The sequence below is a fragment of the Delphinapterus leucas genome, chromosome 15 (genome assembly GCF_059928025.1).
Source record: "Delphinapterus leucas isolate spDelLeu-1000000601 "Yukka" chromosome 15, BTC_Dleu_Yukka2, whole genome shotgun sequence".
Classification (NCBI taxonomy): domain Eukaryota; kingdom Metazoa; phylum Chordata; class Mammalia; order Artiodactyla; family Monodontidae; genus Delphinapterus; species Delphinapterus leucas.
Window position 1 is genome coordinate 76,367,261 of NC_143143.1, and position 120,442 is coordinate 76,487,702.

The window sequence follows — 120,442 nt, forward strand, 5'->3', positions numbered from 1 at the left end:
ATGAGAAGACTCATAGCACTTATCAAATTTGAAATTATCTTGTTTATTCCGTTCCTCCCTCTAAAACATAAGCTCCATGAGGGGCAGGCAGTTCTCTTCGATTGGAGACGCTTTGGACATGACTTTGGGCAGTTCGTTCAACAGTTATGTAAGACCTACTAGGTGCCTGACATCAAAATAGGCCACAATGCAGCGGCCACTCGCCGAATCTGTGCTCGTCTCAGAATCGGCATTGTGATGCCCGATGGAGCGTTCAAAGTCGAAGGGCAGGGCTTCCCTGGTGGCGCAGTGGTTGAGAGTCCGCCTGCCGATGCAGGGGACACGGGTTCGTACCCCGGTCCGGGAAGATCCCACATGCCGCGGAGCGGCTGGGCCCGTGAGCTATGGCCGCTGAGCCTGCGTGTCCGGAGCCTGTGCTCCGCAGCGGGGGAGGCCACAGCAGTGAGAGGCCTGCGTACCGCAAAAAAAAAAAAAAAAAAAAAAAAAGCCAAAGGGCATTGTCGTTTGTGACGTCAGCACACACAGAGCGGGGCCGCGATTGGCGATTCCAGCCTGGGTGGAGCCGAGCGCCCTCGGCCCCGCCCCTTGCCTCGGCCCCGCTCACGCATGCGCCCCGACCACAGCCTCGCCGCCGCGCCATTTTGCCGGGGTTTGAATGTGCGGTGGAGCGGCAGCAGGGGTGGGTATTGCCGGCTACGGTCTGCGGCTGAGATTCCTTTCTCCGTACCCGTACCCCCACGAGGTAAGGCGCGGGCGTGCACGGCCTGGCACAGTGGGCTCTTGGGACCCGGCTGCGGGAGGGATGAGGCGCTCCCGGCACTTCCGAACGCTGGGAAGCAAGGATAGCACCTCTGGGCGAGAGCGGATTATGGGCCCGTGTCCCGGGCAGCGCCCTCGGGCAGGGTCTTCGCCGACGGGTCTCGTCTCCTCTCTTGGCATCCCAGGTCTGAGGCCCAGGCCCGGCGGCCCCCGAGCCTGCGAGGGGCGAGGGCTGCCCAGGCGCGGCCTAACCAGAGCGGCCCAAGCGCCCGCCCCGTCCTCTCCAGCGCCGCGCTGATTGGCCGCGCCGCTCGGGAAGGCCGCCTCTCATTGGTGGCGCCCGCGCGTCCGTTCTCGGCGCTCTGGGCCACCCGCAACGCGAGCGGAGTGCGGCAGCCAGGCCTGTCCGGCGGCTGAGCGGGCTTGCGGGCAGCCGCCCCGACCGCTTCTTCCCCTGGCCTCACTTTCTCATTAAGGAGGCGGTGGAGCGGCACCTCCCAGTGCTTCAGCCTCCGCGACTGTAACACGGGCTTCGTGATCTCACTTTGGTGAGTTCCTCGTGAAGATTAGCTTGTAGTCCGTGCACTGGGGAGTCCACGCACCTGCGCGGTAACACGGGGTCCGCCTCTTGGGGGAGACGCTATGGCGTGGTATACCGTTCGGAGCGTGGAATTCAGCGTTGGAATGAGAAGGCCTGAGTCCATTCCAGATTTAGCCTCTCCCTAGGGGTGTAACTTAGGGCTGGTCTCTTCATCTCTCCGGCCTCCACTTCCTTATCTGCACAGTGGGGTTGAAAACATCTACTTCGTAAAGTGGCTGAGGATCCACTGAGTTACTACCGTGGTTTACAAAGTCCCGTCGGTGGTGACCGTTGTCCGCCTCTCCTATTTGTCTCTTCTCCTTAGCCACTGTAGCCATACTGCTGACCTTTCTTTTTAAATGTTCCGAGCTCATGTCCTCCATAAAGCGTTTGGACACGCCATTCCTCTGCTTGGAAATTACCAGCATCAGGTCTTTGCTGGTTCCTGCCTTTCGAGTTTCACTCGCCTTACGCCTTTTTTGACCAGCCTCTCAAAAGATCTCTTTCCTTCAACTCTCCATCACATCACCCGAGTTTTAGTTACTTCACAGCTTTTATCATATTCTAGAATCACGTGTAGTTTACTTGTTTATTGTCTTCCTCAACTGCTAGGATGTAAAAAAGCAAGGACCTCGCCTGTCTCATTACTGCTGTACGCAGATGGCTGTTGCTTGCCACGTGTTAGATGCGCAAGTATTATTCCTTGGAATAATAATGCACAGAAAGGGGATTTTTACTCTTAGATCCTAACAGTGCTCTTTTTCTCCTCCACTTGGGCCCCCATAGTCAAATTTTTGGCCCTTTTTTGTGTGTCTCCATATTTTTGCATAATTCTTGGGACTTGATCTACCCAGCCTCTTCCCTCTTAAGACCCTTTATCTTTCATTTCTTTACATCAGTGCAAGAGAGTTCTCTCTCCCCTTCTGTTTACTTTGATTTTTGCTGGTTGGAGACTGGGATAGAGGGAAACCATTTCCTATATAGTATTAGATGGGTTTGGGGGCAGTGTTCTACCTTTGGTATTAATTTGTTCCTTTATTCATTTAATAACTTGATTGAGCATCCACTTAATCTCTGTGAATACAGTGAAGAAACAAAAATGGACAAAGTCCCTTCCCTTGGGAAGCTTATATTCTAGTGGGGGAAAGAAACAAGAATACACATAAATGACCTAGATAATTTCGGATAGTGACAGACGAAGGCGACTTCTCTGAGGAGGTGGCATTTGAGCTGAGACCAGGAAAGATGAGGGAACAGAACATTCCAGGCAGAGAGAATAGAAAGTACAAAGGGCTCGGGACAGGAACAAGCCTGGAATATTTGAAGAAAATCCAACTTGCACAGAGTAGTATATGAAGGGAGAGGTATCCAGGGGCCAGATCACATAGGGCTTTGCAGACAATGTAAAAAGTTCGGATTTGCATCTCATTGGTATGTTCTTGTGATTAGAAAGCAGAGGGTGGGGCTTCCCTGGTGGCACAGTGGTTAAGAATCCGCCTGCCAATTCAGGGGACGCGGGTTCGAGCCCTGGTCCGGGAAGATCCCACATGCCCACTAAGCCCGTGAGCCACAACTACTGAGCCTGTGCTCTAGAGCTGCGAGAGCCACAACTACTGAGCCTACGTGCCACAGCTACTGAAGCCCGCGCGCCTAGAGCCCGTGCTCCTCAACGGGAGAAGCCACTGCAGTGAGAAGCCCGCGCACCGCAACGAAGAGTAGCCTCTGCTCTCTGCAACTAGAGAAAGCCCGCGCGCAACAACAAAGACCCAACGTGGCCAAAAATAAATAAATTTATTTAAAAAAAAAAAAGCAGAGGGCGGATTGAGGTGTTGGGGAATGTTCTTGATGTGTGTGTGCGCCAGATAGTTTTCATTTATTGGATCTCTCTCCCTTTCCCCAAATGTAGGGCTTCAGGAATGGTTCTCTAATGTGGAGGAAATATCTAAGGAAAAGGCACACATCTTGGATCAACTTATGTCACAGATGTCTGTGAGATGGCCTTGGAAAGCAAAGCTTTTATTCCAAAAATCTTCATCTGTAATTGAGGGCCTGTGAGAAGAGGCTAGACTTAGGCCCAGCCATTCTTTCAATAAGAAGAACTTGGGATTTAGATAAGTCTGTCATAATTGATTTATTGTGGTACATATTTTTTATTTTTTGTGTATTGGTAGGGATTTCCAAAAATAGCTCAGTGGAGAAGTAAAGTATCACGCCTTATTCAAAAGCAAAAGAGTGAATTTTTTCACTTCTAGTTTGAGTCTTTAAAGTCAGTAACACTTTTTACAGTTATATATTGCTAACATTGCCAAGTGTCAAAGCACCTTCACCTGTGGCAAATAAGATAATTTAATTAGACCTTGATCTTGCTGATATATTGTGAAAACCTGTGGAGTATTCTCTAAAATTACCTGATTGGTCATACTTTCCCAAATCAAGGCTAAGCTTATAAATTGGGTGTATAGACATGGTCACTGAGGAGATAGAAAAAGGATTTGTTGACATTTAGTCCCTTAACTAACATTAAAAATATAGGACTTACATAGTATTTTAACTTTCAGGGTTGTAGCATGCATATTTATATCCTCCCCCCCCAACGCCTCACAGTTTCTCCCCCTACACACTTTTTTTTTTTTTTTTTTAATTTAAACATAGTCCCACCCTAGCACTTCAACTTTGTTGTTTTCTGGGGTCACTCTGTCATGTGCTCTTAGAATCAGTTGTCTCCAGTTCTTCCTGTTTGTCACAGTCAATTGACCAAAATAAATGTGAAGAATGATAGTGCTTTTTTTTTAAAATTTATTTATTTATTATTTATGGCTGTGTTGGGTCTTCGTTTCTGTGCGAGGGCTGTCTCCAGTTGCGGCAAGCGGGGGCCACTCTTCATCGCGGTGTGCGGGCCTCTCACTATCGCGGCCTCTCTTGTTGCGGAGCACAGGCTCCAGATGCACAGGCTCAGTAATTGTGGCTTATGGGCCCAGTTGCTCTGCGGCATGTGGGATCTTCCCAGACCAGGGCTCGAACCCATGTCCCCTGCATTGGCAGGCAGATTCTCAACCACTGCGCCACCAGGGAAGCCCCAATAGTGCTTTTTGATGGGGAAAAAAAAATCAGTAAAGGGTATGTAGCCTTTGAAAATCGTACAACAAATATGTAGTAGGTACCCATCACTGTTTTAAGGGTCTAGGGAGATTGCAGTGAACAAAACACAAAGTCCCTGCTCACATGGAGCTTACAGTCTAATGGAGGGAAAAGCATAGTAAACAAGAAAGCAATTCATATGCCTGATAAAATTGACTTGGAAAAACAGAGTAAGAGAATGGAGAGTGGGTGAGGTGGGTGCTCTTTTAGATACGATGGTCCAGGACAGCGCCTCTAAAAAGAGATGACATTTGGAAAGAGACCTGAATGAAGTGGGCAGTGAGCCACAAAGCTCTCCAGGGGCAGAGAGATCCAGGCAGACGGGACAGTAAGTGCAAGCCTCCGAAACAAAAGTGCTAGCACTGGCAGATATGAACAGTAATACAGGACAGATTTCAAATTCACATCTTTCTTCAAGCATTTTTGAATGAACAGAAACTAATTATGGCAGTAAGTTGGTCACTGTTTATCTGACAGGTGTAACTGAGTTACTACATTATGTCGGGCCTGCTAGTAACTGATCCGCAGAGAATAGTCTCCAATCCAAACTGGATCCATGTTTTAGCTGGTTCGCTGACATATTGTCTTATCCGTTAGTTCATGCAACAAATGCTTAATGAATGTCTGCTGTGTGCCAGGCAGTGTTGAAGGTCCTGGGTATACGGAGAGGAAGACCTACAAAGTCCCTGCCCTAAGGAGCTTACAAATGAGATAACAAGTCAAAGATCTCTCAGGTGAGGATAAATGCTGTTAACAGTACAATAGGGATGAGGTGGATGGTAGTCACGGAGGGCTCTTTTGAGGATTTGACAGTGGGCTGACAGCTGAATGATACCTGATATCAAATTAGAAGGAAGGGCGTTATCACAGGCGGAGAGAACTGTCTTTGTCTGGTTTGAGGAACATAAAGAAGGCGTTGGGGGCTGGAACATAGGGGCAAGAAGAAGGCAGGAGACGAGGTTGACAGGTGCCAGATTGCATGGGACTCTGTCATGAAGAAAGTTAGTAAAATGCAGATTTATTGAGGAGTGTCTTTAAAAACTGAACAAAACAGATCCAGTTAACATCTATAATCCCCTCAACACACACACAGTTTAACATGTTGCCTTGCATAAATCCCAAAAGGTAGAATAATTTGCATGTGGCAAAGTAAGTTTGTTTTTAGCTCATATATACTGATGTAAATGGTTTTGTTTGGCACAGCAAACTTTCATGATTTCATAACAGATTCAGCATTGCAACACAAAAAAGAATGGGAAATGAATTGATTAAATCACTGCTTTCCAACATGTGTTCCATAATAAAGTGGTTCGGTGGGCAAGTGATGGGAGGAACTCGATTAAAGAACGTTAAATGGATAACTTACTCTTTGAGTTCCTGAAGCCTTTGAAGTGAATCTCCAAAAGAGGGGGAATATGATGCGTAGCGTTTTCCAAACTTTTGGTATAAAAACCAGAAAGAGTAGCCTCTTGATAAATTATGTGTGTGGTTAAGCAGGGCTTGGTATTCATGCCCATAGAGTGGTTTGCCCTGGGTCAAAGGAGGTGAATATATAGGTGGGGGAATCTACTAAATCAGTCAGCATATTGGCTTCCCTTATGATAAAAACGACTGTACTGAGGAGAATACAAATAGTTTCAAACAGATCAGTCTCCTTAGCAGGCTGTGGTTTCTGGCTGTAGAGGAGTACTCCGCACAAGCACAGCATTAGCTATAGCCCTCTGTAAAATCTTCCTAGCTTTTTTTTTTTTTTTTTTTTAAGTGACAAGACAAAGCGTCATGGCTTTTTTTTGTTTGGATCAGCCTTGTTCAAAACCTCAGTCATCTTTGACTTCTTCCTCTCCCTGCTTCTGATCTGGCTGTCTTTTCACGTCATCCTTTCTGTTGCTGTCGCTGGTGCTTCCGCTCTAGTTCAACTCTCTGTCGTTATTTCCACTTGAGAGGCAGCCTTGGGTAGTAGGAATAGGGTCGATCTATAGGGTCAGACTGATTTGAATCGAATCTTTATTAATTGTATGCTTGGGGAAAGTTAGTTAATCTCTCAGAGTTGCCTTCCTTGATTGTAAAATGGTTATTGTGTGAAATGATGTGAAGCGTATCATCTAGCACTGTGCCTGGTTCATGTTTGTGACCCTTCCCCCATTTTACAAAAGTGTCCTAATAGATCTTCTGTTCTCTTCCTCGCCTCCAGTCTGTAAACCATTGCCAGCCCAAAGTACATATATTCCACTTTCATTAAGTTTTTACCCATTTCAATAAACCTTTAGTGCCTTCCTCTTGTACATTAAATCATGAAATTCTTCAGCTAAGTATTGGGGAACCTATATGATCTGATCTCAGCCTCCAAGTTCACTGTTCCCCAAAGGAGCTATGGATTCTTCCCATCTCTGTACTTTGCTCATACTATTGCCTGTATGAGATGGGTCCTCATTCCACTTGGCCTATCCAAATCTACGTATCCTTCAAGTTCACAGCTTCTGGGAAGTCTTGGACCACAAATACTCCAGTGACTCTCTTCTTAACCTAGCAGTTAAGTTGCTGTCTGTGTGATTCATTTGGCACTTACACTCAAAAGTGTTTCAGAATTCAGATTTTTTTTCTTTTGAAATGCACTTGCTGTAGATTATACAGCATCCCCAGTGGGGCATGGGGTATCGCCCCGCAATCAAATACATTATTTAGTAAAAAATTTACATACTAAGTGAGATATTCATATTTACAGCCTCGGACAGTTCAGGCCAGGTTTTGTTGCCAAGTGAGTTTGCCACAAACTTGTTAAAAAAAAACTCAGTTTGTAGATGTTTGGATCTCGGAACTGCAGGAAAGGGATTATAGGTCTGTAGTTGGTATTTCAGTTTTATCTTGTCTTCCAACTAGGCTTTTATTTTTATTTTATTTATTTTTTTGGCTATGTCGGGTCTTAGTTGCGGCACTCAGGATCTTTTGTTGTGGCGCACAGGCTTCTGTCTAGTTCTGGCGCCATGGGCTTAGTTGCTCCATGGCATGTGGGATCTTCCTGGACCAGGGCTCGAACCCATGTCCCCTGCATTGGCAGGTGGATTCTTAACCACTGCGCCACCAGGGAAGTCCTCCTCGTCTTTTTGATGATCACCATTCTAACAGGTGTGAGGTGTTAATCTCATTGTAGTTTTGATTTGCATTCCCTCATGTTTAATGACGTTGAGCTCCTTTTCATGTACCTTTTGGCCAACTGTATGTTTTCTTTGGAAAAATGTCTGTTCAGCTCTTCTGCCCATTTTTCAATTGGATTTTTTTCCCAAGTTGTATTTTTTATATATGTTTTGGAAATTAACCTTTTTATCAGACATGATTTGAAAATATTTTCTGCCATTTGGTATGTTGTCTTTTCATTTTGTTGATGTTTTCTTTTGCCATGCAGACACTTTTTAGTTTGATGTAGTCTGACTTGTTTATTTTTGCTTTTGTTGACTTTGCTTTTGGTGTGGAAAATTGCTTTTTAATTATAATCACAGCTGTCATCTTATGAACCCCAAAATTATCTTCCCAGGTACAAATTCTCAGTATGTAGTTTGTTGTCAGTACCTATGGTTGCATGTTGTACACAAAGGAATGTATTCTAGTTTTTTATCTCAGAACTCTGTGGGATCCTTAGAATTAAGGATCCTTAGAATTTTAATTTTTTATTGTGGGGCTTTAAAAAAATAAACCTAGTGATTTGTGTTTTTAACCCTTAGCTTATGTTATGTTTTTCCTTCTTTGTCTCAAAATTATCCCACTACTGTTTCAAAAAAGCCCACCTTATCTTCTGGAACCTTGTCTCAGCTAAGAGTAAGCAAGGCTTATAGCCCACACATAAAATGTAACAAGTAGATGACTTTCAGAGAGAGGGACACCCGTAATATAAAATGATTCTTTTATGTAAATCACTGTGTCCCCATGTGACCAATTACCCAAACCTCATTTTTTGTTTTAGGTTCTGTGGCAATGGAGCTCAGCGATGCAAATTTGCAAACGCTAACAGAATATTTGAAGAAAACTCTTGATCCTGATCCTGCCATCAGACGTCCAGGTAAAGAAAATAAATACTGTTTTGTGATTGATTTATTCTTAAAGGACAGGTGAGGGAAACGTTTGTGCAATATGCCTGTTTGTAAATAAAATTTTGAATTCTTAGGCATAGTTTATTTTTCATTCTCTAGCCATAAAGTCTTTAGTTGGCTGTTTATAGCTGCTATAACATATGGTGGTGTGGGTTTTTTTTGTTTTTGGTTTATTTTTTGAGTAAAATAGCTTTTATCCCTTCTGGGGTAAAAAGGGCTAGTAAGTTTAGGATGCTTTGTCCCTTGACCTTTCTGAAAATCGCTATACACCTGCCTGTTTTAGAGATATAATAATTAGGGCAGAGAGGTAAGAGTTAATTGCCTAAAAAGTGATTAAGTGAATGAAACTAGGTAATCAGACACTGTCTCTTAAATCACCATGTTGGGTTTGATTTAATTAATATATTTTAAGATCTAGGGTTCCTCCTACTCTCTCCCCCCTCCCAAATTTGACCAGTTTTCATTAGAAACTTAGTATAAGCTTAGCATTATAAACTCAGATGCCCACAGGAGTCACACGTAAAGGTAAATGAAGGAGGCAGGCCAAGGGGGTTAAGTGCCTTGGTTAAGGGGCAAATATTGTTTGGAACCAGCTAACTCTGGGGGATTCACACCAGTCTTGCAAGATCAGATTTCCAGCTTTGCTTGAAAAATAAGTATATTTATATGAAGTGTTCTCATCTTTTTTTTTTTTAATTTTATTTATTTATTTATTTTTGCCTGAGTTGGGTCTTTGTTGCTGTGCGCGGGCTTTCTCTTGTTGAAGCAAGCGGGGGCTAGTCTTCGTTGCGGTGCACAGGCTTCTCATTGCGGTGGCTTCTCTTGTTACGGAGCACGGGCTCTAGGCATGCGGGCTTCAGTAGCTGTGGCACGTGGGCTCAGTAGTTGTGGGTCGTGGGCTCTAGAGCACAGGCTCAGTAGTTGTGGCACACGGGCTTAGTTCTTCTGTGGCATGTGGGATCTTCCCGGACCAGGGCTCGAACCCACGTCCCCTGCCTTGGCAGGCGGATTCTCAACCACTGAGCCACCAGGGAAGCCCGTCCCTCTCATTTTTAAATGATAGCAATTAACTTCAAAAATTTTTGAAACACCGTGCAAACCAAATAAATTTCCGGGGGCCACGTGTGTCTTGTGGGTAGTAAGTTGATGATCCTTCTTGTAAGCCGTGTTAACCGGAAATGCTGATGTGCATTCTCATAAAGAGGATTTTGGAAGCACCCCATGAAGACCCAGATGAATGCATGCACATACATGTTATATTTATATGTTATATATAATACATAGAATCGTACACATGTTAATGCATCCATCCTAGTCTAGAAAGGCCTTTGTGATTTCTGTGAGGGAAAATTGTAATTTTCCTGTTAGTGCTTAAAGAAGTAATTTGTTCTTGGATAAAAGGAAATTAATGGCTCTACTCTTAGACGTTCCCAGAAAGCCTCTGCCAACACTGTCTAATAAAAATTATTTTTAATAATTGTGTCTTTGTAAGGTTGAGGTGCTGTTGTCTTATGAATCAGGGACAAAATGTGGGAATAAATTGATGTTTCTGAGAAGAGTTAAGAACAGAGCATTTCCCAGGGGTTGCTGGATGTGAAATACTGACCAGCCAAACATTGACGCAGCCAAAGCCTTCTGTAAACCTCACAAACCATACAGAACCAGAGTGTGTCCCGTCCTGAAAAATATTTTCCAGCTCAGCATTCTTCATCTTCCAAGGAACACATGGTAGACACAAAGCAGGGCGGCTTTGAGGGTGGAAGTTAAACTCTTAGGACTCAATTTGGAAAGAAGAAAGGTGTTAAATCACATTAAATCGTAGAAGATAATACATGCTAACAGCAGACCTTTTCAGTAAATATCGGAACCTTGGAATGGATGTTGCCTTATGAAGAAGCTTAAGACAGGAAAAATTAGAAGTGCTATAAACCTTCATGGTGTGACCTGTAAACCTAGGAGATTTATTATCCCTAAATGTAGTATGAGTTTAAAACGTATGGGTAAAATCTTTGTATAAATTTATTGCTGATATTAGAAATGTTTAATTCAAGAAGAAAACTGAGGGCTAGTATGGTAGAATAAGGACTGGACTAAAACGTTTACAGTGATGAAATCTTCTAGCTGTGTGATCTTACTTAACCTCAGTGGCCTCGTCTTTATTTTCTTCTTAACATCTTTATTGGAGTATAATTGCTTTACATTGTTGTGTTAGTTTCTGCTGTATAACAAAGCGAATCAGCTATATGCACACATATATCCCCATATCCCCTCCCTCGTGCGTCTCCCTCCCTCCCTATCCCACGCCTCTAGGTGGTTGCAAAGCACTGAGCTGATCTCCTGGTGCTAAGCGGCTGCTTCCCGCTAGCCATCTATTTACACTGTTCACGTTTGGTAGAGTGTATATGTGTCAGTGCCACTCTCTCACTTCATCCCAGCTTACCCTTCCCCTCCCCACGTCCTCAAGTCCATTCTCTACGTCTGTGTCTTTATTCCTGTCCTGCCCCTAGGTTCATTAGAACCGTTTTTTTTTTTTTTTTTTAGATTCCATATATATGTGTTATCATACAGTATTTGTTTTTCTCTTTCTGACTTACTTCACTCTGTATGACAGACTCTAGGTTCATCTACCTCACTACAGATAACTCAATTTCGTTTGTTTTTATGGCTGAGTAATATTCCATTGTATATATGTGAGTGGCCTTGTCTTTAAAATGAGGATAATACTACCTACCTCTCTGGGTAGTAGTGACAACATATGTGAGTAAAGCACCAGATGCATATGGTTAATAATAATATGTATTAGCATTAATTAACTTATTTAATCTTAATCACAGTAGTATAAAAGAAATATTACTGCCATTACTAATAGTACTAATAGTAATCCTCCTGGAACAAGACGGGGTGTATGAATTTTGCCCTAAGGTCACTTAATCTCTCTGAGAAGCAGATTGTCCTTCACATGGGGTGATCGATCATCTGATCAGGCCACCTTATAGGTTTGTGAGAATTGGGTGAGTTAACAGATGGTAAAGTGATCTGAAAACTGAGGTATTATATAAATTTAATGTAACATCATATATAGTTCATTTAATAGATAAGAGAAGTGAGGCACTAAAAGTGATAGGTTCCCTAAGGGAAAAAATATCCTAATCTTTCCATGATGCTTCAGTGAGAGATATGCATAGTTCACATATTCATGAAGTCTTAAGATTAGTTTGTAATAACAAATCTTCTAACATGGAAATTGTTTTACAGCTGAGAAGTTTCTTGAATCTGTAGAAGGAAATCAGAATTACCCACTGTTGCTCTTAACATTACTGGAGAAGGCTCAGGATAATGTTATCAAAGTGTGTGCCTCAGTAACATTCAAGAACTATATTAAAAGAAACTGGAGAATTGTAAGTATTTTGTGAGTACATATTTTAAGACCCTGCATGTTTATAAGATGGATATATGCAGTGTTCCTGAACGATTCAGTCACAGATTAAAGATAAAAGCAGGACCCTCCTCAACAAAATATTAAAAAGTCAAATCCAAAAATGTATCAAAAGTATAAAAATACCATGACCAAGTGGGATTTATCTCAGATATGCAAGGCTGGTTCAACATTCAAAAACCTATCGACTAAGAGAAGATAAATCACATTATTATATCATTAGGTGCAGAAAAAGCATTTGTCAAAGTCCAACACCCATTCATGGTAAAAACTCAGTAAATTTGGAATAGAGAGGAGTTTTCTCGGCAATGTAAAGACTGTGAAAAACCTATAACTAACATCATACTTAATGGTGAGAAACTTAAAGCTTTCCCACCAAGAGCAGTTACAAAGCAAGGGTGTCCCCTCTTACCACTCCTTTTCAACATTGTGTTGGGAGTCTTCTTTATTTTATATATATTCTTTTGCCATGGCATGTGGACCTTAGTTCCCAGTCCAGGGATCGAACCTGTGTCCTCTGCATTGGAAGCATGGAGTCTTAACCACTGGACCACCAAGGATGTCCTTGATAATGCAGTAAGAAAAGGAAATATACCATTTGGAAAGACATAAAACTGTCTTTGTTCTCAGATGACATGATTGTCCATGTAGAGAATGCAAAAGAATTGACAAAAGTTAAACAGGGGCTTCCCTGGTGGCACAGTGGTTGCGAGTCCGCCTGCCGAGGCAGGGGACACGGATTCGTGCCCCGGTCTGGGAAGATCCCACATGCCGCGGAGCGGCTGGGCCCATGAGCCATGGCCGCTGAGCCTGCGCATCCGGAGCCTGTGCTCTGCAAGGGGAGAGGCCACAACAGTGAGAGGCCCACGTACTGCAAAAAAAAAAAAAAAAAAAAAAAGTTAAACAGGACGTTTTTCCAAGTTGCTGTTTTATTTAAATTCATATCAGTTAAGTCAGCTTCATAACCCAGGTTGCTAGAGAGTGTGAGACTTTGTTTTAACATCCAGTTTGGTTGAAATTTAACTTTAGCTTACTATCTACTGAAGAGACATTACATGGGAAGATACAGTCTAAATGAATAATTGAAGCAATTTCTATTGTAAACAAGGAAGAATTATATAAAGCTGGAAAAAAACCACATTTTATATTTATATATATATGCATTCTACACATATATATGTGTAGAATGCAAAATAATTTAGATTTGAAGTTTTTGGTAAGGGATTTGTCCTATGTCTTGTGGGATATGGAAATATTTTCTAATCATGAGGTAAATCTTATTATGCTGCAAGTTTAATGATCAGTATAGCTATACATTGAGAAACGGGTATCTTCCCTACCTTAGTTTATGACTGGTTCTAAATTGGGGGTAGTTTTGCCAACCTGGGGATATTTAGAGACGTTCCGGTTGTCCACGCTGGGGGTGGGGTGGGGAGGGTGTCTGGCATCTAGTGGGTAGAAGGTGAGGGTGCTGGGAACCATCCTACAGTGCACAAGAAAGATCCCCGTAACAAAGATTTATCTGACCCAAAATGTCAGTAATGCCGGGGTTGAGGTAACTCTGGGTTAGGATAAAGAAAAAAGTGAGAAATGTTTTTAGTCATAGCAGTAATGATACTTAGAAAGTATTAAAGTTGACAGAAATAGTTTTTCTAAAAAATCAGCTTTAAATCTGGTTAAATATTTATTTAGAATCTTTCTTCCTCATTCCATAGAAGAATTCAAAAACAGTAAATATTGTTTTTAAGCTTAAGTCAAGCATTCTCACATGTGGTGAAGAAATGACTTAGTGAATTTTAGATTGTTTAAAAATCCATTCATCTACTTGTAGACATGCAAGCCCTATCCCTGTGTCTTGATTTGTAAAACTAGGGAGATCCAGAATCTGTTTGGGCGATGTAGTCCTGGATGCATTCAAACTGGTAATGGTCAAGAAGTTTTCATTGAAAAGACCTTTCTTTGACTTAAGGTAACAGTCAAATTGAAGCTTTTGAAGATGAATATCGGCTGAGTAGCATATATGTATAAAGATCCCCCCCCCCGCAGTACGCAGCCCTCTCACTGCTGTGGCCTCTCCCGTTGCGGAGCACAGGCTCTGGACGCAGAGGCTCAGCGGCCATGGCTCACGGGCCCAGCCGCTCCGTGGCATGTGGGATCCTCCCGGACCGGGGCACGAACCTGAGTCCCCTGCCTCAGCAGGCAGACCCCCAACCACTGCGCCACCAGGGAAGCCCCGTATAAAGATTTTAAACCACATGTTCTGATTAGTTTACTTACAGAACTGAGATTCTTAATTGGCATCAGGGAGTCAGAGAAGCTCCTTAATTTGTATGTGAAATATTTGCATTTGGGAAGGAAGGTACATTTTTCTGCAGAAACATGCTTCCATCAGATTATTAAAGGAATCTGTGACCCATTTATGTAGAAGGAAGGCCCTACCTTCCTCTGTTTTTCTTAGGAAACCAGGAAATGAGAAATGGTTCTATTTTATCTACAAACCCGTACAGTAATAGGTATGGATTTATGTCACTTGCTTATTAATGTTTTGCTTTTAGGTTGAAGATGAACCAAATAAAATTTGCGAAGCCGACCGAGCAGCCATTAAAGCTAACATAGTGCACTTGATGCTTAGCAGCCCAGAGCAAATTCAGAAGCAGGTATGTGAGGCCCTGCTTGTTAGGTGGGCTTGTTTGTAGAGCTTTCAATCTAATTAGTCTCTTTCCTCCCCACAGTTAAGTGATGCCATTAGCATTATTGGCAGAGAAGATTTCCCTCAGAAATGGCCTGACTTGTTGACAGAAATGGTGAATCGCTTTCAGAGTGGAGATTTCCATGTTATTAATGGAGTCCTTCGTACAGCACATTCATTATTTAAAAGGTATTGATATATAAATTCATATTTTTAAAATACTTGTTTCAGATATTTTTGCTTGTGTATATTTTTGTGATTATGTCATTTTTTTATGATAATTCTAGAATAAGAGCATAAGCCTCTCATTATTGTGTTTGTTTCTTCTTAAGTGTAGGATGTTTATTTCATATTGCCCTATTACTTGTGAAATACCTGGTCTTGATAAACTGTGCTTGAATTCCCTTTTTATTTCAGAAAGCTATCTAGCCATAGATTTTTCTCTAATCTAGCCTTGAAGACCTAAAGTCAGTTAACCAAAATTTGTAAATTTGCCTCTTTTACCTTAATTTTCTAGATATCGCCATGAATTTAAGTCAAATGAGTTATGGACTGAAATTAAACTTGTTCTGGATGCCTTTGCTTTGCCTTTGACTAATCTGTTTAAGGTATGTGATAACATCTTGGTGGTATTTTTTAATTACTTAATATTTTAAAGTGCTTGAATATTTGTATAAATTTTGTTTAAGAGATTGCTTTGAAAGTGTATTTGATAGGTAATGGTTTAGAGCAGCATTTCTTTTGAAAAATTTCAAATCTACACCAAAATAGAGGAGCTGGTAGAATGAAATCCCATGTATTGACTACACAAGTTTAATGGTTACTAGACTTTATTTCTTTTTAATTTGTTCTCTCCCTTTGATTTTGTACGAATAGTTAAAAGCAGATCCCAGGCGTCATATTATTTCACTCAAGTATTTGAGCATGTGTCTCTAAAGGAATAGATCTGTATTTTGATTTGACTGTTTATGGAGTTTAATTTATATATCCGTACATCATCTTATAGCACATAAGGAACTTTCCTAAATATCTTTCTGAAACTCGTTTAAGATCGAAAGAGAAGTATTGTTAACTTTTTTTTTCCAGATAAGGAAAGTGGAGGGTTCGGTATCACACAGCTAATAAAAAAGAGAGCCAGGCCCCAAACCTAGTTTTGCTAACTTGAGAAAAGCTGCTCATTTCCTGTTTTCAGAAAGGAAAGTTGTGTGATAATCACAACTTTCTAAATTACAGAGTATGCACAGGATTTTTCATGGTTAGGATATCTTACTGATAGTACATTTTTATTTTTAAAAATAAAATTGGACAAAATGTCAATATTTTTCACCTATTGGACTAGCAAAGATTTTTATTTCTTTTTAATGACATTAAAAGTTTTAGCCAGGAGCAGAGAGGGACGGGTGGGGGGAAAATGTTTTAGCCAGAGTCCAGTGAAATGAACGCTAGTGTCCTGTACATTGGGTTATAAATGGTACTAGCTTTCTGGAGTTTGACATTTCATTGAGAAAACCATAATATTCATATTTTCTAACTCCGGGATATACTTAGCAACGTTTGTTGAGTGTCTTTTACATTGTAGGTGTGCACAAATTACAAGGACCTTTTATGTATATTTTCTCATTTTATTCTCATATTTTATGAGGCAGGCATTATTCTTAATTACAGACAGATATGGAGATGGGGGCGCAGTAAAATAACTTACTCAGAGTCATGCTTATTATGAGTAACAGAGTCTGGGTTGTATCCAGATCTATCTGGCTTCCAGAACTCTTACTCATAGCATACTGTTCTGTACTGGTAATACAGTTCTAGAATCTCAAACTCAGAAAACTAGAAGTGTGCCCAAAGTTTTATACATAAGCTTGTTTATTGCAGTTAGAATAACAAACAATTGCAAACAACCTACAGGCCAGGTGGCAGGGAATTATTTAATGAGTGCATATAAAGACAGTTTTGTGTAATATAGTTATATACATGCACAGAGGAGAGTAGAAGGATCTAGTCCAAAATACTAATATTGGACTTTACAGTAGTGCTGTGATGGACAACTTAAAAAATATATTTTTTAATGTGTTTTTTCAAAAATCCTAAATGACTGTATACTACTATTTAAAAGCCAAATTTTGGAGAAGGTGTATGAATAGTTTCAGCCTAATACAAGGCTTTTTCATTAAGGTTTACAATACACTAAAACCGTCCTTCTAAATTCCTTTCCAAGGCCACTATTGAACTCTGCAGCACCCACGCAAATGATGCCTCTGCTCTGAGGATTCTTTTTTCTTCCCTGATCCTAATCTCAAAACTGTTCTACAGTTTAAACTTTCAGGTAAGTTTTGTTTTATTTCTTGCTTTTGATTCTTATTCTTTGATGTCATATATAAAGTTTTTCACTTGATAAAGACTTCTTTGCTAGCATTGATTTCCCCCCCACACCCTGAAAAAATAGACATTGGTTGCTTGTGTTCTGATTCCCTGCCATTCTTTTTTTTTTTTTTTACAAGAGATAAATAAGCTGACACCAAGCATTGTAAATGGATGACCACAACAAAAGCAACAATGATTGCAATTACCAAACACGAAACACACTCATACTATGTCAGAATATTGACATTCAGTCCAGGAATCCTCCACTGTAACAGCGCCTTTACTTTGCAGTGAAAATTGATTTGTATATTTTTTGCCTCTGAGTCCTTGTGGGATTTTTTTTTTTTTTATTCAAACAGAAAGTCACAATTATAATCATCCTCATCAGTTCACTCAGTCCCATGTAATTAATTTTTTTTCATCTTGATCTTTTGTTAGCACTTTTATGAATTCATCGGTTTTCCATTAGAGTTCTGAAAATGCTTATTCATTCAGTTCAGCAGTACAGTCAGTTACCAGAAACCTGTACTTGTCAGAGTCTTTTCCATGAATTCCTTGAAGATGAAACCCTTTTATAGGAACTTTTTTTTTTTTTTTTTTTTTGTGTTACGTGGGCCTCTCACTGTTGTGGCCTCTCCTGTTGTGGAGCACAGGCTCCGGATGTGCAGGCTTAGCGGCCATGGCTCACGGTCCCAGCCGCTCCGTGGCATGTGGAATCTTCCTGGACCGGGGCACGAACCTGTGTCCCTTGTATCGGCAGGCGGACTCGCACCCACTGCGCCACCAGGGAAGCCCTTATAGGAACATTTTTGCAAAAGCATCAGAGTACACCCAGAACTGTCTATAAATGACAAAAGACTTAAAAATGACCATGGTTAAAGTTTTGATGGAAGTTCATAATAATGCAGTTGACAAGGAAATTTAGTTATTTCTGAGATATACATTTTAAAGTAATAACTAGAATTATGACTTATAACGTTATACCAGAACATATAAGGTTCTTAGAAATTTCATGTAATGTCTGAAACATTTATATTAACATATTTCCATACAAATAACCCAAAGAAAGTTTAGTATTAGTTGTTTTTTTTGTTTGTGTATTTTTTTATACTGCAGGTTCTTATTAGTCATCAGTTTTATACACACAGTGTATACATGTCAATCCCAATCGCCCAATTCAGCATACCACCATCCCCACCCCACCATGGTTTTCCCTCCTTGGTGTCCATACATTTGTTCTCCACATCCATGTCTCTACTTCTGCCCTGCAAACCATATACATATACATTCCATATACATGCGTTAATATACGATATTTGTTTTTCTCTTTCTGACTTACTTCACTCTGTATGACAGTCTCTAGACCCATCCACGTCTCAACAAATGACTCAATTTCGTTCCTTTTTATGGTTGAGTAATATTCCATTGTATATATGTACCACAGCTTCTTTATCCATTCGTCTGTCGATGGGCAATTGGACGCCCTGACTTCAGACTATACTACAAAGCTACAGTAATCAAAACAATATGGTACTGGCACAAAAACAGAAAGATAGGTCAATGGAACAAGATAGAAAGCCCAGAGATAAATCCGCGCACCTATGGTCAACTAATCTATGACAAAGGTGGCAAAGATATACAATGGAGAAAAGACAGTCTCTTCAATAAGTGGTGCTGGGAAAACTGGACAGCTACATGTAAAAGAATGAAATTAGAACACTCCCTAACACCATACACAAAAATAAACTCAAAATGGATTCGAGACCTAAATGTAAGACCGGACACTATAAAACTCTTAGAGGAAAACATAGGAAGAACACTCTTTGACATAAATCACAGCAAGGTCTTTTTTGACCCATCTCCTAGAGTAATGGAAATAAAAACAAAAATAAACAAATGGGACCTAATGAAACTTCAAAGCTTTTGCACAGCAAAGGAAACCATAAACAAGACGAAAAGACGACCCTCAGATTGGGAGAAAATATTCGCAAACGAATCATCGGACAAAGGATTAATCTCCAAAATATATAACAGCTCATGCAGCTCAATATTAAAGAAACAAACAACCCAATCCAAAAATGGGCAGAAAACCTAAATAGACATCTCTCCAAAGAAGACATACAGGTGGCCAAGGAGCACATGAAAAGCTGCTCAGCACCATAATTATTAGAGAAATGAAAATCAAAACTACAGTGAGGGCTTCCCTGGTGGCGCAGTGGTTGAGAGTCCGCCTGCTGATGCAGGGGACACGGGTTCGTGCCCCGATCCAGGAAGATCTCACGCCACGGAGCGGCTGGGCCTGTGAGCCATGGCCACTGAGCCTGCGCATCCGGAGCCTGTGCTCCACAACAGGAGAGGCCACAACAGTGAGAGGCCCACGTACAGCAAAAAAAAAAAAAAAAAAAAAAAAAAAAAACACACACACAAAAAACTACAATGAGATATCACCTCACACCAGTTAGAATGAGCATCATCAGAAAATCTACAAACAACAAATGCTGGAGAGGGTGTGGAGAAAAGGGAACCCTCTTGCACTGTTGGTGGGAATGTAAATTGACATAGTCACTATGGAGAACAGTATGGAGGTTCCTTAAAAAACTAAAAACAGAATTACCATATGACCCAGCAATCCCACTACTGGGCATATACCCAGAGAAGACCATAATTCAAAAAGACACATGTACCCCAATGTTCACTGCAGCACTATTTACAATAGCCAGGTCATGGAAGCAAAGCTTATAGCTTTTAATGGAAGCATATCTGGGAGACAAAAGACTGAAGAAACAGACTTGGGAAGGTGTAAGAACCAGTGGCATTTGAGAGGAAACACAGCCACGATCTTATAGCAGAAAATGCCTGGTCACCCGGTTGCTACTGAGGTGGTGGTCTCCAGTCATTCTTTCTGTTCTTGAGTTATTACTTTAAGATTCAGGGCTCCAGGAATGAGAAGGGAGTCTTACTGGTACAGACTCCTATACTGAGATGCAAGAGAAAGGATGTAGCCTTTTTGTTGCCTCTAGCCAGAGCCAAGTACTTGGACTTAATCCTCCCAACGTGACTGTACTCACAGTGGTAGGGAGAGCATTCCTCAGAAGGAATAGGTAGAATGAATATGAGATGAACAGCCCCAAATGGCATACCTTCAGTGCGCAGCTAGACAGCAATTTGAGAAATTCTTAAGGATACCACTGGGTTTTTGTATACCTTATTTTGAGTTCTACTTCCTAGAAGTCAGGTAGAATGAGGTGATTAATAACTTGTTAGTCACGGAAGCCTGATAGGAAGGAGGCATAATCTTTACCCTTGGATTTATCCCTCATTAAGAGGGCAGTATTGTGCCACAGGAAATCAGTAACTGTATAAGACAATAAGCCTGACTTGGTGGTCATCTTACAGTAAATGCAGTAGTTCAGAAAGGAAAAGGAATATATTGGTAAGCACTGGGTTTTGTAAGGAAAGTTTTCAGTCTTAGCTGGACCTCAAAGGAATAAGTAGATTTACATTGGGACAGGAACAGGTGGCATCGTTTGTGGTTGAAAGCTTACTGAGACAGAGTCAGAATGGTTTACTCATCTGTCAGACCTAGCTGGAGCAGAGAATTCTTGTCAAAATAGGTATCCATTGACTTAGCTGAGAAATGTGAGCTTGAGTCTATAGGCATGTGGAAAACATTTGGCGTGGTGGGGAAAACTTATTAAAATATAATAATTATTTCAACCAAAAGTCTCAAGTCACCATTTATTCTTTAGGATCTCCCTGAATTTTTTGAAGATAATATGGAAACTTGGATGAACAATTTTCATACCCTCTTGACATTAGATAATAAGCTTCTGCAAACTGATGTAAGTATTATTTAAAATATTTCCCAAGTAAGCTTTTTTAAGAATTATTTGAAATATAATGTTAAATGTCAATTATATCTCAATTTTTTTTAATGTTAAAAAAATTATTTGAGTGCCCTCAGAACATTGGAGGGAGGATAATTGTAATGTGCAGAATTACCCTTCTTGTAGTCCTGACTTAAGTCACAATTTATAGATAAGGCTATGTTATTACATTATTGAAAGTAAGGCCTCAAGAGTATTCACATTGTGAACATTTTATGAAATAGAAAATCATTTGTCATTGAAGATACTAAGAAAACTTAAACCTCTCTAATAATGGCCTCTTGAAAAAGTCATCTACAGTGTGGGAAAGAGGGGACATGAAAGTTTGTAATGTGTAAAAGTTTCTGATCTGAGTTTTGTAATATGTACTTTCAACATGTACCACTCTGTGTTATTCATTTGCTTGTTTATTAATATATTTATGATTTACCTCTTTCTCAACAAACAAAAAACGTAAAAAGTAAAATATTAAGAATATTTCAACACCAGATAAAGATTACAGTTGGTGATGCAGATCTGTTGGGTGGCATGCAGAGGGAGAATCATTCCTGTGGGTGTACAGCAAATTTTGTCTCTGAGATTTTTACACAACAAGAAGCAACCAAAAAAAAATAGAGTTCCAATAAAATAACTCCTTCAGTCCACTAGGAAGAAACCACTCCCTCAGAAAACAAAGCTTGTCTTTACACTTAAGTCTAAAGGAAGTGTTTCACTTAGGATTCTTAAGGGAATTGTTTGCCCATTTAAATGCGTCATCTCACTGTGTGACATCCCTTATATTTATGCCTTGAGGAGCTGTTCTTTTCTCTCTTCTCAATTTGAGTTCTTTGGCACATAATATAGCTCAAAAAGTATTTGTGATTGCTGTTATATGTAGTAAGCATTATTATATCAGTCACTGTCATGGTTTCAGGTGGGGTTGGCAAACTTTTCCTATAAAGGTCTGGGTAGTAAATATATTTGGCTTTGTGGGCTATATACTCAACTCTGCAGTTGTAGTTGAAAGCAGCCATAGGCAATACTATAAATTGTCTAAATGAAAACAAAGAATGTGTGTGACTGGGTTTTAATAAAACTTCAGAAATTAGGCAGCAGGTTAACCCCTGCTTTAGGTTGTTCAACATTTTATAACCAGAATATTATTTGTGAGAATGTTATAGCATTAGCTTATTGGGAAGAGAACACATTTTAATATATTGAAATGGGAACCTTTTGGGAGATAGCAAGACTGTGTTACAAAGGAAAATGTGATATGATTTTTATCACTCATGTTTTTGTAGGAATATATTATTTTCGATTTAATATGTAAATATTTTATAATTCAGCAACCAGAAGAAAAAGCTTTATTTACTTAAAATATTTATTCATGCGTGCATGCAATGCCGTGTCTTAGTTGAGGCACATGGACTTCTTGGTTGCGGCATGCACGCGGGATCTAGTTCCCCAACTGGGGATCAAACCCAGGCCCCCTGCATTGGGAGCACGGAGTCTTACCCACTGGACCACCAGGGAAGTCCTGAAAAGGCTTTATTTAACTTGAAAACTTTTGAGAACTGCTCTCATTGATTAATAAATAAGAAGCATTTCATCTTGTATTTGTTTGATAGACCAGGTGAGTAAATTTACAGTGGCGTAGATGTAGTTCACAGCACTTGGCTTTGATGTAAAATTTTTAAAGAGTTCAGGAATTATAGCTACTCTCCATGTTTATGATAGCGTTGAAGTTGTATGTTTGAGTTTTCCATTTTCTCTTATGTGAGGATGAAGAGGAAGCAGGCTTATTGGAGCTCTTAAAATCCCAGATTTGTGATAATGCTGCACTCTATGCACAAAAATATGATGAGGAATTTCAGCGGTACCTGCCTCGTTTTGTCACAGCCATCTGGAATTTACTGGTTACAACAGGTCAAGAGGTTAAATATGACTTGGTAAGGTGATGGTGGAGACAAATAATTAAGACATCCCCTCCCCCCCCATGAAATAAATGGTTCCGTTTGCTCTTAAAAATACGCTTATTTTTGTGTTTTATTCCAGTTGGTAAGTAATGCAATTCAGTTTCTGGCTTCAGTTTGTGAGAGACCTCACTATAAGAATCTATTTGAGGACCAGAACACGCTGACAAGTATCTGTGAAAAGGTTATTGTGCCTAACATGGAATTTAGAGGTAATTGTGGCAAAGTGTAAAGCTTTTTCAGGAGATTAATTAAAAGCTTGTTTTTTAAAAGAGTATGTTAGTATAAATTTAAGAATTTAAGAAGTCTTCTCTGTGTTGCTTTTTGTAACATATTCAGTCTAAGTTTTGTTGGATTTAGTATTTCACCAAGGCAGAAGCTATTTTTGGACAGTTGACTTGAGACAAGAAGTGATTGATGACTTTTAAATACAGAGTTGAAGCCCACCTAGTTTGTGCTTAAGGTTAAAATAGTCCTAAGAGTCTGTATTTGTACAAAATGTCTTTCTGACAGTTGGGAAGAGCAGTCATTAGATCTTTCATTCAGGAACAAAATGAGGAAATAAAAGTGTAACGTGGGGTTTTATTTCCTTTTCTTTTTTCATAAAACTATATGTAAAGGACAGATCTTTAATCTGATACTGTCTGTCCTACTTGTTTTGGTGTTGAAATGACTGTTTATGAAATAATGGTGATAGTAGTTGTTAGGTTGTTTGTTTAATGTCCTTATCTGGCAGAATAACGAGTTGGCATCCCTAGATTGGTCTCCCAACACTTTTGAAGGTTGGTGATGAAGTCCAGTTCTGTGGACGTTCACATTAGAACAAGTGAGCCTATCTCGCAGCTGTATGCATTACCTATTACCTAATCTTTCAGGGTAGCGTTTGCTGCTCTAAGTAATGATTAAGAGTATATGAAGTAGTCATTTGTTGGGAAAGAACACTTTGCTGTAAAACATGGCAATTCCACATACTCTTCTGCACACTCGACTGTAAAGGTAGAATGACTTGCCACGTCTTTCCAGAGGTGATCTGAAATGTCATCTTGCTTTGTAGCTGCAGATGAAGAAGCCTTTGAAGATAATTCTGAGGAGTATATAAGAAGAGATTTGGAAGGATCTGGTGTGTATTTTGGTTTTTAGCTGTTGGTCTCTTAGCAAGCCGGTTTTAAAGTTGCTCTCTGTCTAATAAATACGGGGAGGTGAGGGAGTCCTGATAAGTGTGTCATTTCAGCTGGCTTTCATTGGAGAACTATTTTCCTTCTTTAACTTGTACATGGTAGAAAGCAGCTCTTTATACGAGCTATATCAAAGTATCAGATGTAGAATTACTTGTCTTCTCTTTTTTATATACTTATTAGTGTTTATCGTACTACTATGGTCTTTCAGTTTCGTTCTCGTTTTACATTTGTGGGGGAATTTTTTTTCATTGTTTTTGTTGCTGTTAGCTCTCAGATGGCAATTTGTTTTCTTATAAACTTGGTCAGTTGGTTGTTGGTGGTTTCTTTCTCCCATAATGTATTTCCCTTTGATTTTGTAGATATTGATACTAGACGCAGGGCTGCTTGTGATCTAGTACGAGGATTATGCAAGTTTTTTGAGGGACCCGTGACAGGAATCTTCTCCGGTTATGTTAATTCCATGCTGCAGGAATATGCAAAAAATCCATCTGTCAACTGGAAACACAAAGATGCAGCCATTTACCTGGTGACGTCTTTGGCATCGAAAGCCCAAACCCAGAAGGTGAATCCTTTCAGTATATTTTTATTTCTAAGACATAGTTGTTGGTACCACAGAAGTCAGAAGTGATATGTTTCTGGTTATATAGCCTACTCTGTTAGATAATGTGTCAGTTCTGATTAGAATTCATATGGTTTCCAAAGATGGCTTTATACTGATGTATTAAGCACTTAAGTTTCTTATGGACCAAAAGATCAACAGATGCCGCACTTGCTTCCTTAGCTGAGACTCAGTATATAAAACGTGCTAAACTTAAATTTAGCTGTTCTTTAATTTAGGGAAGTTTCTTTATTATCTATTAGAATAGTCTTATATGTAAGCAGTTTGTGTTTTGAAGTATTCATTTCCATCTTCAACCTGGTTTTCTAAAGCTGCCTAAATTTCCAGTGTGGTAAATAATTACAGATTTTTCATGTTATTTCACTGTTATGAATTTGTTTTTTAGCATGGAATTACACAAGCGAATGAACTTGTAAACCTGACTGAGTTCTTTGTGAATCACATTCTCCCTGATTTAAAAGCAGCTAATGGTGAGTTTTGTGAAATGTTTTTAGTACAGCTTACACTATACCTGCAGTTTTCTAAAAATACATTTATTTATTTATTTGTCTGCACCAGGTCTTAGCTGCAGCGTGCAGGATCTTTTAGTTGTGGCATGTGGGATCTAATTCCCTGACCAGGGATCGAACCCACGTCCTCTGCATTGGGAGCACAGAGTCTTAGCCACTGGACCACAAGGGAAGTCCCTATACCTGCAATTTTTATTTTTAACTAAAAAATGAGTACCGTTACAGCTCTATATCACCATGATACTGAAAATGGTGGCTCCTATCCTTATTGCAGTTACTTTATTGGATAAAATCTCAAATGGTTGCCCCAGATCTTGCCCAGGTGAAATTAACTTCCCATAAAGAAAATGTCTCTTATGTAGAAGGAAAATAGGAACAAGTGAGACTAAATTGTCACTGTATATTTCTAATGTACATATAATAATGCACTAGAAATTATACTTTGGTTTTTGTTTTCCTTCTCATTTAAAAAATGAACTCTTGGGGGACTTCCCTGGTGGTTCAGTGGTTAAGAATCCGCCTGCCAATGCAGGGGACACGGGTTCGAGCCCTCACCCGGGAAGATCCCACATGCCCCAGAGCAGCTAAGCCCGTGCGCCACAACTACCGAGCCTGCGCTCTAGAGCCCACGAGCCACAACTACTGAAGCCCGCATGCCGAGAGCCCATGCTCCGCAACAAGAGAAGCCACTACAATGAGAAACGCATGCACCACAACGAAGAGTAGCCCCCGCTCACCGCAACTAGAGAAAGCCCACGTGCAGCAACAAAGACCCAATGCAGCCAAAAATAATTAATTAATTAATTATTTTAAAAATGAACTCTTGGGAATTCCCTGGCAGTCCTGTGGTTGGGACTCCGTGCTTCACTGCCGGGGTTCAATCCCTGGTCAAGGAACTAAGATCCCACAAGCTACATGGCGAAAAAGAAAATAAAAATAAAATATTGGGTTGGCCAAAAAGTTCGTTTGGGTTTGTCCAAAATATGTTAAGGGACGAACGAACTTATTGGCTAACCCAATAAAACTAAAAAAAAAATGAACTCTTAAAAATTGAAGTAAATTTAAAGTACTTGAAACTAATAAATACTAAGGATACTTTCATATGTTTACAAAAATACGTTGATCAAGAGATATTCTTCTAAAACTTTGTGGAAAATTTAAATACACTAATAGGTGGGGATAATATTATAAAGAACTTCCATGTTACTATCATTCAGCTTCAGGAACTTTTAACAATTGGCCGATATTTTATCCCTTTCACTAACTTACTTCCCACTACTAGTGCAAGCTCCTCTAGAGAGACTTGCTCTCGATTCAGAATAGCTTCAGTTTTGGAAGAAGATACTACTGTTATTTCATGGTCCACATCATTTTTGTTCAATTACATAAGTAACACACGTTCATTTGTAATGAAACTTAAAGGTAAGGGGGAAAAATAAAATTATTTATAAACTTATCAGTATTAATAGCTGTGTAGTAGATCATTACATAATTAAGCTTTAATTACTTGACATTTTGTTTACCAGAACCATGTTTTTAAAATCTGATAATGTTGTCACTAGTTTGGGAGTTAACAGTCCTTAGCACTAAAATAACTGTGACTTTTTTTTTTATATATAGTGAATGAATTTCCTGTTCTTAAAGCTGATGGTATCAAATACATTATGATTTTTAGAAATCAAGTAAGTTGCTTTTCATTTATATGTTATATGCCACTTAATCTCTTAAGAGTTTTATTGTATACTGGCTTCTCTTCCCTTCTGTGCAATCATATTCGATATCCACATCTAACAAAATTAACAATAACTCCTTGAACTTAGGATGCCAGTAGAGACTGTCATACAGAGTGAAGTAAGTCAGAAAGAGAAAAACGAATATCGTATATTAACGCATAAATGTGGAATCCAGAAAAATAGTACAAATGAACCGGTTTGCAAGGCAGAAATAGAGAGACAGATGTAGAGAACAAATGTATGCACACCAAGGGGGGAAAGCAGGGGTGGGGTGGGTGGGATGAACTGGGAGATTGGGATTGACATACATACACTAATACGTATAAAATAGATAACTAATAACCTGCTGTATAAAAAAATAAAATTCAAAAAAATAAAAAATTAGGATGCCAGACCATGATTAATTTTCCTCAGTTTCTCTAAAATACTGTTTTACAGTGATTTTATTAAAATTTGGGATCCAAACAAGGTCTACACGTTGCTTATGGTTGATTATGTCTCATGTCTTCTAATTTACAACAGAGGGGTCCTTCTTCCCCTTTCTTTATTCATGTCATTTTTTGGAGAAACCAGTCATTTACCTTGCAGAGTTTCTCATTCTAGTTCTGGCTGATTGCATCCTCAGAGGTATGATTTACCTCTTGTTCCTCTGTTCCCTGTATTTCTAAATTGGTAAATCTGGAGGCTTGATTAGATTTTATTCCTCTGGTAGGTGGGGGGTGGCGAGAGTTTGTCACTGGTATACTTTGCTTCGTTTCACTAGGACACGTACATTGTCTCATCCACTTTCAGTGATGTTAAGAGTGATCATTGACACATTTTTTAATTGAGATATAGGTAACCTAATATAATATTCACCATTTTTAAGTGTATACTTGTGTGGTTTTTAGTATGTTTATTCTTTGTACAACCAACACCACTGCCTCATAGATTATTTAATTACCAATTTGAATGGGAAAAACAGGATAGATGTTTGTGTGTTTTTCCCGTGTCAGTTCAGAGTAATGAGTTTAAGTGCCTTACCAGCCTCCAGAGAACAAATGAGTGATTTTTTGACTCTCTAGTTGTTCCTTCTTTGGCCAGTAGGAGCCCCATTATGTAGGTTCCTGTGTCCCCTTGACACACTTAGTAGCCTTTAACAGCTTCCCTTCTTTCATATATGACAGAATATTCCATGTTCATCTTGTACATTTCCTGCCCCAGACCTGAACTAGCCACACTTGAAGGTGGGAAATTTTATTTAGAGACCATAATCTAGGTGCTAGAGAAATTGGTTTTAGGCTTTTTCATAGGAGAGAGCCAGAAAATAAATAATACCAATATTATTACTAAAGTAATAGTGCTGAATGCTGTTTGATTTCTTTGTGTTTTTTATATCCTTCGTATATTATCCTATTAGGCATGTATAGTCAAGAAATACTATGTTTAAAGCAACTTGAAATTATTCTTTGTGCATTTTTGCCATTAACTTGATAAATAATTAGATTCTTCTGTTTGTGGGGTTTTGTTTTATTTGGGGGGGCATGAGAAGGGTTACTTTACATACCTCCAAAGTCAGGCATGGTACATTCAGAAAGGTCTAGCTTTCCTCCCTGTTCCTTCTCTCGTCCTAAAAGTAACCATTTTTTACCAAGTTTTGGTTTATGTTTCCATTAGTTAATTTTAAAAATATAACCTAATACTGTCCTAGATATATTTATGTATTTCCCCTCCTCCTACACAGAAGAGAGTATGCTAAACACGCTGTTTTTCACTTTGGTTTTTTTTCTTTTTTGGCCGTACCACGTGGTTTACAGGATCTTAGTTCCCCAACCAGGGATTGAACCTGGACCCATGGCAGTGAAAACTTGGAGTCCTAACCACTGGACCACCAGGGAATTCTGACACCTTGCTTTTTTTCACTTAGTAAATCCTGGATGTCATTCCATGGTAGTATTTACACAGTTCCCTCTTTTCTTTTTTTTTTTTTTTTTTAATTTAAATAGCATAGTATTCTGGGTGGCTCTCCTGTGGTTTACTCAACCAGTCCCCCAAGAGGTAGATGTTCTGGGTGTTTTCTAACTTCCACTATTTTAAATAATGCTAATTATTTGAAACAATAGCTTTGTATGTGTCACATAGTGTTTTTGCCATTGTAACTTTGAGATAGATTCCTAGAAGTGATGTTACTAGATTAGAGGGTAAACTTATATGTAATTTTGCCAGATCTTGCCAAATCTCCACAGGGGTTATATCATGTTGCATTTTTTAAAAAAAAGCACCTATTTCCCCAAAGATGTTGGAATTTTGCCATTTTGCCAAACTCACAGATGTGAAATGGTATCTTATTGTAGTTTTACTTTGTATTTTTCTTAGAGTTTAAAAGCTTATCTTGCCATTTATTTATTTATTCTTAGTTTTTATTGGAGTATAGTTGATTTACAATTGTGTGTTAAGTTTCAGGTGTACAGCAGAGTGAATCAGTTACACATATATCCATCCTTTAGATTCTTTTCCCATATAAGCCATTACAGAGTATTAAGTAGAGTACTCTGTGCTATACAGGAGTTCCTTATTAGTTATCTGTGTTATATATAGTAGTGTGTATATGTCAGTGCCAGTCTTCCAGTTTATCTCCCCCCCCCCCGCATCTTTCCATTTAAAGGGCCATTTTCATTTCTGCGAACTATTCATATTTTTTGTCCATATTTCCATCTGATTGTTGGTCTTAATTTTTAGAAAACATGTAATTTCCTTCTGATTATTATTATTTTTTAATGGTAGAAGACATATTATTTCATCTACCTATATATGTTCTCAGGCACGATCAATTTTATTGATTCCACTGGACCAATAAAAGCTAAAAGTCAGTCCAGCAAGTTCACAGAGACTCTGGATCCACCCCCTCAAGTCACTGATGGAGTCTTTTGGTCACAACCCTTTCCTTGTTAAAGCTCTTCACAACAGCTCCCCAAGCATGTTCAGAATCAAAATACCCTTAACATTTTTCATTTCTTGATTCATATATTTTCCAAATAGTTTGAACCGTGAATAAGAATTTGTGGATCCTGAAGTATCTAGTTTTACAACATAAATCTCCTTTATAAAACTTTATCTTCATATCATTCCCCATTTTGATCAATCACATTCAGGCTCCAGCCAACTGTAGCACTCTCGACCAGAGAGGAAAACAGACCCACACCTGGGGCTGCCCCTTGTGCAGGAGTACTCCGTTTCCTATGTTGGAAATGCAGTGGGCATTTTTAAACCACCGATTATTCCACCATTGAGTTATCTGCTGTTGTCTGTTTGAAGATCACAACATAGAAATTTATTAACAGCCACCCCCCAGGGAAGACAGATAAATTCTATTAGTTCTGTCTACTTCAGGGCTGAATACCGTTTTGACAGCTGTGATGGAGAAAGAGTGTAGCTTACATTTAGTAAGTTTTTACTGTTTGTCAAGTACAGTGTTAATGCTTATGATGGAATCCCACCTCATTTGACTTATACACATTCAGTTATTGGGCTTCAGCAAAGAGAATGAAAGAGAAAAATTCCACCACCTAGTGCCTGTCAATGAGCAGACACCCCCCAGAGTGGGGAGACGCCAATCTACTCTTCCCTCAGTGAGCCGCGTCTTTTTTTTTTAATTGAGAAATAACTGACATTAATTTCAGGTATACAACATAATGATTCATATTTGTATGTATTGTGAAACGATAACAGTAAATCTAGTTAACATGTCACTATACACATTGACAGAATTTTTTTTCTGTTGATGAGAACTTCTGAGATCTGTTCTCTGTATGCAGTATAGAAGTAACTGTAGTCACTGTACATTGCATCCTCATGACTTGTTTTGTAACTGGACGTTTTTACCTTTTGACCCCTGTCGCCCATTTCATCCATTCCCCGCCTCTGGCAACCACCAATCTGTGCTCCGTAGGAGTTTGTTTTTCTGGTGTTTTTTTTTAATCCTGTTTTGTTTTTTAAGGTTCCACGTGTGCGATACACGGTGTTTGTCTTTCTCTATTTCACTTAGTATAATGCCCTTAAGGTCCATACATATTGTCGCAAATGGCAAGATTTTCTTTTTTTATGGCTGAATAACATTCCATCCGTGTGTGTGTGTGTGTGTGTGTGTGTGTGCGCGCGCGTGTGTGCACGTGTGCACTCCACACTTTCTTTATCCATTCATCCACTGATGGACACTTAAGTTGCTTCCAAATCTTGGCCATTGTTAATGCTGCCTGTGAGCTTGGGGGTGCCTGTAGCCATCTCTGTGTCTTCTTTGGGAAAATATTCAGGGGAATTCCCTGGTGGTCCAGTGGTTAGGATTCAGCGCTTTCACTGCTGGGGCCTGGGTTCAGTCCCTGGTCAGGGAACTAAGATCCTGCAAGCCATGCAGTGTGGCCAAAAAAAATAAGAAAGAAAATATTATTCAGCTCCTCTGCTGAGTTAATTGGATTGTTTTTTTACTGTTTAGTTATATACTCCTTCTGATTCTTAACACTGTCACTTTAATTTTAGTGACACAGAAAACAAAACAGCACAGTTTGTCTTACTCCCTCCAATACCTCCACCAAATTACCCTGCAGCCATCTTGTAAATCATTTAAAACACACAAGCAGGAATAGAGAATAATTTAATGATACATAACCACCACAAATCTTAACTCCAGGCCATAATTACTTAAACCTACACACACAGTGGAGGGACGCAGGGCACGCCCTCCCCATTCCCATTCTATTCTCTTTCTCCCCAGAGATAATGAATGAGTTCAGTGTAAGTGATTATTTATGGCTTTACACATTTGTTTCCACAAAAATTCTATAGTATTACATAGGTTTAAGTTTATTTATTTAAATGATACCCCTACTATAGGTATTGGTCTACATATCTAGTTTTCTTTTGTGCTTAACGTTGTTTTTAGTAGATGTGTTAGAGTTCATTTTTAATAGCTGTGTAGTATTCTTTTTTTTTTTTGCGGTAAGCTGTGTAGTATTCTGTCATAAGGATGTGCCACGGTCTATTTCCTGTGGATGATTCCTCAGTTTCTTGATTTATACTTTTTATGTGTCTTTGACAGGTATCTACCAGGGTTACATGCAACCTTGTGAAGCTGTTCTGTTTTAAAGACTAAAGGACACGCTAAAGTTTTAGAGGTTTTTAGTGATTAGTATGCTTATGTTTACGCCATCCCGCCCCCCTTTTAAGAGGAGAAAATGAGGCACAGAGAGCTTGAATGACTTTTCTAAGAAATACTTGCTAGTGAAAAGTATGGTTCTAAGATTAATGAAATCTCTGCTTCTCCATGATATTATTATTTTACCCTAACCATAGTTTTATGCTCAGAGAAAGAGAATTGGAAAAGTGAGTGTGAGCTGAACCATTATGTGAAGGTAGAAGTTTTGATTTTTTCACCTGTATCATCTCCATTGTAATAGTGGCTGAAAAAGAACACACTTTTTAGAATCAGCAAGTCACTCTCTTAGAGCTCTCTTTTACTCAAGATAGTATCAGTGAGTTACAGCATGTATATTGTTTTTTTCAGGTACCAAAAGAGCATCTTTTAGTCTCTATTCCTCTCTTAATCAATCATCTTCAAGCTGAAAGTACTGTTGTTCATACTTATGCAGCACATGCTCTTGAGAGAATGTTTACTATGAGGGGGCCTAACAATGCCGCTCTGTAAGTATTTGATGCAATATATTGTTTCATCTCGGAGTGAAGACCATTCTGTACTGGTCAAAGATATCTCAGTATATTCATAATTTCATTAGTAGTTAAAAAAATAAATGTGTATATTTTACTCATTTATACTATGCCTCATTCCAAAAGGATTTGAGACTGCATGCCAGAGTAGACACATTTTGACAGTAAAGTTAAATGGAGGAAATTGGAGCAAAGGAAAATAACTGGGGTGTGAGGTTAATAAACAGAAGTGTGTCAGAGGATCCTGTACAGTAGTTAAAGAAAGAAACTTGTGGATTTTATGTGGAGTCCTCTAGCGGCCAAGGCAGAGAGAAACTTGGTGAGTTAAAATGTCCATAATGTCCATGAGATTAAAATTAAAAGTTATTCAGAAGTGGGCCTTTGTTAAGGGAATACAGTGTAGTAGCCCTGTTCATAGCAACATCATGCAACAGTTATTTTCACCTGGCTGTTTTTGTGATCTTATTTAGCGCTGAGACATTACACAGCTGAGTGAAAGTAATTCTCTGGGGTCCAAGGCAGTAGCTGTTGTGGCCTGATCCAAGGATAAAATGCAGAGGATTGGGTGGTCTGCATGTCTTTCAGGCCTTTTCTTCAACAGTGTTATTTCTTGAAACAGCTTTGGGTAAGAGATGGAAAACATTCTAGGTTGTTTTCTTCATCAAGAACTTGAAGTACAGATATGTACAGTGGCCAATTAAGGGTTGAAAGGTTATCCTTTAGGCGAGTTAAGCCAGTACCTGTCTTCAGGCCCAGAATTTATGCAGGAAACATTTCCGAACTTGCTCCACCTCCAGGAAAGCTAGCCGACTGAGAGAGTCCGGGCTCTGTTCTCGATGGTGACAGATGTGAACCAGGGATGACCTCAACAGCCGTAGACAATGTTGGGTTTGCCGGGTTTGTTTAATTGTGTTTGGTCCCAGATATGCCTTCTTAGGAACTTAACATGAGCACTTATAAAAGCAGTATTTTCCTAAGCTGTCTTCCGACTGTCATTGGTGGGAGATGGCTCACTTTTATGCCAAGAAGTGTGATTTAGTAGTTGCGAAGGGTGTTCCAAGGTGACAAGCTCAAGAGTTGGTGGTGACTGAAAGCTGTTTTTTCATCTATAGCTTTACAGCTGCAGAAATCGCACCGTTTGTTGAGATTCTGCTAACAAACCTTTTCAAAGCTCTCACACTTCCTGGCTCTTCAGAAAATGAATATATTATGAAAGGTAGGCCGTTTCCCTGGTGTACAGACTATAAGTATCTAATCTCAGACTACAGGGGTGGTTGACACTCTGAGTTGTACTTCAGGTTATGTAGTCTATGAACCAGATACTGTTTGTCAAGCATTAGGTAGGTTTAGATATTTTTAAATGAAAAATAGTTTAGTTTGTTGGTGTTTTCAGAAAAAATTTTACCCTAGCTTGATATAGAACTCCTCTTACTAAAGAAAAGGTAGCAAACTCCTTTTTTCTTTTCCTAGGTTGAAATTCTTGAGGGCAAAGATGAGCTCAGACAACATTTATTGATGGCATGTTCTGCTGGGTCTTGGTGTGAAACCTGGGTGTATTTGATAGACCCCGCACAGATCCTGCCTTCATAGAAATACTGCCAGGGACACAGGCAGCTGTTAACAATGTGCCAGGTGCTCCATTAGGAGAGTGTCTTGGGAACCGCTCTGGGACAGTCTTAGTCTTACTTGCGGTTGCATTCCAAGAGTCTAGCATGGTGGATGACTCATAGGAAATGCTTTTTTTTAAAAGATAAATTTATGTATTTTTGGCTGCATTGGGTCTTAGTTGCTGCACACGGGCTTTCTCTAGTTGGGGCGAGCGGGGGCCGCTCCCCGTTGTGGTGCGCGGGCTTCCCACTGTGGTGGCTTCTCTTGTTGCGGAGCACGGGCTCCAGGCACGCAAGCCCCAGCAGTTGTGGCGCTAGGGCCCAGCTGCTCCGCGGCATGTGGGATCCTCCTGGAGCAGGGTGTCCCCCGCACTGGCAGGCGGACTCCCAGCCACTGCGCCACCAGGGAAGTCCGGAAATGCTTTTTAATTCCCAATGCCTCTGGCTTGGTCAGGACCCGTGTGTGTTTTCAGCAGTGTATTTCTCCCAAGAGTGATGTGTAACTACTCTTGTTGAATGTCCATTTCTGTGAGGTTGCTGACTGGTCCGTGGTCTTCATTGCTGTGCTCCTAGGGTTTGCAGGAGCGCCCAGTATGTAACGGCTTCCCAGTAAATACCGTTGTGTGAGTGAATGTGAGGATTCTGTGCCAGCCCAGAGGAGGGGCGCTGATCCATCCTGTAACCCTCAGCTTTCTCTAGCAAGTGATATCTAGGCTGAGGTGCGGGATAGGTAGCAGTTAGCTACTTGGAGGGTGAGTCTTTGGCATCACTGCAAAGTTTAGGAGGCAAGAAAGGATAACTTTCTATCCTGTGTGCCTAGCATACAGTAGGTGCTCTACTTAGTAAACATCTATTCTGTTTGTGCAGAAATAGCCATCATATATTTTTAGCTTAATAATGTATTTCTCTCCTATGCCCAATGTTTTTAGGTGTCTGTTAATGAGCAGTTAATTCTGTAATATGGGCCTCAGCTTTACGTGTACTTTTGGATTTTTCTCAGGCTCCTAGTCTCTCTTTTGGGGGGAGATGGGCAAGTGGCCTTTTCTTTCAGCTTCTGGTAGGCTGTGATCATACTTCCAATAGGCTAGAGGTGAAATTTCATGCCACTGATTTCTAAGTAAAGGAGACTCAAAACAGACTCCCTTCCACCTGCTGCCCCCCGTGTCCATCCACTACTTCACCTGCCTCCTCTTGGTCTGCTTCTTTAGCCACTTCATTATTTTGTATTGTCCCTTAAGCCTTCTGGAAATAACACTTCCCAGCTAAATTTTGTTGCCAGTTGTTGGTCTAATTTTAAAAGGGAGGGAAACTTAGATTATTTTTAAATGTAGAGAGCTATCTGGGGGTTGTTTAAGAGTCTTAAGATTTTAGTTTATGAATCAGTGGACTTTTTTCTCCCACTAATCACTCTTTTAGTCTGAAGTTTAACTATTTGTTTTTGCTCTTTTCATATTTTACAGCTATCATGAGAAGTTTTTCCCTCCTACGAGAAGCCATAATCCCCTACATCCCTACTCTCATCACTCAGCTTACACAGAAGCTATTAGCTGTTAGTAAGGTAACAGAACCAGTTTTGAAAGTGCAGTTGCTTTTTAACCTAAATGCTTCAGACTGTTTGAGCCTCAGAACTCCCTGGCAGTCGGTCGGACAGGGAGAGCTCTGTGACTCCTTCCCGACCAGCAGTTAATGTGTGATTCTGAAAGTGTGGGGTGACAGAGATGGGAGCCTTGGCAGAACTCTCCTTTAAGTGTAAGCTCAGAGACTTTAAAACATTTTGTTCTCGCTTTAAAAAGTAACGGGTTCATTGAAGAGAATTGAGAAAGTACAAACAATCTGAAATGATCTTAGATGGAAGAAGTAGGCTTTGCACCAAATGGACACAAAAGCAGCTATTCAGACTAATATAAAATGATGACTGAAGTCCTTGTGTCTGTTCTTCCTGACTCATTTCCCCAAAAATAAAATTCACTTTCTTTGATCAAAGATTTTAGATATTTTGATCCATATTTAAATATTGATACCAAGTTTTAGAAAATAAATCGGTTTAAGGCCAGTAAAATTCCTTTGTAGACGTTTATTCTTAATTACTCTATGATAAGAAGATGAAGTCATAGGAAGTATTAGAGAGACTCTGAGAATAGTGATCCTGTTTGCACCGAATTCTCGGTAAGGGCCTTGGGCCTACTTGGGTTTGGGGGAATTGAGAGGAAAGAGACATAGGGCCTCTCCACTTTCACCTGCCCCTGTACATACCCACTCATCTTCTGAGTTCATCAGCTTCATATGGTAGCCTTCCAAGAAGGATTTTGTTTGAAAAAGAAAATTGAAAATGATATGAAGGATTGTCACGGTGCAGATACAGACATACTGAGGCCCACAGAGGTTAAGGTTTGCCTGGGGTCCCACACACGGCTAGTGGCAGAGTCAGGCCTTTTATGTCCCTGCTCGTTTTCTCCCACCGCTGTTTACAATGACGACTCTAGGAGAGCACACAGGTTTAAGAAAGCTCCTTGTGAGCGCTGGGAGCTTGGGCTTACGTAGTCACCTCCCCGTGATTCGGAAGTGTTTTTTCATAAGTAGACTTTTGCTCATTTAAAAAAAAAAAAAAATCCAAACAGGTATTAGTATTACTTCATTTTCTGAATTTTAAAGGCACTGTAAAATTTTAACATATATGCAGGCTTTTTAGTGTAATTTGTGGGGTTTTTTTTAATATTGGTTTAAAAAAAATGGCATCTCTTTCAGTGTGCTTTTAGTAAGGTTAAATGTTTTAGGTTATTTTTAATATAGTCAATTGGATTATTAGAGTCATAAGCTTTTTTTTTTTAATTTCAGAACCCAAGCAAACCTCACTTTAATCACTATATGTTTGAAGCAATATGTTTATCCATAAGAATAACGTGCAAGGCTAACCCTGCTGCTGTTGTAAATTTTGAGGAGGCTTTGTTTCTGGTGTTTACTGAAATTTTACAAAATGATGTACAAGGTAAGTAAAAGAAAGTTATTTTTCTAGTTGAATAAAATTATTCAAGTGATTATAAAATGCAGTCTGCCTAAGAGATATGTGCCTTTTGTGTCAGAGCCATTAATTCTGAAGCTGACAGCTCTGTTTTTACGTTTATCAACAGAATTTATTCCGTATGTCTTCCAAGTGATGTCTTTGCTTCTGGAAACACACAAAAATGACATCCCGTCTTCCTATATGGCCTTATTTCCTCATCTCCTTCAGCCAGTGCTTTGGGAAAGAACAGGAAATATTCCTGCTCTAGTGAGGCTTCTCCAGGCGTTCTTAGAACGAGGTTCAAATACAATAGCAAGTGCTGCCGCTGACAAAATTGTGAGTCAGATTTTGATGTAACTGTAATTTTCTAAGGTAACTGAGAAAAACTAGGGATGGCAGATTCTTTAAACTTTTTTTAAAATTTCTTAAACTTAATAAAAAGGGAATTAATTAGAACATGTAACAGAATTAATTAGTAGAAAACATTAATGTATATTTTATTAGAACTAGGTATCCTTTAGTAATATTTATCTCTGGTGGAAACTAAAAGAATAAGAGCCAAATAGGTTAATTTCAGGAACTTAACTTTAAAGGCTTATTGTGGTGGGGGTTTTTTTTTTCCTCTACATTTCAGAAGAAAGAAAAAGGGAAAAAGGGTTAGATTATGACAGCATGCACCCTTTTCCAAAATATATCACCTGTTTAACTTTTGGAACAATTAATCCTTGCTTCTTTAACTAATTATTTAATCTAATTTGTTGTAGCCTGGCTTATTAGGTGTCTTCCAGAAGCTGATTGCATCCAAAGCCAATGACCACCAAGGTTTTTATCTTCTAAATAGCATAATAGAGCACATGCCTCCGTGAGTATGAATATAACCTCATTGTACATTTAATTGAGGCTTCTGTTAAGTACTCAGAAAAATGCTGAATTTATATTTTTGCTTTTTTATTCACTTCTTTAGTGAGTCAGTTGACCAATACAGGAAGCAAATCTTCATTCTGCTATTCCAAAGACTTCAGAATTCCAAAACAACAAAGTTTATCAAGAGTAAGTAAAATCATTTTGGTGTTACTATAGAAATAATGAAGGAAAGAGGCTAAAAACCCTTAGACTTTATATGTACATATAAACCTTTTAAGTTATAAATTTTATATATAAAATATTTTAAGATGCTCGTATTCTTCAAGCACTAAATCAGTTTCAATATATTGTGTTCCAGAGGTTAGTTTGTAAGTTTAAATATCAAAACATTTTTCATTTTTAATAGAAATATCATAAAGAAATATAAATCAGAGACTGTATGTAAAGCCTTTTTATGACTGTACTATAAAGGCAGCGATTCTGTATGTTAAATTGTACCAAAAGGCCAGTATTGATGCCAAAGTTAGTCATTGGGTTTTAATGATTTGTGAATATTTCATTTGGCAGACCTTTACTAAATCACTTATTTAATGCAGTGAGTCCTCTGTATTGATAGTCTGCACCTCCTTTCAACAGGTTTCTTAGTCTTTATTAATTTGTATTGCATAAAATACGGGGCGCTAGCACTACAAGAAATATTTGATGGTATACAACCAAAGTAAGTCTGTTTTCATTATTTATTATCCTGTTTTTAAAAGCAAAACATTTGACCTCTTAGTCTATTTTACAGATGACTTTATAGTTCTTGATGCACAGTGACAGTTACCTTTGTGGTTTCCAAAATATTCTTGGGGGGCTGGGTTGTAATGAAGGAAATACTGCAAACGTTTTCCTAATTCCCGAAGGTCTCCACCCCCCCCCCCGCCCCCTGCCCCATCCCCCGGCATTCCCTACCGCCAGTGTTCTTATGTTGTGTTAGCCGGCTGGCATTGTCTCCCGGAGCCTGCCTCTCTGTTAGGGCCAACTGTGATTTTTCAAATGAGGAGAGTTTGGATCAGTGCAATTTTGCTTTTGCCTTAGTATATGTGCATAAGAATGTAGTTAGGCAGCATTTCCCATGTAGTAGGGAAAGGAAGGATGGAAAGGAGGACAGCTCCTTGGAGAAAAACTTTCCGCATCTGTATTGTACCAAAAATAATTCCAGATTGATTGAAATGTAAAAAAATGAATTAACCTGAAATGTACCAGAAAATATGCTTTTCGAGCTATAGGAAATTGTGAGGAAATCAGCAGTTTCATCCAGTGCTGGAGGTGCCTAAGTTGGTATGGTCCTTCTGTAGAGCAAAAAATATGCACTTGTTACCTAGAGCATCAAAATGTCCATGCTCTTTGATATCTACTATTTCCACTTGAAAGAATTTAATAAAATAAATTCTTCATAAAATAATGAGTAAAAATTGAGAATTTTACAGCATTTAGAATTATAAAAAACTTTACTTCTAGGATGTTTGTGACAACATTCATAGGCCAAATCATTTTTTTTAAATACAGCCCATTAACATTTACATACTTAAAGGTATGTAGGCATAGAAAGTTGGGAAGCTTATAATCCAAAAATGTTAAAACTAGTTAATGCTGGATGGTGGGGTGATGGTAATTCTTTTTTTCTTCTTGCTTATCTGTTTTCTGATTTCTAATTTTTCACAGATTTCATGAGTAGTTTGTAAAAACATACAAGACCAAAAAAATGGCTATAAAGATTTTCCTTGAGCAGAGGCTTGAGGTAGTATTCACAAAAGATGACGGCAGTTGGTCACAGAGTAGAGGTTTGGTGTTTTTGTTCTGTCATTTTTAGGTCTCTCCCATTCAGCTGACCAAAATTAACAGCCTTATTTTGTATTTTGTTATATTCATAAGGAGTCACTGAGCATAAGTAATGTAAGCATCTCACTGTTAAATTAGACTATAGTGGTATAATGAAATACTGAATGAATTTATTTTGCATTGATTCATAGAATGTTTGGAATGGTTTTGGAAAAAATCATTATTCCTGAAATTCAGAAAGTATCTGGAAATGTAGAGAAAAAGATTTGTGCGGTTGGCATAACCAAATTACTAACAGAATGTCCCCCAATGATGGATACAGAGTATACCAAGCTATGGTAAGTACTCCATTCTAAAGTGTTTTGGAAATTACAGTTTCTTTCCCCTGTGACTACAAAATTAACCAAGCTTATTCTCTTGGGAGCCAAGAGAATTTGGTTCTGACCTCAGCCTCCCCCCTAGCAACCATGAGATCCAAGACATGACTTGTGGGTTCTTCTGAGCCTACCTAGAAACATCTTTGTTTCCTGATTAACTTTTTTTTTTTTTTGGCCGCGCTGCACAGCATGTGAGATCCTAGTTTCCCCGACCAGGGATCAAACCCATGCCCCTGGCAGTGGAAGTGCAGTCTTAACCACTGGACCTCCAGGGAAGTCCCCTGATTAACTTTTCTTTGTAGGGGAATTCATGGACCCCTTTGAAAAGCCTGGTGAAAGTCCGTGGTTTAGGTGATCTCTAAGACTTTTATGATAGTCACTCGACTAAACCGGCCTAAGTCCTTAAGAGGAGAAACTGAATAGGCCAAGAGAAGGAGGTTTATGTGTTTGTGCTTGATGTCTAGCTCGATGGGCAGACCTAGCTTTTCTTGACCTTTTGCCTCTGCCTTACTATGGTTTCACTCAAGTAGCCTTCCGTCAAGTGACCTGACAACTTGAAGCTTATTTCTTCTAACTTAGAAGCACTGGATTGCCTTGGTCTGGCTTGATGCCATATGGCCTTCTAATGAGCCAGGCCTGGGTCACTCACACAAGCCAGCTTTGGCAGCTCTGGGGAAAGAGACATTGGGGTGCTATGGCCAAAAGAACTGAATGGTTTCTGGTTAGGCATAAGCACCATTTCATTCGTAATTTCAAAGGTCTCTTATTACTCTGGAGACTACGAGTCTACAGTCTTATGTCTCTGAGGAAGCTGTTTAAGACTTAAGACTTGTTTAAGTCTTCAGAGTAGTTACTTCAGTCTTTTTGTCATCTTCCAATCCAGGACTCCTTTATTACAGTCTCTGATTGGCCTGTTTGAGTTACCTGAAGATAATACTATTCCTGATGAAGAACATTTTATTGACATAGAAGACACACCAGGATACCAGACTGCCTTCTCACAGTTGGCATTCGCTGGGAAAAAAGAGCATGATCCTGTAGGTCAAATGGTGAACAACCCCAGAATTCACCTGGCACAGTCACTTCACAAATTGTCTACTGCCTGTCCAGGAAGGGTAAGTGTCTTTCTTGTCAAAGAACTCTGTCATTCATCTTCCCATTTTTGAAGGCATGAAAGCAGTTGAGTTACTTGGGGATCCCTTAAACAATTACTGGTGATGGACTGCCCTTCTCAGAGCTGTGGCAGCTCCCCCGTAGAAGGGCGGCAAGTGCGGGGGCGTTGTGTCTGTACGTTGGGATCTCTAGCAGCTGTACGTGTGCTTCCCATCTTGTGTAGGTTCCCTCAATGGTGAGCACCAGCCTCAACGCAGAAGCGCTCCAGTATCTCCAGGGATACCTTCAGGCGGCTAGTGTGACGCTGCTTTGAACTGTATTTTTGAATTGGCTTTAGTCCAGGATGGTTTCTGAGGACATCGTGGAGACGTCTGAGCACAGCTGTGTTAAAACAAAGCAAGTGTTCCTTTTGAACTTGTCTATTAAATGTTGCTTTAAGCTGAACCTTGAGAAAATTAGGTGGTTTGTGTGATCACAAATATAAGTGGGTGACTTTTTCAGTTTGCAGCTACAAAGACAAGTTTTACTAGCTTAGTGTATGACATTGAGTTGAGCATTTGCAGTTTTGAAAATTCTAAAATTTGACAGACACTTAACTGTGGAGATTTTTTTTCTGTTACTAAATCCTTTTGTTTTGAGGCTGTTCGTATTTCTCTTGTCCTTTGTGTTTTTGTCCGTTTCCTTAAGCTTTTATTGGAAATGTCAGTAAGCAAAGAAATCACTTATGTAACTTGCCAAGAAATGCACATTTCATAGTTTTAAACTGTAATCAGCAATAAAAAAAAAAAAAAAAAAAGAGCCCTAAAATCTGTATCTAAGAACATCTTAAGCCCAGGCTTTTGGTGCTGATATTTTTATAATGAAGAGTTTAATTTTTCCTCTCCTGGACTTCATAAAATCCTAATTTCTTAATAACTCAAACTCAGGTTACTTAGTCTTTTTTACAAGGGAAAGGGAACAATTACTGCAGACTTGGGGCTCATCTGTTAGAACTTTGTAGCTAGACCAGTTCCTGGACGGCAGCATGAACTTTATTTAGGTAGATGGTTTCCTCTGTGAATTGGAAAAGAAATGCTCTGCCCGGCTTCACGAGGCTGTTGGGACTGCTTTAGACCAGTGCAGGTGTTTGCTCTTTTTTGCAGTCTTTCTTCTCTGAAGATCAGAGGTTACAAGGAACTTTTCCAACGGTGACATCTTAGAACCTGCGGTCTAGGAGGAACCTACAGGTGTCAGTCCATCTTGGCAAAGGCTGCCAGTCTGGCTCCTCCCTGGACTGGGCCCAGGGGTTCCATGGCCTTTATCTTTAGGGGGTAAAAAGAATCAGACTGTTGACACTTGGAGAGGCACAGTTTTTATGTGTAATTAGTGCAGTTAGACTGGAATCTCATTCTGTGCAGATTATGTGGATTTGTTTTTTTTCAAATCTCAGGCACCTGACTTGAACGCTTTATTTTCTTCACATGTTGGTTTTGTTGTGTTGCTTGAGAGATTTCCAGCTTAATCTAGTGTACTGCACCAATTTTGTTTTGACCCAGTAATGGAAGTATTAAATCATATAATTACTACATGGCTTAAAAGTGGTCACTGGCAGGCAGGTGTTGAGATAGCACTGAGATCCATTTTTCAACTGTGAACATGATACAGGCGAAAAGTCTGAAATGGCAAACAGAACTGGTGATGGTTTACGTTTGGCGCTCAGACAAGCTCTCGTATTTGGCTCTGTGCTTGCTAAAGCCGTTGGTTAACAGTTAAGTAAATGCAGGGATAGTTACTGTTCTGGAGGACCCTTGTTTCAGCATCTTGATCAGTCTTCTGAGTTTAAGTTCTGAATTTTTTCCTTCCTCAGTTAAAACAGTTTAACGGAAGATGGTTTCTCTTTGCAAACAAGTGCACCTTTTTAAATAGTTTCTGAACAGGAAGGCTGGCACTTCTACACTTCTACTCTAGCATAATTCATGAATATTTCTGTTAATGGTTTTTTAAAATGTTCTAAAGTGAGGCTGTAAAGATTTTAAGAGATGGCAGGCTGAAGCTGCTGCGGTGTGTTTGGCTAAAGTCTTAGTGACTGTTCCTCAACGGTGGCGCCAATGCTTCGTGTGCAGGAGGAGCTGGGCTCATACTCTGGGACCAGGCCAACCTGGGTTTGAATTCCACCTCTGCCACTGACTGAGGCCTTGAACAAATGCCTTGACCGCTATGCTTTTATTTACTCTTATGAAAAATGAGGGTACTACTACTTAACTTCACGATAGTTTTAAGAATAAAACAACGTAAAGTACTTGGTGGGAAGACTCTGGAGGAGTCCTGGCCTAGGCAAGGCCCTCACTCTCAGGACAGTTTTAGACACGGAGCAAACGTCATTGCAATGTTCCTCATGAGAGTCTTGTGTCGGATCCACTGATTCTCCGTGCTGTTTGATCATTATCTCCTCTTTTATGTGTATTTTCCTTGTGGAAAATACAGGAAAAGATTTGAAAATAAAAAATTATCCATACTCCTACCTTCTTTAAGCATTTTGATTAATTTTCTTCTTTCCTGCCTAGACAACGTTTATTTTTTTTGGCTGCGTCGGGTCTTAGTTGTGGCATGCAGGTTTTCTCTTCTCTAGTTGTGGTGCGCGGGCTCTGCAGTTTGGTAGGCTGGCTCTCTAGTTGAGGCGCACAAGCTCAGTAGTTGTGGCGTGCGGGCTTAGTTGCCCCAGGGCATGTCGGACCTTAGTTCCCCCACCAGGGATCGAACCCGAGTCCCCAGCATCGGAAGGTGGATTCTTTACCACTGGACCACCAGGGAAGTCCCTGTAAATACAGTTTTATATGCTCTCTTAAAAACCTTTTAACATTTAAAACACTTACTTGGCAAACACATATATATATATATATATTTTTTTTTTGCTGTACGTGGGCCTCTCACTGTGGCCTCTCCCATTGCGGAGCACAGGCTCCGGACACACAGGCTCAGCAGCCATGGCTCACGGGCCCAGCCGCCGCAGCATGTGGGACCCTCCCGGACCGGGGCACAAGCCCGTGTCCCCTGCATCGGCAGGCGGACTCCCAACCACTGCACCACCAGGGAAGCCGGCAAATAATATTTTTCAGTGGTTATGTATCGTGTTTATCATTTGGATATACCACTACCAAATTATACAGTCACTGTTGGACATGTAGAGATTTTTTATTTTATAAATAATATGCCAATATTTGTCTACGTCTGTTTCCTGAAGGTGGAATTACTGGGCCAGGTTGTGCCAATTTCTGTAGCACACCCCTACCCACACTGGGCCTTACTTCGTTATTTCATTTATTTGTGGGGCATAATGAATGTGGCATTCAGTCAGACTATTAGCTGCGTGTGGTAAAAGTCTAATTAATTAGTAAATAGGGCTTGTATCTGAGCAACAAGTCTCTGCCCTCCCAGAGGCAACACCTTTCAACTAGTACTGCCTATAATCTTAATTCTTTACCACTTAATTCTTCATCTTCTTGATACATCCACTGTAAGACTTCATAACTCCCCGCCATGACAAATCAGAACTTGGCTCACACCGCTTACTTCCAGCCTACCTTTTACAGTTCTCTTCATCTTTAATAATAACCCTAACTGTAGTCCCATCAACTGTGGCCCTCGTGTCGGGTCCTCTGTACTGATACCAGGACGTCTCCCACCGTCCACCTCTGCCTTCATTTTCACGCTGTCACAGCAGATGGCTTTTCATCCTGTGCAGTGGTCCTTTTGTGTGCTTCATCTGTAGGTATCTTTTAAAAGGTGAGAACAGATAAACAGTATGTGAGCTGTTACAATGGTGTGAATAGTATTCAGAGCTGGAGCTGGGCAGCGTGTAGAGATTATATTTCTTCCTCTCAAGGTTTGACTCTTGCATCCATCAAAAGAGAATGTTCTTAGAGTCAAGGTCAAATGGATTGGGCTTTGCCCTCATATTCTGTCAGTTGCTCAGAGCAAACCATGCCCCATTTTATCTTGTGATACATTCGGATCCTGACTGGTTTTCATAAGCTTTCTTCATTCTGAGTGTTACATGGGAACGCTTCCACTCTTCTCTGAGATGTTCTTTTTACAGCTCACTGGCTCTCGTGGGCCATGCAGCTTCTTTAGGTTAATTGCTAGGACTCCCAGCTGAGCCTCCCTCTTCCAGTGTTTCATGGAACCAGATGTGAGTCTTCGGTCTGAGAACGTGACAGGTCCAAATCCTTCTTTCCTGAGAGGTGGAGGAACTTACCAGCTTGCACAGCTGGGTGGAACTGGGATTCAGACCCAGGCATCATGGCGTCCGGAGCACAGGACTTGGCCACTATACCATGGCTTTGCAAAAGTTAGTAACAGGTAATCAGTTAATAAGGGCGTGACTGTGAGGTAAACACTATGAAGAACCACCATCATCCACCAACCTTTCTCTGGGGTTCCTGCATGACAGGTAATAAAGACTTTTTCAAAAGCTCACATGTGGTTGGAGAAGTCAACTTTCTCCCTTATAATGTGGATGACGTGAGAGAAAAACTTGACAACGTGGAAGAAAGAGCCACCGCAGACAGGTCAGGGGGAAGTTTCTCAGACCTGATGCAAAAGGAGGATGACCGGAGGAGAAGTGGAAAGCAAAATGAGAGGTTTGTTTACCTTACGTCGGAAAGATGGTCCATCTCCTTGGCAAGCAGTCAAGGGTCAATCCTCCTGAGTCTAGAGAGGATTTCTCAGCAGACGTCAGCTGCGAAGACAGATCCTAAACTGTCTCCTCGTGGGTCCGCAGGGCAGTGGGGAGGAACCTAGCACCCACCAGGTCCTGCCACTCTCAGACAGAGCAGGGCTTAGTGTCCTAGGCAGGCCGTACAGTCCCACTCCTGAGAGCCAAAGTTGAGCTGGAGCCAGCCCCACGCAGAGGGCTGCCTCCGTCGTGACTGTAGATCTCAGGCTGGAAGAAGTCTCTGCGATGGTGCCTGCAGAGAAACCTTCCCAAGGAGAACCAGGGTGGCGGCAACGAGCTAAGCCAGCGGCTGCAGGTTGAGCATTCCAAACCCCCATCCTCCTAACAGGCTGTTGAGGACACTGCCTTCAGTCCCCAGGACAGACTGACTCTGGGCTGGGACAGCACAGTGCAGAGCCTAAAACAGTGAGGCCAAAGCTGCCTGCCCTCTGTTTAGCCAAAGGCAGCGTTTCTCAACATGATTCGAAGGATTTGGGGGTGCCCTCCAAAGGAGCATGTATCATTTTATGTTTTGTATTAGAAAAAACGTCACTAGCAACTTCATGGGTGTTACTGCTTGAGGACAGTTGTTCTCAAAGTACATCTACATCACCTGGGACTTTATTAGAAATGCACATTCTCGACCCCAGACCTACGGCATCAGCACATCTGGGAAAGGGACCCAGCAGCCTTTCAACCAACAGCCCTCCCAGTGAGCTGATGCTCACGCCCAAGCTGGTGAAGAAGCCAAGAAAAACCGCATCAGAAAGACACGCAGAGGCGCGGCACAAGCTGTGAACGCTGTTAGAGTCCAAGGTTTCATGGCCTCAGAAGTCGGAAGGGATCATATTGTAACGATAGGAAGTTAACAAAGGGTGGCAGGCGGAAGACAGCTGTGGCAGCTTAGGGCCCAGAGGAGCCACAGCCTTCGTGGGCCTCTTCCAGAACTCAACCACTCCCTCCAGCCGTGGCTGAGACGGACATGAACTCCTGTTCTCATGGCATCTGTCTCCACACGTTTTCTTGGGAGAGACCTGGAAGTGGACTACAGTCTGCAGCCCAGGGAGGAGAGCCCTGCCAGCTGGACAGGAGGACAGAATGGGGGAGAGGAGGGCTCCAGACGCCTCCAGCAAGGAATTGGGCCAATGCCTCTCCATCAGCCGCCCTGAGCAGTGGGACTCTAGAAACTGCCTGGGAGCAAGCGGCTTCAGAGTCTGTCTCTGGGCTCTAAGAACAACAGAAGGTACTGACTTCTGCAGTGACCGCACTGCAGTCTCTGAGCCGCTACTTACATGTTGGTATTCACCCACCTACATTACAGCATCTTGGCCCTTCGTGAGGTGATCTATTTACAGGCGCTCTTCACAGCACGGAAGCCTTATCCACACCCAATCCACCGTCCACCAGGCTGCTCCTCGCTCGGGGCCTTGGGAAAATGTTACCTGGCCAAGGGGAGCAATGACAAAGGTGGTCAAACCACCTCAGAAAGAGTCGGGCCAGGTCTGGGGCCGCTCAGGCTTTGGGGATTCAGAGGACACACTGGTTGCCAACAAACACTCTAGGCCGTAACTCCCCAAACACAGCCATACGACATGTCCAAAAACCATGGTCCCTGGGCTAGGGAAGGTCTGAGCATTTGCAGTTTTCTTAGCTGGATTCAACCTGGTTTACATTGTTCTTGTCCATGAACCCAAGGAGCCAATCAGAGAGGAAAGTAAGCTATTAGGGGTCCAGAGGAGCATTTTCAGATATGCGTCCTGAATCTACCAGGTGAGCATATGCTCAGCATACAGACCTGTGGGGAGGCGGCGATATTTACACAGTAAAACACAGGCCCAAGGGAATCTCAGGCCATTTCCTGGGACAGGCTTTTGGCAGCTGGAGCCAACACACGATTAAAAAGGCAGGCAAGAAGAGTCTGAGGAAGCGACACAGGATTCTGTTAGATCTCACTCCAAAGTGGCACCAACTGCCCACTACTAAATCCAGGCTCAGCAATGTCAAAGGTCAGAGAGAGACACCCCTGTCACTGCTTCTACTGCAGCCTAAAGAAGTGAGGACAGCCACAGTGAACTGAAGGCTGGATCCAACTGGCTCTGTAGGAGGGCAGCAGGGGACGGGCATACCTGATCCTCTCTGGGACCACCGGGCTCCAGGTTGTTCAGCTTTATAATGGGTGGCACCACTGCATGTGCACTGCAGACACAATCATGAAAGAAGTGCGTGTGAAAGGGGGTGGAAATAAACGATAGGATTTGTGTTTGGATAGATAGAGGGCTTTTAGGGATAACTTACAAATTTTTCACAGTTTACTTTCAGAGGTCCTTTTTAAAATTACCACTACACAAAGACTGCTTTACAATTTGTCATCACAGGCCTACTTCCAACAAAGTAGGTTTTGATGAAAATATTTGTAAAAGAATGTACAAAGGAAATTACTTTTAAAATATCAAACAAGTTATTAAGCACATATTAAGCAAAGCAGTACCAATTTCCCAAATTACATATAATTTTTCCTAATAAAAATTGGTATGCCAAGAAGTCTGATTAGAATATGGAGTTGTAAAAATTACAGTTTCATATGTATATTCTATATACACATTGTATATATACATTAAACACACCACTGCAAGCACACAGTGCCAAATACCAAGAAAACAGCTCTGCTAGAAACCACACCCTCTCCAGTCTCAGTTAGCCTTGCATCTTAACACACATCTCTTTAAAAGCCTATTTCAGAAAATTGGTTAACTCCTCCCTGCCAATCCAGCAGTGCTTAAGTGCTCAACAATCCATTATTTATGGATTTAGAAAGTTTTTCTTGTCTGTTTTTAAGGGCACACAGATGTTTAAGCACTTAAACCAGAGATGGTAATAATGTCGGAAGTTTCTGAAGTTAAGTTTCATACAAACAAACAGCTACACATCTCCATCCTCAGGTTTATTTCCTGGTGGTTGTATTCTGCTGAGCTCCTATTAGCTCCTAGAGAGCAAGCAGCAGCATACTGCTTCTTGGGAATGGCTGGGTGTCTTTTCCCATGGGTCACAAGAACCCCAGACTCTTAACAGACCTTGGGACCCAGGCCAAGGTCTCCGTCACTGGGCATTCACCCTGCAAAGCCGGGCACATTAGCTCAGTGAGCTATGGAACAAAACCTAGATTCAGAAATGACACTTTTTTAAAGAGCTACAGTTCACATTGCTCGGCTCAAGAAGGCCTTTAAAAATACAAACCAGAACAAAACCCTGCTATGGGGAAATCATCCTTACTCATTAATATCTCCCTGTGATAAGAGGAACTTAACGAAATTGACCTAATGTCAGTGCACCTGTTGTGGGGTGACTGAATCCTAAGTCTGTCTTCCCCAAAGACAACAGGAGCTGCTCCACCTTTGCAGATCGATGCTCCTCAAATCCTAAGACCCACTAGTCTTACTGTGGCTGACTCGCAGCTCTGATTTTTTCCAGACCTGCCTCTCAGGTGCCTGTCTGTTTTTCTGCCTGTAGTCTGGAAACCAGGACTGCATGTTGTCCCAAGGGCTAGTTTTGAGCCAAAGTTCTTGCAACTCTTAAGAGATCATGTTGGGATAAAACTTAGTGCAAACTCCATTCCCAGGCAGCTTTCTCAAAGCCTGTTGAGACAGGGATACTGCAGGTGAGTGAGTCCTCAGCAGGCGATGACAGCTACAGGGCCTTCACAGAGGCAAGACTAGTTTGAGAGTTTACAATGTAAGAATAGTCAAGGACATCCCATCTGGACAGCTTTCCAAAGCAACCAAAATACATCAGCTTCAAAAAAACCTCCTGTCAAAGAAACCTGTAGATCCTTCCTAACAATATCCCAGATATTAAAGAGGAAACTTCCCCTTCTTGGAGTGCTGTCAATGAGGGCCAACTGGACTGCCAATTAGAAGTCATGAATTACTTCTAAGACTGTACTGTCCAGCCCTTTCCATCTTCCCTTCACAGCGTGGAGGGTCGCCAGTTGGACAGACACACTGTGAGGCAAGGAGGCGAGAGCTGGGCAGAGGTAGCAAGATCTCAGGGCAGGAGTGGAGGGAGTGGCTGGCAAGGCTGGGACATTGGCTACAATCTCGATGCTGGAAAAGGTGCTAAAAACACAGCAGGGAAGGCTGTGAAGAACCCTGAGGTGCCAGAGGTATCAGGACCAACACATGGCTTTTAAGTAGATATACAAATCGGCAGATGTGTATACATACACACAGATACACTTCCTAGCTGTCCACTAAGAGGGCCCAGACACAACACACCCCTAGCAGTGAGGTCTCAGAGCACCCAGACCTTGGTTTCTAAATGTCATCTATCACTAAAGAGGATCAAGGCTTCTTGCAGAAATGCTGAATCCAGGATTGGAAAGGGAAAAAATGCCTTTCCTTTCACTGCTTTTATCCCTGCCCTGCTGAGTCCCCTTACACCCTGTAGCATTTTTTCCATAACCTGCTCACTTTCGGTGCTTCTTGCAGTCCAATCCACAGGCTGGTTTTAAAGTGAACCACCTTTATGAGCATATTCTAAAATGAAAAAATAGAAAACTACCAGCCCCACTCCTCAGCCAGACTAGAATGCAACGCCTCACCTTCACTCTTCCAAGCGCGAGCCCGCCTGAGGGAAGTGACCAGGAAGCCTCTCTCCTCTCGGTCATTTCTTTGGGTGACAACGTCTGGTTCAGATGAGAGGCGCCTCCCTTCACCTGGGCACCCACTCGCCCCTCACTGGCAGCAGTGCCCCCCACGCCATGCTTCCATGCCCTCACATCTTCCCTTACTGCTTCAGTTACTGCTCGACAGGACCAAAAATTCATTAGTAGCTGTTTATTGATCAATGGTTTGATATAAAGTTATTTCAGAGCTTCAGAATTTTGCCCAAATGGAATCACAAGCATTACAAAGTTTTTTTCTTAAAAATAAAAAAAGTATAGGGGGCAGGTTGGGAGGGACCAACCTAGCAGTAGTGGCATTTAAGAATAAATTAACAAAAAAAATTTAGTATTACTATTTATTGGTGACAAACACTAAGTTTTACTTACATTCCATGGGGAGAAAAAATTCCAGCGTAAACAATGAATCGAAGCAGTACTTAACTCGCAAGGCTACCGTGCTTTTCATCTGGACCATATGCAGGACCTCGCTGCACACATTTCTGTGCACAGCAACACGACATCAAAAGCAACACAGTTATAGAGATAAACATGGGTCATTCTTTTCAGCCCTACATGGAGATGTAATCAACAGTATAAAGCACTCAAGGAAAATCAATCTGCAGTTGTGGATGTGCTACATGGAGATCATATCCTGTAGTGTAGTGAAAGCTATGTGTCTTCAAGAGTCATATATATATATATATATATATATATATATATATATGTGTGTGTGTGTATATATATATATATATACACACACACACATATATATATACACACACAATTTTTTTAATCTTTAAAACAAAGATCAAAGTTCATTTAAGTCCTGTTGCATTAACAAAAATAAAATAGAAAAGGAACCAAATGATCATTTAAAGTTTAAAATTCCTAAACTGTCCAATTTATACAACTATGGGAGACTTCAAGGTTTCTGAGAAGTGCAGGACTGTTTCAGCTAAACCAGAGGGCACACCATTTTCATCACTGAAATGGTCCTGGGTTAGTCCAATGAAATAAAAATGTATAACCACATACACACGGATATGATCTTTGCCGGTTAGATTACTGATAAGGTCAGTCTCAGACAAGTTTCTAAACTGTGCTATGTAACTAAATACAACTGAGAAACTCTCAAATGAAAATTTTATATAGTGTCATTTCAATCAAAAGAAAATAATGAAACTAAGAATACGTATCTCTTGGAAGAGAGCAGTGGTGACGGCGTGGGTACCGCGGTAGGTGTGGGCCAGAGCACGCCGAGAAGGTCAGCTCAGGCTGAGTAGGAAGCATGTGATTTTCTCTGGTGCTTTCAGCTCTGGGGCCAGACTAAGGCCTCTCTCCAGCGTGGTGTCCAGGGTTTGTCCCAAAGTGTCTGAGTGAGCCAGTTTGAGAAGGAGTCGTGCTTTCTGTTTCTTCTTTCACACAGCAAGGAAAAAAAAAAAAAACCACCCCGAAAAACCAAAACCAAAAACCAACCCCCCCCCCACCCTAACCAAGCGCTAGGGTGCCTGGGGCGTGGACCCGCTGGTCTCCCAGTGGCGCCGGGGTGCCCGGCAGGCCCGCCCGGCCCCCAGCAGCTGCCGCTGCGTGAGGAGAAACCACAGCACGGGCGAGCGGCCACGCCGCTGCCTCCTCGGGCCCGCCTTCTTCACCACTGCTGTCTCCAGTCCTTTACCCGTCGTGTCTCTCGGCCCACTGGAGGTATCAGAAGTTCCAAATTTTCAAAGCAGTTTCAGTATTTTCAGTATGTATGTTGGGATTTTTCAATGGTTCATGGCCAGATAAGGTTCAGCACCTCCCACACCTTTAAGGAAGAAAAAAACCAAAAATGACCCAAGTTTTGAAATTTAAGACAATTAAGCCATGTTACAAATGAAACTAGCAGACATCGAGAAGTCCAGTAGTTCAGGCCCCAGTTTATGATAACTGGATTAAGGTCTTCCCAGAATACACCATCAAGTGAAAACAGCAAAGAACAGAATGGGCATGTAGTATGTTATCTATAGGAGGAAAAGGAAGAAAATAAGGAAATAAATGTATCTGCATAAAGAAACATACAGGAAAGGTACACAAGAAACCAATACAAATGTGATCTCTGGGTGGGGTGAAGAGAATGGTATGGATGAGGACTGCATGAGGGGCAAGACGTATCACTGTGGACACCTTTTAAAATAATTTTGACTTTTGCACCATGTGAATGTATTACCGATTGAAAGCTTAAAAAAAAAAAAAAGGGCTTCCCTGGTGGCGCAGTGGTTGAGAATCTGCCTGCCAACCCAAGGGACACGGGTTCGAGCCCCAGTCTGGGAAGATCCCACATGCCACGGAGCAGCTAGGCCCGCGAGCTACAACTACTGAGCCTGCGTGTCTGGAGCCTGTGCTCTGCAACAAGAGAGGCCGCAACACTGAGAGGCCTGTGCACCGCGATGAAGAGTGGCCCCCACTCGCTGCAACTAGAGAAAGCCCTCGCACAGAAACGAAGACCCAACACAGCCAAAAATAAATAAATTAATTAATTAAAAAAACAAAACAAATTAAAAAGAAGTAGAGCTCCCTGCCCAAAACTTGGAAACCTTTCAGGGCAAAGGGACAGAAAGTGACTAAGACAAGTATTTCACTACTAACTTGAGCAGACAATTTGAATTTAATGCAAATGGGGAACAGAACTGCCTTTCCACGTAGATCAGCTCACTCACACAGACATTGGTCCATTTCCTGTTCTTGGCATCTCTGTATTTTGTTGGTCCAACTCAGACAGCAACTTTAAAATGTTCAGTGCAGCCTAGCAGGAATGAAAAGGGAAGTCAAACCATGGCCACCGCTCAGGACCACAGTATACAACACTGAATAGCGAGTCGAGGGCTTCTCCTACTGCCCAACAAAACAAGTGGTCCCACTAAATAACCCTTTCATGTTTGAATTTTTAATTAAAAATATAAATTAAAAAATGTTATCCATGGTTACCTCACTGAATCACAACCTCTGTTAATTTTATTATATATTGCCTTCTAACATTTTTAACCTGTGGTCACCAGACCCTACAAATTTTATATCCCGCTTTAAAATAAAACCGTATCATGTTTCCGTGTTAGAATTAGAATACATTACCCTCAGTGACATTAATATGGTGGGTACATTATATTACATCAGGTGAATATACCACAGTTTATGTCAATTGATTTAATCAATTCCTTTTCTTCATTTTAGTATTTCTTACAATAACAATTTCATCTGAACAGGACACCAAAACAAGGGGCTTTCTAAGTCGCCAGAACTGGGGCATGCAATTCCTTGTTCTGGTCAGAGATGAACTGAATACAGTATCTGGATGCGTTCCAGGACCCAAGTCCACCTCTCAGGTCAGCAAGGGAAGAGAGGAGAGGGGTTGGCCAAAGCCCATGAGTTCTGATCAACAGAATGAGAAATCAAGCCAGTAACCTAAGAAAAGTCCTCAGAAATATGAACCCTGTAAAACAATCAACTGTTCTCGAAGTCTGCAGGAGAATCCTTTTCCTGTCTTTCTGAGGCCAGCAACGAGCTGGAGCCAGGCCCACCGCGGGGGGTAACGTACCATATCGTGGCAGGACTCCACATCCTTTCCGATACCATGGCTGATCAGGGGCGGCTGAGAGGAGCAATTGATAAGAGATACGAATTCGTTCTTGTTGTTTTTGGGGAAGTCTTTGTATTCAACCTAAAGGGGAAAAGAAAACTGAGGCAAGGACAGGAAGGCAGGGAGTATGAGCCCGGCACAGGGCTGCGGCTCTGGGCCCAGTGAACAGAGATGACACCTCTCCCTGGTCTCAGCCTGACTTGTCTACACCAACTCCTGCTCAACAGGCACAAGAGACTCACAGTGGGGTCTGCGGCTAAGGGGCACTGAGGGCTGCAGGCAGGATGCCAGGGCCCCAGCTTCCAGAATCTTCCAGGAACCTAAATGTCTACTCAGAAACCCTGGTCTGGAAGAAGCCATGTCCTTTCCTAGCAGGTAGAAAAAGGGCCAGCACAATGAATCTGTTCTCACTGAAGTCTAAATTTGTAACTACCACTGGATTTGAGGCTTTTTCATTACGGTTGGCCTGGATTTTTAAAAATTACCAAAGGTTGAGGATATTCTCTTACCATCCAGGGTTCTAATACTTCCCGTGCCTCCTCCCTTCCTCAGGACCACTCTTTACCATGCTTCCCCCAACCATCCCCCGAGACAAAGAACTTGACTTAAAAAACAAGTTACTTAGTACTGAGAGAAACCAGAGATGACCGCACTGAGGTACAGACCACACAGCTCAGACCCAACAGTTACCTGGAATCCCTGGACTCTGGAAAGATAGTCCAACTGCTCTGAGGGTCTCGTGAGAGGTCCATGGGGTACGTGGCCTGAAGAGATGTTATTCTTTAAAATGGTCTCGGCTGTAGGCGAGGTGCCCCCATACAACAATTCACGGGCTATCATGGCAGTTACCGTGGCCTTGGCAGGGTTCGGAGCTACCCTGGTGAACTCTCTGGTATGATGCCCTTGACTGACTCCTACGGCCTGGGCAACCTCGGGCACCATGGGAAGAATTCCAGCAGGCAGCTGCTGGTGACTAAGATAAGGCATCCTGAACTCATCCTCTTTATGGCCTGGGGATGGACAAGCAGACAGATCAACTCAAGTCCATGCATGCCGCGTGGAGAGATGCTGTAAGACCCCACGCTGCCCCCCCCCGCGCCCCAGCACACACAACAGCACAGGGGTAATGCAGAACCAAGCACTGACCACTAACTCATTACCTAGGTTCCTGCTATTACCAGGAACCATGCAAAGCCCAGAATCACAGTCAGATCAAGACAATATTAACTTCACACTTACTAGTCCCATTTTCATCCCCAGAGCCAGGTTCAAAAAACGTTACTTTTCTTCCATCCCCTGGTTTCTTTATGGGTGTCTTAAAAAAACAAAAAAAAAAGGCCATGAGCATCAATCAAACTGTTGAAAAATTAGTTCCTTCTGTCCAAAACTAAACAAACTCCAACCAGCACTAATCTTAGTTTTATAAACTTTTAAACGATGAGGGCACTGGCAGAAAGGCCCTCTCCCAAGGCCCCACCACTGGTCTGCTTGTGCCACCAATGTGCCCACAGCAGAGCCCCCTGCTTTCTCCCAAAGCACACTCTCAGCCATGTCAGCCTGTCCACGAACAGCATCTAAGGGATGGGGCCTCTGTTCTGTGCTCACGAGAGGGGAACGTTTAACCAGAAGGACCCTGAAGATGTTAAATTGATAGAGCTGACCAAGAAAGAAACTTTTGGGGGCTTCCCTGGTGGCGCAGTGGTTGAGAGTCCACCTGCCGATGCAGGGGACGCAGGTTAGTACCCCGGTCCGGGAAGATCTCACATGCCGCGGAGCAGCTGGGCCCGTGAGCCATGGCCGCTGAGCCTGCACTCCGCAACGGGAGAGGCCACAACAGTGAGAGGCCCGCGTACCGCAAAAAAAAAAAAGAAAAGAAACTTTTAGGTTGATGCTAAATAATTAAATAAACAAAGAATATTTCCTGGAGCACATGTCCCACTAAAAGATAAAATGACATAACCAAAGATAACAAATGTAGGGGGAAAATGTTACTAGATAAAAATTTTGGGGCTTCCCTGGTGGCGTGGTGGTTGGGAGTCCACCTGCCAATGCAGGGGATGCGGGTTCGTGCCCCGGTCCGGGAAGATCCCACATGCCGTGGGGCGGCTGGGCCCGTGAGCCATGGCCGCTGGGCCTGCGCGTCCAGAGCCTGTGCTCTGCAACGGGAGAGGCCGCAGCGGTGAGAGGCCCGTGTACCGCAAAAAAATAAAATAAAATAAAAATTAAAAAAAATTTTTGCCAAACACAAAGGTCTCCCTTCTGAGAAGACAAAGCTGCCTATGATGCTCTGTAAGATTTTGGAATGAAAACCCCCAAAGCCAAGTCCAGGATCTCTACAGATTCTCTGATGAGTGTTTGGGATCCCAGTTATTAACTATGTGGCCACAGCTGCTGCCATTTCTCTCTGCTGACAGGACTGACAGACACGACTGAATCAGTCCTGGTGTTTTCAAGTTTATCCTGAAAGGACCATCCAGTGACTGGAAACAAGGTCGGCCAAGGCTTTCACTGAGGGTACTGCTTACCAACCTTGGCAGAAGTGCAATTTTCAATATGGGATCATTTTTGTCTAATGTTCAATTCATAAAGAGAAAGAAACCCCAAATGGAAACTATGGATTTGGCCCTGACTCTATTATCACACGGTCTCAGTGTCCCAAGCGTGTTCCACAGCTAACGAAAGCCTAAGGCTGATGAGTCTTTTATGCAGGACTCTAAGAGCACAAATGACAGAATCACACACGCATTAACTTCAAGTCCAATTAATTACCCGTCATCCCACAAAAGGAGAGGAGCAAGCTGCCCTCCACCAAGCATCCCAGACCACAAAGATGCTGAAACAGTAACGACTTAACCCAGCACCATGCTTGGAGCCATGGACATGCAACTCCCCTTCTGACCACATTATAATGAACCAAATGCTAGGACCCTGCTCAGCCGGGCTGCTTTACTGCCAGGAGGATGAAGCCTTGCCCTGAAGCTTAGCCCTGGAGGAGTCAGAGTCCTGAGTTGAGAAGGTCATCTTGCAGTTAGAGAGCAAGGACACAGAGCCCTGAGCAGTCACCTTCTCCTCTGATTTGAGGGCTGGTTTGGTGGGCTGAGCCTGTGGGACTTTGAAACCAAGGATTTCCAGCATGTTCTCGGCTGCATTGCGTTTGGCCACCTTCTTATTGGTGCCTGATCCTTCTGCAGTGTGGTTTCCCACCTTCACCTGCATAAAGAAGGCAGAACTCAGATCAGGGCTTAACCCTTTAGAATAAAGACTGGTCAGGAACTAAAAAGAACCCAGAATGGTCAGAAGATGGATGGCTTAACAGTGGTGCCCTGGAGCTGGCTTGGACCAGCCTGTGAGAGCCCATTATGAAATCCTGAGGAATTTGGAGAGGTGGCTGTTAAAGGTAGCTATTATTAAACACTAAAGTACATAAGCTTATAATTAAACAAGTTATTTTAACAAACGGAATGAATACTTCAAATTCATCACTTCCTAACTGGACTCCAGTTTACGATTGCCTGTGCTTTTGAGATTCTTTACACTTGTGTGTGTGCGGTGTCAATATGCAGCTACACATCTCTTTCCAACTCAGACAGAAAATGGCCACAGTGAGAGTACTTACACCACAGAAATCTGCAACTACTACTTATCAAGGATTAAGCTGTACTGCTGATTGTCTATTCTTAAGCTTAAGTGATGGAGAAAAGGTTAATAATGCAGATTAATCTTTAAATTGTTGTCAAGTCTGCAGCCATGACGTAACTAATACAAAAAACTGAAACTTCCAGTCTTGGAAAAGTATTATCTGATTCAGCAAAGAAACCATTCATATTGTTTAAATGAGTGAAGTTCTGACATGTCTTTGTTGTTGATGTAAATAAAAATATCAACCAGTCCTCATGCTCGTACCACAGTCATTCAACAATGACAGACGCAAACCTCCTTGCTGAACCTGAGGGGAATAAAGAATTCACACGAGTCTCATTCTGTAACGCTGCTATTGGTGACTGTCACACAGATGTATGAAATTTACAAGAGTATTACATATTTTTTGTAAATTGTATGCTACACTTCCTTCCTATCAGTAAAATTTATAATATACACATATGTACATATAATACGTGTGCATATACATGTATAGTCTCCACACACACTGCCTTTCCCTAAGAGTTGGCTGTTACACATACTCCAGCACACATCACTGCTTACCATCCCCTTCCAAGCTGGTCTTGACCGCAGACCAAAACCAGAAGCCCCATCACGAAAGAGTCAAGGAAACCCTCCCTGGCCTGTGAAGAGGGGCCTGAGGTTGAATCCCAACCGGGCATCTACCAGCCGTTTGATCCTAGGCGAATTACTGAGCCTCTCAACAAACTGCAATTTTCTCTTGTACATGGAAGGGTCATTACTCTTCCTGCCCTCTGACTGCAGAGGTGAAACACACCAGGCTAATTGATGGTGCTTTATAAGCTGTAAACTGCTATGCAGAGTGAAGTATTCTGTTTTTCACCAGAAAACACTATTAAATTCAAATCAAACATTCAGGGCTTCCCTGGTGGCGCAGTGGTTGAGAGTCCGCCTGCCAATGCAGGGGACACGGGTTCGTGCCCCGGTCCAGGAAGATCCCACATGCCGAGGAGCTGCTGGGCCCGTGAGCCATGGCCGCTGAGCCTGCGCGTCCGGAGCCTGTGCTCCACAATGGGAGAGGCCACAACACTGAGAGGCCCGCGTACCGCAAAAAAACAAACAAACAAAAAAAAACATTTAGCTGCCCGTGTGAATAACTGTTTAATAAGCTGAGTGCATGGAGAAACGCTCTGTACAAATCTGAGACGTGAACCCAATCCCCGGACTCCAGGCTCTACAGAAGGATCAGGGGAAGCAGAAGCAGACCCTTTCTATAATTCATAAAGCTTCTGAGAAGAACAACGGTAACTTTCAAGAAGTAACAAAGAAAAAAGTTACCCACGATTCCCCCATTCCTCTAAACAGGCACAGTGAGTCCAGGCTCCTACCTGTTGATACAGCAGCATGTGTGCTGTGCAGACAAGCACGTTTTAAGGCGTCAGATTAGTGCAGGCAACGTGGTCTAATAACAGTGACATCTGGCGGCAGGGAGTGCCCACTGGACCTGGCCTCCTGGGGAGAGGTGTCCGGCCCCTGGACTACCTCAGGCCCTGAGACAGGAGGCGGTCAGAGGAGGGCCGCCCACAAGCCGGCTGACCCACCTGCATCACAAACTCCCTGCGGCGCGGGAGGCCTCGCTCAGTGAGGAGGAGGTACTCTGGCTCCTTTTCCTTTTTTGCCTGCTGGATCTGGGCCAGTCTGCTAATCGGGTTCATCCCCTGGCCGTACTCCGGGCTGCTTTGTAGCTGAGGAACAATGAATGTAGAAACCATGTGCCATGTTAGTCACAGTAAGGACCTTGCCTATTCAGAGACCAGGACATGACAGTTGATTACTTCTATGTTGTTCTAACGGCTCAGAATTAATCAGATCTTTTTTAAACCTTTTTTTAATTGAAAGATGCCTAATGATTTTCTATGATCGCTCTGAGGTGATTTTAAGGTCTTCTTAGCAAACCAACATCACCATTCACTACGAGTAGGCAAGCATCATTGTAACGTCTGCTTTTGAACAATAAATGTCAACATATGACAGTAAATGAAGAGGTAGAAAAAACATAACAAACTCTTTCTAAAACTTTCCAAAAGTCTACATTATAAGGATAGGTTCCCAGCTTTCTTAACAATGACTCAAAATCCAGAAACCATATGCTAACTTGTGTGTGAGAAAAACTTGGATTTTGATACAACATGAAACGATACTGACAATCAGAACGGATCCTGGTGTTCATAACTGTCCCCGAACGGACCCCTGTCCCTTCTTTGGGTGGGTGAGAGAGAGTATAATTTTTGATAGGTCCTTTAACGTGACTCAAAAATAAGAAGAAGGTGTATACGTCTGACGCCTACACCTGCCCCAGACATCTCCCCGCTCAGGGGTCTCCCGCGCGTTCAGAACCGCGCAGTGGGCAATGAGACGGAGGCAGCACAATTTAACTGTTCTCCCCGCAGATGGGCAGCGCGGCTGCCAACACACAGCTTCTCACTGTGACCGCACCCAGCCGGGCGTGGCCGCCTGCGGAGGCCCCCACTGAAGCCAGCACAGTGTCCCTGTCGTTGCCTAACCTGGGACTCCTGTGGGAGCAACCCAAGGTGGCCCCTGTAAAGGCTCTCCAAGGCCGGGCCTGTGCCTGCCAGCTCCCGACCTCCTTCACCAGCCTTCTAACCCCCCAGCTGCCTTTGGGCAATGAAAACACCCTCTTCATTCAGAAAAGTCCTTACCCTGACTATGCATTTTGTTTTCTTTTTGATTCTGGGCTTCACTCGCTCAACTGCAGGCAGGGGCGGCAACTTCTTCAGCTCCTCAAGCACAGCTATAGCAGCATTTTTCTTTGAAATCTTCTTGCTCTTCCCTTCACCTTCCCCCACAAACTCCCCAACCGACACCCTGGTCACAAAGCTCTTCATGTGGGGTGGGCCACTCTCCCGGGCAACCTGTTTTAGAGGGAAAGACTGAGTGAAAGCGTGACAGGCACTCATTACCAGCTGCACGGCACAATGGTTAGCACACTACTTCACACGAAACACAGTAAAAGGGGAATTGAGGACAAGACACATTAAATGAAGGGAGTGTAAACACTGATGATCCTGAATGCTTTCTCTTCCCATTTCTTTTTTTCCCCCCAAACTTGTTAATGTTCTCAGGTCTGATGAGTCCAAAACAGACATGGAATAGGGAAACATTTTCTACTCCCGCCCACCCAGGGTCACAGACTGTCCTGAGTGTAGTGAGCTCCCCTGCAAACAGCAGAAAGGAAACTGGCCCAGCAAAGCCCAGAAATAAATGCAGCACACAGAGGTCAAGTTTAATATTTGCTCTGCGCTGCCAGCCAAGATTGAGCTTATTAAATACTGGCTGCTCTACAGCTGTAAAAAGGAATAAGAAAATCTCCAAGCACATAAAGTGATCCCCAGTACACAGTAACTGAAAAAAGCAAACTGCAAAAGAGTGTACAAAGGGTGGGGGGGGGTGTTAAATCTATGTATACATATACACACACATATAAATAGACACACAAGTGTGTGTGTTTATATGCTTATTTTTACAAAAAGAAACTCAGGAAGGATAAAGCAGAAACCAATGGAATCAGTTTCCTACAGCAGGTGGGAGGGATTGGGGTAGAAAGGGGACGAGATGACACTTCTGAATATATCTTTTTGTGCAGCTTTGACTCTTGGAACCATTTAGTATAACACATATTAAATATATAAGAATAAGTCAACAGAGATGGGAATACTAAAATATGAACATGAAACCTAACTGTAATTAAAGTGATTACATAATCACACAGAAGGAAAATAAAAATCAAATCCAACCTACATGAGCCAAGATACCCTTGAAAAGAACAACTGAGTTAGCAGACTTACACTGCCAGATTTCAAGACTTTCTGTGAAGTTACAGCATCTACAACATCATGGTATTGTTTAAGGATAAACCAAAAGATCAATAAAACAGAAAAGAATGTAGAAACAGACCTGCACATAGATGGTCTTGATTTTTGGCAAACACACCAAAGCAAATCCAAAGTATTTTTTTAATAATGACATTGGAGCAACTAGAAATCCACATGGGGAAAAAACTGAACCAAGATCCTAAACTCAACCAAAACCAAAAATTAACTGAAGCTAGAACACAGACCCAAACATGAAAGCTAAAACTATAAAGCTTTCAGCAGAAAACACAGGAGAAAACTTCATGAACATGAGGTTGGCAAAGAATTCTTGAACACAAAAAACACAAATTAGAAGTCCTCAAAATTAAAAACTGCTCATCAAAAGACAACATTTAAAAATTTAAAAAGGGAACTCATAGAATGGGAGAGAATATTTGCAATATATGTACCAAACAAAGGAATTATATCCAGAACATTTAAAGAATTCCTACAAGTCAATAATAAAAAGACAAATATTCAATTAAAAAAATACTTCAACAGGTACTTTTTGGCAAGGATGTGTAACAAGTGGTGGGAGTGTAAATTGGTACAATCACTTTGGGAAATAGTTTTGAGAATTTTTATAAACACCTACCCTTTGACTTAGCAATTCTGAGTGCACATGCACCCAAGAAGACTTATCAACCTTATTTATAACGGTTCCCAACTATCCAATATCTATCAATAGGACAATGGATAAATTAAGAGTTTTATATTCATACACTGGAATACCACTCAGCATTAAACTACTGATACACATGGATAAGACTTAAAAGCATTCTGTTAAGGAAAAGAAACTCGACCCAACAATCCATATTATATCTTTTTTTATTTAACATCTTTATTGGAGTATAATTGCTTTACAATGTTGTGTTAGTTTCTGCTGTATAACAAAGTGAATCGGCTATACGTATACATATATCCCCATATGCCCTCCCTCTTGCGTCTCCCTCCCACCCTCCCTATACCACCCCTCTAGGTGGTCACAAAGTACCGAGCTGATCTCCCTGTGCTATGCAGCTGCTTCCCACTAGCTATCTATTTTACGTTTGGTAGTGTAATATATGTCAATGCTACTCTCTCACTTCATCCCAGCTTACCCTTCCCCCTCCCGGTGTCCTCAAGTCCATTCTCTACGTCTGCATCTTTATTCCTGTCCTGCCCCTAGGTTCATAAGAACCAGTTTTGTTTTGTTTTTTTTTAAGATTCCATACATATGTGTTAACATACTGTATTTGTTTTCTCTTTCTGACTTCCATATGACCCAGCAATCCCACTACTGGGCATATACCCTGAGAAAACCATAATTCAAAAAGAGACATGTACCACAATGTTCACTGCAGCTCTATTTACAATAGCCAGGACATGGAAGCAACCTAAGTGTCCATCAACAGATGAATGGGTAACGAAGATGTGGCACATATATACAATAGAATATTACTCAGCCATAAAAAGAAATGAAATTGAACTATATGTAGTTAGGTGGATGGACCTAGAGTCTGTCATACAGAGTGAAGTAAGTCACATTACATCTTTTTATTTATATGAAGTCTAAGAACACAGAAAACAAAATCTATAGTGATTACAGAAAGCAGCTTCTTCTGGCTGGAAAGGAGCACAGGGACTTATGGAGGTTATGATAATGTTCTGTATCTTGATCTGGGGAGTGAATCATGGGTTTTTACACATGTTAAAATTTAATGGGCTGTGCACTTAAGATACATACATTACTGTTTAATAGACTGTTAGCATAGGGAAAAAAATAATCCAAGCAAGTTAGGAAAACAATGCTCTGAATATACACATTCAGTGTAAAGATAAAATGAACTGCAAAGATAACTTAAACTTGGACTTCCCTGGTGGCGTAGTGGTTAAGAATCCACCTGCCAATGCAGGGGACACGGGTTTGAGCCCTGGTCTGGGAAGATCCCACATGCCGCAGAGCAACTAAGCCCGTGTGCCACAACTACTGAGCCTACACGCTGCAACTACTTAAGTCCACGCGCCTGGAGCCCATGCTCCGCAACAAGCAAAGCCACTGCAATGAGAAGCCCTCACACCGCAATGAAGAGTAGCCCACTGCAAGTAGAGAAACCCCGCGCAGCAATGAAGACCCAATGCAGCCAAAAATTTTTTTTCTTTTTTTTTTTGCGGTACGCGGGCCTCTCTCTGTTGTGGCCTCTCCCGTTGTGGAGCACAGGCTCCGGACGCGCAGGTTCATTAGCCATGGCTCATGGGCCCAGCCGCTCCGTGGCATGTGGGATCTTCCCAGACCGGGGCACGAACCCACGTCCCCTGCATCGGCAGGCGGACTCTTAACCACTGCGCCACCAGGGACGCCCGCCAAAAATTTAAAAAAAAATTTTTTTTAATTAAGAAAAAAAAGAAAATGTTCTTCAACTGGTAAATGCATGAATAAGTTGTGGTAAATCCATACAATGGAACATTATTCAGAAATAAAAAGAAATGAACTACTGATACATATAACATAGGGACTCAAAATCTGCATTATGTTAAGTTAAAAAGCCACACAAAAGGCAACATACTCTTGCCAGTAGATTTGTAATCTTGCAATCTGGAAAGATCACAAACTTCCAAATGGACAACACTGAACACACTGTATCTGGTTGGCCATTTGTTAAAAGGTGAGAGGCCTGAGGGAAGGAACAGTACAAGGAACTTTGGCCTTTGTTATCATGATTTACAATTATGGAAAGGTCATGTCTGGGTTGTGTTTTCTAAGATGGCTTTATATTTTTATGTGCTCCCTCCAGGCTTCTCAAAATGTTATTACTCATCCTGTTAAATAAATAGATAAAGGGAAAGCCCAAAAGGGGGGGAAAAAGAAAAGGCAATAAATTCTCTAATTCCATGTACGTAATATTTTGAAAATAAGCAAAACTGTAGGGACAGACATCAGATCAATGGTTGCCCAAGGCTGAGGATGGAGGGAAGGGATTGACTGCAAGGGGACACAGGGGAAACTTTATGGGGTGAAAGATGTTCTTTATCTTAATTGTGGTGATAGTTATACAACCATACCATCAAAACACATCAAATTACATACTTAAATGGGATGAATTTTACTTTATGTAAATTATACCTCAAGGAATAGGACTGCACAGCCCCCCGCCCCCCGCCCCCCCCAAGAAAAGCTGATAGAGGCATATCAAAGGATACAGAACCTAGTCTGAATGGCAAGTTGAACATCAAAATGATTAGCAACAATAATGGAGTAACACTTTGAATGCATCTATACTAATATAAATTAATATAATATAAGGCAGGAGGAGATTTTCTTTGGACATGCAGAAAATCAACGTTTGACATCCACCACAGTAATAATTGGTGCTGGGAAGAATTATCAATGACTGCTAGAAACACTGGGGAACTCTGTAAGGGCATAGCCTTCAAGCATCTCCCCATAGGTTATGGATTAACTATAAAGGGAAAGGAAGTCTCCACAGAGTGGCACACATCTGGTGTAGGCAATGAAACTAACATCACTAACACTCGGATAAAATGACACCATGTGCTGCTGAGAACCAACATTACTTCTGTAGCGTTCCCTGCCAAAAAACGCACAACCCGAAACTAATCCTGACAAACCCAAATTGAAGGCCATTCTACAAAATAACTGACTTTTAAAAATACCAATATCATATATACAGATTGCCAACAAACACATGAAAGAACGCTCGACATCATTAATCATTAGAGAAATGCATATCAAAACTACAATGAGATATCATCTCAGACCGGTCAGAATGGCCATCATCAAAAAATCTACAAACAATAAATGCTGGAGAGGATGTGGAGAAAAGGGAACCCTCTTGCACTGTTGGTGGGAATGTAAATTGATACAGTCACTATGGAGAACAGTATGGAGGTTCCTACAAATAGACAAACTACAAACTACAAATAGAACTATCATACGACCCAGCAATCCTACTACTGGACATATACCCTGAGAAAACCATAATTCAAGAAGAGTCATGCACCACAATGCTCATTGCAGCTCTATTTACAATAGCCAGGACATGGAAGCGACCTAAGTGTCCATCAATGGATGAATGGATGAGGAAGATGGGGCACATATATACAATGAAATATTACTCAGCCATAAAAAGAAACGAAATTGAGTTATTTGTAGTGAGGTGGATGGACCTAGAGTCTGTCATACAGAGTGAAGTAAGTCAGAAAGAGAAAAACAAATACCGTATGCTAACACATATATACGGAATCTAAGGAAAAAAAAAAAAGGTCATGAAGAACCTAGGGGCAAGACGGGAATAAAGACACAGACCTACTAGAGAATGGACTTGAGGATATGGGGAGGGGGAAGGGTAAGCTGGGACAAAGTGAGAGAGTGGCATGGACATATATACACTACCAAACTAGATAGCTAGTGGGAAGCAGCCGCATGGCACAGGGATATCGGCTCGGTGCTTTGTGACAGCCTGGAGGGGTGGGATAGGGAGGGTGGGAGGGAGGGAGACGCAAGAGGGAAGAGATATGGGAACATATGTATATGTATAACTGATTCACTTTGTTATAAAGCAGAAACTAACACACCATTGTAAAGCAATTATACTACATAAAGATGTTGGAAAAAATATATATATCATAAAAGACAAAAAAAAAAAAAAAAACGCTGAGGAACTGTTACACATTAAAGGAGACTAAAGAGATGCATCAGCTAAACGCAATGTGTGATCCTGTACCAGGCTCAAGACCAGGAAAATACTTTCTCTAAAGGACATCATGGGGACAACTGGCAATATGTGAATCTAGGATGTATATTAGGTAACAGTATTACAGCAATGCTAAATTTCCTGTGTTGACAATCAGATTATAGTTATTTTAAGATAATGTCCTTGTTCCTAAGAGACACATACTGAAATATTAGGAGTCAAAGGGCATGATGTCTGCCACTTGCTCTCAAATGAGTCAGCAGAATGAAAAATAGAAAAATATGTACATTTACAGAGAAAAAAAAAGCAAATGTGCTAAAATGTTAACCACTGGTGAATCGATGTGAAGGATACATTCACTGCCCTACGCTTGCAACTTTTCCATTGGTTTGAAATGTTTCAAAATAAAAAGTTGGAAAGATGGCTAGGAAATCTGTGTGAGCCCAAGAACTGGCTGTGCTGTGCTCAAAGGTGAGAAAGGGAGGCATCTCAGAGAGCGGCCTCACTGCCCTACAAAGGTAGAGGTTTGTTGGGAAGAGCCCTGCTCCCACAGGCGCTTGCAGACTGATCTTAGAGAGCCCCCCAGGGGGCTTCCCTGGTGGCGCAGTGGTTGAGAGTCCGCCTGCCGATGCAGGGGACACGGGTTCGTGCCCTGGTCCGGGAGGATCCCACATGCCGCGGAGCAGCTGGGCCCATGAGCCATGGCCGCTGAGCCTGAGCGTCTGGAGCCTGTGCTCCGCAACGGGAAAGGCCACAACAGTGAGAGGCCCGCGTACTGCAAAAAGAAAAAAAAAAGAGAGCCCCCGGGATGCCCTCCCACACTGACAGCCTATATTCCAAATGCTCCCTCCTTGAACAGTGCTCTCCGTGTCCTCAGATGAGACTCGAAAAGTAAGGGTAGCCACCCTGATGGCTCACTTCAGATTCACAGTCCACCCTGGTCGCTCAGCAACCATTTTCATTGTCTGCTCACATCATAATCCCACCAACCTACACCTGCAGTTTAACCTAGAATGTATTTAGTGGGATCAAGTCACAACTGCCTCCCAGTGACTGTATCAACCAGCACCGTAACATTTTCTAACTAAAACTATGTATTTTATCAAAAATCTAGCTGCATACATTTTTCTGAAAAGCTATATGAATGGCTCCTGTATTCTCTATTGCACACTTAACTCAGCTTCCAACATGACGTATCTTACTATCTGTCAAAATAAAAAAAAAAAACCAAAAAACTATTCTATTCATTTATTCAATAAATATTTCCTGAGCATCCAATATAGGCCAGGGAATCTTCCAGGTGCCAGAGACAGAACTGTGGGGAAAAAATAAAAGCTTTGCTCAACCTAATAATGGAAGCTAATATGAACTTTTGATATGTGAGAGCTATTTAATATAAGCACTCATATTAACAAACTCAATGACACTACCTACACACAAACTGTCACGTTTTAAATTATTACTTCAAGAGATATTCACCACCACAGGGCACTCCCAGAATTTCTTTTGTGACTACCTGACAATACCCTGCTAAGTGTTACATATTCCTGAACAGAAGTATGAAAGCCAAATCTAAAACCTAAACAGAAGTATAGGTAGGACAGAAGCAATCTGGTCCCCAAATCCCAAAGAGCAAAAATATAAAATGGCAATCCCTCACTAAGGTCCAGAAAGCTCTGTGACTCTCAGGCAAAGCAGCAATTGGTGTGGGCAGGTGCCAAGCTTCACAAGGATCTAGGGCCCTGGCCCCAGCAGTCACCTCTGTAACCCCTAGGTGACCCGAGAAGCCAGGCATCTCCCATTCCCACAATCTTTGTACCCCTCCCTCCAATCTTTAAACATCCATTCTTGTGCCACACTAATCCCTCAGCAGGAGGGAAAGAAGCATTTCTTCCCTTTCCCGAAACAGGTTCCCAGGGAGACCGTGAGGCTTATTCGGGTGAAGCTCCCAACTAGTTCCCACTCAACAACTAGCCCTATTATTCTGTGTCCCCTGTCTCACTGCCTCCCCAGCCACCATCTCCCACCCAGAACAGAGGCAGAAAGGCTGGAAGGGATGTAGGGCCAGGTAAGATGCCAGCCTGAGAGCCATCTGGTGCACTGCACTCTGGAAAGGGGACAATATAAACTGATCCTGCCTGCCAGGAAGGGGCAGGGATGGGTGTGGGGGGGGGGTGTGGGATGGCCCTGTGAGCCAAGTGCCGCTCTCTACCCCCACCTGTGCCTCATGGCAACAGATGAGTTTGGAGGTCAGAAATCACCATCACCATCACTCAGCTGATGGCATAAGGACTGAACTCAGGAGCCAGTTTAGGGCACTAGCACAAAATAGAAGAAGGTATATATTTCATGAGAGTCAGACATGAAATTTGGGGATCACCTAACTACAAAATTAAAGTATTTTACAGGACAATAAACTTCAGGTAGACTTTTTTTTTTTTTTTTTTGCGGTACGCGGGCCTCTCACTGTTGTGGCCTCTCACATTGCGGAGCACAGGCTCTGGACGCGCAGGCTCAGCGGCCATGGCTCACGGGCCCAGCTGCTCCGCGGCATGTGGGACCTTCCCGGACCGGGGCACGAACCCGTGTCCCCTGCATCGGCAGGCGGACTCTGAACCACTGCGCCACCAGGGAAGCCCCAGGTAGACTTTTTAAAAAAGAAATAGGCCAAAAGAAGTTAATGAACCACTTAAAATTGTTTTAAGCAGATGTCCCACCTCAAATTACATTTGCCTGAAGTAACAAATACGTTGAGTTTTAAAGCTCTTTGGAAGACTAAACCTATACTCTTTATAACTTTGAAAGACCAAATAGTTGATAAAGAAATCTATTAAAACACAACCTTGCATAACCAAGCACAGAAATCAAAAGAAAGAATTTGCAAAGAATTTTTGAAAATTATGGAAACTTTAAAAAAAATTCCCTTACTTGCCTAATCTATTTGGATTCACTGTGTCTTTGAAAGGAACACATACTAAATGTACTTTATTTTCCATTTTGAACTAACAATCATTAATTGTTGTTTTTAGGCCACAAAGTCTCCAACAACAAATGAGGTTATTAAATGGGTGAACTGGGAGGCACACACTGGACAATGACAAAACTTATGTCTTTTTAACAATTACTCTGACATTTTTAGGGACCATTTAAGGAGATTCTTAATATTTGCAGGGTAGCAGATGCTTCTGAGAATCTTATGAAAGCAACGGACCCTCCCGCCAGAAGAAAACACACGTGAACAACAAAAGGATCCCCTTCAGGCCATTTTAGGAGGTTAATGGACCTACAGAGGCCAGCTGTGGACCGCCTAGAGATCCATGGCTGCCCTAGGAATAAATACTGCTTTGTTAAATAAATATAAAGATTGAATCTTCGATGGAAAAATCAAAAGCTTTACAGACAAGCAAAAGCTAAGAGAATTCAGCACCACCAAACCAGCTCTACAAATGCTAAAGGAACTTCTCTAAGTGGGAAACACAAGAGAAGAGAAGGACCTACAAAAACAAACCCAAAACAATTAAGAAAATGGTCATAGGAACATACATATCGATAATAAACGTGAATGGATTAAATGCTCCAACCGAAAGACACAGGCTTGCTGAATGGATACAAAAACAAGACCCATATATATGCTGTCTGCAAGAGACCCACTTCAGACCTAGGGACACATACGGACTGAAAGTGAGGGGATGGAAAAAGATATTCCATGCAAATGGAAATCAAAACAAAGCTGGAGTAGCAATACTCATATCAGATAAAATAGACTTTAAAATAAAGAATGTTACAAGAGACAAGGAAGGACACTACATAATGATCAAGGGATCAATCCAAGAAGAAGATATAACAATTATAAATATATATGCACCCAACCTAGGAGCACCTCAATACATAAGGCAACTGCTAACAGCTATAAAAGAGGAAATCAACAGTAACACAATAATAGTGGGGGACTTTTAACATCTCACTTACAGCAATGGACAGATCATCCAAAATGAAAAAAATAAGGAAACAGAAGGTTTAAATGACACAATAGACCAGATGGATTTAATTTATATTTATAGGACATTCCATCCAAAAACAGATTACACTTTCTTCTCAAGTGCACATGGAACACTCTCCAGGATAGATCACATCTTGGGTCACAAATCAAGCCACAGTAAATTTAAGAAAATTGAAATCAAGCATATCAAGCATCTATTCCGACCACAACGCTATGAGATTAGAAATGAATTACAGGGAAAAAAACGTAAAAAACACAAACACATGGAGGGTAAACAATACGTTACTAAATAACCAAGAGATCACTGAAGAAATCAAAGAGGAAATCAAAAAGTACCTAGAGACAAATGACAACAAAAACACAACAATCCAAAACCTATGGGATGCAGCAAAAGCAGTTCTAAGAGGGAAGTTTATAGCTCTACAAGCCTACCTCAAGAAACAAGAAAAATCTCAAATAAACAATCTAACCTTACACCTAAAGGAACTTGAGAAAGAAGAACAAACAAAATCCAAAGTTAGCAAAAGGAAAGAAATCATAAAGATCAGAGCAGAAATAAATGAAACAGAAACGAAGAAAACAACAGCAAAGATCAATAAAACTAAAAGCTGGTTCTTTGAGAAGATAAACAAAATTGATAAACCATTAGCCAGACTCATCAAGAAAAAGAGGGACAGGACTCAAATCAATAAAATTAGAAATGAAAACGGAGAAGTTACAACAGACACTGCAGAAATACAAAGCATCCTAAGAGACTACTACAAGCAACTCTATGCCAATAAAATGGACAACCTGGAAGAAACGGACAAATTCTTAGAAAGGTATAACCTTCCAAGACTGAACCAGGAAGAAATAGAAAATATGAACAGACCAATCACAAGTAATGAAACTGAAACTGTGATTAAAAATCTTCCAACAAACAGAAGTCCAGGACCGGGTGGCTTCAAAGGTGAATTCCATCAAACATTTAGAGAGGAGCTAACACCCATCCTTCTCAAACTCTTCCAAAAACTTGGCAGAGGAAGGAACACTCCCAAACTCATTCTATGAGGCCACAATCACCCTGATACGAAAACCAGACAAAGATACTACAAAAAAAGAAAATTAGACCAATATCACTGATGAATATAGATGCAAAAATCCTCAACAAAATACTTGCAAACAGAATCCAACAACACATTAAAAGGATCATACACCATGATCAAGTGGGATTTATCCCAGGGATGCAAGGATTCTTCAATATATGCAGATCAATCAGTGTGATACACCATGTTAACAAACTGAAGAAGAAAAACCATATGATCATCTCAATAGATGCAGAAAAAGCTTTCGACAAAATTCAACACCCATTTATGATAAAAGCTCTCGGGATTCCCTGGTGGCGCAGTGGTTGAGAGTCCGCCTGCCGATGCAGGGTACACGGGTTTGTGCCCTGGTCTGGGAAGATCCCATATGCCGCAGAGCGGCTGGGCCCGTGAGCCATGGCCGCTGAGCCTGCACGTCTGGAGCCAGTGAGAGGTCCACGTACCGCAAAAAAAAAAAAAAAAAAAACACCAAAAAAAAAACCCAAAAAACTCTCCAGAAAGTGGGCATAGAGGGAACCTACCTCAACATAATAAAGGCCATATATGACAAACCCAGAGCAAACATCATTCTCAGTGGTGAAAAACTGAAAGCATTTCCTCTAAGATCAGGAACAAGACAAGGACGTCCACTCTCACCACTCTTATTCAACATAGTTTTGGAAGTCCTAGCCACGGCAACCAGAGGAGAAAAAGAAATAAAAGGAATACAAATTGGAAAAGAAGAAGTAAAACTGTCACTGTTTGCAGATGACATGATACTATACATAGAGAATCCTAAAGATGCCACCAGAAAACTACTAGAGCTAATCAATGAATTTGGTAAAGTTGCAGGATACAAAATTAATGCACAGAAATCTCTTGCATTCCTATACATTAATGATGAAAAATCTGAAAGAGAAATTAAGGAAACACTCCCACTTACCACTGCAAAAAAAAGATTAAAATACCTAGGAATAAACCTACCTAGGGAGACAAAAGACCTGTATGCAGAAAACTATAAGACACTGATGAAAGAAATTAAAGATGACACCAACAGACGGAGAGATATACCATGCTCTTGGATTGGAAGAATCAATATTGTGAAAATGACTATACTACCCAAACCAATCTACAGATTCAATGTAATCCCTATCAAATTACCAATGGCATTTTTTTATGGAACTAGAACAAAAAAATCTTAAAATCTGTATGGAGACACAAAACACCCCGAATAGCCAAAGCAGTCTTGAGGAAAAAAAACGGAGCTAGAGGAATCAGACTCCCTGACTTCAGACTATACTACAAAGCTACAGTAATCAAGACAATATGGTACTGGCACAAAAACAGAAACATAGATCAATGGAACAGGACAGAAAGCCCAGAGGTAAACCCACGCACCTATGGTCAACTAATGTATGACAAAGGAGGCAAGGATATACAATGGAGAAAAGACAAGTCTCTTCAATAAGTGATGCCAGGAAAACTGGACAGCTACATGTAAAAGAATGAAATTAGAACACTCCCTAGCACCATACACAAAAATAAACTCAAAATGGATTCAAGACCTAAATGTAAGACCGGACACTACAAAACTCTTAGAGGAAAACATAGGAAGAACACTCTTTGACATAAATCACGGCAAGGTCTTTTTTGATCCACCTCCTAGAGTAATGGAAATAAAAACAAAAATAAACAAATGGGACCTAATGAAACTTCAAAGCTTTTGCACAGCAAAGGAAACTACAAACAAGATGAAAGACAACCCTCAGAATGGGAGAAAATATCTGCAAACGAATCAACGGACAAAGGATTAATCTCTCAAATATATAAACAGCTCATGCAGCTCAATATTAAAAACAAACCCAGTCCAAAAATGGGCAGAAGACCTAAATAGACATTTCTCCAAAGAAGACATACAGATGGCCAAGCAGCACATGAAAAGCTGCTCAACATCACTAATTATTAGAGAAATGCAAATCAAAACTACAATGAGGTATCACCTCACACCAGTTAGAATGGGCATCATCAGAAAATCTACAAACAACAAATGCTGTTGTTTTTGTTGGGGTGTGGAGAAAGGGAACCCTCTTGCACTGTTGATGGGAATGTAAATTGATACAGTCACTATGGAGAACAGTATGGAGGTTCCTTAAAAAACTAAAAATAGAATTACCATATGATCCAGCAATCCCACTACTGGGCATATACCCAGAGAAAACCATAATTCAGAAAGACACATGCACCCCAATGCCCACTACAGCACTAGTTACAATAGCCAGGTCATGGAAGCAACCTAAATGCCCATTGACAGACGAATAGATTAAGAAGATGTGGTACATATATACAATGGAATATTACTCTGCCATAAAAAGGAATGAAATTGGGTCATTTGTAGAGACGTGGATGGATCTAGAGACTGTCATGCAGAGTGCAGTAAGTCAGAAAGAGAAGAACAAATATCATATATTAATGCATATATGTGGAACCTAGAAAAATGGTACAGATGAACCGGTTTGCAGGGCAGAAATTGAGACACAGATGTAGAGGACAAATGTATGGACACCAAGGGGGGAAAGTGGCAGGGGTGGGGTGGGTGGGGTGGGATGAACTGGGAGATTGGGATTGACATCTATACACTGATGTGTATAAAATGCATAACTAATAAGAACCTGCTGTATAAAAAAATAAATACAATTCAGAAAAAAAACAAAAATTGGGGGCTTCCCTGGTGGCGCAATGGTTGAGAGTCCACCTGCCGATGCATGGGACACGGGTTCGTACCCTGGTCCAGGAAGATCCCACATGCTGCGGAGATGCTAGGCCCGTGAGCCATGGCCGCTGAGCCTTCGCGTCCGGAGCCTGTGCTCCGCAACAGGAGAGGCCACAACAGTGAGAGGCCCACGTACCACCAAAAAAAAAAAAAAATTTGTAGATTCTTCTGTTAATAAAACATGATTACTTAAAAATAAAGTTTGAATCTTAAATTTGAAGATTCACATATATATGATTATCATTCCAATGTTATTTAAGAAAAATACAATTCCGATGACGAACACCAACAGTATAATAGATGTGTAAAATAAGCTTACCTCAAAATTCACAGGCAAGTTCCGTTTAAGTGCAATCTCAAACACTTGACTTATTTCAGATTTATTGAGATTTTCTTCTTCTGATTCTCTTCCGTTCACCTAAAGGAAGAATAATTGGTTAGTAGTGAACTCTTGTTAAAACGGTCAAGATCCCAGCTGTGATGATAAATCTTAAAAGCACTGAAACTAGGCTTTACGGATGCAGCAGTAACCCCGTGAACAGAGCCACATGTGTTCCATGTGTCACTGAAATTAAAAGGTTAAAAAAAAGTGTCCTATCAAACTTTGGCTAGTTTCTACCTCATAAATCCAACATAAACAGTCCACACATAACAGGCCTGTGGGTACGGATCAGTCTAATCGCGTTGTAGTGAGCCACGGCCGCTCAGGAAGAGGGACTCCCGAAGCCCCCGCAAGGACTGGCAAGCCACATTCTGGAAAAAGTCCCAGTACAGTCTATGTGGGGCATGGCAAGGACAAATGTAAGTCTCTCCACCTAGGTATGTGGGTTCCTTATTTGGACAAAAAAATCCCTGGAAACCACTTTTTAAAAAAAGTTGCAGTGGAACAATTACAAAACCGCCACGTGTCTCATACTTCACTGCTGCTGGCAAAAATGCAAGGTGCAGACTAATAAAGAACCTTGAACAAAAGCTGACTCCAACTTTGTAACAAGGTTCATTTACAGTCCTCCACAGGCTGGAACTACAGAGGGGCAGAGATCTTCTCTGTGCACACGGACCACATGGAGTCTCTACTGTGTGGCAGTGATAATACAAGAAATCAGATAAGCTCAGTAATAGCAAAGTGACCCCAAAACATGGCAAGACAGCTGTGTTTTTCTTATTACTGGGATTCTTCTGTCGAAGAATTTGTAAAATCCTATTTCCAAGATAAGAACTATATGACAGGAACCCAAGGCTGAAATCACTGAATAGGCAAGATGTAGCACCATCCAGGATTTGATTTGTTGTGCATTTCCTTAGGTTTATCAGGTAGATCCTAACCCTAACACAGGATCCATATTTCAAACTATAATTAAAAGAAAGAAAACTCTAAATAAAAAAATTAATATAATTAAGAATATAATCCTGTATAAGTAAATTTAACCAGACACTGTAATTCTTTCTCTCCTTCCATGATGATAATGTTTTCTTTCCAATCTGGTTTCACTTCACTCACTACCTGGTCAAAACTGTTTGCATAGCAACTTCTGGTGATTAATTAAGCCAAACACACTTTTATGCTTGTTGTTTAAATCATAAGGAGAAAGAGGGCCTGCCTTTTTACGAGTGAATCCTTAAAGCCAGAAATGTTCAAGCAAGGTGTCTTAGAAGGCTAGAGTTCCAAAGAGGTTTGGTTTGAAATTTATTTTTTAAATAGGTTTAAACAAGAACAAAAAAAATACTGTATTTTAAAAAGTAAGCATGTTCAACAATAGTGCTGAGAAAACCAGATACCACACACACAAAAATGAAGTTGGACTCTTACCTCATACCACATACACAAATTAACTCAAAATGGATCAAAGACCTAAGCATAAGGGCTAAGAGTATAAAGCTTTCAGAAGAAAATACAGGGGAAAAGCTTCATGACACTGTATTTGGGAATGATTTCTTGGATATGACACCAAAAGCATAGGCAACAAAAGAAAACAAACAGGACTTCCCTGGTGGCACAGTGGTTAAGAATCCGCCTGCCAATGCAGGGGACACGGGTTCGAGCCCTGGTCCAGGAAGATCCCACATGCCGCAGAGCAACTAAGCCCATGCGCCACAACTACTGAGCCTGCGCTCTAGAGCCCACGTGCCTAGGGCCCATGCTCCGCGACAAGAGAAGCCACCTCAATGAGAAGCCCGTGCACCGCAATGAAGAGCAGCAGCCCCCGCTCGCCTCAACTAGAGAAAGCTCGCACGCAGCCACGAAGACCAAACACAACCAACAAATTAATTTTTTAAAAAAGAAAACCAACAGATGAATTGGGACTCAAAATTTAAAACTTTTGTACAAAAAGAAACCAAAAAAAACTTCAGTACATTGAAGGACACGATTAAGAGAGCAAAGACAACCCACAGAATGGAAGAAAATATTCGCAAATCATTTATCTGTTAAAGAATTAATGTCCAGAATATATAAATAACTACAACAACAAACAACGCAATTCAAAAATGGAGAAAGAATTTGAATAGACATTTCTCCAGAGAAGATATACAAATGCTCAACATCACTAATCATAGAGAAACGCAAATCAAAACGACAATGGGATACCACTTCACACCCATAAGGACAGCCACAGACAATAGCAAGTGTTGTCAAGAGTGTGCAGAAATTGGAATCTTTGTACACTGCTGGTGGGAATGTAAAATGGTACAACCTCTGTAGAGAACAGTATGGTGGTTCCTCAAAAAGTTAAACTTAGAATTACAATATGATCCAGCAACTTCACTGCTAAATATATACTCAGTAGGGACAGATACTTGTACATCAGTGTTCATAACAGCGTTATTCACAATAGCCAAAAGATGATAACCACCCAAACATCCATCAACAGATGAATGGATAAACAAAATGTGGAATACTGATACAATGGAATATTACTCAGTCTTAATAAGGAATGGAATTATGAAACAAGCTACAACGTGGATGAACCTCGAAAACATTACGATAAATGAAATAAGCCAGACACAAAAGACAAATATTCACTTATACAAGGTATCCAGAACAGGCAAGTGAGGAGACAGAAGCAGGACAGAGGTTTACAGGGGATGAGGACGGGGGGAAGGTGGAGTTTTGTTTAATGTGTACAAGAGTTTCTGTGTGAGATGATGAAAACGTTTTGAAAATGGACAGTGGTGATAGTTACATAACATTGAGAATATATTTTATGTCATAGGACTATACACTTAAAAAATGGTTAAAATGGCGTCCTTTATATTATCTATATATTTGACCTTAATTTTTTGAAAAGCAACAAAGAAAACTGTGTTTCATACCAAACAGTAACACACTAGAGACCATCAACACATTAACTTGTGCTAACAGGCTAACTCATTTTTGTACACAGACAAGTTTTCTGACAGCTGTTTATTTGAAGAGTATCCACAGATTTTTTAAATAAATGAGTTATTTTAAAAACTGGTCCACTCTCATGATAAATAACTATGTCAATGAGAATGTTTTCCTTAGGTGCAACAAGAACCAAATTTGGAAATAAACCAGGTGATGAGGACGATAATACTTCTATTGCCATGCATGTATCCCAATTTTCATTTTTTGTTCACTATATCAGCTCAATTCCTTTTAACTTTTATTTTTAGTTATGACCTATTTCAAACATACAGAAAAGTACAGATAATAATGTAACAGGCAATTGTGCTGGATTTAACAAATACCAACACTAGACACTACTGACATCAATTTTTTTTTGCTTTTATAAGGAAAACAATGAATGAAGCCTTTCTCACTCTTCTCCCCACAGAAGAGTTAACTGCTATTCTAAAATGGGACTGGATCTTTCCCAGCCATGTGGCTTTCTTTTTCAAATGGACCAAAACAATATATAGTATAATTTTGTGTTGTGAAAATTCACATAAATCATTCTCATTGATTGCCTTTTATAAATATTCTAAAGTTCAAACTTATAAGTTTTACTAATGAAATGTTATTTTTCTATTTTGCATATTGAGGTTCTACATAAGTCTGATAAAAAACAATGGTCTACTACTAAATTTTAAACTCTCAGCCAGTAGTCCTCAACCATAGCAGCATTAGAATCACTTGGGAGCTTTACAAATACAGATGCCAGAGCCCTGCTCCAGATAAGTGAACTCAAGTTTTTGCAGATAGGGCCTGGATATATATATATTTTTTTTTTTTGGCTGCATTGGGTCTTCGTTGCTGTGCACGGGCTTTCTCTAGTTGTGGCGAGCGGGGGCTACTCTTCGTTGCGGTGCACGGGCTTCTCATTGCGCTGGCTTCTCTTGTTGCAGCGCACGGGCTCTAGGCACGCAGGCTTCAGTAGTTGTGGCTCGCAGGCTCTAGAACGCAGGCTCAATAGTTGTGGCACATGGGCTTATTTGCTCTACAGCATGTGGGATCTTCCTGGACCAGGGTTCAAACCCGTGTCCCCTGCAATGTTCTTAACCACTGCGCCACCAGGGAAGTCCCAGGATATCGTTTTATATATAGTATTTGATTTTTTTTTAAGTCCCCAGGTGATTTTACTAGCAAACAGAGTTGAGATTCACTGCTCGAAGGTACTGCTTCTGAAGGAATTGCAAAAGGGACAAAGCAGCCAGTAAAATAAAAATGCAAAACAGGAAACAAAGATATACATTTAACTGGAAGTGAGATTATGTTGCTCTTTTACATAAATAATTTTAATATTATCTGGACTGGACAAAATGTTGCAATGGGGGAAGCAGCAAATAACTCAAAACAAATCCACAAATACCATTCCCAGTGAGATGAGTAAAGTGTAGCGGGCCCTCAGTCTTACCTTCATGAAGTGGGAATTACTGTTAACATCAATCCCATAGTGTATGGTTCAGCAATAAAATCTAGGCAACATTAAGAAAAGAAAAAAACACTCTGAACCATGCTTAACCCTCAATATGCCAGGGAAAAATAGTAATCACCATTTACCATCTGGCTCCAATGGGCCCTCTTTATTTTTCTATATTTAAAGACATTTGACAAATAACATACAGAATAAAAGGACAACAAAAATCATTTCATTAGAGACTTTAATAAAAAATTAAAATAACAAACCTAAGTTTTTGTTCCAGGTTTGTAGTCAGGAAGGAAGGTACATATACCCAAAATGGGCAAGGTCATTAAATGCAACTAACTGCTCACCAGCTGTCACGCCTGAACTTTGAGCACTGCCCATAGTAACGATGCCAGATTTCAAATCCACCTCCAATGGGTTCTAGCTTATCATGATTCTGATTCTTCTTCTACTGGTATTGTCAAAACACATTACTTTTGAAACTGACTCATAACTTTGTTGAAGGGAGAAAAGCCATCTTCTTTGCCCCGTAACTACTGGGTTGGCCAAACAGCTCGTTCGGTTTTAAGTAAAAATAAAAGACACATTTTTCATTTTCACGAAGAACGTTATTGAACAGATTCACTAACCGAACGAACTTTTTGGCCAACCCAATACAAAATGCTTTCATTTCTAGATTTATAAACACCAAAAGAAGGATCTAATGATTTTTTTCATTGTTGTATCATCAATTTCCTTCTAATACATACACCTCTTTCTATATGTATCCAGTTATTTTGTGGACATTAAGTGGTGAGAAAACGCTGGTGGCCAAACATCATATAAGATGAGAGAATGTTGCCACACAAATTTTTTAGAAAAACAGAACAGGATGGTCCAGTTCTTGTTGCAAAATATTGTGCAGCGAAGTCCTTCCTGTTGAATGACTGACCAGAAGAGAATGCACATTTCTTTTTCATACACCAGAGAAATACACAGTTCACCTGCCAACTCTTCAAGTCTGGGAAAACTTATCTAAGGTATCAACTGAAGACTCCCAGTCTGAGTCACATCAACACTCAATCTCACCATCACCATTAGAGTCTAGAATGCTGCTGTTTGTCTCTCTGCATTCATCTTCTCATTTGCCTAATAATGAAAATGTCTTCCTCCATCACTTTTCTTCTCTTTGCCAGTACAGATGGAAAAAGAAAAATTCTGAAGTCTCTCCTGGGTTCAACAAAAGCTAAAAGTAGAGTAAAAAGATGGTGTCTCCAGTCTTCTTTTGTATCTTCTTGAAAGATAATGTGATACATTAGGCAATGCAGTAAGAGCATTAAAGGATGATGCAATAATGACGATTATTTCACTACTGTATCATCCACCAAGGATTTCATCATTCTTCCACTTTATTATTATTTTAGTCTTGTTTATTGCATATTTGGGAAAATATGATGAAGAGTGTTGAAATGATATGTAGGAGGACAGCAGCAAAATGTTTTTCATAGCATAGGAAAATTAAGATTCCATAATGTAAAGATTTATAAAAGGATCCAAAGGACCCACATGATCATTTTAAGACAGAAATCATTATTCTACTTTCAAAAATAAGTATGTTTTCTCTTTGTTCTTTTTAAAACCTCTAGAAAAAGAATAAAAGTCATGCAATATCAATTCTTACAGAGGTAGAGAAAGCTCAAAAATGAAAATTGGGTCCAATGGACCCTGACAGTATAATGAAGATTAAGGTCTCCAGTTTTAGTTTTAGTCCTACTTAAATACGTCCCTGGCTCAAGTGAAGATAAGAACTCAAGACCAGGAAGAACTGCATTTATTTATTTTTTCAGAAGTAGTATTTAAAAAAAGAAAACCTCAAACAATACAACTTTTTAAAAGTCTGTCCTCTACCACTACCACCAAGAGAAAACTACTTTTAAAGTTTGCTATAAGCTTCAAGATAGAAACTATGCACATGCAAATATATACAGATACATGCACACACAGTTGGCAATTTTGATTACTTAACACAATCACACTATACACGTAGTAACAGCTCTGGATCATGATTCCCCCCCATTCAATACATTATGGGTCTCCTTTCACATCCACGTAAATAGATATACCACACTCTGATACTCCTGGGATAAATGTATTCATTTATTTAACCATTTCCCTACTAATGGACATATTAGGCTAGCTCCTGTTTTTCTCTATTACAGATACTGTAGTTATAACCATCTTACTCCTAACACCTCAACACTGAATAAGTCATCCTTTATTAGCACAAGCCATGGATGGGACAGGAACAGAACAGAATAGAATAGAATAGAGGTGCTTTCCCAACTCAGGACCTCTGCTCAAGCTGCTCCCTCTGCTGGGAATGTACTTCCCCTGCTCTTCTGCTCATCTTCAGTCTGAGCTTAAATGACTCTTCCTCAATGCACCATCAGTACTCCTACCTAAACAAGACATTTTATGCTCTCATGATACTTGCTACTTCCGTCCTAGCACTGCACTTTTTGATGATACTCCATTCAACCAAGCTCCACATGGGGAGGGGCAGTGCTGCTGTTTACCTTTAGGGTCAGCCGAGCACAGTGCCTGTCATCAAGGGACCAAACCACACCTGTCTTAGACAGAAACCGCCAGCTTTATTGGCTATATTTTAGAGAAGGTGAATTGATCCACCACATGAGCTAAAAATTTTCAATAGCAAAATGGACAATTCGTTTAAAATGATAATTTCCAGGGCTGGCAGGCTGTGGGCAAACAGGCTGCTCAGGCCCTGTTGGCAGAGGCCTAAAATGGTACCATCTTCCTGGTAGGGAACTTGGCCATATACGTTACCATGCAATTCCACTTCTAGGACTGTGGCTCATAAAAATAATCACGGACATACACAAAGATTTAACTACAACAATGTTCTTCACTACCTATTTTTATAACAGGAAAAACTGCAAACAACCTAAAAACCAAGCCTCTGTTGCTGAAAAAATAAACTGGTATGCTCCCACAATGGAACACTGTGCAGCCATTAACAAGTGCTTAAGGGACATCCCTGGCGGTCCAGTGGTTGAGACTCTGCACTTCCAGTGCAAGGGGTGTGGGTTCGAACCCTGGTTGGGGAACTAAGATCACACATGCTGTGCAGTGTGGCCAAAAAAAAGTACTTAGAACCATGTTGAATTTGAGTCCCCCATGGAATTATAAGTAAATGGCATTACAACATATTCATAATGAGCACTTCAGTGAAAAAAAGGTGGTTACTGTACAGTATCATCCCATTTTTGTGAAACAGGTGCATGTACTTACTTTTATGTGCACTGACATTCACAAAAATGTTTACAGTGACTATCTACAAGTGGTAAATTTATACAGCATTTGTTTTTCTTTTTTTTTTTGAGTTTTAAAATTTTTATAGTTCACAGGCATTACTTATAAGAAAAAAAATTAAAGCTGTCTTTTAAAAATGTCCTTCTCCCCTGCTGCCCACCCTCCAGGGGGCCTGGTAGACCAGGCGCAGCTCATTTAGGTGGGAAGCCAAGTGTTTCACTTATTACCTCAAAGAAAAGGTCATATCCTAGTTAATGACCCTCATTTCTGAAGTCTCTACTTCAAACCATATAGAATTAGAAAAGGGGCAAAGAGGAGGAAACAAGGGGCACAAGTGATGATCATGACTCCCAGCCAAGCTGCTTATAGAACGTCAGCTGAGCCGAGGACAGGGTGTCCACTACAGCCCCCTGACCTCAAGACCTGAGCCAACCAACTGCTCTGTGAGTCACTCTGAGACACTGACGGGCGCTTTCCCTTTGCAGCGATATGGTGAGTACATACTTCCAAGGAGGATTCCAAGGGGGAAAACTGCCTGGGAAGCACTGAAAGTACTTAGGACCTGGGATTCCCAAACCCTGAGTGTGCTTTAGAGGTACTCTAAGAGCATGTTAAAAAAGAAAAAAAAAAAGCAGGACTTCCCTGGTGGTCCAGTGGTTAAGACTCCATGCTCCCACTGCAGGCAGCGTGGGTTCAATCCCCGGTCAGGGCGCTAAGATCCCACATGCCGTGCGGCACAGCCAGAAAAAAAAAAAAAAGGAAAAAAAGAAAAAGCCAGACTCCTGGCTAGACCCACTGCATTAGAATCTAGATTCATGTGGGTTAGGCCAAGGAATTTTTTTTTTTAACTTCTCAAGTGATTCTGAAGCAGACAACCCACATACCACTGTTCAGCGATCGTTTAACAACTGCTGGCTAGAAGGAACCAAGAAATACCTACTCCATCTGACTCCAATTATATTAGCACCAAAGTCAACTCAAAAAAATGAAGCCTCCAAAAATAACTCAGATTTCACTACCTTTGGTGTTTTTAACAAATCTCACCACTGAGAACTTCATCCTTTCACTTCACTAAATTCTCCTTCTAAGCTATAGTCCATTCTCCTTTATTTGGTCCTCAGTGGACCCAGGAAACAGATCATCTCTGTTAAAATGCATGATGACACTCAAGATGGAAATGCACTGCAACAGAAGAAAAACAAAACCGTCCTGCACAGCAGCCATGAAGCCACAGAGCACCACCCTGAGCTGGGTCACCCTGGGGGACAGCTGGACACAATGGACCTCAGCAAGCACCCTGCCAAGGGTCCCTTCAACTTCAAACCTATCATCACCCATTTAGCCCAACGTTCTGTGCAAGAACTTCCTATTCTTTGAGGACTTGTTTCTTGACGAAGAAAAGTCAAATGCTTCCCAGGGATGTTTTCAGGAAGCATTTCATACTATGATTAAACAGAATCATGAAATCTCAGTGTTTTCTAACTCAGTGGGTTTCTCCTGGAACTCTGGACCCTCAATGGCATGGAATCACTGATTTTCTAAGACCCATATTCCTATTTAGTCACAGAGTTCAAATCCTTTACCTACTGTGATAATTTTAAAACACAGTCCCCAAGGGAGTTCCCTGGCAGCCCAGTGATTAGTCAGGGCTCCGCACTCTCACTGCCAAGGGCCCGGGTTCAATCCCTGGTTGGGGAACTAAAATCTCACAAGCCGCATGGTGTGGCCAAAAATTAAAAAATAAAACAGCCCCCAAGTTCTTTGATACTCCTCTCATCCAGAAGTGGGGTTCTCAGCATTGTGAACGTACTAAACGTCACTGAACTATATACACTTAAAATGGTTAAAATTGTGAAATTATGCTATGTGAATTTTACCTCAGTACAAAAAGTGAGATTCTGCACCTCCTGTTTTTGAATCTGGGCTCTGTGGCTGCTTGACCTACAGAATGTGGCGGCAGTGGCGCTGTGCTGACTTCCGGGCCTAGGTCCTAAGAAACTGGCAGGTGCTTCCATTTCCTGTCTTCTAGAATGCTCACCTTTGGAACCTAGCCACCACACTGTGAGGATGTGTAAACAGTCTCTGCATAGGTTAACTAGGAGAGGAACTGAGGTCCCCGGACCAAAGCCCCCTCTCAGCTCCCAGGCGACAGCCAGCAACAACTCACCAGCCGTGCGAAGGAGCCATCTTGAAAGAGATCCTCCAGCCCCTGCATGGCTGCCTCAGCCCAAGCTACGTGTAGCAGAGACAAGCTCCCCGTGCCAAGCCCTGCCTAAACTGCAGGCTTGTGAGCAGAATAAAGGCCTATAGGTGTGTAAGCCACTAACTCTTGTGGCAGTGTGGTAAGCAGCAATGGGGACTGGCACTTCAAGACGACACAGAAAGAAAGACTGGCCAGAATGGCTTTAGAACCCTCTGAGCTGGTACCATAAATCACAGATTCTGACAAGCATGATCTTCAGCGCCGAAGAACTCTGCCGTGCATGTTCTTCACAACTCAAGTGAGTCCACAATCTTTCTAACATGTTCACTCAAAACTATGCCACTGAGCACAAAAGAAGGCACCTGACTTTCTTGCTGAGACATTTTTTTTAAGGGGGAAGAAAGGCAAGAAAGCTACAGGGTATAAAAACTTGTAAGCTATCAAATAACAAACATTATGGACAACTCTCAATACATCCTCTTAGAGAAAGCAACTTGAGATGGTGTCTTCCCTACCACCTTCCTGCTACACCCAAAGCGCCAAGGAGCCCCAACTCTGCTCTCTCCTCACCTCCAGCCTCTCGGGTGGGGGCTCGTTCTGCAGGGTCCTCAAAGCTTTTGCAGCAGCGTCGTGTTTCGCAGCCTGTCTCGTCTTTCCTTTCCCGTTAAATTGCTGTCCTCCCACAGAAAGTTCAACTTGATAAAGTAAAGGTGGCACTGGAAATGGGTAAAAGTACCTAAAAATAGATGGGGGTAAGGAAAATGAGTCTCAGGTAAGTCACCATACGTCCTCTGACAAACTCCAGGTATTTCCTTCATCACAGGTCCTGATCACATCAGCGTTTGCTCACCAATAATGACTCCTCTTCAGTACATCCAGAGATTTCCCATGTTTACGCTGCATTAGAATTGCCACACGGTATGACCAAATACTGTTTATGTTCCACAAAATACACTGCCCTTACAAATTATATGAGTTCAATTTATAAAGCTAACCTGTATTTACAAAATCTAAAATAGATTAGACTTTGGCTGAGACAGAACACTTAACCTGCTCTACTTTCTCGTACCTGAGATTCACGCATCCGTGTCTCCAGAAAAGGATGGAAATTTTTTAACAGACGTCTTTTAGAAAGGACCCTCATTTCTGTAAATCCCAATATCCTATAGCCCGGTGGAGGCTGGTTTCTATTTTTAAAATGGCTTTGGCCTTCACCTCCCTCCTATCCCAAAGTAGGGAAGGGAAATGAAGACCTCCAGTTTGATCATCAATCTATCCACTAGTGTCTTATGACCACAAGCAGAAGGTTTTTAACGCATGGCATTTTCAGGTTTCAATTAATATTTTACTGCATCCGTATACCAAGGCTATTTACAAACACATATGTAAGTTCAACAGTCAAAAAGTACCCAATAAACAATAATCAGGAAATCTGTGAATGCTGAGAATTCTGGTGTTGCAGGAATCATGTTCAAATATGACTCAGTTTGGGACTTTCCTGGTGGCACAGTGGTTAAGAATCCGCCTGCCAATGCAGGGGACACAGGTTCGAGCCCTGGTCCGGGAAGATCCCACATGCCACGAAACAACTAAGTCCGTGCGCCACAACTACTGAGCCTGCGCTCTAGAGCCCATGAGCCACAACTACTGAGCCCATGCGCCACAACTACCGAAGCCCGCATGCCCTAGAGCCCATGCTCTATGACAAGAGAAGCCACCGCAATGAGAAGCCCACACACCTCAAAGAAGAGTAGCCCCCGCTCGCTGCAACTAGAGAAAGTCCGCGCATAGCAACGAAGACCCAACACAGCCAAAAAAAAAATTAATAAATTTTAAAAAATAAAATAAAAATCATTAGGCCATCTTTGTTTAAAAAATAAAAATATGACTCAGTTGCACAAAGCAGTTAGAAGGGTGATAGCTTTAACCAGATAGCTTGGGGCATGAGCCGTACTGCTCATGAGGAATGTGCTCAGGCCCTTTCCAGTGACAGGAGTTAAAAGAGCATCAAGATACAGTTCCAATGACACCAAGACAATTAAGACTGACTTTAGCATTTGGCAGGCCAAAGAGGACCAAACCATTTTGTGCTCTACAATCTAAAGATCTTATTATTCTATGTAAAAGATCAAATATATCTTCACCTGTATTGAAAACAAAACAAACACATACCTTGGGGGATAAGCACCTCCTCTCATGTTGTAGTTATAGGTGGACTGCATCCGAGAGTAAGGGTCGACAGGCTTATACATTGGTTTTTTTCCAAGTTTCATGCACAGTGCATTTAGCTCTACAGTAGGGGTTATGCTTTCTGCAACACAGAATCAACACAAAGAATTGTTTTTTTCTGATATGAGAATGACACTCACTAAAATCAAAAAGAATAGCATGCTTTCTACTAATTGGATTCATGATGTATTTCAGGAAAAGATCTAAGTACTTCACTGCTAGGCATCAGGTCAGGAAATCCAAGAATCTGCTGTGATTTCTAGGTATTAATACACAGTCAGCAGCACAAAATACACTGTAATGGCTATTAAGGGAGCATCAGTGTAACACAAGATGTTAGCAGTGAAAGCCAGTTGTCAGAAGTAAGTTCCAATACACATCAAATTCCATGATTAAAAAATCCCACAGGACCGTCCAAATCATTTCATTGTTTGGGAATACTCAACCAACATAACTTTGGTTGTACTGACTGGCTGGCTTACACACTATTTCATAGAACAATGCATTTATTCAGTACTAACTGGAGGCAGAGTACTGTGCTAAGCTTGAACACAATTCTTGCCCCAGAGGAGTTCAAAGAACACAAAACACACTCAAAGAACTACAATACAACATTATGTGTGCTATAAGGAAAGGTGCAGTATCACTGAGGAGGAGACAAGTAAATTCTATCTGGAGAAGTTAGATGAGACCCACAAAATATTTAGAGGTTTCCATTCTTAATTTTTTTTGGGGGGGGCCACATCTCACAGCATGTGGAACTTCCCTGATCAGGGATTGAACCTGCACCCTCAGCAGTGGAAGCACAGAGTCCTAACCACTGGACCACCAGGGAAGCACTGGATGTTTCATTCTTGATACTTATAATGGGATCTGACTTGTGGTAATACTTGTTAGAAAAATGAGTTCTGTTGCCGTATACAACAGGAGCAAGTATATCTTGGGTTATCTCAGAAATAGCAACTTTAGAAAATACTCATTATTCATCTTCCTTTTTTTCCTCTCTCATTTCATCCAACTCATAAACCTTTAAAAATCATTTAAAAAGAAAACCAGCCTGGAAAGATTAGTGTAGGTGCACAATCACATTTAAAAATAACACTTTAATATCAAACACAGAACAACACTAGCAATGGCAAAGTTCGATTTAAATGCACACAAAAATCCACTTTAAAATGCCTCTTTAGGATGTATGTAGAGGAAAATAAAAATGACTCGATTCTGTACCATAACTGGTTTGACTAAATTTAGTGCATAAATCAAATTTATAAGAATATCTTTGAGTTTGCAAAGTCAGAGGGTCACATGAATAACCAACCTCTCTCTAGCTAACATCAGAATTATATTTTTTACACAATTCAAATAGTGCATTTTAAGTAAGAGCAGCTCTGACCCATAAAATTTATCTGCAGTAGAGAATAAATTTAAAGAAAGAATACCACAAAGCAATCAAAAGCAACAAGAAAGGTGTGACCGAGATCTTTTGAGATCTTCCCAGATCATTCCCGAGTGCAAAGGGTCTGGAATGCCTTCATGTACTGGAACGATAACTCTCCTAAAACAGCCACTTCTACCTACAGCCTCCAGGTCAGTGGTTCTCAAGCTCCCGCCAGACACTCCTCTTTATCAGTATTCTCCCCAGTTGGGCCCTTGCTTGAAGAGATATTACCTACTGATTTGTATTTAAGAAACAAATATTTAAAATATTTTCTCATTCTTGTTAATGATCAGGAAACATAAAACTGATAATCAGGGGTTATGATCAACATGTTATAATCAATATGACCACACGGAGTTGAAGTAATTTTAGCTAAAACCCACATTCTTGGCATCTATACAACCTTATCAAAAGAAAACATGTATTTTCATTAGGCTTTTCTAAAAATCTCGGAAATCATCTGGCGACATCCCTCACCTCCCACGACCACCTTTCCAGACCAGCAGGAGTGGAGGGACTGGAGCCTGGGAACCACTGCTTTAGAGTAAGGCTAAGACCTGAAAAGATAAGCATTTGCCACTGGTAGTGCAGACTCTGTGCTTTCAAAACCAACAAGTTAGTTAAGAAAGAATTCATATACATACTAAACAGATACCTCTAGACACACTTTTGAAAGGAACCTGTCTTGGCCCACGCATAATACCTGGATTCCTTCCTTCGCTACGAAAAGGGCGGACTATAGGTTTAGGAAATTTTGTTCCTTCCAAAGCTTTGGCAGCAGCTGTGTGTTGGGCTTTTTTAATACTAGTTCCTTCAGCTTCCCAGTGCTGATCTCCAAGTGTTAGCTGTACTGTAAACACCTACAAATGAAAATTGTGAGCTCTCAATTCATGAAACCTGATGTTGACTATAATATGTCACTTGGTCCTTGAACATAATTTATGGTCATGGTTTAAAAGGCCTGGTCATTATCTTGATAATTTATCCCTTCATCCCCTTTTTCGTTGTTTTTATAAACACAAAAAGATACACATATCATTGACTTGTACTGCATAGCACTCCATGAAAAAACTATGCTTTGAAAGATGGGGGTAAGTACAGAGATTAAAAAATGTTCTCTTATATATTAAAATATTAAATGCTGATGATTTGGAAGCCATCCAAATAGAAAATTGTCTTCCCATTATTTCTCATGGAAGAAACTTAGCAAACTTGATTTAGACACACAGTAGTACCTCATACAAATGAAGACAATATTTGTTTTGATGTTGTAATTTGTTTGTGGACGCTTGTCTGAAAACACAACCCCATTAGGACGAAAACTCAAATAAATTTGGGAATGTCAGCCAGGTTCGAAAATGTTGCCTTTTACTTTCCTAAGACTGCACTAGTCAGACACTGCTTCCACTTGCAGAAGCAAATCAGATTCATAGCAAGTAAAGATCTAAAAACGTTTCTGAACTCAATTCTAAGGAGGCATCCAAAACAGCTAATTCCGTCCTCAACAAATACTGACAATGGCAAGCCTCTTTCTTCCTTTTTAAGTATAAAGGTAACTCATGTGCACACTCCATTCGTAAAATTAGGTTACGTTAGTCCGATCAGAACTGGACTAATACTCTATCAAAAAAAAAACAAACCATGACCCATCACAGCTCAGTGATTCTTTAACTTTGGTGTGCATCTGAAGAATAACCTGGGAAGCCTGGTAACATACACATGCCCAGGGATTTCGACTGAACAGCACCAGGGAAGCCCAAGCAAGTGTATTTTTAACAAGATCCCAAAGTGATTCTGATGCACTTCAACGTTTGAAACTCACTACTTTGGAGCTTTTATTCTTCTCATCTTGTTTATCACAGAGTATCACTTTATTTCATTGACAAATAATTCACATGAGAAATGTTAATCTGAGTATGCTTAGGTCATTTAAATTTGGTGCCTAAAGGGATGGTGCCAACTTGCCTTATAGCTGATTTTTCTTATAGGTCTTAACTTCAGGATTCCCTCAGTGCACAGCTTCCACTAAAGGGGAAAAATTAAAGAATCCTTCATCCCCCTTGAAATATTAGGGGTCTCCTATATTTATGCTGCAGTTCATAAAGCTACTCACTTAAGCACCAATAGCATGAACTCAAAACCCTGGCTGGCATGAAAGGTCAAGTGGCAGAAGAAGCCTGCAATCCTGTGCAATCCCTGAGTCATTTTTGTGATCCTTTCATGGAAAGACATTGAAGGGGAAAATGCTAAAAGATAGAAAACAGTTAATTTCATGATCAGTCTTGCCTTTCTCCAGGACTGTCCCCGTCGGCGCTGCTGCCACTCTGCTGCCTTCTGTGTGGAGGGTTGGTAGTGAGGTTAGATCTTGGTTCAGACAGAATTAAAAGTACACCAGACCTCTGACTTTTTAAATAGTCTAACAATCATCTAGGAGGGAATAACTTTTCCTCTTTGAACAACTTGTAGGTAAAAAAAAAAAAAAATGCAGTTACAGATTGAACACACAGCCAAATTACCTAAAGTACTAAAGTTCAAGTGAGAAAGTACATATTTCCAGAAATATCAAAACAGTTAATAAAGGGAATCCCAAAGTTAAGATCTGCAAAAAAATCCTGTAAGAAACAGAACAGTTATAAAAAATGGCTAATTGCCTTCTAAAGGTAAAGAAACATTTCAAATATAATTATGCTTTAGAATATTATTAAAACTAGCTTCATGTGAGTGGGAAATTTCTGTTTTTCTTAAATGCATAATTGCCTAATAATAATAAGTACCATTTCTCAAGCATTTACTATGTGCCAGACATTGTGCTCCACACTTTAATGTATCTCACAATAGACTTATTTGGTAGGTATTATTATCCCCATTTTACAGATGAGAAAACTGAGGTTCAAAAAAAGTAGCAACTTGCCCAAGGTCACACAGCTAGTAAGAAGCTAAGATTCAAACCCAGATCTGTCTGACTCCAAAGGCAACTCACCTAACTGTGCTATCGTGTGGTGCCATTTATGATTGTGGTTGATGTTACTTTTAGTCAAATGAAAAGAGAAACCTGGTATCATTCAAGGTTTGAGGTTTGCATGTCAAGAAAAATGAGGCATAAAGAGACAAATAACTCATCCTTATAAAAAGTATATCATCTTACTGCAAGGCTAGGATCAGAAACAGGAGGCCCAATTCCTTATGTCTCATACTACAGCTGCAAAAGATAAAGCCAGATATGCAAACATTTAAGTTCCAAGATGTACTGATACATTAGCACAGATATCAAACAAGCTTAAAAGACTGAACTCCTGAATAACAAATAGGAAAAATTCAAATTACAGTCAGTCTTTCATCCTCTAAGATGAGGGGAATGAGAAGGGTACCTGAAATCAGAGATAATCCAAAATACTCACTGGGAGACTAATTTTACCTCTCATATTCAAACCTTGTTATCTGATTGCCAACAAGTGGCAAAACTGATTTCCCATTCACCTCCTCTCCCTGCCCAGTCTAAGGTACACATGCACTTTCAAACAAGCAGGAAAGGAGCCAGAGGTAGGCAGAAGCCAGGAGGCCCAGAGCCTGGAAAACTCACAGGAAATCAATCACAGGTGCTTGGGAATTGTCTCTATTCAGAATGCTAAACAACCACACACTAATTGGCGTTTTAAAAGCCAAATATCCCCCAAAGAAGCACATCTTTTCTTTGACCCATTCTGCAAGGATGAAAAAAGAAGCGACTCGCCAACAATCTGTACTTTTGCATCTCTTTAAGACAACCTCAGCAGTTTGAAAATATATATTTTGCATCACAGAACCACTTGCAACTGTATAAAAAGAAAGAAAACATTCCTAGTGGGTTATAAATGCACAAGCAGTATGGACAATATTTACCTTACAGTGAGCTGGACCTTGCTCACGCAAAAGTTTATACTCAGGTTGAATCTTGTTGAAACGGGCTAACTCATTCACAAGACACATTGGGGTTTTCTCTTTGGGGTGTGCCATGTTAGAAGGAACTGAAAAATAACGTAAGAGCATTGAAGTCAACTAGCAGTATTTAAGACTGCAGCTCTCCCAGGGATATGAAAAAAGAGGGAAAACAAGCTGAAGGTCTAAGGATTTAAAGCAGCAGTGATGCAATACTGCAAACCACACTGGGGGCACATATCTGAAGACACAGCTGGGATCTTTTCTGAACCAGTTGAAGCCAGGTAACCTAGGAGGGAGTGTGTCTTCAAAGAGAGAGAATAGAAGTCAGAGGAATAACTAAACCATGGCAAGCACACAAGATTTGAAATCAGATGAAGCACTGCTATTATAACCAAGGGAATAACAAGGAGGTCTTTTGAGTAGAGACACACACACACTGGTTACCGCAACAGCTGTCAGCTGTACCCTGTTCGTTATTTCATAAAAACTCAATATGCCAGTACCATTTCTCAAACAACGACTGTCCTTTTCCACACAGCTAACTTCTCATTCCTAGGGCGTCCTCTAGTCTTATCTCCAGAGGCTGCCATCCTCAGACCATATCCATTTCTGATAATTATAAGTAAAATAAAATGGCCTTTGTGGGTGGGAGTTTTATGAAGTCAATAAAATGTGGATATAAGAACACATTAGAAGAAAAAGCAATAAATCCCAGAGGACTGAAATAGTCTGTGCCATTTCCTATTAAGATGGTATTCAAATGGCAAATATGGGGAACACTGAATCTCTAGGGGACCATGACAAGTCAAGAATGCTATTTGGTGAGCCGGTCCAAGGAAGTCTAGAGGTAGCAGCATGATAGATGCCATTCTGCTGAGAGTGGGACAAACTAACACTCTAAGAACAGATTTACAAAGTAAAGGAAACGAGACGATGAAGGAAGAGGAGGAAATGCAAGGGAAACTGTCAGGCTTAAGGTTGAAAAGAATTTGTTATTAGGTGACTCTAGTATAGAGACACCTATGCTGACACCCCATTTAATTGGTTTTGCAACTTGGGGGAAGGGGAGGTTTGGGGAGCAGAATATTGTTTTTAGGGTTTTTTCCCCAGAGGTTTCAAGTCTTTCCTGATCAATGAGCACATTTATTTCATTTTTATTTTCCTAATATTTAAATTTGAATGCTTCTAAACTTATTTCTTTTTTAAAAATCTCTGTTTCTTTGTTCAATTTCTAATTGGTCCTCACTATGATTTCTTAGCCACCTCTGGAATCTCAATTTAAGCTTACTTATTCAAAATAAAAATTATCAAATGCGAACACACTCTTTTGCTTTCCAATAAATCTGCCTGCCCCTTTGCTTGGGAAAAATCTTATAGACATCCAAAAAGGAGGCTTACACCTACAAATCAATTCTGGGAAATAATTATAAAAGCAGAATTTTCCCATATAACAATGAATATCCAAAGTGGTATTTACTGTTCAATTCTTTCTGCTAGCTACCACTTTATAATAGACAAGGCTTTATAGTTTAGTTACCAATTTTCTTTCTTACACTTTGAAATGGTCTGTCAAAGGCCTCCATCAACCCGATATACAACCAAGTGTGTTCTATATCTGGGATAAAGAAGCGTGGGTGGTATACTTTCTTCTGCTTCTTGAAGGTAAATGTGTGTGAGAGCTCCCTACATCTGCAATCTACTTATCAGATCAGAAAACAGGCTAAGAAAACATTTGAAACAGAAGACACTTGGAGTCATACGCTTACCTGCAGCTGCACTGGTGGATGTAATAGATGCAGAGGGTAAAGCAGAGTTTTGAATAGGTCTACCTGCATTTTCAGAGGGCAGAGAGCTAGTAGTAGAAGGAATACTCATCAAAGGCTGTGAGAGAAGAGACTGGTTCTTGTTCAGTATTTGGCTCCCTGAGAGAGCGGCAGATGGGTTCTGAACTTGCACTTGAACTTGAGACATGGTCACTTTCAACAAAAGTGAACAACTGCAGGTAAACAGCTTTCAGTGCAGGTTAATTCAGTGCTATGAAGTCTAAAGTTCTACCTGAAAGTTGTAAGGGAAAGAAAATAAAAAGATAAATTATAGAGGAGATATGTAATTGCCAATATTCAGTCAAAATTGGTGTCACCTACTCTAGTATGATAATAGCCCCGTTTAGTAGGTAGCTTTGTTGATGTATTAGAAATGTGTCTCTCCTTCGTATACAGTAAGGTTCACTAGCCTTGTAAATTTCTCAGTGTTTTTAAATGACTTACAATACCCACATGCCCTGCATGTCCATTTTACAAAGAGAATCGGCATGGTATGATAATATTTATTGTTGAATATTAAGAATTATAAACTATAGCTTATATTCAAAAATGCAAATTAAAAAATATGAAGAGGTTTTCCATTGCATATGGGATATGGTAAAGGTTTCTGGTTTCAAATTGATAAGAAACTGAAAGCAAACTGGGTTTGTAACACCATTAACAGGTGAATGTAAACACTGCTTCCATTTTAGGGCCATATGCTCAGATTGGCAACCTTAGAGCTTTCCTTTACATTGACTGAAGAAAGAGAAGAATTCCTCACTTTTCCTTTTTCTTTTTCCTTATGATGGTAAAAGATCTCTTTGTTTTCCTACAAGGTTTGTTTGAGATAGTCTCATTTATTTACAGATCCCAAACAAGAATTGCTGCACCCACATCAATGCTCATGATCCTGAGAAATCATTTGAATAGCAAAGAACATTCTATAGTATTTCTATCATTAAAAGCAAAAGCGGAGAAGATGAAGAAGAGAGGAACAGATTTCAGACAGATGATTTTACTAGCGTGGCTTGTAGGGGTAGAGCCTACGGAGCAGAGATTGTTTACTGCATCTTGTAAGTTCCAAAGGCATTAATCCTAAATACATTTAAATTTCTTCACAAGTCAAAAATAAGGACAGTTCTGCTCATTTTCATAGTCATAGTTCAAAAAGCTGAAAATGTTTAAGCAAATCAAAAGTACTCAAAAATAACCAGTAAGCAACAAGGAACAGAAAAAGCCAACCAAAGCAGAAGCCAGCAAGCTAACAAATTGGAAGTTCTATTAGAGTAATTTTTGTTACTTTATTTTTTTTTAAGTCTCAAAATGATTTTTAATTAACGCTGGACCCTAGAAAGAGATGAATGACCAGAGCAATTAAGTTACTTGAGGAGTCCTGGCACACCCTCTCTTGTTGAAAGCAAAAAGGACTACAAAGTTCAAAACAAGACAAAAAACAAAAACAAACCTCAGCTAAACTATGACTTTGGCTAACAGAGGCATAAACATTACCTTATACAACAAAATTCTCCAATACTGCACTTGTTCCTTGCTTACTTTTGAAATCAGAACAAAATAACAGAGGAGATGCACTGAAGATCTAGGTAATGGTCTTAGCAGATAAGTTGCCAGTGTCAAGAAACAAGTCCAGAACCTTTCAGAAGTCAGCTATGACCTTGTTTCATTGTTCTTATTTCATTCAGCTGCCAAAATATAAACATTTCTCTCTCAATCTTCCCCCTCCTTCTTTTATTCACTCTCTCCCTCTCTTTCTGAACTCTGTCTTGAGGGCATTTTTCTAAAGAGTATACTCACAACTTCACAACACCAACCATAGGTCACAGGTCAAAACATAAGCCAAAAGCAAAGTGTTTGCTCCAGAGTCTACCTGCATTCAGGAGCAACCTAACTCTGCCCTGGGTGGCTCTTGAGAGTCTGAGACTGAATGAACTAAATTTAGAAAGGGTGGGGCCCAAAGGGATCTCTTCTGGCTAACGTTCCCTACAGCAGGCTCACTGCCAGCATTTCCAGTCACAGACATAAATTCATAGGTTTTCTAGAAGTTGAGAAAGGGAACAAACAAGTTATTAATTAAAACTGCCCCAAAAATGTTAACCCCAGGTACACCTGGAGGAGTTATGTCTTTAAAACAACTGGTTGAAACCAGTAGCTCAGAACTGCAAATTAAAAAAATTTTAAACCCTCCTAATAAGGCTCTGTATTTTACAAATTTTTAATTTCCAATATGACCAATAAAAATTCAACAACCAGTACTCATTTTTAGTCATTTACTAATTTAACATTTCTGTGTGTCTTTAAGCCTGAAAAGGGAATCTGAAGCAGTAGTTCTAAAGAGGGGGCAATTTTGCTCCCCAAAGACATTTGACAATATCTGGAGCCATTATTTGATTGTCATATTTGGGGGATGGCAGAACCTATCAGTATCTAGTGGGTAGAGGGGCAAGCATGCTATTTCTAGTACATATATAATACGAATCCACAAAATAAAATCTTACTAATGTATTAAGCAGCTTATATTCTCAGCCAGGAAAAGAAAACCCCCTTTTCATCTCAAAAGGCTCTAAAACATTGATGCTAATATTTTACCCAAACAGATGCTCCTCCCCTAAGAGAAGCCAGGCAGCTATCATAGCTATAAATGGGGGGAAATATATGGCTTACTCACATAATTCAAAGAACAAATAAAGTTTTTCATTACTGATATCTATATAGTTCACAGAAGCATTCAGGGGAATCAAAGAATTTCAGAGATATTACTTCTGTATAAATTTAGAACCTGTTGCTCAACAGTGCTCCATACTGAGATTAAATCCTTAAATGAAAATTTATCTTTTCCTTTACACCTGTCTTTAAGGATTGTTTTCCAACAGATAAATTAGGGACTTAAAAGAGATTAAAATGCTTTATTAGAATCTTCTTACAGAAGAACAATATTTCACACACAGTAAAATTAGGTTGAAAAGTTTCAAACACAGAGACTCCAGTTTTCCCCAGCGTTGGAAACACCTTGACTGTTAAGCCCGTGTTGTGCTATTTCCCTGCCTCCAGCACAGACGAGAACCTTTAATCTCCTGGGTTTTTTCCTATTTGAAGAGCTTGAGAAACCAACTCAAAAAAACATTTTCATCCTGTTCTCAAATCCTAAATTTGTGGAGTACATATAAGAACTACGACATTATAAGGGGTGAGATGATAATTATGGGTACCTCTATAAAAGCATTTTTTAAAATTGTACATGATGTGCTCAAAAGTGATCAGGCACAAAATGCATATTCCTAACTCAGCAATGAATCTACCAAGACTGGGCCATACTGAGTGCACAGTCTTAGAGATTTACTACACAAAAAGGCAGATCCTTCTAGAAACAGTTTACAGAAACACCTACAATACTACTTAGTCCTAATCACTTTCAACTAACAGATTGTTAAATTGTTGCAGTATGAAATACCTACTTCAGCAATTAGGGAAGATCATTTTTAATATCCAATTTTTATCAGGATTTACACATGACATAGTGAAGTATCTATACTTTTGTGCAATCAACACATCATTCCCCTTTGTAATAAGTGATGTTTCCAAACAAGATGTGTTTTTTAAAAAACAGGAAGGAAGGGAGGGAGGGAGGGAGGGAGGGAGGGAAAAAGAAAGTCATCCCAATTCTGAACAAGCTTTTAAGACAGCCAAAACACTGCAAGAAATATCTCCCCTTCTCTTCTTTATTATATTTTATATAGTATGGGTACACAGATACAAAGGAATATTCCAGTTCCTCACCATGACAGAACATTAACAGTACCAACAGCAATTTTAGGATATATTTATTCACTATTCAACAAAAATTTATTAAGCATCTAGTACGTGTGAACCCTTTTATGGCAGATTGTACATTCTCAAGTGCTAGAACTACTTGTTAAACTTTTCCTCAAAGACACAAGAAGAGCTCTTTAAGCAACGAACTGTACGTCTATTAATCTGTTCGCTATAGCTTCTGAGAGGCTTCACTCTCAGAGAAACTTTGTCAACAACAACAAAAAGTTAAGGTTTTCCTATAAAAGCCTTGAAATACACCTAAAATACCCACGTCCTTCCCTTACATCCAACACTTACTTCCAAGATCCCTGTCCAATACATCTTTCTAGCTGCAATGTGGTTATGTTTTCTGCAAGTGAACTCACTCCCCCACCACCATACCACCCTACCTTTACCTCCCCCTACCAGCATCCACCATCCCCTGCCCCCTGGAAACAGCAATTCACTGACTCCAACTGTTATCCAAACACCTGCAGGCAGGGCAACCACAAGTACAGAAACATGGCAATCACTATCATCCTACATAATCATTTCCAAAAAGACAATGTCAACGTCAAGCAAATAATGTCCAACAGCAGGCCCATATATCAAATCACACAACAATAAAAGGTTCTTGAAAAGAAATATGACCAAACTACTTAAAAGAAAAAAAAAAAGACCACAATGTACTTGGTGCTCAAGAGAAAGACACAGGACAAAAAGCCATGATGAGGCACAATCACTCGCAAGGCAATAAAATGAGCCAAAAATGATGCTTGGAAACAACCCAGACTGTTCGAGACCTTTGCATCCAATACAAGTGACTGATTGCAGGGCCAAGCGGGCAATGGAGGATTTTCTTTACACACAGATGTAACCATTAGGTGGTCCATTTAAAGAAATACTTCCTAAAAGAGAATTCATTATTGTTCATCATAGAAAAACCATCACACCATACTGTGCACTAAAGGGAAAAAAAAAAAAATTTACCTCTGCAGCCTAACAAGCTGAAAACCTTATTTTCTTTTCTAGGTTTGAAACGTTACCAAGTTCCCCTCCTCCCTTCCCTAGGAGAACTTCTTAAAAGTAAGTCAACACAAACACTTATTATTTTTGTAAATATGGAAGTTTGGGGGGTTTTTTTGGCCATGCCGTGCAGCTTGTGGGATCTTAGGTACCCAAGCAGGGATTGAACCCAGACCCTCGGTAGTGAAAGTACAGAGTTCTAACCACTGGACCGCCAGAGAATTCCCAAAATGGAAGTGTTTTTAAATCAAAATGAATATCTGTATGTGATTTGCTGGTGACTGTTAAGAGTAATACTGTGGGGCTTCCCTGGTGGCACAGTGGTTGAGAGTCCACCTGCCAATGCAGGGGACACGGGTTCGTGCCCCGGTCCAGGAAGATCCCACATGCCACGGAGCGGCTGGGCCCGTGAGCCATGGCCGCTGAGCCTGCGCGTCCAGAGCCTGTGTTCTGCAACGGGAGAGGCCACAACAGTGAGAGGCCCGCGTACCGCAAAAAAAAAAAAAAAAATATATATATATATATATTCTTGAATAAGAAGGGGCTTGGTTCAATACACTTAACTGTCTTTTCTTTCAAAGAAAAAAAATTGTAGTCTGTAGCCATGTGCCATCTACGTAGAAACCAGCCTTGCTGCTAAGTAGCAACAAACAATGTTAAATCATGTCAAACTTCTGAGTTGTGGCTTTCAGTTCTACTCCCAACTCAGATAGCAATTATATGCCCAACTCTTGCCAATCCACTGCTTGCTGCCTCAGTTTCCCCAAAGCAATCTGTAATAGGCTCTTTGACAAAGCCTCAGTTGTAGCAATCTGAGAGCTAAAACACTGAAGGAATCCTGAGGCACTGGTAACAGTTACTCAGTCCTTTGAAAAGAAAAGCATTATACAAATTCAGTGTGATGAGTGCAAATCCATTCCCTGAGCTTTGTATAACTTCTCTAAATTCCTTATGCATCAATTTCCTTATTCCCAAAGAAAGCAAGGGTTAACTTGTCTATTAATTACCACCTCAGAGACAGGGTATGATCATGTGCTTTCAGCCCTTAGAGGGAAAGTGCTAAAAAACACAAAGTAGTGTCAATGCTTGCAGTGTCCTGACAAAAGACTGTAAAATCCTGAACACTCTTACAGTAAAACTTTTTTGGTCCAGGTGATCACAAGCAGTCAGTGGTAAATGGAACTTGTTTTCATTCACAACAAAAAACAATGTGGAATTATTTCCACAAGTTTGAAAACCAGGTTTAACATAAGCAATCTGTGAAATCAAAGGCAAACTACAAAAGTTTCTATGACCAAGATGCTATTGACCGAGTTATGTTTAACAACACTTCAGTGGTAAATTTTCACGTCTCTACATTTAAAGTGTATGGCAGTGCTGGCTAGAAGGTTTTACATTCTTGCCAACAATTTTCCCTGTATTGACTTTCTAATTAAATCTCAAGAGTAAAAAGAAATCAAACTGCATAAAATTTCTTGTTTCTCTAATACTATAGCCAGAAGTCATTTTCCACACAAATCACTGAAGAATTCAAAAACATTACAGTTTATGAACAGGCCTGAAATTACAGAGCCAAATTACGCGTACCTTAAAAACAAGCGCTCCAGCAACAATGTTGTTTTGGTTCAGAGAGGTTAAGTGGTTGGGAAACTCCTGGAAAATAAGAAACAGTAGTAGTTTACTAGAGTAGATCTTTTTCTGAAAATGAAGATATATATTGCTAAAGTTTTGGGGAAACCTAAAATTTACAAGTACGGAAGGAAGTTTCTGAAAGCATGATGTCATGGCTTGAAGCAGCACACTGTAGAGTCTACAAAAGAAACAAGTGCCTGGGAACTAACTGGGTAAAAAGTGCTTTGCAGAGACACAAACATATGACACAGTAAAAATTTCCTTTTTAAATCTTAATTACTTCCTGCTAAGAGAACTATGAATACCTCGGAGTTAATTTTTTAGAAAGGAACTGGAGGGAACTTCCCGGCGTTCCAATGGTTAGGACTCCATGCTTGCACTGCTGAGGGCGTGGGTTGAATCCCTGGTCGGGGAACTAAGATCCTGCAAGCTGCACAGCATGGCCAAAAAAAAAAGGAACTGGACATCATATACTGTCCAATCACACAAGCCTGATTTTTAAATCTGCAGCCTTTAACTCCTGATTAAATATTTTATTCATAAATGTCCTTACCATATGCTTGGTGATGCAAATGCAATTACATGGGAAAATTTACAAAAAGGAACTTGTACATAAATATTCTTATATTAAACTGCAAAATATGAAAAAGCACATTACCTCTAGCAAATCCAAATCATAATCATTCTTTAGAACTGGATTTCAGATGACATAAGAGTTTAACTCTCAAACTCTCAGGTCTCATTTATCTAGAGGTGCCCCTTCTGTAAACTGGCAGTAGTCAGTAACAAATAGAATTCTTTCCCTTGAGATGCTTTTGCGTTTTTACAACATAAAGTAATTTTGCTCATTTCAATTTCACACTGCCACTGTGACTTAGTAAACAATAAAAAGTAGCTGTTCACTGTCCAAATAATTTCAGAAATAAAATTATGAGCTTTAATTGGTTCTACAGTATTTTTACAACCCAACTTCTTTCTGTAAATAGTACACTATACTAACAATTCTCCAATCTAGAACCCTATTGTTCCGCAATCTCACCCATTCAAAAGACTAGCATGAATGGAAAATGAAAAGGCCTCTGCACAGCCCAAACAAATGTCTAAGACCACTTAATAGAGGCCATGCCTTTTGCCAGTGCGGACTTCCCTCAATTCAAGCTCATCTAAATCTATGCTGAACGCTTCTGGTAGGTTTGGTTATCTAGTTTTCTAGCCCAAACCTGAAGTTAAAAAAATAAAATGTTAAAAAGGAGGTGCTAGAATCAAACAACAGTGAGAAACGACTGTTAACAACTTAACAGCAAAGAAAAAAAGGGGGAGGGAGGAGAAAAACAGCAGTCTACAACGCCATGGATTTCAAACATCTCAACACAGGTGATAGCTGAGGTTCATATACACATTCACACTTCCATGAGCAAACTTTTTTTTTTAATCCCCAACCATTTCCAAAGCCATCATGATTACTACCAGTGTATCTTTATACCACTTACTTACTCCAAGCAGCAGCAGAGAAAGACTATGGGATAAGCCCAACTCCCTTTCTTTCCCACTCAAGAAGCACACTAGAACACAAGAGAGTGAATTAAATTCATTGCTTTATTCACTCAACAAATAATTCCTGAACACCTAATAAACAGCAGGCACTATTCTGTGCACTGGGGAGAGAGGAGTACACAAATAAGATGTAGTCCCTGTCCTCATGGAATTCACATTTGTATAGGAATAACCTTGACTCCAACACAAACTTAAATAAGTAATTCACAGTGGCATTTTAATTAGTAGTAACATCATTTATAATACACATTACCTCATAACTAAAGAAGACACAAAAGAACATAAAAGGTCCTCTGGCTGCAAGACACTGATTTAGGATAAGGGCAAACAAGCTATGACATGGCTGTGTGGGTGAGGTAGAGAAAACTCTCAACTGGGGATCTGAGTTTGGGTGCCAACTTAGGTGCTCAGCTGAACTACCCTGAGCAAGTTACTCTGTAGACTTCAACCTTTTAATATATCAAATAGGGTTACCACCACCAATTTCATATGATTAACAAACAATAATCATATTATTCTTGGGGTGGATGAACTGGTAATGTAGGTGAAATGCTTATAAACTACGACAAAGTCAGCTAATAAACATCATTTTCTTAGGGTACACAGTAACCAATATTATAAAATAATATTAATAAATTATGTTCAAAACACACTATTTAAGAAAGAAAAAAAATGTAGCAAACTTAAGAAGAACCTCGTCCCCTCCAAAAAAATTTTTTTACTTTATTCTTTTTTATGTTTGGTGCTTAATAAATTGAGTTAACAGGGAAATAGTTCCTTGGCAGTCGTCCTCTAAATGTTTCAGACTGTAAAGGTTCACTCTACTACAAACCAAAAGGAAACTTATTTACCTGACTACATTTGACTGTCATCTAGGTAAAGGGTCATGGAGCCTCAATGAGCAGGTTAAACTGTGCAACAAAGAACGTAAGCCTCCAAGAATAATCAAACTTATCATTACATATAAATTATCTACTAACAGAGGAAAGGACTGTCTTGCATTTTGTACCAAATCACAATGGCACTGGCAGACAATGGTCCTATTCGTATCAGGATGGAATCTGCAAGGGTAGAAAATTCATGTCTTAATTTTAATCTATAGAAAGCATGGACTTCAAAAGAGCAAAAATGTGCGAGAATCAGACAAGATCTAGGTAGATCATAAAGCTCATGCCTGAGAGGAGCTAATATAGTAACACCTTACGAAGCATTATCTGCTCATTTCATTCCCAGAAAAGACACATTTCCAACACCTTTTCATGATTAATGAGACACACTTATGCCTTGGTTGAGGTTAAACACAGAATGGAAACTCATATACCAAATCCAAACTCATAACCCCAAATCCAAAGGCACATTTAATTTCAGTGATCTAGCCTTTTAAGACTAGCCATAAGGGTTGCCCTGGTGGCGCAGTGGTTAAGAATCTGCCTGCCAATGCAGGGGACACGGGTTTGATCCCTGGTCGGGGAAGATCCCACATGCCGCAGAGCAACTAAGCCCACGCACCCCAGAGCCCACGTGCCGCAACTACTGAAGCCCACATGCCTAGAGCCACCACAGTGAGAAGCCCATGCACCGCAATGAAGAGTAGCCCCCTCCTGACACAACTAGAGAAAGCCGGCGCACAGCAACAAAGACCCAAAGCAGCCAAAAATAAATAAATAAAATTTTTAAAAAATGGCTGGGAAGCAAAGAGGGCAACAACCCTATAAAGTTAATTAGAGGCTTAGTTAACTCATTTCCAGTAAAGCAGAATAATATGATTCTAAAGAAACTAATTTTCAGACTTCCCTGGTGGCGCAATGGCTAAGAATCCGCCTGCCAATGCAGGGGACAAAGGTTCGAGCTCTGGTCTGGGAAGATCCCACATGCCACGGAGCAACTAAGCGGGTGCGCCACAACTACTGAGCCTGCACTCTAGAGCCCGTGAGCCACAACTACTGAGCCCGCGTGCCACAACTACTGAGCCCGCACACCTAGAGCCCGTGCTCCACAAGAAGAGAAACCACCGCAATAAGCCCACGCACCGCAACGAAGAGTAGCCCCTGCTCACCGCAACTAGAGAAAGCTCGCGCGCAGCAACAAAGACCCAACGCAGCCAAATAAATTAAATAAATAAATAAATAAATTTATATATTAAAAATAAAAAACTGATTTTCTTGGCAACAACCTTGTCTACAGTTAATAAATCATTTTCAATAAACTTCATGAAGGATTATAGCAGTAATTTAGGGGACAGCATCCTTCAACACAAAGGCTAATGAAACATCCTCATCCCCATTTACCTCTAAGCCCCACCCCCAACCTTTGAAACAGCTTAAAAGTTTTAGTTTAATTTGACTACAGTAATCTGTCACAACAAACAAAAGGAAACTGAAAATCTTCAAACTATTTCAAGGAAATCATGAACAGCATTCATAAGACTGAGTACTACCGAGCCAGACTTTTTTCCAAATTGGTCTGAAGTCCTAGTGAACAAAATGCATCCTAACTGTGGCGGGTGGGAGAACTGGGGAGAAAGCACTGGTGACACCCAGAATAAATTACTCTAAACAAAAAGCACCTGAGAATAATTAGAGATGCGTTGTGCTTCAGTGGAAAGAGCTCAGGACCCCACTCCAGTTACTTGGCCTCCCAGACGGGCCTCAGCACCTCAGCTATTATGACCCTTCCTTTGCAAAGACGTTGGGGAGTAACAGAAATACAACACAAAGCGTCCACTTCAACCTCTGGCACAAAGGAAGAGCTCGGTGAACAGCAGCTTTTATATTATTAGATAAATTCAATCTGACCTTTCAGATTCCTTTGCTCCATCAAATAACTCTCACCCTGTAATCCTAACCTGGCACATGGTAAGAGCTTAATAAATAGTAGCAAACATTATTATCCAGCAGATTTACTGATCCTGTCCTCAGTCACATATAAACATCTACAAATATAAACTTAATAGTTACACACCACTTGTAAAAAAAAACATTTTAAATGGGAATAGAGGACATGCTGACTAAAATCAACCCACACTCACTGTGCAACCAATTTTAACGCTACTTCAAATATAGAGACAATCTGATGAGCAATCATTTTCATTTTGGGAAAAGACCCCAGGGCACTTAAATAAATTTTCTTAGACTTTGTAGTCCAGCAGACATTTCAAAAAGCCTCTAGGACAATTATGACCTCTCTATCATAATACAATTATCTGTTTTGCTTCCATTACTTTATAAACTCACAAAGTCATCACATTTTTCCAAATTAGATTCCAGATTAAACAGAAGCAGATGGGCTATAGATTTAATATTTAGAAGACTAATTCTTAATTGAAAGCAAACACATTCTTGGATAGATTTTTCTACTTTTGCTTTCAGTAAATTACTCTGAGGGAGCCCCCTGAATATATTCCTTTAACAAATAATTGAACATGTGTTATTCCAGAAAATATAATTAAGTCTGAAGAGAATTTGTTTCTACCTCCATTTATCTGGTGACATAAATCACTTTACATCAACCTTATTCACTACTATAGGAATGTAAATATTTTAAAAAGTAAATAAGCTATTTGCAGTAATTTCCTCATTTTACCATTTTATTAAAATAAATAATTCTCTTTGGTAAAGTTTTTTAGTTCAGAGCATTAAGCTGTCAGCAAAACATATCCAGGCCATCCATCTAGTGGCATTTGTTAAGATCAACATAGCTGCATATTTATAATCTTATTATCTCCTTATGTGAGAAGAAAGGATTTGATCAACATTATTCCAACTTCGTAATATGTAATTCGTAGGTAAGCACAGCTTGGTGCAAAAAGTTCTTTAAACAATTACCTTTAAAAAGCAAAGAGTTCTGGGACTTCCCTGGTGGTCCAGGGGTTAAGACTCGGTGCTTCCACTGCAGGGGGCACAGGTTTGATCCCTAGTCAGGGAAGTTCCACATGCCTCAGGACACAGCATGAATGAATGAATGGATAAATATAGATAAATAAATAAATAGGCAAATAAATAGATACATAAATAAATAGATGAATAGATATATAAATAGATAACTAAAGATAAATAAATAGATAAATATATAGATACATAAATAAACGAATAAATAAAATTTAAAAAATAAAATAAAAAGCAAAGAGTTCTGTAATCAAAGTAAAATTGGAAACAAAGCTCTTGGCTTTTAAAGATCTAGGAATACCTTGTAGAACTGTCTCACTTTAAAATTAACTGTGGGGCTTCCCTGGTGGCACAGTGGTTGAGAGTCCGCCTGCCGATGCAGGGGACACGCGTTCGTGCCCCGGTCCGGGAAGATCCCACATGCCGCGGAGCAACTAAGCCCATGCGCCATGGCTGCTGGGCCTGCGCTCTAGGGCCCGCGAGCCACAACTACTGAAGCACACGTGCCTGGAGCCTGTGCTCCGCGACAAGAGAAGCCACTGCAATGAGAAGCCCGCGCACAGCAACGAAGACCCAATGTAGCCCAAAATTAATTAATTAATTATTTTTAAAAAGGATGTTAAAAAAAGTTATAAAAAAATAAATAAAATTAACTGTGGTAGATATGCATGCTGTGTGCTAATGTTATAATGCACTTGGAAATGTATCGAAAAATAGAATGGATTAATGAATTAAAAGAGATGGACAGATGGAACAGACATGTAATAAAGTAAATACAGTAAAATAATGGCAAAAAGTAGGTGGTAAACATAGAAGTGTACACTGAAATTCTTTAAACTTTCTTATGTGTGTGAAATTTTTCATAACAAAATGTTGGGGGAAAATAACCATAGCAAACAACATGTCTTCTCATGGTTCAACCTCTAACCTACAAATTATATTTTTGGAATGGCATAAATAAAACCTGGTCAAAATCAAGCATTTAAGGAAAAGCTCATGCAGAAAATTACACCAGAAGCATTTTAACCACAAAGGTCTCTGTCACAAGAAGTTAATTTAAAACAATCTGTTATAGGTCTAGTGTGAAACAAAAATCTGTCATAAAATTCTCTAAACATTTTTTTGAGGTTAATTTGTGCTTTTATTTGCCAGTATAACTTAACTACAGTGGCCTGCAAACTTTTTTGATCTAAAAAATACATTTTACATGACAATCCAACAAACACACACATATATAATATACATACATATATATGTAAGTGAAAAAAAAGTTCTCTAAACATTTTTGAAGGCCACAAAATCCTATTCTGAGAGAAATAAAGCAACTCCAAAAGATCTCATCTGAGGGGGTAGAATTTATATTTCCCCAAATTGAGCAAATGTTTGTCACTAAGTATGACATCAAATATGATCCAGTTTGGAGGTTCATAAACAAGGCTCCTAGAATTTTGATTTATGACATTCTACAGAAAGATACGTTTTTCATGAAAGTTCCATCTTTATGCTGGTGAATTTCACTCTTTCTTACTCCATCTAGTAAAAAGGCATCAGAGAAAACTGTCCCACAAGCTGAGACCCACTCCGTGCCGCCTTACATTGTCACTGTCGTATTGGGGAGAAGCTGTGGATGAAGCAGCACAGTGCAGCCCCATGTTTAATGATTACACCCAGAACGTTAATGGGTTAGACTTCAAGAACTGGGGGCGGGGGGGGGGGGGGAGTTCCATGCCTCATGCTCATTTCTAAACTTAAGATAATCTGTATATAAATAGGCTTTCTGGCTGAATCTTAAAAGAGAGCACTTTAGTCTGAACAAACTGTATTAACGGTAACAATTCCAAATACTTAAAAGTTTTACTGAAAGCCTACTGGGAAGCACTGAGCATTTTTTAAAATAAAGTACATATTGTGTCCTTTCTTAGATGCCAAATTGGTTGGGGTTTTTTTTTCCCCCTAATGTTAAGAGGTATGCATATCCCTCCTCATCTCCCAAGTTGTAATAACTAAAACATAAGTTAACTGTAACTGATCAAGCTCAAAAGTAAACCTACACAAATGAAATAATGACATTATAGGTCTACGAGTTGAAAACTGTTCATGATCAGAAATTTCAAAAGTAACAATGACAAACATAATATTCCTGTCAACTTCCATTCTAGGAGAGATCTCTTTTTAGATGAGAAAGAAAAATATGATCATTTATGCTGTGAATTCATTCATATTTACAAAATTGGTTTGTAAATACAGCAGATTGGGGGGGCGGTCTTTAGAAAATAATTCTACAACAGTTTTGAAATCAAATATCTTTTGCTTGGGCTTCCCTGGTGGCACAGTGGCTGAGAGTCCGCCTGCCGATGCAGGGGGCGTGGGTTCGTGCCCCAGTCCGGGAAGATCCCAAGTGCCGCGGAGCGGCTGGGCCCGTGAGCCATGGCCGCTGAGCCTGCGCGTCCGGAGCCTGTGCTCCGCAACGGAAGAGGCCACAACAGTGAGAGGCCCGCGTACCGCTTAAAAAAAAAAAAAAAAATCTTTTGCTTAATTCTTAACCTAAGGTGACAGCAGTATATTTACACAACTACTGTAAAGAAACTTTGCAAGTTTCGTTATGAACTATTAACTGTATTTTAACACAAAGTTATTCTCCATCAAAAGTGGTTTCATTTTATAGGTAAACTGGAACAATCTCTTTGCCAAATATCTCAGTTCTCAAGTTAAAATTGATGACATTTGCTAGAATTAAACTTTAGGTAATAATCATCTCCACAGACCAATGATTTCATCATTTAAAAATATCTTAGCTTTCCATGCAGTAGAATACATGAGACAAAAATAATGAAATAGATCTATCTGTGCTGAAATGGGAAGCTACCCATGATATAGGAAATTAAAAAGTTCCAGGAAATTAAAAAAAAAAAAAAAGTGGTTTCATAGGTAGGCCTCTACCAAAACAGGATTAGGTATATCTGTATTTCTGATTGCTCCTCAATTATAGTCATTAATAGCTCAAAAATTGTTGCTCTTGTACACAAAGAAGCAAGGCAGCATCCTGGATATGACTTTGAGGGGGATGAGGATATTTTTTTCTGCTGTAATCATGCATAAACAGAGATAAGAAGCCCCACAAACCAAACAAAATGAGAACTATGATTCCACTAAAAGTAATTTTGTGACAGATTATGAGCCTGGGGTAACCTGGTAAAATTATATGATATTCAGGATTTATGTCAAAATAACCCAGTTGGGAGGAGGGAGTACTACGTGAAACAAGATTGACCTTGGCTATGCGTTAATAATTATCAAATCTGAGTAACCAGTTCAGGGGGGGTTCTCTATACTATTCGACTTTTGTATGTTTTCCATGAGAGAAAGTTGTTCAAAATTAGATTATTGACTGAAATGTTAAAACATCATTTCCCTACCACTACTGTTTTTGATATGGCAGAAGACATGCTTTGTACTGCTTCTACAGCTGTTTGCTTAGGTGTTTCTAGAGTCATCCAAACGAAGACTTTAAACTATTTCTTGATGGTAACACTGTGTCAGAAAATTCCAGGAAAATGTCAAAAACAAGGAGGCCACTTTGCATCCTGTGTGTTACTGAGAGATGAGTGTAAATCAAAAGAGTTTAAATTCAGTAAGGAAATTTACTACCTAAAACAATGCTATGACACAGGAGGATCAGTCAGTAGAGCAAACACACACTCCTTCCTCTTTTGTAAATTTGAACCTCCATAAATTGAATTTCCTTAATGAACGGTACACCTATACAACTAAGAACAGAATTAAAACAAACTCAGGGGCTTCCCTGGTGGCGCAGTGGTTAAGAATCCGCCTGCCAATGCAGGGGACGTGGGTTTGAGCCCTGGTCCAGGAAGATCCCACATGCTGCGGAGCAACTAAGCCCGTGTGCCACAACTACTGAGCCTGCGCTCTAGAGCCCGCGAGCCACAACTACTGAACCCGCGTGCCACAACTACTAAAGCCCGTGCTCCGCAACAAGAGAAGCCACCGCAATGAGAAGCCTGCACACCTCAACAAAGAGTAGTCCCCGCTCGCCGCAACTAGAGAAAGCCTGCACGCAGCAACGAAGACCCAACACAGCCAAAAATAAATAAATTAAATAAATAAACTTTAAAAAATAAAATTAAAAACAAAAAAAAACTCAGTATCTTTAAATAAAGTTGCTGTTTTAAAAATCCCACCTGTCACCAGGATGACTGAAACTACCCCCTCTACAATCCCACTGTATTTTTAGTTTTTACTTCAAGCTGCAATGTAATCTACTGAATACATTTGGTAAGCACACTGATTCCTGAAAGTCCAAAATCAACCAAAAATCTGGTCTAACTCTTTTTCCACCACCCTCTAAACAATTAAAGCTACAAGCAGGAAGAGTGACCTTAAAAACGTCCCCACAGCAAGAGAACAGAGGCAGAACAGACTGAAGCACACATCTTCGCCCGAACAGAAGAAAACTTCCACATAAGCGATACTGCGACACGGAGGTGGGGCAAGGGCTTAAAAGGAAAGTCGGCCAACGGGGACGGAGGGAATAAAAGCAAAGCTGCCATAAGAAAAAGTCAAAAGTTAGAAATGCAGCGGCAAAAAAACGACAGACAACTTTTCCAGCTCCGTACACCCTCCCTCCAGAGCCTGACACACAGCAAGTGCTCCAGAAAGGTTTGCTAAACTCAAGGAAACTTTCCCAGAAATGGAAAGACAACAAGAAGCGGATGATGGCAGGAAAATGGACAGGTTGCTCATACGGAGGGAGCTGGTGAAAATCCTGCAGTTGACTCAGCGGAGGACGTGGAAATAGCAACACTATCTTTTACAGACTGCCTACTTACAGTGTCCCAATTAAACGTACGCCCCTTTTCAGCTGTTAACAATGCCCCGGCGCTGGCGGTGGGCAAAACGCTGAACGTTTCGGCCTCTAAAGAAACCCAAACGGCTAGGTAGGTCAACTTTGGTCCACTCTACCCATTAAGTTATACCTTAATATCATGCTAATAAATTATGCAGACGGTTTATTGGGACACGCTGTGCGTCTGGCACTCTGATAAGCGCTTTATACGCCCCATTTCACTGAACCTTAACAGCCTTCAGAGGCAGGGACGGCATTAGCCCCTTTTTCTAACCAAAACACAAAGACTTCAAGTGACTTGCCGAAGAGGACTGCGCTGGGATTTGCACCCGCGCTGGACACCTGGGCCGTGTGCGTAACTATAACGCTACAGGCCCGGCTGGGGAGACTTAGGTGCTCCGGCCCGCAGGGGCTTGAAGCGGGGATCCCCCGCCCCGCCCCCGCCTCGGGAATAACTTCGGCATCGCAGCGCAATCAGAGGAATGAGGAAAGGCGGCGTGGCACCTGTTTCTGGGCCCAGCAAAGGGTGGAGGAGCTAGGGACGCCCAAGGTCCAGGCCGCGGGGCGCCCCGAGGCGGGGGACGCGGGAGAACCCGCCTCCTCCGGGAAGGCCCCGCGGGCGGGAGAGAAGCCCGGGGAAAAAGGCCGAGCGCGCGGGCCCGCCGAGGCCTAAACCCCACCCGCCACCCACCTCCCAGCGGCCACGGCGCCCGCGCGGGCCCCGCCAGGCCTGGCCCTGCCGCCTCACCTGGCTGCTGCCCCGAACTCGTCTCCCGGCCGGCAGTCCTGGGCGGCGGCGGAGGCGACGGCGAGGAGGGGAAGGAGGAAGGAAGAGGAGGAAGGAACGGCGGGAGGGAAGAGGCGGAGTGGCCGCGGAGGAGGCGGGCGCCGCCGGGCCGGGGGTTAGAGGGAGGGGGAGCCGAACCAGACGCGGCCGCTACCGGCACAAACACTGAACAGCCGCTCGGGCGCCCGCAGCCCGGCAGGAAGTGACGGGGGAGGAGCCTGCGCCCGCCCCCGGCCCCCGCCCGCCTCCATGCCCAGCCCCACCCGCGGCCCGGACCACAAGTCCCGGCGGGCCCTGCGGCGGCGCCTGCGCTCGCAAAGGCACGCCGGGAGCCGGGCTAACCCTCGTTGGTCCCGCCTGAGCCTCCTAGGCCTGCCTTTGGGCCCCGAGGCCTGCTGGGAGTTGTAGTTCTACTGGGAGTTGCAGTTCTACTGGGAGTTGCAGGCTGCCCGCTAGACGCGGACGCTGGGGCTTCCTTCTTTTCTCCTTCCGCTTCGTTCTTCCCTTTTTCCCTTTCCCTATTCCCCTTCTCCGGCCTTTGTTACTCCTTTTCTCCTTCCCTCAATTGCTCCTTTCGTAAGTGTTTATTAAACGCCCGCTACTTGCAAAGCACTGCTCGCAGAGCTGAGAATATAGTGGTGATCAAACAGACAAAAATCCCTGCCCTCATGGAACTTAAGTTCTAGTGAGGGTGAAACACAATAAAATCAGTAACTTTTATAGTGAGTTAAAAGGCAAGAAGTGCCAGATTGCTATTTCTTTCACCCAGGTCTAGATAAACTAAGTAGTTTTTTGTAGCCCTCTTATATGAGAGGTTGAGGTTTGGGCGTGGGGAATGTTGACCCTCTAGAATCACACTCAGCAAAGAATTATACACGCGTTGTGGTAGGTTCAGGGAACAGTGAGTAAAGGGACTGCAGATGTCCAGGCAAGCTCTCTCTTGCTCACTCTAGGACTGCTTCCCCACTATTTAAAAATAGTTTCTCTATCTCTCAATATCTCTCGATTTAACTCCTGCTCAATCTTCCTTGCCAAGGCTATATAGTTTAATTTGCATAAGTTCATGATATGAAATGTGTGGCTGACGGGGCCACTCCAAACAGTGCTTTGGGACCTTGCCCCAGCCTTGGTGGACTCCCTTCTCTGGACCAGGCAGGCCTCCTTACTTCACTCCTTATAAAATACATTGAGACTGAATTTCAGGACACCAAAAACAGTCAAAGGAATTTCACTGTCCATTGAGTGCCCATCTAAGACAGTACTAAGCAACATTCAGATATTGTCCAGCCCTCTGCTAAAGGTGAATTTTCTTCTTTCTATCTTCCAAGCAATCTGGATCCCATAGGTCGCTTGGGTAAAGGAGCAGACACAGAGGGGTTTCCCTAAACCCAAAGCTGAGGTCCCTGCACAATCAGACAATCTCTTCAAAGGTTTAAAGGTAGAAGGGGGTGTTCTGACCTATTTTACTATCACCCTTGGGCACCCAAGTGATGGGCCTAAGACTTCTAGTCTCAACTTTCTTCCCTCCTTCCATATATTGAGGGGAGATCTCTCTTTTCCTTCTCTAAGCCAGTCTTTGGATTTTATCCTATGACTTGGGCCTCAACACAGCTGGGCCTTAGTTTTCCTCTTAGTTAAACGGGAAAAACAATTTCCTGTTTTATCCAGGGGTCATGAGAATTAGTAGAGTTCGATGACACCCTGTCTCAACTTCCCCATCTAAAGAGTGACAGGACGCTCCTTAGTGAAGTCCTCAGTGTGCTGCTCTGAGCAACCAAGGCTACTACATGCTCTTGGTTTTTTTGTTTTTTGTTTTTGGCTGCTCCTCGCAGCACGCAGGATTATAGTTCACCGACCAGGGATTGAACCTGTGTCCCCTGCAGTGGAAGCATGGAGTCCTCACCACTGGACCTCCAGGGAATTCCCTACCTGCTCTTGATAGTGACTGATCACCCGTCATCCTAGGGAATCACTTGTTCTCAGAGCACTGCCTTCCCCTCCCTCTCCCATTCCCTGGTAACCGCTGATCTTTGAACTGTGTCCTGCAGTTTTGCCTTTCCCAGAATGTCATATAGTTGGAATCATGCAGATTGGCTTGTTTCACTTAGTAATATGCATTGCATGTATGTGGCCTTCATGTCTTTTCTTTTCTCTTCTTTTACTTTTTTTTTGGCCGCAACGCACAGTTTGTGGGATCTCAGTTCATCAACCAGGGATTGAACCCAGGCCATGGCAGTGAGAGCGCTGAGTCCTAACCACTGGACCGCCAGGGAACTCCTGCCTCCATGCCTTCTCATGGCTTCATAGCTCATTTCTTTTTCTGTTTTTTTAACAGACACATTAACTAACAAGAAGCATAATCTTTAGATAAAAATCAACTTCTCACAGGGTTTTTATGAGCTTTGCATGTTCCATTCCTTATTACAAACACATATATAATTTATCTTCTGGCAAGGAACACACAGGATTTAGTGTAACTTAATGGTCACAATATCTTACTTCCATCTGCTTCCTAAAGAAAAATAAATAATTCCTAAAAAATAATTATTATTTTATTATTAAGCAAGAGTCAAGAAGCATTCTGGCCCTTGAAATAGATTTTGACTGACAGTCTCTAGGTACAAATAGAGAAAAACAAATCCAAGTGACCCACTCCTGAACCGCAGCCAGCCCACGGCTAACCTATGCCTCAGTTAAATACAATTTCTTGGTTACACAAAGTAAGAGTTCAGAGTTCTCAGAAAACAAGGAGTTTTAAATCTTCAGGTGGTGGTTGTTTTTCTTTTCTCTCCTTTTCTTTCTTCTGGGTTTTTAGTTTTAATTAGTTGCTATCACTTTAACATACACATAATAATCTGGGTTTGTGTCATCTCCTTAAAAATGAGGCAGGGACTTCCCTGGTGGCGCAGTGGTTAAGAATCCACCTGCTAATGCAGGAGACACAGGTTCCAGCCCTGGTCCGGGAAGATCCCACATGCCGTCGAGCAACTAAGCACGTGAGCCACAACTACTGAGCCCGCGTGCCACAACTACTGAAGCCCACATGCCTAGAGCCCGTGCTCCACAACAAGAGAAGCCACTGCAATGAGAAGCCCTTGCGCCGCAACTGGAGAAAGCCCGCACACAGCAACGAAGACCCAACGCAGCCAAAAAAAATAAAATAAAATAAAATTTTAAAAAATGAGGCAGATTAGGCTGCACAGAGCCTGCTGAGTGGCAGCTGTGCCCTAGAGATGGGTACTTATATTTTACCACAGTCCCCACCCTGCCCGCATCTCTCATTTATGTTACTTTCCTGTACCTGTTGATATTTGAGTTTGCAATGCCTGGCTTACTGTGTAACTGCATGGACTGAATGCTGGTCTATGGAGCTGAAGACCTGTCAGAAAGACAGTGAAAGAATCTCCAAATACAACTGTGGTAAGTATAGGAAGTAAAGGTACCTGGTGTTATGAGGGCGTTATGAAACCCTGGTTTCAGGGTTTAAGGATGGATCATCCAGAAGCACTGTAGCTTTAGCAAAGGTCTGAAGAGACACGTTGGGGGTAACTAGGCAAAAGCAGTGCAAGTGTTCCAAGTAGGAGGGAAAGCATGTGCAAAACCCTGTGGTAGGACACATGGCCCAGGTCCCAGTTACTATACTACAAAACAGGCTGCTCCAAAATTTAGTAGTTTGGAAGAACAGCAATCATTGTATTATCTCTAGTAGATCTGTGGGTCTGGAATTTGGAAAGAGCTTGGCTAGGTTCTTGTAACTTGGGGGTCTCTACTGTGGAGTGGACCACTGGGGGACAGAGTGCCTGGGTGCTAGCTGAGCCTCTCTCTCTTCCGGAAGCCTTAGGGCCTATCCATGTGGTCTCTGAATGGGCTACTTTGAGCTTCCTCACAGTATGGCAGCCTCAGGGCTGTCAAATTGTTTACATGGCAGCTGAAGGCTTCAAGAGTGTGCATCCCATACAGCAAGGCAGAGGTGCACTACCTTATGTGACCTAGCCTTGGACGTAACATAGAGAGAGCCACATCATAACAGACATACAGAACAATGGAAAGAAATAAACCTACATATTTACAATCAATTGATCTTTGACAAAAGTGCCAGGCATATGCAATGAGAAAAGGATCCTCTCTTCAGTAAATTAGTGGGAAACTGAATATTCACAAGCATAAGGAAGAAACTAGACTCGTATCTCACACTACCACTGTAGTTAATTGGCTACAAGCAAAACACAAGCCAGTCCAGATCAGGGTAGGAGAATTAGACTCTGCCTCCTGATGGGGAAGTGGAAATGGAGTTTAGAGGAAAGTCAGGACTGGAGACACAATGTATGAGTGAGTAGCATTTGGGAGGTAATTGAAGCCTTGTGTGTGGATGTTAATGGATGTTAACACCTGACCATTATCTCTGCTCCAATCTCATAGCCCCTTAGCAGAACTTTGCACCCTTATAATTATTCAATTATTTGCTGAGTTTGCTCTGTTTGGCTAGAACTATGTGATCAACTTTCATGAGGGCAGGGACTCAGGCTGTCTTGGTCACCATGGTGTCCCTGACCCTCAATGCGTGTCTGGTACACATAAATTTCCATCAGCTGCTGAAGAACCACAGCCTCTTTCTCTGTTGGAGTCTCTAAAAAACAAGGAACACCTGTAGGATTGATTGGCCTATGTCAAGGTCACCTATAGTATGTGTTGCAAGGGGAAACAGGTTGAGAACTACTTGCTAGTCTAGGTAATTCTCGGGATTATTTAAGATAGTGTTATCTCCTAGGGCTATTTCAGAAATCTTAGGGATACAACAGAAGATATAATGGAAGACTCCATTTCCAAAGAAATCTTTTAAAATTCCTAGGAATAAACTTTACAATAAAGATTCACAATCTGTGTGAAGAAAAAATTTGATTCCGCAGAAGCACACAGAAAAACTGGAACAAACAGAAATATAAGCTATGTTCTTGGCTAGCAAGACTCCATATCACTAAGATATCAGACAGTTGATGAGATTTAATCTAGACATTTAATGACAGCCCAAGAAAAACACAAATAGGATTTTGTTTTGGAACTAGATGAGCCATGTCTAAAATTCTTCTGGAAAAATTAACAAGAAAACATTTCTGAAAACGCCTGACCATGTAGTGAACATATTATAAAGCCTTATAATTAGTACTATTAGGTACTAGTACCTAATTAGTTCCACAAATCAGTGGAAGAGAAGAAAAATTCCCAGATAGACTCAAATACACGTAGACATTTAATATTCAACAAAGGTGGTATTTCAAATTGGTTAAGATAAGATGGATTTCATTCAGTGAGAGGTTTGGGACAATTATGCAGCCTCTGCAAGTGAAAAACAGAGTTACATCCATACTTTATATCTTATACCTGGAAAAATGCCGAAAGGATCAAAGATTTAAATGGAAAGAAGGAAACCATAAAAGTATCAGGAAAATCTCTGGGAGAATTCTTTTACAACCCTGAAGTGGAGAATATCCTTTTTTTTTTTTTTTTTGAGAATACCCTTTTAACTATAACACAAAATTCAGGAGCCTTAGGGGAAAAGATCAATGAAAATACAAAAAATAATCATGTGAAGTAAAAAGAAATGACAAACTGGAAAAAGAATTGCATCTCAATTATGGAAAAGGCAAATTTCATAACACATTAAAAGGACCTAAGAAATGGGGGGAGGGGAGTTAGATGAAGATAGTCAATATGTAAAAACCTTCAGTTAATTATAAGGAACTACTAGGGATGTAATATACAACATGATAAAGATGATTAATGCTGCTGCACTTTATAAATAAAAGTTGTTAAGGGCTTCCCTGGAGGCGCAATGGTTAAGAACCTGCCTGCCAATGCAGGGGACATGGGTTCAAGCCCTGGTCCGGGAAGATCCCACATGCCTTGAAGCAACTATGCCCGTGTGCCACAACTACTGAGCCTGCGCTCTAGAGCCCGCGTGCCACAACTACTGAAGTCCGCGCGCTTAGAGTCCATGCTCCACAAGAGAAACCACTGCAATGAGAAGCCCTCGCGCCACAACTAGAGAAAGCCCGCGCGCAGCAACAAAGCTCCAACACAGCCAAAAATAAATAAATAAATGTATTAAAAAAAAAAAAAGAAGATCAAATTAAACCCAAAGCAAGCAGAAGGAAAGAAATGATAAAGGTAAAAGCAGATATCAATAAAATTGATAAATCTTTAGCCATACTGATCAAGAAAAAACAGCCAGAAGTTTTGTGGTAGGTGCAGAACACATATATGTTTATTAATGAAGAGACCACCTCTGGATTCCAGAGGTCTGGAATGAGACATTAAAAAAGTGATAACAGGGGACTTCCCTGGTGGTCCAGTGGTTAAGACACCATGCTTCCAATGCAAGGGGGCATGGGTTCGATCCCTGCTTGGGGAGCTAAGATCCCACATGCCGCGTGGTGTGACCAAAAAAAAAAAGTGATAACAGTATTTACCTCTGGAGACAAGGACTGAGTAGCTAGGGATGAGGTGGAAAAAATACTGAAAATACCTTTTAGTATTCTTTTGAATGTGCATATATAATCACCTATTAAAAGTAAATAAAATGCTTTTTTTTAAAAGAAAACATCTTCATTTGGGGGCTGGTAATTCTAAAAAGCATATTCATTCATTCATTTAACATTTAGTATTTCTTATTTCCATGCATTTTTATACTTACACTGCAAATGAAGGCTTCCTAAAACAATATTGTTTTGTATATTTTAAAACTTTATATAAATGGCATACTAATATTTGAATTCTTCTATGACTTGCTTTTTTCCCTCAACGTTACGTTTTTGGGTGGTTCATCTATATGTGTATGTGTAGCTCTAGCTTGTTCATTTTCATTGCTATAGAGTATGCCATCAAATGAGTATACCATCTTGTACTTACCCAGGCTTCTATTGATGGACATTTAGGTTAGTGCCATTTCTTGTTATTATAAATAATACTACTGTCAACATTTTTGCGTATCTCCTCACGCAGTTGGTAGATTTTACATTTCCAGTATTTGTAATTGGCTGTTTTACAAAACATCCAATGGGGTATCCTTATCTAAGGGCCATCTTACCTGTTGATTTTTACAGATCTATGAACTGTAAATATAACATAACTTTATTCCAATGCACATAGACTTTGAGAAAAGTGGGGAATTAGGATCACTCATTGATTTGTTTATTCAATAGATTCTTACATACTTACTGAGCATTAACTATGTGCCACACACCGAGAATACTAAAATGAACAAGGGGATTTCCGTGGCGGTCCAGTGGTTAAGACTCCGCGCTTCCACTGCAAGGGGCACCGGTTCGATCTCTGGTCGGGGAACTAAGATCCCGCATGCTCCGCGGCGCAGCCGAAAAGTTTTAAAAAATAACAAACAAATAAATAAATAAATAGATAAAACGAACAAGACAGGCCCCTGTCCTCGTGGAGGTTACATGAAGAACATATCTCTGTTTTTCTCTCTTGGTCTTTTTCTCTCACCCATTGTCCTAAAAAATCTGATAGGGTTTCATCATTGGGATGTTAAGGGCTCCAGGATAAGTGAGGTGAGAATTAGTGATCATGGGTTAGTTCTAGATTGACAAGGTAGCCCCTCTTGGCTTAGCTGACCTGGTTATTTCTCACATTTAATACTAAGTAACCCAGTGGGAAAAACAAATCCCTCACGATATAATTTTTAAATATTGATCTCGTAGGAGAATCCAGTGCTTATCTCAAGGTTATCTGGAAATAGGAGGGTGTATTTTCATATTATACTAGAAGCAGAAAGCTAAAGGGAGTCATTTTCTCTGTAACATTAGAAAGATTTTGGTCACGCAAAATAACTTTTGGCTTCATGCAAATCATTTGTCGTTAAGAGCGTAAGTGCTAGGGAGATCAGCTCGGTGCTTTGTGTCCACCTAGAGGGGTGGGATAGGGAGGGTGGGAGGCAGACACAAGAGGGAGGAGATATGGGGATATATGTATAGCTGATTCACTTTGTTATACAGCAGAAACTAACACACCATTGTAAAGCAATTATACTCCAATAAAGATGTTAAAAAAAAGAAGAGCACAAGTGCTCTTGTTATATTGAAATATTACCTAGTCTCTAGATAATTTCTATGTTTTATTACAGTTTTTTAAATTAAATTGCTTAATCAAAGTAATGTGTTCATAGTTTAAAGAGTCAAATAGCTTTAAGAAGCTTATCATGAAACAACATCCCCACCCACTCACTTTGAACACTTTCAGCTCTCTGGTATCTCCCTTCATGTTTCTAAACGACATGCCTGAACAGATAATCCTTGATTCTTCCATTTAGATTTCTTCTGTTGCTTGCTTACTATGGTATATGAGAATTTTGTTCTCTTAGTCCTGCTTCCACTCACTCCAACACACAAATTTCCCCTTCTCCTATCCTTCCAATATGTTTGTACCACAATTCTTGATTCAATCAATATTTACATTATTAAGATTGTACAAGTAGTATTCACCACTGAGTATGTAGAGTAGTATGGTTAAATTTCATTTCTTACATAAATTTCCTTGCCTGAAGTTATTAATTGCCTTGGTTTTTCATTTTCTTGTGTAACAGGATGTAATAGAGAACTATTTCCATCTCAGTTTCAAGTGATGCTTCCCCATTCCAAAGTAAGTCCACCCAGGTGGGACTTGTAAAAGCGGTGATTAAAAACTG

General features: G+C 40.8%; 2 protein-coding genes across 17 annotated transcripts; one reads left to right on the forward strand and one right to left on the reverse strand.

Moving 5' to 3' along the window:
* The first annotated feature begins 614 nt into the window (after positions 1–614).
* Positions 615–42,216, forward strand: CSE1L (chromosome segregation 1 like). Of its 2 annotated transcripts, XM_022597678.2 has the most exons (26): positions 680–742; positions 5,116–5,211; positions 8,433–8,528; positions 11,815–11,957; positions 14,551–14,652; positions 14,728–14,873; positions 15,202–15,292; positions 16,903–17,010; positions 20,798–20,890; positions 22,696–22,863; positions 22,970–23,099; positions 23,942–24,007; positions 24,425–24,627; positions 25,070–25,154; positions 26,814–26,875; positions 32,463–32,599; positions 33,736–33,839; positions 35,691–35,788; positions 37,066–37,216; positions 37,359–37,567; positions 37,996–38,093; positions 38,196–38,281; positions 38,732–38,813; positions 40,111–40,257; positions 41,180–41,411; positions 41,633–42,216. In XM_022597678.2, the coding sequence occupies exons 3-26, from the start codon at positions 8,444–8,446 to the stop codon at positions 41,720–41,722; spliced, it is 2,916 nt and encodes a 971-aa protein (XP_022453386.1). In that variant the 5' UTR covers positions 680–742; positions 5,116–5,211; positions 8,433–8,443; the 3' UTR covers positions 41,723–42,216. The 2 variants fall into 2 exon arrangements, with proteins under 2 accessions (XP_022453385.2, XP_022453386.1); XM_022597677.3 differs by lacking the exon at positions 5,116–5,211 and having other exon boundaries at positions 615–742.
* A 9,833-nt stretch (positions 42,217–52,049) lies between these two features.
* On the reverse strand, positions 52,050–111,893 carry STAU1 (staufen double-stranded RNA binding protein 1). Of its 15 annotated transcripts, XM_089897042.1 has the most exons (18): positions 111,706–111,768; positions 106,034–106,144; positions 100,611–100,676; positions 94,152–94,440; positions 92,347–92,471; positions 90,754–90,801; positions 89,171–89,327; positions 86,973–87,111; positions 85,371–85,536; positions 74,776–74,874; positions 60,717–60,947; positions 59,598–59,741; positions 57,439–57,585; positions 55,615–55,690; positions 55,066–55,385; positions 54,334–54,456; positions 53,459–53,544; positions 52,050–52,566 (listed from the first exon to the last, which is right to left on the reverse strand). In XM_089897042.1, the coding sequence occupies exons 4-18, from the start codon at positions 94,354–94,356 to the stop codon at positions 52,551–52,553; spliced, it is 2,082 nt and encodes a 693-aa protein (XP_089753168.1). In that variant the 5' UTR covers positions 94,357–94,440; positions 100,611–100,676; positions 106,034–106,144; positions 111,706–111,768; the 3' UTR covers positions 52,050–52,550. The 15 variants fall into 15 exon arrangements, with proteins under 15 accessions (XP_089753168.1, XP_089753161.1, XP_089753166.1 ...); XM_089897035.1 differs by lacking the exons at positions 89,171–89,327; positions 92,347–92,471 and having other exon boundaries at positions 111,706–111,763; XM_089897040.1 differs by lacking the exons at positions 92,347–92,471; positions 94,152–94,440; positions 106,034–106,144 and having other exon boundaries at positions 89,123–89,327; positions 111,706–111,893.
* Positions 111,894–120,442: the final 8,549 nt, after the last annotated feature.

Bases quoted from the DNA above. Each gene is read 5' to 3' on its own strand.
- STAU1 (XM_089897042.1), bottom strand. From the start codon at position 94,356: ATGTCTCAAGTTCAAGTGCAAGTTCAGAACCCATCTGCCGCTCTCTCA. The intron at 55,691-57,438 runs GTGACTGCTCAG...TGTTTTTTTAAG, and splicing joins CCCTCAAATCAGAGGAGAAG to ACACCCATAAAGAAACCAGG. The intron at 53,545-54,333 runs GTACGTTACCCC...CATTCCTGCTAG, and splicing joins TGGAGTCCTGCCACGATATG to GCTGCACTGAACATTTTAAA.
- CSE1L (XM_022597677.3), top strand. From the start codon at position 8,444: ATGGAGCTCAGCGATGCAAATTTGCAAACGCTAACAGAATATTTGAAG. The intron at 14,653-14,727 runs GTATGTGAGGCC...TCCTCCCCACAG, and splicing joins CAGAGCAAATTCAGAAGCAG to TTAAGTGATGCCATTAGCAT. The intron at 40,258-41,179 runs GTAAGTACTCCA...CTTCCAATCCAG, and splicing joins ACAGAGTATACCAAGCTATG to GACTCCTTTATTACAGTCTC.